The sequence below is a fragment of the Halichoerus grypus genome, chromosome 9, assembly GCF_964656455.1.
Source record: "Halichoerus grypus chromosome 9, mHalGry1.hap1.1, whole genome shotgun sequence".
Taxonomy (NCBI): domain Eukaryota; kingdom Metazoa; phylum Chordata; class Mammalia; order Carnivora; family Phocidae; genus Halichoerus; species Halichoerus grypus.
This window is the reverse complement of record NC_135720.1, coordinates 116,138,061-116,282,239: the sequence shown is the minus strand read 5'-3', so window position 1 is coordinate 116,282,239 and position 144,179 is coordinate 116,138,061. Positions and strand designations below refer to the sequence as shown.

The window sequence follows — 144,179 nt, the reverse complement described above, 5'->3', positions numbered from 1 at the left end:
CCCCATGCTCCTTCCTTCTATTTTCTGTGGCAGGACCCCTGTTTTGCTCCCTGCTGGGTTCACTCCTCAATGAAGCCTCCAGAAAGCAATGCTGCCCTTGGAGTTGTGCATGGGAAGGCTCTGCTTGCATCCCTGGGCTCTGGGTGGCCTCCCTGTGCTCTCTAGCTTCTCTCTTGCAGGTGTGGGCTCTGCCCCTCAAGTGCACATCACAGGGCCAGAGGAGGACGGGGTCCGAGTGGTGTGTAAGGCATCGGGGTGGTTCCCAAAGCCCCAGGTGCAGTGGAGAGCCCTCAGTGAAGAGAAGTTCCTGATGTTCTCTGAGACCCATGTCCAAAATGCTGAAGGGCTGTTCAGTGTGGAGGCTGCTCTGGTGGTGAAACACAGGTCTTCAAGGAATGTGACCTGCTCCCTCCTCAACCCAATCCTGAGCCAGGAGAAGGCGATGGCCATTTTCATCCCAGGTCAGTGCTGTTTCCCTCTCCCAGTAGGGCCATAGGGAGGGGGTGGGAGTCCCTGGGTGTGCTGGGTGGGCTGTCCTGGGCTGTGACCCTGACTGTGTGTTTGACCGGACACAGAGGACTTCTTTCCCCGGACTTCTCCCTGGATGTCAGCTTTCATGGGGATCCTGACCTTGCTGATGCTCTTACTCCTTGGGACTGCCTACTACACCAAGAGAGAACATACTGCAAAGTGCCAGGAGATGCAGGAATGGGAGAAACTCCACAGGGAAAAGGAGGAGGACCAGTGGGCAAAGGAGGAGGCACTGAAGGCCAGAGGTAAGGCAGGACAGTGACCAAGGCCTGTGAGTGTGGCAGCTGGTGCAGAGGAAAAGTGGACAGAGGGCCCTTGCCCTGGACTGGGTGGCTGACGAGATCCAGAGAAGACAGCTGGAGCTGTGGAGGCTCAATGGATCTGGAGCTATAACTTCTAGGGTAGTGAGATGAGCATTTGTGGGTTTGTCAGGTGCAATCTTTGCTGTTCTTAGACATGGGAGTTCATGTTTACTTCTCACTCTCTTTCAGATGAACTCCAAGCAGATCTTGGTAAGTTGTGTCCTTTTCCCAGAAGTTTCTGTGCCTCCTTTGTAGGAGACATTCTGTTCTCAGCTCACCTGTTTCCTGTGTTGCCTTTCAGACTGGAGGAAATCAGTTTACCTGGCTGGTGAGTGACTGTCCAGATGTCCTTGGGTCTCTTGCCCCCACTAAGCCAAGGTGTCCCCTCTCCTTGTTTCAGGCAGAGACATGTGGACCCTTCCCTGGGGCAGAAGTGGAAGCTGGTGGGAGGCTGAACACTGCTCCATGGGCTTTCCCCATCTGGGCAGTTGTTCCCACCCAGTGCTTGGGAACCTGGGGATTATGTGGGTCCCTGGAGTATATCATGCATCTTGGCTTTATTCTAATGCTGATCTGCCTGCCCCATTTCTAGCTTTTTAGCCTTCAATGCAACTGGTTCTCAGTCAACCTGGATGCTCTGAGATTTTGTTAAAGAAGCTATATAAATAAATGGGGTCATTACGTTTAGGAGCATGATCCTTCCACATAACACCATCCAGGCAGAATCTTTTCTCTCCAGTTCCTGGAGGCACTGATCATAAAGTGTTGGGTAGAGGACTGGGCAGACCATGGGTGGGAATGTGGTGGGGTGAGCTGTCAGTTGTCCAGATTAGTGATGTGTTTTCTGAGAAAGTTTGGCCACTTTTACCCTAGAGCTCAGCTAACATCCCATCCTAAATTCATCTCCCCTTTTGTGTTATTTCCCAAATATCTCTTTGCTGGAAAACACTGGATGTAATAATGATTTCCTACATTTATGGAATAATGTATATTTAATTCCCTAAAATATTTTCATCCATTGTATAATTTTTGACTTAGTAAAGCAAAATTGAGAGCAGATAGAATAAAAATTTTGGAGTTTTCTTTTTTTTTTTTGAGGGTTGTAAGGCTCAGGACGCTAACTTGGCAAGGGTCACATAGCATCAGCAGGCAGGGGTGGAACTCAGGCGGCAATGTGGGCTCTCTGACCTGTGGTCCAGGGAATTTCCCACAACACCCTGCTGTCTGCACATGGCAAGAGGGATCTCCTCTCCAGCCTCTCTCCTTACTCTGTTGGTAGCGTCACCTGCAGCACAGAGGGGAGGCAAGGGCTGGTAGATCAATGCTAAGCTGACTCGTTCTGGCTCATGTCTCACCAGGGTGTGTTCCCTTTCAGCCTTGAAGAAGGCAAAACTGTATGCAGGTAAGTGACTCCGTTTCCTGTGGTCTTAGCTCCCCAGCCTCAGCTCTGCCCCCTTCTCTGTCAGTGGACCCCACACCAGGATGGGGTTGGTGTCCCCGTACTCCTTGTCACATTTGTTGTCTCCTTCTGAAGACTGCAGTGATTGTCCTTGGGAACACAGCTCTGCCTCTATTCTGACCCATCCTCTACTGTAGGTTGCTGTTAGAGTTGGCAACACCCTCTGAACACCCCTTGTTCAACTGATAGTTTTGTTGGTGCAGTGACAACAGAGTGGTCATTCGTAAGGACAGTTGGACCATGGCATTGACTGTGTAGATCAGAATTTGCTGTCTCTAGAAGATTTCAGAAATCATGCTCACCTGCTTAGGACTCAGGTCTTTCTAAGGGGATCCTTGCTTCTGAATACATTTTACCCTGAAATTCCTACCTTTTTTTGGATCTAGTTTTGGTTTTCCTGTTTTTTGCTGTTTCTCTGGAATGTTGGTCTTCATTTTGCTTCCTCATGTTCTGACTCCTTGTCCAAGTTGAGTTTTTTCCTCTAAACCTCTGTGGTTGCTGTGAAGTAGTTTCTTTAGGTCAGCTGTTCTGAATCTGAAATCCAGAGCCTCCAGGGTGTTTATGGAGTCCCGGTAGTGCGTTTGTGAGCTACCTGCAATTATATACAAAATCCTATGTATATGTTTGTGTTACAGAGTTAAGAAATTAAATTTTTTTAAAGGACAGTAACTTATAATTGTTCACCACCATAATGTCTCCTTTTAGGAGAATTCAGGATTTACCTGATGGGCTCAATAATGGTTGGGTTTATTAGAGTCAATGTGTGAGGATTTCAACAGGAAAAACCCAGAGGAGTGAAAATTGTTTACCAGAGAAAAGTTGGGAGCAAATCAGGGAAGGAAAAGCTGGTTGGGGATGAGAGGAGGAGATGAGAAGGAGGGTAGAGAGCTTGTGATTCCTCTTGGAGAGACTTTGGGTGGCTCAGAGTGGTGGAAGAGAGACCACAAATCACAGCCATGGTGGTTCGAGTAGGAGGTACACAGAGGATGTGCAAGTTATTTGGGTGCATGAAAAGTAATAAACTCCTTGACAACAGTTTGAGAGATTTCTGAAAAGACTTACATCTATTTTAAGCTATTTTGAAGTAATTTTCTGGCTGGGTTTGCTTCTAATAAGGAGACCATCTCAACCTTCCAGTAGTAGTTGGGGCAGGAATGTGATCCAGGGGATCCTAATGCAATGATAGGTTATCCAGAGAACCCGTTAGCATTGGGGTTGGTTAAGAATTTGGACCCTTTGAACCTGTGTAACATGTGCTTTCCTGTCCTGGCTGTTTCTATTTATGATCAGGGATATAGACTGTGAGAGCAGAGAAGGGGAAGCCAGGGGTGCAAGAGTCTAGGGGACCAGATGTGTGAAGAAAACTCCTTAGAGAGCCGCACTGATTCTTGGGATTTATTTGTTAAAAATGAGAATTAAATAGTCTTCTTTTAGCATCACTTCCTTCTCTGCTGGATTGAAGTTCATGTGTTTTATTTATTTTTTACTTATTTATATATATTTTTAAGATTTTATTATTTGTCAAAGAGAGGGAGGGAGCACAAGCAGGGGGAGCGGGAGAGGGAGAAGCAGGCTCCCTGTTGAACAGGGAGCTGGATGCAGGACTAGATCCCAGGACCCTGGGATCATGACCTGAGCCAAAGGCTGATGCTTAACTGACTGAGCCACCCAGGTGTCCCGAAATGCATGTGTTTTAAAGTATACCTTGTATACCTTCTTTTTTATAAGGACAGACACCCTCACAGTAGTAGAATCAATATTTTCACATTGATGGGCTCATAGTGTGAGGTGAACAAATGTCTGATCTCATCTTATTCATGAAATTGGAAGAATAATTTATAATGAAAGACTTGCTGTGGAAATGAAGTGAAGAATGCACTTGAACCACTGAAGTGCATAGCATAGCTCTGAATGCATCATAGAGTCTCAGAATGGAATGCCAACTCCCTTTCTCCTCTTCCTTCTTCTCCTCCTCCTGATTTCTCTTCTTCTTTGCTAATCTGTGTCAATTGTCATAGAAATGTAGAGCTGGCCGTCAACTAATGTCTTGATGATGAACAAGTAAAGTTCCCTTTTCTCAAAAGGTGACATGGGTCAGCCCACTTCATGTGATCTGTTTGTATAAGCAAATCAAAAGAGCTGGACATACCCTTTTATCTGAATAAGCCTGTATGAGTGAGAATAATGGTCACCTGTTTTCACCAAATGTTCAAGAAAATGTCCTGTTTTTATTTTTATAAGTGCTCTAATTTTGTTCTGCAGTCTCTGCCCTATTGGAGGTAACAGCTTTCTCAATGCAGACTTCGCAGGGTCTTATGACATATATACGTTTTGCTTTGATCAATTAGCTTCCTTTCTTCTTCTGAAAAGGGAGTATGAAGGTCAGAGGAGTTTATGCCTTGTGTCACTGGGGGAGGGAGTCCCTGTGCTCTCCTCTTGATCATTTCGGGATCTCACCCTGTAGAGGGTAGCTTGATATGGTTCTTAGGATAATTGGGTTTGGGGATCCATCTAGGTGTTTGGAGGCATTGCTCTTCCCACCCCCCCAACCCTATCTCCAGTTCCTTAATCTTAATCACATCTGTAAAGTTCTCTCTGCCAAAACATATTCACACTTTCTGGAGCATATACACAGCCATATTTGTGCGCCAACCACGTGAGGTGTCTCCTGGTGTTTTGGATCTCTCTGGGTGATATAGGGAGAAGCAGATGACTAGACCCAATATTTTTGGGTTTCCCCTTACATATAGGGATGTTTTTCCTCCCAATGCCCCATGAAACGGGGAAGCAAATTCATCACTTTCTGTCCTCTCACTGGATGTATGTTTTTCCTGCTTTTAACTTCTCTCTCTCCTTTCCTTGAAACCTCTCCATTACCTCTTGACTGGGCAAGATTTCTCTGAAGCCATATCCTGAGTTCTCCTCACCCATGGCTGATAGTCATCCTCCAAGTACAGCTCCGCCAAGTTGTATTGTCTCTACCATGGCTTTGAGTCAACCTACAAGTTCAGCTCAGTCAGTCCTTTATTAGGAAATGGATGCCTCAGAAATTTTGATCTCCTCAGTTCTTTCCCAAGAAAACCTAGCTTTCAGGATGGATGTATGGCTAGGGATTGAAGAAGCATGATTTGATAGTGAAATCTGTGCAAAGAGCCTTCTTTTTGGGTCAGTATCCAGTCTCTCAGTGGTGTTAATCTTTATGGCTTGGCTTTCCTGGGAAGATTGTAGCAGGATGGCTGTGTGTGTGTGTGTGTGTGTGTGTGTGTGTGTGTGTAAGATAAATTCGTCAGGTAAATGTTTCCCAAAGATTTTTGCCTGTAACTCTTGCATCAGTGTATTTCAGAAGATAGATACTAACACTGGTCTGTACAGTCTCCTCAAATCTCTGATTTGTTGTTCACATTTGTGAAATGTGGTTTTCTTGTAGATTGGCGGAAGGAGAAGTTCCAGGCCTGTGAGTTACTTCAAGTTCTTTCTGGGTGCTTCTACTGCTGCCCCATGGCTGCTGACATCTTCAGCTTGCTGTGATGATACAGATGCTGGCCCCATCAATGATGGTGGGCTCGGATGGGGCAGTGAAAGTCACCGAGCTGGGATTGATGGGTGTGACTGATATTGGATATAAATGGATGTCCTTCAGTCCTTGGAGTCCAGTCTGGCCCTCAAGTGCCCTGTGACATGTCTAACCCCCAGATCAGTCTTATGCTTACTTCTTCTGGTTGGAGGGCTGTCTGCTTGAGCCAGAAGGCTCTTATCTCAGGAGGCTTAGCCCTCCCTGCATGCAGCTAGGTGTCTGGGGTGGGATGATGGTTGTGTGCTTTGTTATGGGGCAGGGAAAGGCCTTGAATGATTGGAAACTTTCTCTGCAGTGCCTGTCACTCTGAATCCAGAGTCTGCACATCCCAGCCTTGCTGTCTCTGATGAAAAGACTAGTGTGACCTGGAAGGACACATCTAAGGTCACAGGAGAAACCTATAGTGTCTTGGGTCATGACGGCATCACACAAGGGTGCTGTTACTGGGAGGTGGAGATCACAAATGCAGATAAAAGTGAGTGGGCTCTGGGGGTCTGTAGCGGAGGTGTGCAGAGGAGGGGCTGGTACCAGGAGTCCCCAGAAAAGGGGTTCTGGACTGTGGGGAAGTATGGTGATAATCTCTGTGCCCTCACTACTCAGTCTCACGAATCCCTTAGGAAAATTCCTCACAGGGTAGGGGTTTTCCTGGACCTCAAGGAAGGGGATGTCTCCTTCTACAACATGACTGATGGCTCCCACATGTTCTCCTTCCCTCTAGCTTCCTCCCCTGGGACTCTGTTTCCATACTTCAGTTTGAAGACAGGAGATGTGTCCATGACCCTCTGCTCTGTGGTGGGTGGGCCTGCAGAGATCCTTGTACCCCTTAACAATCCTCCTCCTTCTTTGGAAGAGCCTGTGAGCCTCTCAGGGGTGGGATTCAGCTCAGTCTCTTGTGTTGATGGTGCTCCCCCAGGGGCTGAATCTCCATTACTCCCCTGCAGCCCTGAGGCTATGTTCCCATAGAGTCCCAACACTGTCCCAGACTCCTCATGGTGGCTCTTCCTGGAGCTGCAGACTCCCTGGAGTAATAGCCTCTGAGGTTAGTTCTGGATGACTTGGTGTCTCCCTGTCCTCTTCTGGGTGCAGACTGCTGGGGTGTGGTTATGAGAATAGTCAGTTCATGCCTTATGCTCAGGTATTAGAAGATAAATGTTGACTGAGCTGATATGGGGTAGGCTGAATTATGCTATTGGAAGTTATGTTTCTTTTGGTCATGAAAATTATTTCATGGAGTCTTTGTATTGTTTTGATATGAAATGAGATGAGGTCTGAATTACTCTGAAGAATTAAATGGTGTTTATTTTATGCAGAATTTTAAATTGTGCAGACGAACCCAGAGGCTATGGGTGGGTCACCAGCTCTATTTTGGGAAGTGTGCACTCTGACTAGAGACTTTGGCCATCCAAAAATTTCTGAATAAATGGATGGCTGATGGACTTTAAGAGGAGTGGAGTGTAGTATTCTTTTGTATATGCTTCCTATTCTGGGATGGACAAAACATACTTACCTTACCAAACCTTAGTAAATATCTGTTATTTGTGAAATACTAGTGCTGCATTAATTCAGTGACTGGAGGATGAGAATTTGGGTTCCATTGTGTGTCAACACAGTTGGAGAGAAGAGAACTGCTACCAGAATAAAGATGTGAACGAAAAAGAGCATTTTCAGACCCTGGGTTAATTGCAGAAAGCTTTCATCATGAGCACAGTTCCAGGATCTATGTACTGCTTCTCAGTGTTTCCAAGTCCAATTGTAAAGGTGGATAGAAACCACAGGAAACAAAAAGAAGCCAGACTATTGAGGACTCAGACCTCCAGGAATGAAGGTGTGTTCACTCCTGAGGTAGAGAACTCCAACCTGCCCTGATTCTGGGAGAGATAAGACACAGAGTTGGAAGTGGAAGAAGGAAGTCACAAATCTCAGTTCCCGCCTGTGACCAAAAATAGGAAATGGACTGTAGTAGCTTTGCATATTTTCTCTTTCTTGTCATGTAGATGTGTCATTTGTATTACTTATCTATTTTCTTTCTCCCTTCTTCTTACCAGTGTGATTTTATTCAAGTTGTCAGTGGCGATATTTAAAATACAGTCTCTAAGTAAGAGAGTAGTCCAATGATTGTGGCTGGACTTAAGGAATAAATAATATAACTGGTCGATTCAATGCCTGGGACTGCCTGTCTCTTCCATTTTGGGGAAAGAGTGAGAACTTTTTCACTTGTAAGTGTAGCTCTGTAGATGAGTAAAAATGTGGAGTTGTTGTGTTGTTATATGGAAGTTCCAATGTGAATAAAATGGTGTATGTGGAAGCTGAGGATCTAAGATGTGGACTGTGCTCATTTTCAGTTCATTGCCTTTTGATTCAAATCTACCCTGCATTTGCCCTACTTGTTGATACTGGAGCTGGATGTCATAAACATTTCATTTTTGCCATGTGGCTCTCTTGTTAGCCTTTGTCAGTCAGTGCACTGTCGGGTTTGGCCAGCAAACCCTGAGACGGCGAATGAAAAAGATTACTCCAGACACCTTCGTAGGAGAAAGGAGATGCCTGGGGACCAGATGCTCTCGTGGTGAAAGGCCTCAAGCCAAGCTTTGTCTCCACTTTTATTGGGGTCTTATCAATACACCACGTGCAAGGGCAAAACAAGGAAAGTGTAACCTTAATGATCAGGATAATAGTATATGGAGCGGTGTGTGATAAGGGCAAGGAGGCAAGGAGTTCATGAAGTACATGACCACCACAGGTGCCTTTCTTCAAAATTTAAACATTTACTCCCTAGATGAGAACCTTGAGCCACAGTGAGAATCTGGCTGCTTTCAGCCGAGAAACTTCAAAGGAGGCCCAGCGTTCTGGGCACTCCTCCTTTGTTTTTCAATTAGTCTCATCCAGGGAGGCATATACAAGTCAGATTTTGTCTATCCAGGCACTGTGAATTCCTATAGTGCACCACAGAGAACACAGCAAGATGTAGCAGGGGAGTGTAGTGCTTTCTTCTTTTGGTGTTTTTTTAAAAAATATTTTATTTATTTAATTGTCAGTGTGCACAAGCACGGGGAGCAGCAGGCAGAGGGCAAAGCAGGCTCCCTGCTGAGCAAGGAGCCCAATGAGGGACTCGATCCCAGGACCCTGGGATCGTGACTTGAGCCAAAGGCAGATGCTTAACCGACTGAGCCACCCAGGCGCCCCACTTTTGGTGTTTTTTCCCCTTGATCCTATGATGTTACTGCCAGTGGCCTGGAGAAGGCCTAGCTTCTCTCACCTTTGGGTGAATGAGTATGGCATTGCAGCAGGCTGTGATCTAGAGGGCTGCTTCCCAGGGAATCTTGGGAGTTTTCCTGCTCAGCAGGCTTGGCCTGTGGCTTGTGGGTGAATTTCTTTCCTACCTGGGGACCCTGGTCCCACCTTCTCCAACAAACAGAATGTCAGTCTTATTCTGTCAAATGTCTTCCTTTGGGTGCTCTACCTCAGCCCTGGAGGTAGTGTCTGCTTCCTGTGACTCCTTCTGGTTTCCTTAGAGCTTTCTTTTACCTCTTTCATAGTGAAACACCTTTTGCTTAATAAATCTTTATATCACATTTCCCCTGTTAAAATGACTGATGTGGTTTCTGCCTCCTGACTGGACACTGACTGATATGAACATCTAAACTGAAGTGTATCTTGGAGGAGGGCTCTGCACTGCTCACAGTATGTGGGAAAGGATAGTGGAGGAATTTTCAAATTTATTAAAATGTTCACCCTAACAAGAAAGTCATAAATATACTCTTTGTGTCTTTGTATATATTTTAAATACTCTGTATGTTAATATATTATCTGTTCATCTCCTCCTTCCATATGGCTTGTGGCTTTGTGACACTGGATTACTTTTGGATGGGCTATGGGCATATTTCCTTTGAAATGGACAGGAAAGGAATGCATGGATGTGATATGAATTATCCACACAAATAAGAGGAATCTCTTGAAACAAGTGGACCAGTTGCCCATGTAATTCCTCTTGGGAGGAGTGAGGTCAGCATCATGGCAGAATGAATCCTTCCATTTGTCTTCCCCTTTCCAACTACTAGGATTCCAAAATCCAACAGAGTTTCCTCTACATAGCACACCAGACGCTGAAGAGATCCATCCATGTTTATAACTGAAAGTGTGTGGATTGGGCCTCATGGAGACCAGAGCCCAGGCAGGAGTGGTGGGGCCTGTTACCCTGGTTTCTACAGTGGTGGCAACACCTGCCCGTGACTCCTCTGGAAGAGAGGGTGGGGGTGGAGAGGGGTGAGTGAAAGGCTACGTGGCCCTGTGGGCTGCCGCTGGAGGACCCTATAGCTATGAAGCCACAGAGCAGGGTCCTCTGAGGCAGGGCATCCGTGACTTTGTGGGGGTGGAGGGGGGAAGGGAAAGGCAAGGAAAGGAGGCACACAAGAAGAAACACTTTATGCACTGTCTGCCCTGAGAATTCAGCAAGAGAACACCCAACACCACTGGGACTCCCGAACTTGAGGATCCTCCTCCCAGAGTGTGGGGCACACCCAAAGCCCAAGGGCTGAGTACATACTGCCCCTACTCGGGGGCCAGCCTCCCACTTTTTTGTTTTTGTTTTTTTTGAGCCTGGTCTAAATAGCCACCAAGGCTGCTCTGGTAAGAGAAGCCAAAAACTTGTGCTATTCTGCCACCTGCTGGAATACTAAAGAAGGGCCTCTAACTGCCCACCTGTGGAGTGTTAGAATTAAAGTTAGCAAATCTTTACTTACTTACATGCAAAAGGTGTTGGCTACTTCAAATGATCTGGCAGAGGAAAATCTCATTAAAGAGAATGAAAAATCATGGTGATATGATTTTGCTAAAGGAAAATAACCATTCTCCAGCCACCAAACCTACATTTACAGAAGATTGTGATCTAAGTAATAGAGAATTCAAAATAGCTGTCGTAACAGAATTCAACAAGATACAAGAAAATCAGGCAATTCGGTGAACTCAGAAATAAAATGAATGGACAGAAGGAGTATTTTACCAAAGAGACTGAAATTTTAAAAAAGAACCAAACAGGAATTCTGGAGCTGGAGAACTCAGTAAATGAGATGAAGAATGCATTAGAAACATTGGAAATAGAGCAGATCAGGTGGAAGGGAGAACACACGATTATAAAGATGGAATCTAGAAATGATTCAGGTGGAAGTGGAGAGAACTATGATTTTTTTCTTAAAAAGTGAAGAAACCCTGGGGCGCCTGGCTGCTTCCATCAGTGAGGCATCTGACTCTTGATCTCTGGTTTGTGACCTCAAGCCACACTTTGGGTGTAGAGATTACTTAAAATAAAAAACAAGCTTAAAAAATGAAGAAATCCTGCAAAAGCTACCAGTCTCCATTAGGAGAGCCAATTAAGAATAACGGGTAGACCAGAAGGAGAAGAGAAGGAGAAGGGGACAGATTGTTATTAAAAAAGTGTTATCTGCCTTCTCCTAATGTCCTCCATGCTATTCCTTATGTTCCACAAATAAGTGAAACCATATGATAATTGACTTTCTCTGCTTGACTTATTTCACTTAGCATAATCTCCTCCAGTCCCATCCATGTTGATGTAAAAGTTGGGTATTCATCCTCTCTGATGGCTGAGTAATATTCCATTGTATATATGGACCACATCTTCTTTATCCATTCATCTGTTGAAGGGCATCTCGGCTCTTTCCACAGTTTGGCTATTGCGGACATTGCTGCTATGAACATTGGGGTGCATATGGCCCTTCTTTTCACTACATCTGTGTCTTTGGGGTAAATACCCAGTATGCAATTGCTGGGTCATAGGGTAGCTCTATTTTTAATTTTTTGAGGCACCTCCACACTGTTTTCCAAAGTGGTTGTACCAACTTGCATTCCCACCAACAGTGTAAGAAGGAAGGGAAAAATGAAGGAGGGGAAATTGGAGGGAGAGATGAACCATGAGAGACTATGGACTCTGAGAAACAAACTGAGGGTTTTAGAGGGGAGGGGGGTGGAGGGATGGGTTAGCCCAGTCATAGGTATTAAGGAGGGAGCACTGGACATGTAGGTTTACAGTGCAGGGATGGATGATGATAACCCAAGCTAATGGTACCAAAAAGAGAGCAGGTGTAGCCATACTTATATCAGACAAGATAGACTTCAAGCCAAAAATAATGATAAAATACAAAGAAAGTCATTGTATACTAATAACCAGATCAATTCATTAAGAAGATGTAACAGTTGTAAATATATATGCTCCCAACACCTGAGTATTGAAATACATTAAACAAATACAGATCTTAAGGGAGAAATAGACAACAATCCAGGGATACTCTGGGACCTCAATATCCCACTGTCAACAATGGATGGATCGTCCACACATGAAATCAGCAAGGAAACATTGGAATGAAACCACACTTTAGAACAAATGACAGACATTTACAGAACATTCCATCCAACAGCAGAGGAATACATAGTCTTCTCACATGCACATGGAACATTCTCCAGGATAGATCATATGATGGAGCACAGAAATTTTAGCAAATTTAAGAAGATTGAAATCATATCAACCAACTTCTCTGACCAAGATGGTATGAAAGTAGAAATGAACAAGAGGAAACTGAGCAGACCTAAAAACATGTGGAAAATAGACTACACAATTCTAAACAACTGAGGCCAGATGCGTGGTTCCTGGACTTGTTTCGAAAGCATATGCAGAACTGTATTGTATTGGTTGCATTATTACCTTAGCTGTATGTCATGTTTTATTCCATATTAATTGTGTTTTATGCACCTCTTAACCTCATGCACGATCAATCATTAACTTTGCTTTTTACCCCTACTCTCTGTTTACCCACTGATTATAGAAACCTAATGGGGAGTTGAAAGACACATTTGTCTTCAAATTATCTGATATACCTGATCATTCCAGGTCCTGAATGGTGCTTCAACTTCCAGAAAAATGCAGAGCTCCAGATGTTTGAAGGGCTACCCTTTTGAGGTTTCCTCACCCCCCTCTCATGTATTCACCTCCTTCCCCAAACACATATAAGCTGTCCCTCGGCTTCAGAGGGCAATGCAGCTTTGGGAAAGATAGCCAACCTTCTCAATGGGCTTTCCTTGTGATGATGAAGCTTTCTTTGCTTCAAAACTGGTGTCTTAGACATTGGCTTATTGGGCATTGAGTGATGGACAAGTCTGAATTTGGTAGCACAACCAATAGGTCAAAGAGGAAATCAAAAGGGATGTAAATAATGATCTCAAACAAGGGAAAATGAAATTACAACATACCAAATATTGTGGGTTGCAGCAAAAGCAGTTCTGAGAGGAAGTTTATAGCAACAAAAAATTACAAAGATCTCAAATAAACCATCTATCTTTACACTTCAAGAAACTAGAAAAAGAGGAACACATTAAGCCTAAAGTTAATAAAAGGAAGGAAGTAATAAAAATCAGAGCAGAAGTAAATGAAATAGAGACCAGAAAAACAATAGAAAGGATCAGTGAAACTAAAAGCTGGTTCTTGAAGATGATGAACAAAAATTGGCAAAATGTTAGCTAGTCTAACTAAGAAAAAAAGAGACTCTAATAAATAAAACTAGAAATAAAAGAAGGCTATTACAACTGATAGGACAGAAATACAGAGAATCATAAGAGACTATAAACAATTACATACCAACAAATTACATACCTAGAGGAAATGGGTACATTCCTAGAAACACAGAACTGACCAGACTGATTTAGGAAAGATGTACAAAACCTGAACAGACCAGTCTGACCATCTGGGAGGTGCGGGTGGAGGCAGAGGGGCAGAAAAATGGGCTTGTGGGGGAGGCCGAACAACCAGTGAGCCTGGGGTTGGGGAACGATTGGGATATTACAGTCCAAAATTTCGACTGGCATACACAAGGAGCTCTCCTTATGGCCATTCTCTGCCCAGTGATAACAAGATTAGCTCTGGCCTGGCTGAGGTCCAGAGCCCTTTCCACTCGCCTCTGGATCCATCCTGGAGCACTGGGCACCATGGACTGGAGGAACAGGGGCAGCGAGATCCCCAAATAATGGTGTTCCCACTGCACCGCTATCCCCGCCAGAAAGACAGCTCTTCCTGTGGTCCTGCCTATTTGTCTCTTCCCCCAGAGTCCAGCTGGTGGAGTATGTGTTTCTACTACCATCTGCGCTGAACAGGACAAGTGCTGACTCTGCCTTCACACCAGTGTGAGGAACCCCAGCCCTCAGGACACTTATCCAGGCCCTACCCCTCCCAGCATCCTCCACAGCCACCATGGAGGTTTTCTGAATGGTGAAGTGGACTCCAAGTCACTGCTATTGAGGAGAATGTGCTAGCAGACAAACATTTGCTGAAGCCATGGTATGCTAGGAAGCTGTCCTCATCCTCCTCCCGACTTTGGTCCTGTGAACTCCCTGGAATTAACTTCTTTAAATCTCCTAACCAGCCTGTCAATGTGCATGTCCTCCCATCTGCCATGAACACAGGAGGCTCACTACCTGATCTCACCAACCTGAACTTTCCCCTGCCACTACCCACCCTCTTGGACCCTGAGGAGACAGTCTACCCCAGCTTAAGTGGGGGCAAGAGTACCTCCAATTTGACCCTACCATGATTCACCTTGGTGTCAGTGGGGCCTGGACCCGGGCTCAGGATATGAGGAGCCAGGACTTTTTTCCCTGCTCGGCTACCCATCCTGCAGTCCTCCCTGAGCAATCCCAAACCTCCAGGCTTCCTTGAGCAGTCTCTAGCCCCAGGTCCAGGGCTCCTACAGCCACCCCTCAGTGTCTGCCTTCTCCCTGGGCCACCCCTCACTCAGTGCCCCAGCTGTCTCCTTCTCCAATTCTTCCTCCTCAGCTTCCTTTCCCGTGCTGGGTGCCCTCCCCCTTACCCAGCTTCTACTCCTGGCATCTCACCCTGCCACCACCGTATGCCCCTAAGCCCCCTCAGTTTGCCCGTGGGCCCAGCTGACACCAGAAGGTCCCAACAGCAGCTGCCCAAACAGTTGTCACCAACAATGTGACCCACCTTGTCCTTTATCACTCAGGATGCCCCTGGATACCTGCAAACTGCCCACTGACCAATGGCTGCCTCCATACCCATTCAGCTCCCTGAGTATGGTTCTGCCCACACAGCCACCCACCCTGAAGCCTCTACATCAGCCAGGGCTGTCTTCTCAAGCCTGCTCAATGCAGCTCTCAGGTGGGCAGCCCCTGGGCAGACACCCCACTATGGGACACTGTACCCACCCAGCTCCAATCCTACCACCAGCCAATGAGTGACTTCAGCCTGGGGACTGTCTCCTCACAGCATGCTCTTTGATGACTGCTGCTTTGACTCATTCTCTTCCTGGCATGCACAAGCTCTGTCCCAGCAGCTGGAGCAGTTCAACAAGGGAGCCCATCAACCTGCGTGGTGCTGGATCCCCCAGCTTTTCTGAAGGGCCTGGATTTTTAGGTGGTAAGGGGCCAGTGAGTGGCCTTCAGGGCCCTCATGCTCTCAACCACCAGAAGTTGACCCATTGTTCCATGGCTCAGGGCCCAACATCATGCTCCCAGGAGAGTCCTCCCAAGTTTCTCTAAGGAGATTTTTGGCAACCCTGGCTGATGTGCCTGGCTTTGAGGTGTCAGCAGCCTGGCTGGGGCTGGGGTTGGGACTGGAGAGGAGCTGCACGTGGAACCACTGGGCCGGGATGGGCTCCACATGCTGAGTGACCCCAGTGTCTTGCTGCCCAGTCTTGCTGTGGAGGATTCATCCACAGTGAGCATCTGCAGTGAGGAGCCTCATCAGGATCCCTCTTCTTGGCTCTGCCCCATCACTGTTCCTTTCCTCCCTTCCCACTGGCCAATAGAGACTCCACTCTGCCCCCAGATCCTCTTTCTAACATGAACGAGGGATCCTAAGAATGAGAAAAAGCAAGGGGTTTGTCCACTCCAATACATAAAACAATTATTAAAGGACATAAGGAGACAAAGTGATGTAACACAACAATAGTAGGGGACTTTAACCCCGCATGTACATCAATGGATAGGTCATCAAGGCAAAAAATCAATAAGGAAATGGTGTCTTTGAATGACAAATTAGACCATGAGGACAACACTGATGTATACAGAACATTCCATCCCCAAACAACAGAATACACATTCTTTTCAAGTGTATATGGAACATTGTCTGGAATTTATCACATGTTAGGGCACAAAACAGGCCTCAATAAATTTAGGAAGAGTGAAAGCATACCAGGAAAATATTTTGACCCCACGGTATATGACTAGAAATCAATCACAAGAAAAAGACTGGAAAACACACAAACACGTAGAGGCTAAACAACATGATACTAAACAACTAGAGAGTCAACAAAGCAATCCAAGAAGAAATAAAAAAATACATGGAAACTAATGAAAATGACAACACAATGGTAAAAAAATCTTTGAAACACAGGGAAAGCAGCTCTAAGGGGGAAATGTTGAGGGATACAGCCCTACCTGAAGAAACAAGAAAAAGCTCTAATAAATCACCCAACATAAGGAGCGAGAAAAGAAGTACACATGAAGCTCAAGGTGACTAGAAGGAAGGAAATCAAAGATCAAAGCAGAAATAAATGGCATAGAGACTAAAAATCAATAGAAAAAAACAATGAAACCAAGAGCTGGTTTTCTGAAAAGATACAGAATTGATAATCTGTTAGCCACACTCCTCAAGAAAAAAAGAGAAAAGACCCAAATAAATAAAGTCAGAAATGAGAGAGGAGAAGAAACAACTGACAGCATGGAATGCAAAGGATTATGAGAGAACTATGACAAGCTGTATGCCAACAAGTTGGACAACCTAGAAGAGATGGATAAGGTCTGTGGAACATACAATCCTCCAAAACGGAATCAGGAAGAAATAGAAAATCTAAGCCAACCTATTGCAATGGAAATTGAAATAGTAATAAAAAAATAACTACTAAAAAACAAAAGTTCAGGACCAGATGGCTACACAGATAAATTCTACCAAACCTTTAGAGTTTTCACCTATACTCCTCAAATTATTCTTAAAAACAGAAGAGGAAGGAAGATCCAAATATATTTTATGAGGGCAGAATTAATCTGATACTGAAACCAGGGAAAGACACTACAAAAAAGAACACCACAGGCCAATATCTCACATGACCATAGATGCAAACCACATTTAACAGTACATTAGAAGGATCATTCACCATTGCCAAGTGGAAGTTATTCCAGGGATGCAAGGATGTTTCAATATTTGCAAATCAACTAATGTTATAAATTCCATTGGAAAAACGAAGGAAAATATCGTGATCATCTCAATAGATGCAGAAAAAAATTCATTTGATAAAATTCAACGTCTATTTATTTATTTATTTATTTTTTTGGTAAAGATTTTATTTATTTATTTATTAGAGAGCGAGCGAGAGAGAAACAGCATGAGAGAGGAGAGGGTCAGAGGGAGAAGCAGGCTCCCCGCTGAGCCGGGAGCCCAATGTGGGACTCGATCCCAGGACCCTGGGATCATGACCTGAGCCGAAGGCAGTCGCTTAACCAACTGAGCCACCCAGGCACCCTCAACATCTATTTATTATAAAAACCCTCAACAAAATGGGTTTAGAGGGAATGCACTTCAACATAATAAAGTCCATCTATGAGAAACTGACAGTTAACAACTTACTCAATGGAGAAGAACTGAGAGCTCTTCTGCTAAGATCAAAAATAAGACAAGGATGTCCACTCTCTCCACTTTTATTCAACATAACAGTGAAGGTCCTGGTTACAACAATCAGACAAGAAAAAGAAATTAGAGGCATCCATATTGTTAACAAAGTTCAACTGTCACTATATTCCGATGACATGATAGTATACATAGAAAACCCTATCAACTCCACCAAAAAACTCCTAGAAGTTGACGAATTCAGTAAAGTTGCAGGGTACAAAATTAATACTCACCTCACAAATCAGTAGTGTTTCCATACACTAATAATGCAGTAGCAGAAAGAGAAAGAAAACAGTTCCACTTACAATTGCACAAAAAGATGAAAACATCTAGAAATAAACTTAACCAAAGAGGTGAAAGACGTGCACCCTGAAAACTATAATATATTGATGAAAGAAATCAAAGATCACACAAACCAATAGAAAAATAGTCCATGATCATGGATTGGAAGTATTAATATTGTTAAAATGTCCATATCTACTGCCCAAAGCAGTCTATAGATTCAAGGCAATCCCTATAAAAATGCCAGTAGCATTTTTCTCAAAACTAGAACAAATAATACTAAAATTTTTATGGAACCACAAAAGTCCCTGATTAGCTAAAACATTCTTTTTTTTTTTTAAAGATTTATTTATTTATTTATTTATTTATTTATTTAACAGAGATAGAGAGCACAAGTAGACAGAGTGGCAGACAGAGGTAGAGGGAGAAGCAGGCTCTCCGCCGAGCAGGGAGCCCGATGCAGGGCTCGATCCCACGACCCTGGGATCAGGACCTGAGCCGAAGGCAGACGCTTAACCGACTGAGCCACCCAGATGCCCCTAGCTAAAGCATTCTTGAACAAGAACAAAGCTGGAGGTATCACAATTTCAGATCTCAAGATACATTACAGAGATGTAGTAATCAAAACAGTGTGGTACTTGGAAAAAATGGACAAGTAGGTTAATGGAACAGAATAGAAAGCACAGAAATAAACCCACAATTCTATAGTCAATGAATCTATGACAAAGGAGGCAAGAATACACTATGGAGAAAAGACAGTCTATTCAAAAAAAGATGCTGGGAAAACTGGAGAGCTACATATAAAAGAATGAAACTGGACCACTTGGTAGCACCATCAAGAAGAATAAAGTCAAAGTGGTTTAAAGACCTAAACATGAGACCCGAAACCGTAAGACTCCTAGAAGAAAACATAGGGAATAATTTTTTTTAAAAAAGATTATTTATTTATTTATTTGAGAGAGAGAGCAGAGTGAGCGAGAACATGAGTGGAGGGGAGGGACAGAGGGAGAGGGAGAAGCAGGCTCCCCGCTGAGCACGGAGCCTGACGCCACGGGGGCTCCATCCCAGGACCCAGGATCATGACCTGAGCCGAAGGCAGACTCCCAACTGACTGAGCCACCCAGGCACCCGGGAATAATTTTTTTGACATCAGGCATAGAAATATTTTTCTAGGTATGTCTCCTCAGACAAGGGAAAGGAAAGGAAAATTAAACGATTGGGAATACACTAGAATAAAATCCTTTTGCATAATGAAGGAAACCATTAACAAAACAAAAAGGTAACCTACTGAATGGAACAAGATATTTGGAAATTTTTAAAATTTATTTTTATTTTTTATTTTCTTATTTTTTAGATATTTGGAAATTATATATCCTATAAGGTGCTAATATCCATAATACATAAAGCCATTATACAACTCAACACCAAAAAACCCCAACCAATCCAATTAACAAATGGGCAGAGGACCTAAATAGATATTTTTCTAAAGAAGACATACAGATAACCAATAGACACATAAAAAGATGCTTGAGATCACTAGTTATCAGGGAACTGCAAATCAAAACCACAATGAGATACCACCTTACAACTGTCAGAATAGCAAAAATCAAAGAAAAGAAATAAGAAGTGTTGGTGAGGATGAGGAGAAAAAGGAGCCCTTGTACACTGCTGGTGGGAATGTAAATTAATACAGCCAGTGTGGAAAACAGAATGGAAGTTTCTCAAAAAATTTACAATAGAAGGACCATGTGATCCAATAATATTACTATGGGTATTGATGTGGGGCCGGTGAGCAAATGGTCAAGAAATAATTCTTGACATGTTTTTGGTGCAAAAGGGTGATTTTATTTTAGCACAGGGACAGGCCCGATGGGCAGGAAGAGCTGCATGGGTATTGTGAGGTGCGACTGATTATATGCTTTTTAGTTAGTGGGGTTTAGAGATAGCGTAAGTCTCTAAGGAATTTGGAAACAAGGCTTCCAGCAGCTTGAGGTGCTAGCGCCTGTTAAGATAAGGTTATTTACTAATCCAGTCAAGAAATGGGCAGAAGACAAGAACAGACATTTCTGCAAAGAAGACATACAAATGGCCAACAGACCCATGAAAAAGTGCTCAGCATCACTCGGCATCAGGGAAATACAAATCAAAACTGCAATGAGATATCACCTCACACCAGTCAGAATGGCTAAAATTAACAAGTCAGGAAACAACAGATGTTGGCGAGGATGCAGAGAAAGGGGAACCCTCTTACACTGGTGGGAATACAAGCTGGTACAGCCACTCTGGAAAACAGTATGGAGGTTCCTCAAAAAGTTGAAATTAGAGCTACTCTATGACCCAGCAATTGCACTATTAGGTATTTACCCTAAAGATAAAATGTAGTGATCTGAAGGGGCACGTGCACCCCAATGTTTATAGCAGCGATGTCCACAATAGCGAAACTGTGGAAGGAGCTGAGATGTCCATCAACAGAGGAATAGATAAAGAAGATGTGGTATCTCTATACAATGAAATATTACTGAGCCATCAGGATGAAATCTTACCATTTACATCGATGTGGATGGAACTGGAGGGGGATTAAAATAACAAGAAGAAGTCCAGGAAAAGACCTTTGATAGTTGACCAAAATCCTCCTCCAGTCCAGGAGTTTAGCCAGTCATGAAAGGAAAGGGAGGGATCATTTAAAGCATCAATTTGACTATTCATATCTTTTAGCAATCCTGTTACATTTTTGTGATGATCTGAAGTATATACATAGCATTCTGTTTAATAATGGCACATATTCCACCTTCTGTAGCAGTTAAAACATCTAAAGCCATTTGATTTTGTAGAACTGCTTTATGAATTTGGGGCCTGCCTGGCTGGCTCAGTTGGTAGAGCGTGTGACTCCTGATCTCAGGGTTGTAAGTTCCAGCCTCACGTTGGATGTAGAGATTACTTAAAAATAAAATCTCAAAATATAAAACAGAACTGCTCTAAGCATTTGAGTTATTGCAGTGTTTAATAATGTAATGCTATTTTGAGAGTCACTTAAGGCCCTAATTGTGTAGCAGGTGGTGTAGCCATCATATAGATTCTGTTTTGTTAGGCAAGCCATCAGGTCATTAATAAGAGGCACTTTTATGGAAACCAAAGAAAAATACAGGTTAATGGCTGGAGCAAATGACAAACCCCGTGTCTGGGTCCTGAGTGCTGCCAGGGAGAAGATTTTCAGATGTCAGGCCTGAAGCGTCCGCAGACGGAGTGCCAACAGGCCGCGGGAATCAGATGGGCTTTTCTGCTTTGTAATTCACCTGTCTCTGCTGATCCTTTTGACCGGCCCAAAGAGAAGCAGGCACATAGATCGTCTGTACATGAGTTCTGTGGCAATTTCTCTGAGCTGACCTCAAGTTGTCCAGCATCAGCTTTCAGGGCTTTAGGGAAAAGGGCAGTTTTAGTTTTTAATGACTTTAAGTTAAGAGAATGGAAGAAGATTGGAAACCTTAGTTTGGAGAGCCATCGCCAGATATTTCAGGAAACCAGAAGAATTCAGGATCTAGTCTAGTTTATCATCAATAGTATTAAAGTCTAATATCTACAAATATGTGTTATTGAAACATATTTTTTCTCTATAATCACCCTCATTTTATCAAAGATAGCCATATCAAGATTAATTTGCTTGTAAAACATGTCCAGTTTTAACAAATTTGGCCTACTTATTTACATAAGCTAGCAAGAATAGATCTTTTAAAATCTGCTTTGCTGGAACTTTTTATAAGGAATCTCTAGGTTGAACAATTTTAAGCTCGCGAGGCCAGAAACCAAGCCAAATACTTGTCAGATAAGCCTGCAATATCTGTAGATTTGGGCAAATTTCTCTTCTCGAAGTCCCCCAAATATCCTGAGGTCCTTGCACCTGCCAGGAACGGACATTTGTACTCACGTGCTGAGGCTGTGGGAACTCTGTGAGTGAGGTGCCAGACTGACATTTCCAAGGGGCTTTATTGGCTCCATAAAGTCAACTTTAATACCTTAAAGCTGTTTGATCATATCTGAGTCTGTGCATGTCTCTCTCAAATCTGACATTCATTCCAGTCCAAGCCTTGGTAAAATAACCAGTGTTTCCAATGGTGTCCTGTTACAAGGAGAACAGATTCTTATTGAACTTATGAAAATAATTATAATTGCCATGGAAGAAAGAATACTCAATGAGAGTTTCTGAATTTCAGAGGGTTCAGGTAGGGAAAAAGTAAAATGCTTCAATTTGTTCCCAAAGGAATATTTTATCATATTTCTGTATATCATGGATACCTTAAGAGAAAGTTTCCTTAACCTGGGTGAGCTAACATTAGAGAACGTTTCCAACAACACTTATAAAAATATCATTTTCTCAATTTATTTAGTCCCATATTATTAATTCTTATTCTGTTTGAATGCAGCTTTTTTCCCATTAGTTCTGGAAATTTTCATTTGGCCTAGTTTTATGATCTCAAAGATATCAAATACCTGTATTTGCCAAAAGTTCTTTTCATGGGTCTCCTTGAAGACAAAACACATTTTGTAAGAGCATCAGAACAACTATAAGTGACAAGAGACTCAAAAATGGACATGGTTAAAGATCTGATGAGAGTTCATTATAATGCAGTTGACAAGGAAACCCAGTTCTTTCTGTGCTACACATAATCAGAAAGTCGAGTGATGACCTTACACCAGGATCTATGAAAACTTTAGGGATTTCATATAATTTCTAGAAGAGTTATAGCATTTACCCATACAACGTCACCTAAAGTTGTCATCAGTTGTTTGACAATGCTTTCCATGTAATTTAACAGACCAAATAAACAAGCCTAATTAGTCAAAAAGACTTCATTTACAATTCAAATCTTGGGGAAGTTTTTTAAAACACTCAAAGTTTTAAAGCACATGCCTGAAGAGGATTACATATCATTATAACACTTAAAATGTGATTATTTATCTCCCCAAGGTGATAATAAGCTATTACAAAGACAAACAGGTAGGGTTATAGAGTTGTTCTCAAAATTTAGCTCTTTTAATATTGAGAATTTTTAACTTTCTTAAGTAACCAAAGACCTGATAAAGACAAAACATAGAAACTTTGGTTTTCTGGGCAAGGAAAAGACCACAACTTTGTTTATAATTTCTTATCAAGTGGAAACCAATAATCCAAGAAAACTTTGTTTTTTTATCAGAGAAAAAAGCAGAATTTTAATCGTGTACCAGTGTATCTTTAAAATCTATTTATTTCAGCCTTAGTCCTGACCACACATAAAATTTTTCCTAAAGTAGTCCCTTCACAAATCTTCTACAACTTTTTTTTATTCAGATTTTGTCCTAAGCCTTTTCTCTCCAAACAACCAGTCTTATTTTCAGACAAAATTACTTGTTTCCCCCCTCAACAAAATGTATTCCCATTCCTCATATCTTTCTCATCAAAAACACGTATTTTCTTGCAAACGGAGTTGCTTTCTTATCTCCAACAGTCTTAATTACATTTAGCGGAATTTTAATTCTTACAAACCTTAGTCTCCAGGGAAAACAAAGTAGTAACTGATTGTGAACTGTGTGTTACACTGGAATTCTTTAGATCTGAAATTTATGAATACATTTTATACTTTGTACAAACATGTTTTTCCACAGTACCATCTGGATAAAGCATCAAGAATGTTTACCAATAGACTGAGTATCCTCAGCTTCTCCGCAATAGGAAGCCAAAAGCAAATAAACATTATGTTTAGTAATTAATGTTTCACTATTTTATCTTATTTGGAAAGACTTAGATATCCAACGAATTCAATCTGACTTGTTATCCAAGTAAAACTTTAAAGTTTCAGGTTACCAAAGATTGTGAAAGCTGTTTTAACAGTTACCCATGAAAACTTTGAGACAGACAAAATTAATTAACCATTTGAAGCCATCATTTGTTGACAAATTGCAAGAGATTACATGAGCCTTTTTGACCTTCAGCAAACCTTGGTAGAATAAAAGTGTTATAGTTAATGTCGACAACTAATTAAGATAGACATGTCTATCTCAATTAAACCAGCAAACTCAAATTAGCTTTAATACGAGTATGTTGCACCCATGTCCATTTAAAAGTCAATCAGTTCGTTCCCCATTGTCAATTTTTTCAACCTGGGGCACCTGTACGGTGGGTTAAGTCCAAGGGGATGCTCCTTGCTCCTTGAGAGTGAGGGTAGGAGGAGCCGAAGGCGATGGTGGCCGGGGTACCCACGATGGTATGGGTACAAGCTGCATCCATGGTGGTGCAGAAACGGGCAGGGTGGGGGGGCAGGCAGGGGAGGTGAGATGCAGCTGGCAAGGCTGGAGGTGGGTAAAAGCTCAGACAGAAGAGACCTTCTTTTCTGCCTCTGTTGCGCCATGGTGCCCGTGGAAAAGCTTGTGATTGTGGGCGGGGTGGGGGAGAAGCAAGTTCCGAAGTTTACCCTTAACTGCTCCCACCCAGTAGAAGGTGGAATCCTGGATGCTGCGGGTTTGAAGCGGTTTCTTCACGAGCGAATCAAAGCGAATGGAAAAGCTGGGAGTCCCCCCCGGTGGAGGGGTTGTAACCATTGAAAGGTGCAAGAGCAAGATCACCGTAACTTCTGAGGTGACTTTTTCCGTAAAGGTATTTGAAATATCTCATCAAAAAATATTTGAAGAACAATAATGTGCGTGACTGTTTGCACGTAGCTAAGAGCAAAGAGAGTTACTAATTGCATTACTTCCAGGTTAATCAGGACGAGGAAGGAGAGGAAGAAGGAGGATTAAAACTCATTTATCTGGAAGATTTTGTATGAATTCTTGAATAGAACATGGGAACTAAAATGGTGGTTTTCCTTGTATGGAAAGGAATGGATTGCAGTATGGGTTGACCAGAAAATTGGAAATCATAGTAAACGAACTTCACTCAGGCTGCCATTCTCTTATTTATAATTAGACTTTTTTTTCCTGTTTGAAAATTTTAGTTATTGTGGTAATAATACCAAAACAGAAGTGAGCTCCTTTCAGAGAATTGCTGGTGATTTGACCTTGAGCATGTGGATAAGGGTGTGGAGCCGTGTGCACTTTAGTCATTAATTTACTTTAAAAAGTGAGAGTTTCATCTGGTGCTCTTCTTAGAGGTTCATTTATACAAACATGGGGGCTCCTAATTCACTGAAAGCAAAACCAGTGACTTCTTTGAGGTTCTCTTCTTGCAGGAAAATGTCAGTGTTGACAAAAGTGCAGGGTTCTGTGGCATTTACTTCAATTTTTTATGACAATTTACTCGATGCACACAATTATTATGTATGCTAATCCTTTTTCTTCCTGTAGAAATAAAATGTCCTTTTGTGCTGCTGCATATTCTACTACCTTCCAGAAAAGAGTTTGGAGAGCCCAGGGCAGGACACAGGAGACAGAAGTTTACTGAATACCCTGCAAGGGAGTAGCAGGCAGGGCAGCAAAGGAGAGCCTGCCTGCCAGGAGGCAGTGGTGGGGGCTACAGTTAATGGGGGAGTGAGGAGGTGTGGGAACGTATGGAATTTTCCTTTTTTGGTACCTGTGCCCATGTGTAAGTAGCCCATTGGTCAACTAGGGCCTCTGGCTGTTTTGAGGTGGGTCACCTGATGGGCCTGTTTGCACTCAGTCTGGTGGTCACCATGGGTCCTTCTGCCTTACTCAGGGTTCCAGGGCTCAAGTCTGCTGCCTGAAAGCACCCTCTACACCAGGTTTTAAATTATGCAAAAGTGCACAAAAATGAATTTGTAAATAATCACTGTTTCTGCAACTCTTTGCAACAAACTGTTGCTTTGGCCCCCAGCATGGAGAGCTGGAGATGAGCAATAGTAGACCTTCCAGAATTGACATGTGTGCATCTCCTGGGGATTGGAGTCTTTTGTGGGGATAGGGCGTGAAGGAGAAGTGATTGAGAGACAGTTCATGCTGAGGAGATGGGGAAAAAGTGTGGATATGCCCAGGAAATAGTAGCTTCTGTGTCATTTAGGCCATGGATGGATTTAATGTCAAGTCATTCTACAAACTGACATTAAGCTGGACCAGATGGGAAGTGGTATTTTGTTGCCTTGTGTGCAGAGGCTAGAGATCTGTGAGAGATATTAAGTTATAAAGATGTCATTGTTGCCAACCAAAAATCAAGAGTATTTGAGAGTGACTTTGAAAAGACACCCTGATGCCTTATTATGCCCCTCTAAAATCTAAACAGTTTTGCAGAAATGTCTGCATTGTATTAAAATTGCAGAGTATATTAAGGAGCGCACGTGTTGTGATGAGCACTGGGTGTTATATATAACTATTGAATTGTTGAACACTACATCAAAAACTTATAATGTACTATATGCTGACTAACTGAGCATAATAAAAAAATAAATAAATAAAATAAAATGACAGAGTATAAACTCATGTTTTTATAGAGTTTGCCTACAGCTAATTTCCACACCTGAAATTCCTGGGCTCTGCTAGTTGCATAGCTGGAAATTAAATGTTTGAGTCCTACCTTTGCTTCAATTTAATATTTGGTGCTCCTTGGATTTAATTTAATGTGTTGAATGTTTGCAATTTCATCTGTGGTAAAGGCTCTAGCATTTTCTATTTCTGTGCAAATTTCTTGAAGCAGAATTGTTTGCATGTTTTTCTGCCTTCACAGAAGGCAACGTTTCTTTCTGATTTAATTGAAGCATCAGCTGGTCTTTGGCACTGTCCCTTACCATGATTAGTAAGTTTGTTAGTGAGTTTATGACCGGGATTTGCAAATTGTATTTGTTTGTTGCATTGAGGTTCACCTGTAGTGATTTTTTGTTTGCAAAATATTAACCCTGGGCTGAAATTAGGATATAAGTTTTTTTCAAACTACTCCCAGATTTTAAAACTTGTAATAAAATGGAAACTCATTGGTTTTTCTATGTCTTTTTGAACTCTCATAATTGAGTTTTGATCATATTTTATAGTAAAGTGGCTAACACATGGTTACCAAAAAAAAAAAAAAAAAAAAAAAATGCCCAGACAAAAGAAAGAGGACTCCCATTCCGAAAGCTCATCAGCTCAGACAGATGAGCAGATGCATTTTTTTCCCCCCACCAACACAAAGTGAAATTAGGGAGTCTATTTCGGGCCAGAGAAGACAGGAAACGTCCTTGAAACAAAAGGAGTTTTGGGACCTGCTTGGGAATATTCCTTAAAGGCCCTGTCCCTCGGTAGACTAACCAGACAATTGCCTCCAATTATCATAACCATTAATCCAGGAAATGAATGAGGGAAAAGGCCCCACATACAACAAGAATAACCTGGGTCTATTAGGAGGAGGAACAGTGAGAGAGTCAGTGTCCCCTTCATTAGGGATGGCCTGTGATTTTTCTGGCAAGCTGCATTTATTAGGAGGCCTATTTAGATAATCATCATCCAATTCATCGGGAGGGGGGTTATTATCCTTGTTAGTGGCCAAACATACTCTGCAGAGGTCAGGATCTGGATTTAGGGCCATGAAGGCCTGGACATAGGGTACCCCGTCCATTTGCCCTGTTGCCTACAGAAGAGATCTAAATGGTAGATCATATTGAAGCTTAGTATCTCAATTGGCCGTTTTTCCTTATCTCCTAAGGAGTACTGAGGCCCTGAAGTGTTACAGAGAAAATCAGTTTGTCTTTCTTAAATCTTGCGATCTGAATTGATTCCAATGTGTTAAAAGGCATCCCAAGGGAGAGTCCTTGGGGACTGAAGAAGAAGATCCCATGTTCCTAGAAAAGCAGAGAAGGCCCATTAACAAGAAAATCCCCCATACTCCCAGGTGACATCCCACACAGGATATGTCAGAGGTTCCCTGTGTCAAAGTGACTGGAGGCGTCCCTTGAACAAAAGCGCTATGAACACTGCCAGCCTTGTAGGAGGGATGCTGGCGCCCCCCCACCTCCCCATTGCACTCTGGACTACAAATTGGTGCTGGTGAATGGACAAATACCGTGACATGCTGTGAAGAACCTGCCGTTTTTAACCCATGGAAAACACTAGAAAAGTTTTACAAGGGGAAATTACCCAATGTTGTGATTTAAGTAGTGATTAGAGAACACTGATGAAAAATTGTAAAGATAGAAATCCATCATGGTCTAAGTGACATTCCAGCACATGTAGCCTTTATAGCCAACTTCCCTAGGAAGCAGCCCTCTGTTGGGTTTTAATTCAGTTTTGACTGGCTCTCAGTGGAGGGCTTGTGGCCAGAAGTGGCTAGATCAGGGATGTGGAAGAGACCACATTGGACCAATGAGGAGGAAAACTCACAGGAGAGTCTTAAGGTTGGCAGCCATGCTAGTGACTTAGGTAGCTGTCCTGTGCCCAACAGAGATAGCTTCGTATAAGGATAGGAATAAAGAGAAGGCATCAAGTTTCTGGGTCTTATTACCATTTCAGCCAGGGGATTAGCTTCCAGTCAAAATACAGGCTTTTATTCCTCCCCTTAGAGCAGCCATGGGCTAGAGGATTGCAGCCTGAGCAATCGGCATGAAAGTGTCCCGATAAGACCTTACTCCTTGAATAGCCCCTGAAATGGAAGAACAGGAAGAGAAGTTTGCACTGAGGCTGAAGTTCAGATAAGAAGAGAGTTGGGCACCAAAATGACGTGGGGCTGGTGAGCAAATGGTCAGGATATAATTTCTGAGAGTTTTCCATTGAAAAGGTGGTTTTATTATAGCACAGGGACAGGACCCGTGGGCAGAAAGAGCTGCACAGGGATTGTGAGCTGCGACTAATCCTATGCTTAATCATTAGTGGGGGTAAGGGATAGTGTAAGTCTCAAAGGAATTTGGAAGCAAGGCTTCCAGGACCTTGAGGGGCTAGCTGCTGTTAAGATAAGGTTATATACTACTGTCTAGTAAAACATGAGTCTTGAGACCCTTCAGATGTGTATCAGTGGACCAACGTTTGTAAGGTAATTGCTATTATGTATTTTGGGTGGGGCTGTTTCTGGTTATCACAGGGAAGTAACACTAACAAGAACAAAGCTATAGTGGTCAAACATGAAAGGAAGTCCTTGAGGGAGCTGTGGGAGTGTTACCATCTGTAAACCTGGAGACTACAGGTTGCAGCAAAGCCCAGGCTTTGTTGTTTTCTCTCATCAGGTAGGTATTTACCCAAAGGTAATGAAAATACAAATTTGATAAGGCATAAATACCCCCATGTTTATTGTAGCATTATTTATAATAGCTAAGATATGAAAACAACCTAAAAGTCCATTGACAGATGAATGGACAAGGGGGATGTAGTATATATACACAATGGAATATTATGCAGGCAGAAAAAAGGATAAGATCATGCTATTTGTGACAACGTGGATGGACCTAGAAGGTGTTATGCTAAGTGAAAGAAGTCAGACTGGGAAAGACAAATACTGCATGATTTTACTCATATGTGGAATCCAAACAAACCAAATGAATAAGCAAACAAACAAAAGGCAGAATCAGACCTGTTCACACAGAGCACAAACCCATGGTTGCCAGAGGGGATATGGAGTGGGGGGTGGGCCAAAATGGGTGAAGAGAGTGGGAGATAGATGATAGGTACACGTGTTGGGAGCATAGAATAATGTTTAACTTGTTGAATCAGTATGTTGTCACCTGAAAATAATGTAACATTGTCTGTCAATTATACTCAGATAAAAACGATTCATAAAAAAATTAAAATAAATTAAGCTTTACTTTATTACAGGTTTTTAAAAAGTGGGTTTAATACTTTGCACCAACGGGCACATTACAAATTCACAATTCTTTTTACATTAGCCATTGTTTTATAGCTTGGGTGTTTGTCTGGACATGTTTCAGAAGCACTTGAAGCAACTAAAGATAAGAGGTATTATATGGCTGTTAAAGTAGAAAGTACAATTTTTTTTTTTTAAGATTTTATTTATTTGACAGAGAGAGACACAGAAAGAGAGGGAACACAAGCAGGGGGAATGGGAGAGGGAGAAGCAGGCTTCTCGAGGAGCAGGGAGCCTGAAGTGGGGCTCGATCCCAGGACCCTGGGATCATGACCTGAGCTGAAGGCAGACACTTAAGGACTGGGCCGCCCAGGTGCCCCTAGAAAGTACAATCTTAACACCCCACTATATAATTTATATATTGAGCAAGAAAAATCATTCATGGCAGTGAACAGTGTTTGTCGAAAAACAGCTGGACCGGGAGCCTGATTAGCTGGCAGGGGACAGTGAAGTTTGCTGTTTGGTGTCCTTCCTGCAATGTCTCCAGGTGTCCTTCCAGTGTCCTTCAGGAAAATCTTACCGTCTTGGTCATTCCTTCCCCTCCCCTCCCATCATGGGATCCAAAGGCCGGCATTCAGGCAAGATAAGCTTCCTGGCCATATCACCCTGGGCCATTTCTGAGTCCAAGGTCCCCTTCCTGCTCCTCTTTCACCCTGAGCTGTGTGGAGCTGGGGGCTGGGCTGGGCTTGAGGACTGGGGTGTGCAGGGGTATGGGGGGCAGTGTCCTTGCAGCTCCAGCCCTCCCTCCTCTGAGAGGTTCCTTGATGAAAGGTTGCTAGATGGCAGGACTCATGTCTTCCTTCATCTCTGTTACATGCGTGAGAATGAAGTGTCATAAGTACAACTTGTGTAGCCCAGGTCCTGGCACTTAGTAGGTACTCAAAAAATTTGGTTTTCTTCCATCTGTCCTTGCATAAAATAACCCTAATGTCTCTCAGGTCTTGAGGAGTCTCCTCGTTGGGCAGGGAAAGGTGGTGGCAGTGGGGGGTGGACCTGGAAGCTAATATTCTTCTTGTTCATTAATTATTTTTCAATTAAGATGGATTTTCCTGGGAGAAAAGATGGCAGAGGAGTAGGGGACCCTATTCCAACCGGTCCCCAGAATTGAGCTGGATATCTACCAGACCACTCTGAGCACCCACGAAATCAGCCTGAGATGTAAGAAGATCTGGATCTCTACAAACAGAATATCGCAGACGGTTGGTTTCAAGGTACGAAGCGGGGAGCCGTGATTCCACGGGCAGATATCGGAGGATAAACGGCAGCGGGAGGGTGCCTGGCCATGGGGATCCTACACCGCCAGTGAGCGACAGCTTGGCGCGCTGGGGACCGGTCACAGACTCGCAGACCGGTAGCGGTGGGGAAAGGACTTTAGGGCAGCCCCCGGGGTGGAAACCTGGAGCGGCGGGGTCGCGCCTGTGAACTGGGAGCAGCTGGAGGTTTTAGAAGCACAAAGGGCAGAGACGTGCCCCGACCTGGAGGCAGGACTGGGGGCGCTGCGGAGGGGCCGCTGCAGTTTATAGCAGCACGGACAGAAATGGAGACGGTGTGTCCTGGAGAGCTCACTGAAGAACAGACTGTGGTGTCTCTGCTCTGAGGCAGAGGGTTGAAAACGTTCTCTTCTGCTCTGACTCTCAGAAGAGACATGGAAAGCCGCAAGGGAAAGCTGCCAGAGAACAAAAGCCCCCCATACTGATTCTCACTGAGCCCATCCCCCGCCACAGGGGGGCAGGGCAACTCTGCCCAAACAGGGTTGCCTGAGTAACAACGTGGCAGGCCCCTCCCCCAGAAGACAGGCTGGGAGAACAAGAGGCCAGCAACCCTAAGGTCCCTAGAAAACAGGTGCATCTTGCTTGGGTTCTGGTCAATAATTTGGATTCTATACATTCTCTCAACCACCCATCAACAGAATGACTAGGAGGAGGAACCCCCCCAAGATAGACTCAGAGATTATGACTTATGCTGCAGATTTACAAATGGATGCAGATATAACCAAGATGTTGGAGATGGAATTCAGGCTAGCAATTGTGAAGAAAATAGCTAGAATGGAGAAATCAATTAATGGCAACATAGAGTCTCTAAGGGCAGAAATGAAAGCTGAATTGGCAGAACTTAAAAATGCTATCAGTGAGAGCCAATCTAATCTAGATAATCTAACAGCTAGGGTAAGTGAGGCAGAAGAACGAATCAGTGACCTGGAAGACAATTTAATAGATAAAAAGAGAAAAGAGGAGTCCAGGGAAAAACAACTCAGAATCCATGAAAATAGAATCAGAGAAATAAGGGACACCATGAAGCGTTCCAATGTCAGAATTATTGGAATCCCGGAGGGAGTGGAGAGAGAGAGAGGACTAGAAGATACATTTGAGCAAATCGTAGCTGAGAACTTCCCTATTCTGGGGAATGAAACAAACATTCATGTCCGAGAGGCAGAGAGGACCCCTCCCAAGATCAAGGAAAACAGGCCAACACTCCAACATGTAATAAAAACTCGCAAATCTTAGAACCAAGGAAACCATCTTAAGGGCAGTTAGGGGAAAGAGATTCCTTACATACAGAGGGAGGAACATCAGAATAACGTCAGACCTATCCACAGAGACCTGGCAAGCCAGAAAGGCCTGGCAAGACATAATCAGGGTACTAAACGAGAAGAACATGTAGCCAAGCATACTTTATCTGGCAAGGCTTTCATTTAGAATGGATGGAGAGATGCAGAGCTTCCAAGACCGGCAGGAACTGAAAGAATATGTGACCACTAAGCCGGCCCTGCAAGAAATATTAAGGGGGTTCTATAAAAGGAGAAAGACCCCAAGAGTGATCTACAACAGAAATTTACAGGGACAATCTATAAAAACAACGTCTTCACAGGCAACATGATGACAATTAATTCATATCTTTCAATAATCACTCTCAACGTGAATGGCCTAAATGCTCCCATAAAACGGCACAGGGTTGCAGATTGGATAAAAAGACAGGACCCATCCATATGCTGCCTACAAGAGACTCATTTTGAACCTAAAGATACATCCAGACTGAAAGTGAAGGGATGGAGATCCATCTTCCATGCCAGCGGACCTCAAAAGAAAGCGGGAGTAGCAATTCTGATATCAGACAAATTAGATTTTAAACTAAAGTCTGTAATTGGAGACACAGAAGGACACTATATCATTCTCAAGGGGTCTATCCAACAAGAAGATCTAACAACTGTAAATATCTATGCCCCCAACATGGGAGCAGCCATCTACATAAGCCAACTGTTAACCAAAATAAAGAGTCATATTGATAACAACACGTTAATTGTAGGAGACCTCAATACTCCACTCTCAGCAATAGACAGATCATCTAAGCAGAAAATCAATAAAGAAACAAGAGCTTTGAATGACACACTGGACCAGATGGACCTCATAGATATTTACAGAACATTCTACCCTAAAACAACAGAATACTCATTCTTCTCGAGCACACATGGAACTTTATCCAGAATAGACCACATACTGGGTCACAATCAGGTCTCAACCGATACCAAAAGATTGAGATTATTCCCTGCATATTCTCAGAACACAATGCTCTAAAACTGGAACTCAATCACAAGAAAAAATTTGGCAGAAATTCAAACACTTGGAAGCTAAAGACCACTCTGTTCAAGAATGTTTGGCTCAACCAGGAACTCAAAGAAGAACTTAAACAATTCATGGAAATCAATGAGAACGAAAACACATTGGTCCAAAACCTATGGGATACTGCAAAGGCGGTCCTAAGGGGGAAGTACATAGCCATCCAAGCCTCACTCAAAAAAATAGAAAAATCCTGAATTCACCAACTAACTCTACACCTTAAAGAACTAGAGAAAAAGCAACAAAGGATGCCTAAGCCATGCATTAGAAGAGAAATAATTAAAATTAGAGCAGAGATCAATGAATTAGAAACCAGAAACACAGTAGATCAGATCAATGAAACTAGAAGTTGGTTCTTTGAAAGAATTAATAAGATCTATAAACCACTGGCTAGACTTATCCAAAAGAAAAGAGAAAGGACCCAAATTAATAAAATTATGAATGAAAGGGGAGAGATCACGCCTAACACCAAGGAAGTAAAAACAATTATTAGAAATTATTATCAACAACTATATGCCAATAAACTGAGCAATCTGGATGAAATGGATGCCTTCCTGGAAACCTATAAGCTGCCAAGACTGAAACAGGAAGAAATTGACAACCTGAAGAGGCCAATAACCAGTAACGAGATTGAAGCAGTGATCAAAAACCTCCCAAAAAACAAGAGCCCAGGGCCTGATGGATTCCCTGGGGAATTCTACCAAACATTCAAAGAAGAAACAATACCTATTCTACTGAAGCTGTTTCAAAAAATAGAAACAGAAGGAAAACTTCCAAACCCATTCTATGAGGCCAGCATTACCTTAATCCCCAAGCCAGGCAAAGACCCCATCAAAAAGGAGAATTTCAGACCGATATCCCTGATGAATATGGATTCCAAAATCCTCAACAAAAAACTAGCTAATAGGATCCAACAATACATTAAAAGGATCATCCACCACGACCAAGTGGGATTTATCCCCGGGATGCAAGTGTGCTTCAGCATTCGCAAATCAATCAATGTGATAGAACACATTAATAAGAGGAGAGAGAAGAACCATATGGTCCTCTCAATTGATGCAGAAAAAGCATTTGACAAAATACAGCATCCTTTCTTGATTAAAACTCTCCAGAGTATAGGAATAGAGGGAACATCCTCAAGTTCATAAAATCCATCTATGAAAAACCCACAGCAAATATCATCCTCAATGGGGAAAAGCTGAGAGCCTTTCCCTTAAGATCAGGAACACGTCAAGGATGCCCACTCTCACCGCTATTGTTCAACATAGTACTAGAAGTCCTAGCAACAGCAATCAGACAACAAAAAGCAATAAAAGGTATTCAAATTGGCAAAGAAGAAGTCAAACTCTCTCTTTTCGCAGATGACATGATACTTTATGTGGAAAACCCAAAAGACTCCACCCCCAAATTACTAGAACTCATACAGCAATTCAGTAGTGTGGCAGGATACAAAATCAATGCACAGAAATCAGTTGCTTTCTTATACACTAACAACGCAACTGTAGAAAGAGAAATTAGAGAAATGATTCCATTTACAATAGCACCAAAAACCATAAGGTACCTCGGAATAAACCTAAGCAAAGAGGTAAAGGATCTATACTCTAGGAACTACAGACCACTCATGAAAGAAATTGAAGACACAAAAAGATGGAAAAATATTCTATGCTCATGGATCAGAATAAACATTGTTAAAATGTCTATGCTACCCAGAACAATCTATACCAATGCCATCCCGATCAAAATTCCAATGACATTTTTCAAAGTGGTGGAACAAACAATCCTAAAATTTGTATGGAATCAGAAAAGACCCTGAATCACCAAGGAAATGTTGAAAAAGAAAAACAAAGCTGGGGCATCACGTTGCCCGATTTCAAGCTATATTACAAAGCTGTGATCACCAAGACAGCATGGTACTGGCACAAAAACAGACATATAGACCAATGGAACAGAATAGAGAACCCAGATATGCACCCTCAACTCTATGGTCAAATAATCTTCGACAAAGCAGGAAAAAACATGCAATGGAAAAAAGACAGTCTCTTCAATAAATGGTGCTGGGAAAATTGGACAGCCACATGCAGAAGAGTGAAACTCGACCATTCTCTAACACCATACACAAAGATAAACTCAAAATGGATGAAAGACCTCAATGTGAGACAGGAATCTATCAAAATCCTAGAGAAGAAGATAGGCAGTAACCTCTTTGACATCGGCCACAGCAACTTCTTTCAAGATACATCTCCAAAAGCTAGTGAAACAAAAGCAAAAATGAACTTTTGGGACTTCATCAAGATAAAAAGCTTCTGCACAGCAAAGGAAACAGTCAACAAAACAAAGAGGCAACCCACAGAAGGGGAGAAGAGATTTGCAAATGACACTACAGATAAAGGGCTGGTATCCAAGATCTATAAACAACTTCTCAAACTCAACACCCAAAAAACAAATAATCAAGTCAAAAAATGGGCAGAAGACATGAACAGACACTTCTCTGAAGAAGACATACAAATGGCTAACAGATACATGAAAACATGTTCAACATCATTAGCCATCAGGGAAATTCAAATGAAAACCACATTGAGATTCCACCTTACACCAGTTAGAATGGCAAAAATGGATAGGGAAAGAAACAAATGTTGGAGAGGTTGTGGAGAAAGGGGAACCCTCTTACACTGTTGGTGGGAATGCAAGTTGGTACAGCCACTTTGGAAAACAGTGTGGAGGTTCCTCAAAAAATTAAAAATAGAGCTACCCTATGACCCAGCAATTGCACTCCTGGGTATTTACCCCAAAGACACAGATGTAGTGAAAAGAAGGGCCATATGCACCCCAATGTTCATAACAGCAATGTCCACAATAGCCAGACTGTGGAAAGAGCCGAGATGCCCTTCAACAGATGAATGGATAAAGAAGATGTGGTTCATATATACAATGAAATATTACTCAGCCATCAGAGAGGATGAATACCCAACTTTTGCATCAACATGGAAAGGACTGGAGGAGATTATGCTAAATGAAATAAGTCAAGCAGAGAAAGTCAATTATCATATGGTTTCACTTATTTGTGGAACATAAGGAATAGCATGGAGGACATTAGGAGAAGGAAGGGAAGAATGAAGGGGGGGGATCAGAGGGAGAGATGAACCATGAGAGACTATGGACTCTGAGAAACAAACAGGGTTTTAGAAGGGAGGGGGGAGGGAGGATTGGTTAGCCCGGTGATGGGTATTAAGGAGGGCACGTACTGCATGGAGCACTGGGTATTATACGAAAACAATGGATCGTGGATCACTACATCAAAAACTAATGATGTATTGTATGGTGACTAACATAACATAATAAAATTTAAAAAAATTAAAAAAAAGATGGATTTTCCCCATATTCCTGACTCTAAGTGGATATTGGCAGAAATGTACATTTGGGGATGACAGCATGGGATATGTTCAGGTATATCCAATGTCCTGGGTTTGCCCAGAGTTTTAATATGTCTGACCAGACATCTGGGCAGAAACCAATCACTCCCATGCACCAATGGGTCAGTCCTTGTTTCATTAAAACAAACGTAGCAGATGATTCAGAACAATCAAAAGTGAACACAGGCTGAGAGAGGCTCTGCTGGGAGCGAGGCCAAGTCCTTAGTCCTGAGCAGGAAAGTGTTGCGGGGGAGGCAGGGGTGAAATTAGGTGAACTCACCCAGCAAAGGACCGGAGGACAGGGTGCGTGTGGTGGGAGCCACAGTGTCCTTGAGGAGGACACAGTCTGACTCATGCTTCTCAGTGATTCTCTGGTCATAATTAGGGGGCAGCAGAAGAACAGAACGCAGGAGCTGGTGTGTCCTTCATGGGGAGGGACCTGAGTGTGGGCCCTGTGTCCCTGTGGTGGCCTGTGAACGATGCAGACATGGAGGAGGCCCCTGTGCTGAGGCGGGAAGGTCTGGTCCTGTGGGCAGAGCAGGCTGGGAAAGTTTCCAAAGGTCTGGGAGGGATTTCTTGGTGTTAAGGTTGTGGGGGTCCCCACCAGCATGATGAGCAGTAGGAAAGGCTGTGCTCCTGCTGGGGACCGTTGCCAGCCCTGAGCCCTGCTGTCTGCTCTGAGGCCCAGAGCTGTGGGCTGGCCCTGCCTCCTCTCTGGAGGTGTTCACCTGCCTCCTGCCCTGTGTCTCCCCAGCTCTGAGGAAATGGAGGATTGCTGCAGGGGCTCTTTGCTCTCCCATCTCCCCTCCCTGCTTTTCTTGTTCCAGCTGCCTGCTGGGGGGTCCGCAGGTGAGTGTGTCCCCTCCCCCTTCCTGTGTCTCCTTGGGGTGGGTGAGAGTCCCTGGGAGTTCTGCTGGTGTCTCCTTCAGGACGGATGGCTATTGGTGGAGGCCCTGGCTCTAGAAAGATCTTCGTGATCCTCCAACTGCTAGTTGTATCTAAACTTTTAAGAAGAGTCCCCAAACTGTAAACAAGGACATGGGACCATGTGTCTAATGAGGAGTCTATGTCTTATAAAATAAAAAAATGTGAATTTAATAATGAAAAGTGTGAAAATAAATTTGCCCCCATTTCTTGTTTCCTGGCTTTATTGGTATCTAAGCAGTTATTCTCTAACTAATTCAATGCATCCACAGCTATTTACAGGGTATGGAGTATGTGTTAGTGCTACTCTATGTACAAAGCAGACAGAATCCCTATCTTCACAGAGCTTACATTCTGGCAGGAGACAGCAAACCATAATGCCATGTAATCTGTCTGTTAGAGGAACGGAGAGCATGGGACAAGGAAGTAGAGCAGGCGGGGCAGTCAGGGGTGCAGGAGGGCTGTGGGCAGGCAGCAGTGCTCCATAAGGTGGCCAAATAGGCAGTGAGATGGGGATGAAGGAGGTAGGGTACCAGCCTGTGAGGATCCCCATGGAAAGAGCATCTCCACAGCAGTGAACAGCCAGAGCAAAGCTGACAGTGTGCTTGGATGGTCAAGGAGCAGAGGAGGCAAGTGTTTGCTGGAGCAGAGTGAGCGAGAGGGAGAGAAGCAGGAGTTGAGGGTCAGACAGCTCTGGGAGGTCTTCCTCTTGGGATTGCAGGCCACGTGGGGAACTGCGGAGCCATTGCAAGGGTTTGAGCTGAGTAAGGACATGGTTTTGCTTACAAGTTAAAAGGGTGACACAGATGGATTTGGGAGAGAATAGTCACAGGGAGACTAGTCCCTGTCATCCCCCAGGTGAGACAGATAGTGACTCAGCCAAATTTGAGTAGCACAGGAGGTAAGAAGTTGCTCTTCAAAGGTCCAGCAGGGCCAGTCCTGCAGAAGAATTGTTTCGTGGCTTGTCCACCAGTCCTCAGAAGGCCAAGGGCTGTCGGGGGTGGTGGTGGGGTGAACCTTCTTTTGTAACTAGTACTGATTTGATGCCTGTGACCTATAGAATAGGGGCAGATTTTAATGGAAGTAGCTGTGGGCTCTAGTTTTTTGTGCACATGGAATTCAGCAGAGCATTAAGATATAATAAACTTAGGGGCAGAAAAAATAAACTTAGGCCTGGGTGTAGGGAAGTTCCTGGGTGTGGCCCAATGAACAGAGAGGTCCCACCTAGGCCACAGGTGTGCTGTTTGGTCAGTTTTCAGTCCTGTCCTAAGAGGAGGCAGGTTAGAGCTATGGATGTCAGAGTGTGGTCCCTGGAACATCAGTATCAGCATAACGCTACCTCCTTAGAAATGCACATTCTTGGACCCACCCCAGACCTACTGAACCAGATACTCTGGGGGTGGAGCCCAGCGGTCTGTGTTTCATGTACACTTGAACAGGTACTTGAGTGAAGCACATAGTGTTCCAAATAGTCCTGCTGGTTGATGGACTGGACCATCAGGGGCACAGAGAGCATGGTTACTGTGGTTATGACAGTTAACCAAATAGTCCAGAGGCTGGAATGTGTGTGCCCTGTGGGGCGCAGGTATGGAATTTGGGGAGGAAGTGGACAGGGATTTTGTGGGGGGTGGAGGCAGATGTCAGTGTAGAGAAGTCTTTGTATGCTGTGTAATGGAGTTTGGATGCAGACCTAAGGAAATTTTAAACAGAACCGTGCAGGGGTTTTGGATTTGCTTTAACAGCATGAGGGATGTGGTTGGAAGAAGAGGAGACTGGAGGCACGGACGTAGTTACACAGAGGAAGGTTGGCTGTCTGACTTCATGTGGGGCAGTTGGGTGGAAGAAGAGGCATCTGGCTTCGGAGAGGTTTGGAAAGTAGACTCGGCTGAGTGTGTAGATTTGGGCGACAGAGTTTAGAGGTGGAAGAGGGGACTACAGAGAATCCCGGGGTTTCTCTTTGGCCATTTGTTTAATAGTAGTAGAAATCTTGATAATTATGTGTTATTTGCCAATTGTTGTCAGGTTGCTGTGTAACACACAGCCACAGAAATCTTAGTGGCATATAGCCATTTATTTAATTTGGTTATTTAGGGAGTTTGGTTCATGTGGGCTGTGTTTCTCTAATCTTAACTGGGCTTACTCATACATCTTTGGTCATTTTGGGGAAATATCATTAAACATAAAATCTCCCAAACCAGAAATCTTCTCCACAAAGACAGTAGGGAAAGAAATAATTTTTATTATTTATTAGCGTTAACTGCAATGTGATGTGCATCCCAGAGATTCTATCAAGAGAGTCAAAGCCAAATAAATCTCACTCTTTTCCATAGCCATGCAGACACAACTCATTACATACATGTTCTCAGGATAGACAGTTACTAGCTCTCAAGTAAGCAGACTTGACAGCACCATTTGTCACAAACAGTTCACCCTGTGTTTACTTGGCAATCAGGGTGACCATTATGTTAGCTAATTGGCTTTATCTGGAATAAAACCAAGTTCTCCCATCTTTATGATGGGGGTGATTTTACACGTGGATGCTGGTGCCCACTGAGGTTAGGCTCCTACCCTGGCACAGGAAGGGGAAGAGAGAGGTGCTGTCCTCCTTGGTGTGAACAGTTTAAAGAGAGGGCTCCCAGGTCCTTGAGAAAAACATTCCTGGATCACAAAGCTGGCAAAAGACCTATCTAGTTTTTACATTTCAAAAAGGGCAGAAAGCACCCACCATCACAAGTTTCCTCAAGTAAATGCTGCAAGAAAAGGAGGGAGGGGGACTCTCATCCCTTATGTTCAATAGGGACAATGAGTTCTTACCTTTAATTTTTATTTGTTCTGACAGTGGACCTTGGCTGGGTTTGCTCACAGAGCTGTTGTTCATCTGGCTGTTGGCTGGTCTGGGACAGCTGCAGCTGGAAAGGCTGCGCGAGCCTGAGCATGTCCCTCCCGTGGCAGAGGGCGAGGCAATGGCACAAGCAATGCTAGAGACTCATTCCCTGAACTGTCAGAAGCAGAATGTATAGGCACTTAAAAATATCTGGCAGAGGATGAGCTGTATGTAACGAAGGCTGAAGGATTAGGATATTTCCCATCATCAGCCTATCACAGATGGAGCCAAATATGAATCAGTTCTGGATTTGAGTTTGAAGCATCTGTGAGGAATCCTGGCAGAGCTAACCCCAGGAATGTGGGTATTAGGGAGGGAGTGCAGGAAGTTGGTAGGGTTGTTGAAGGTGGAAGTGATGTACCAAGTGTCAGTGTGTGTGCAAGCCGATGCCCTGGAGAGTGTGTGAGGTGAGAGGAGCAGAGAAGGATGGATCCTGAGACCAAATTCCTCCTTCTGTCACTCTGGGCACTTGACTTCCCACGCTCATGTTTGGGGAGAAGAGCCCCACCCTCTGTGCCTGCTACAGGTCGCCATGCTCCTTCCTCCTGTGCCCTGAGGCAGGGCCACAGCTTTGCTCCCTGTAGAGGCCACTCCTCAAAGAGGCCCAGAATGCAATGCTGCTCCTGGAGTTGTGCACAGGAAGACTCTGCTGGGATCCCTGGATTCTCCAGCTTCTCTCTTCCAGGTGTGGGCTCTGCCCCTCAACTGTACATCCAAAGACCCGAGGAAGATAGGGTCCGAGTGGTATGCATGGCCTTGGGGTGTTTCCCAAAGGCTCAGGTATAGTGGAGAGCTCTCTGAGGGGAGAAGTTCCTGGCATTCTGTGAGGACCATGCCCAAGACAGTGGGGGGCTGTTCAGTGTGGAGGCTGCTCTGGTGGTGAGGGACAGCTCTTCAGGGAATGTGATCTGCTCCATCCTCAACTCCATCCTGGGCCAAGGAAAGGCAATGGCTTTTTTCATCTCAAGTCGGTGCTCTTTCTGGGAGGAAGGGGCAGGTGTTCCTGGGTGTGCTTGGCTGGTATGTCCTAGTCTGTGCCCCTAACAGGGTCTCTGGCCGGGCACAGAGATCTTCTTTCCTAGGGCCTCTCCTTGGAAGCCAGCTTTCATGGTGATCCTGACTTTGCTGATGCTCTTAATCCTTGGGGCTGCCTACTACACTAAGAGAGAACATACTGCAAAGTGGCAGGAGATGCAGGAACAGGAGAAACTGCAGAGGGACAAGGAAAAGGACTAGCACACAAAAGAGAAGGTGCTGAATGCCAGAGGTAAGGCAGGACAGGGGCAAGGCCTATGAGTGTGGAAGCTGGTGTGGAGGAAAAGTGGACAGGGGGGCCCTTGGCCTGGGAAGGTGACCAAGTAGTTCCAGAGAGGACAGTTGGAGCTGTAGAGGCTTGAGGGATCTGGAGTTAGATCTTCTTCTAGGATAAAGAGAGGTCCTTTTGTGGGTTTACCAAGTGCAGTCTTTCTTTCTTAGTGATGGGAGTTCATGCTTATTTTTCACTCTCTTTCAGATGAATTCCAAGCAGATCTTGGTAAGTTCTGTTCTTTCTCCAGAACTTTCTGCGTCCCCTTTGTTGGAGACGTTCCAGTTCTCAGCCCACCTGTTTCCTGTGTTGCCTTTCAGACCGGAGGAAATCTGCTTACCTGGCTGGTGAGTGACTTTCCTGATGTTCTGGGGGGCTCCTGTCCTAAATAAGCCAAGGTGTCCCCTCTCATTGTTTCAGGAAGAGACATGTGGACCCTTCCCTGGGGCAGAAGTGGAAGCTGGTGGGATGCTGAACCCTGCTCCATGGCCTTTCCCCATCTGGGCTGTTGTTCCCACCCAGTGCTTGGGAACCTGGGGGTGATGGTGGTCCCTGGAGTCTGTTGTGCATCATGGCTTTATTCTAATGCTGACCCACCCACTATATTGCTTGCTTTTTAGCCTTTAATGTAACTAGTTCTGTTAGTGCCTGGAATCCAAAAGCCAGCTGCTCTGAGATTTTGTTAAAGAAGCTATAGAAATAAATGGGGTTCATTAAGCAAAGGAGTGATCCTGACCACATAACACCATTCAGGGAGAGTGTGTTCTCTCCAGTTCCTGGAAGTTGTGATCACAAAGTGATGGGTAGAGGACTGGACAGACCATGTGTGGGAATGTGGTGGGATGAACTGTCAGTGCCCCAAAATAGCGATGTGTTATCTGAGAAGGATTGGTCACCTTTACCCCAGAGCTCACTTCACATCCCTGTCCTGAAATCATCCTCCATTTTGCGTTATTTCTCAAATGTCTCTGTCATCGAAATCACTGAATGTAGTAATGATTTTTTTTTTTACAATTATGGAATAACATATATTTTATTCCCTAAAATATTTTCAAACATTGTATAATTTTCAATTAATAGGTGCAAAATCCAGTGCAGGTAGAATAAGAATTTTTGAGGTTTTGAGGCAAGTGACAGCTAAATGACTTGACAAAGGACACAAAACAGCTGTGGGCGGGGGTGGAACTCAGCCTGCAATGCCGACTTCCTGACATGTGGTCCAGGGAATTTCCCACAACACCCTGCTGTCAGCACGTGGCCCGAGGTCATCTCCTCTCCAGCCTCTCCCCACTCTGCAACTAGTGTCACCTGTAGCCCAGAGGACAGGCAAGGGTCAGTAGATCAATGCTGAGCAGGCTTGTTCCAACTGAGGTCTCACCAGGGTGTGTTGCCTTTCAGCACAGAGGACGGCACAGCTGTATGCAGGTAAGTGACTCAGTTTCCTGTTACCTTACCTCCCTGGCTCAACTGCCCCCTTCTATGTCACGGACCCTACACCAGGATGGGGTTGTTGTCCATGCTCTCCTTGTCACTTCTGTCTTCTCCCTCCGGAAGACTGCAGGGTCTGTCTTTGGGAACACAGATCTGCCTCCATTCTGACCATCCTCTACTTCAGGTGGCTGTTAGGGTTAGCAACACGCTGTGAGCACACATATTCAACCGATTATTTTAGTTTGTTCAATGTCAATAGAGAGGTCATCTATAAGGAGAGTCTGGAAAAGGGTAGTGATTGTATAGATTAGAAATTTCTGTGTCTAGAAGATTTCAGAAATCATGTTTGACTGCTTAGTACTTAGATCTTCCTAAGTGGATTCTTGGTTATGAATCCATTTTACCCAGGACTTCCTACTTTTTATGGATCCAAGTTTGGTTTTCCTGTTTCTTGCTGGTCCTCTGGTATGTTGTTCTTCATTTCACTTCCTCATGCTCTGACTCCCTGGCCAAGCTGGGTTTCTCCCTTTAAACGTCCTTAGTTGCTGAGGAATTAAATGCTTTAGAGCAGGTGTTCTGAATCTGAGAGCCAGGATAGTTATGGATTCTTAGGGGTGGGGTCTGTGAGCCACCCTCATTATATACAAAATCTTGTATATATGTTTGTGTAACAGGAGGAATAACATATATATTATATTACACCGTAATATATAGTATATGTTTAATATATAACATTATGATATATGATATGTATATATTTCAAAAAACAGCAACTAATAATTTTTCCCAAGCATTATCATTCCTTTTAGGAGAATTGTGTATTTGTCTGATGGGCTCCACCCTGTTTGGGTTTATTTGGGGCAATGTGTGAAGTTTGCAAAAGGACAAATCTAGAGGAGTGAAAATTGTTTACCACAGAAAGGTGGGGAGCAAATCAGGGAAGGAAAAGCTGGCTGGGGAAGAGAGGAGGAGATGAGAAGGAAAGTAGAGAGCCTGTGGTTCCTCTTGGAGAGATTTTGGGGGGCTCAGAGCGGTGGAAGAGAGACCAGAAATCACAGTCACAGTGGTTACAGTGGGAAGTACACAGAGGGTATGCAAAGTATTTGGATGTACAAAAAGTAATAAACTCCTGACGCCTGAGACATTTCTAAAAAGACTTATATTTATTTTAAGCTGTTTTGAAGTAATCATCTAATTGAGTTTGCCTCTGATAATGAAACCGTCTCAACCTTCCAGTAGAATTGGGGCAAGAGTGTGATCCAGGGGATCCTAATGCAATGAAAGTTTATCCAGAGCATCCATTTAGCAATGGATCCAGTTTATCCATTTAGCAATGGGGTGGGTTAAGATCTGAGCCCTTTGAACCTGTGTAACATGTGCTCTTTTGTGTTTGGCTGTTTGTGTTCATAATCAGGGATAATGACTGTGACAGCAGAGAAGGGGGAGCCATGGGTGAAGGAGGCCGGGGGGCCAGATGTATGAGGAAACCCCTTTAGAGAGCCTCACCGATTCTTGGGATTTATTTATTAAAAATGGGGATCAAATATTCTTCTTTTAGCATCTCCCCTTTCTCTTTTGAACAGAAATGCATGTGTTTTAAAGTATACCTTGTAATAGACTCTTAACTATAGAGAAGAAATGGAGGATTACTGGAGGGGCATGGGTGGGGGATGGGCTAGATGGGTGACAGGGATTAAGGAGGGCACTTGTGATGAACACTGGATGTTGTATGTAAGTGATGAGTCACTAAATCCTACATATGAAACTAATATTACACTGTATGGTAACTAACTGGAATTTAAATGAAAACTTGGAAAGAAAAAGAAGCCTATGGGGGGAAAATAATGTGAACCTTGTATACCTGTTTATTTTGTCAGGACAGACACCCTTACAGTAGAATCCATATTTTCACACTGATGGGCTCATAGTGTGAGGTGATCTCATCTTATTCATGCGACCTGCTGTGGAAATGAAGTGAGGAATGTAGTTGAACCACTGAAGTGCATAGCATAGCTCTGGATGCATTGTAGAGTCTCAGAATGGAATGCCAACTCCCTTTCTCCTCCTCCTCCTGTTTCCTCTTCTTTGCTGATCTGTCAGTATTTATATAGAAATGTGTCAACTAATGTCTTGGTGAACAGCAAGTAAATTGAAGTTTCCTTTTCTCAAAGGGTCACAGGGTTCAGCCTATTTTATGTGATCTGTTTCCATCAAGCAAATCAACACAGACAGAAAAGCCCTTTTATTTGAATACATCTGTATAAGAGGGAATGGTGGTCACAAAATTACATCCCAAATGGTCAAGAAAATGTCATTTCCTTATTTTTATGAATGTTCTAGTTTTGTTCCGGAGTCTCTGCCCTATTGGAGATAACAGCTCTCCCACTGCAGACATTTCACAGTCTTGTGACATATGTAAGCTTTGCTTTGATCATTTAGCTTCCTTTCTTCTTCCCAAAAGGATGTATGAAGGTTGAAGGAGTTTATGTGTCCTTGGGCCACTGGGGGAGGAGGTCCCTGTGCTCTCCTCTTGCTCACTTCAGGGCCTCAGCCTACAGAGGGTAGCCTGATCTGGTCCTTAGAATACTTGCATTTGGGGTTCCATCTAGATGTTTGAGGGCATTGTTGTCTCCCCCTATCCTGACCCCATCTCAAGTTGCTTAATCTTAATCACATCTGTAATGTTCTCTGTGCCATAACAATTTCATACTTTCTGGGGCATAGGACATGGTCATATTTGGGACCTACCACATAATGTGTCTCCTGGTGCTTTTGATCTCTGTGGGTTATTATAGGGAGAAATAGATGAGTAGACCCAATATTTTTGGGTTTCCCCTTACATATAGTGATGATATTCCTCCCAATACCCCATGAAAAAGGGAAGCAAATTCATTAGTGTCTGTCCTCTCACTGGATGTATGTCTTTCCTGCTTTGAACTTTTCTCTCCCTTCCTTGAAACCTCTCCATTGCCTCTTGACTGGGCAAGATTTCTCTGGTGCCTTATCCTGAGCTCTCCTCACCCATAGCTGATAGTCATCATCCAAGTGCAGCTCTGCCAAGTTGTATTGTCTCTACCATGGCTTTGAGTCAACCTACAAGTTCAGTTCAATCATTTTTTTATATATATAAATAAATGGAGGCCTCAGGAATTTTTTAAAAAGATTTATTTATTTATTTTAGAGAGAGAGAATGAGTGGGAGGAGGGGCAGAGGGAGACAGAGAGAGAGAATCCTTAAGCAGACTCCCCACAAAGTGCAGAGCCGGACACAGGGCTCCATCTCATGACCCTGAGATCATGACCTGAGCTGAAATCAGAGTCAGATGCTTAACTGACTGAGCCACCCAAGTGCCCCAGAGGCCTCAGAAATTTTGATCTCCCCAATTCTTTCTCAAGAAAACCTAGCTTTCAGGATGAATGTGTGGCTAGGGATTAAGAAAGCATAACTTGATAGTGAAATCTGGGAGTAGAGTCTTATTTTCAGATTGTTATCCAGCCTCTCAGTGGTGTTAAGCTTTATGGCTTGGCTTTCATGGGAAGGCTGCATGCAGCATGATGGCTCTGTGTGTGTGTGTGATTGTGTTTGTGTGTGTGTGTGTATATAAATTCATCAGGTGAATGTTTCCAATGTATATTTCCCTATAACTCTTTTATCAGTGTATTTCAGAAGACTAGATATTGACACTGATGTGTACAGTCTCCTCAAATCTCTAGTTTTTGTTCACATTTGGGAAATGTGGTTCCCTTGTAGATTGGCGGAAGGAGAAGTTCCAGGCCTGTGAGTTATTTTGAGTTCTTTCTGGGTGCTTCTACTGCTGCCCCATGGCTGCTGACATCTTCAGCTTGCTGTGATGATACAGATGCTGGCCCCATCAATGGTGGTGGGCTCGGATGGGGCAGTGAAAGTCACCGAGCTGGGATTGATGGGTGTGACTGATATTGGATGCTAAAGAGATATCCTTCAGTCCTTGGAGTCCAGTCTGATCCTCAAGTGTCCTGTGACATATCTAACTCCCGAATCACTCTTATAGTTCCTTCTCTTGTTTGGAGGGCTATGGGCTTGAGTCACAAGACTCTTATCTCAGAAGGCTTAGCCCTCCCTGCATGTAGATAGGTGTCTTGGGTGATGGTGGTGGTTGTGTGCTTTGTTATAGGGCAGGGGAAGGCCTTGCTTGATTGGCAACTCTCTCTGCAGTGTCTGTCACTCTGGATCCAGAGTCTTCACATCCCGACCTTGCTGTCTCTGATGAAAAGACTAGTATGATCTGGATGGACATGTTTGAAGATACAGGAGAAACTTACAGCATCCTGGGCTGTGAGCTCAAAACATCACAGTGATGTTACTGGTAGGTGGAGATCAGGAATGGAGACAGAAATGAGTGGGCTTTGGGGGTCTGTAGGGGAGATGCGAAGAGGAAGGACTGGTACAAGAGTCCCCAGAAAAGGGGTTCTGGGCTGTGGACAATTTGCCAATATATACAGGGCCTGTCCCATCCCTGTGACTCAACTAATCCTTGGGCAACTTCCCCACAAGGGTAGGGATTTTCCTGGACCTCAACGAAGGTGATATCTCCTTCTATAACATAACTGATGGCTCCTTCCCTTTAGCTTCCTCCCCTGATGTCTGTTTCTATACATCATGTTTAGGTCAGGAGATGAGTCCCTGACCATCTGCTCTGTGGTGGATGGGTCTGGGGAGGACCCTGTGCTTCCTCCTTCTTTGGAAGAGACTGTGAGCCTCTCAGGGCAGGGGTTCAGCCCAGCCTCTGGTGTTGATGGTGCTCCCCAGGAGCCAAATATCCATTACTCCCTTGTAGCCCTAAAGCTATATCCCCATAAGGGCCCCAACACAGTCCCAGACTCCTCATGGTGGCTGTTCTTGAAACTGCAGACTCCTTGAAACAAAAGCGTTGAGATTGGTCCTGGGTGAGCTGGTATCTTGCCCTCTTGCTCTGGATGCAGACTGCTGGTGTGGTTATGAGAATAGTTAGTTCATGCCTTATGCTCAGGTAGCAGAAGATAAAAGTTGACTCTTGTTTGAGCTGGTTTGGGGTAGGCTGAATTTTAATATAGGGAGTCATGTTTCTTTTGGGAATAAAAATTATTTTTTTAAATTTTTATCATTATTTATATTTCATTTATATTATCAATGTCCCTATATAATTCAGTGAAAATTGAATTTATAAAGTGTCCTAGAGTTTCTTATTTATTTATTTATAAATTTTAAAAATTATTTTCTAAATTCCAGTATAGTTTACATACAGGATTAGGTTAGTTTCAGGTATACAATATAGTGATTCAACAATTCTATACATGTGTCAGTTCTCATCATAATAAGTGTACTCCATAATTCCCTTCACCTATTTCACCTATCCCTCACCCACCAACCATGAGTTTGTTCTCTATAGTTGAGTCTTTTTTGTTTGTCTCTTTTTTTCTTTGTTTTCTTAGTGTGTGTGTGTTTGTTTTTTCATGGAGTCTTTATACTGTTTGGATATAAAGGAGATGAGGGCTGAATGACTCTGCAAATTAGATGCAGCTTGAGGTGTGCAGAGGACCCAGAGACTATGGGTGGGTCACCACCTCTATTTTGGGAAATGTGCACTCTGACCAGAGACATTGGTCATCCAAAAATTTCTGGAGAAATGATGGCTGATGGGTCTTTAAGAGGTGAGCAGTCTAATATTCTACTTTATATACTTACTATGCTGGGATGGGTGAAACACACTTATCTTTCTGAATCTTAGTAAATATTTGTTACTTGTGAAACTTGTGCTAGTTACTTCAGGGAATGAAGGAAGTGGGTCTGAGTTCCCTGGTGTGCCAACACCAGCTGGAGAGAACAGAACTGCTACAAGAATTAAGATGTGAATGAAGAAGAGAAGTTTTAGACCCCCAGTGAATTGCAGACATCTTTGACCATGAGCACTGTTCCAGGATCTATGTACTGCCTCTCAGTACTTCCAACTCCAATGGTAAAGGTGGATAGAAAACTACAGCAAACAAAAGGAAGCCAGACTATTGAGGACTCAGACCTTCAGGAATGAAGGTGTGTTCACTTCCAAGGTAGAGAACCCTGACCTGCTGTGGTTCTGGGAGAAATGAGAAGACAGAATTAGAAGTGGAAGGTGGAAGTCACAGATACCAGTTCCTGCGTGTAACCAATAACAGAAAAAGGACTATAGGAGCTTTGCATATTTTCTCCTTCTTATCATGTAGGTGTGTTATTTGTTTTTATTATCTACTTTCTTCCTGTCTCTTCTTCTTATGCATGTGATTTTATTCAGGTTGCTGGTGGTGATATTTAAAATAATTGTCTCTAAGTAACAGAATAGTCAAAGGGAATCTGACTGAACTTGAGGAATAAATAGTATAACAGTGTTGGATTCAATGACTGGGACTGCCTGTGTGTTTCATTTTGGGGAAAGAGTGAGAACTTCTTCACTTGTAAGCGTAGCTTTGTAGATGGGTGAAAATGTGGATTTGCTGTGTTGTTATATGAAACTTCCAATGTGGGTAAAATGGTGTATATGGAAGCTGAGTAACTAAAGGTGTGAACTGTGTCCATTATCAGCTTATTGCCTTTTAGATTCAAATCTATCCTGTATTTACCCTACTTGTTGATACTGGTGCTGGATCCCATAAAAATTTCTTTTTTGCCATGTGGGACACTGTTAGCCTTTGTCAGTACAGTGCACCAGAGGGGACACAGCAAGACATAGCAGAGGAAAAAGCTTTCTTCTTCTTCTGGTGCTTTTTTTCTTGATCCTATGATGTTACTGCCAGTGGCCTGGAGAAGGCCTAGCTTCTCTCACCTTTGGGTGAATGAGTATGGCATTGCAGAGGGTGTTTTCTAGAGGGCTGCTTCCCAGGGATCTTGCCAGTTCTCTAGTGGGAGTTTTCCTGCCCAGCAGGCTTGGACTGTGGAATGTTGGTAAACTTCTTTCCCTTCCTGCAGACCCCGGTCCCACCTTCTCCAATAAGCAGGACGTCAATCTTGTCCTCTCCCAAATGTCTTCCTTCTTTGAGTGCTTTACCTCAGCCCTAGAGGTAGAGTCTGCTTCCTGTATCTCCTACTTCTGGTTTCCTTAGAGCTTTCTTTTACTTCTTTCCTAGTTAAACACCGTTTTCTTGTCAATAATTCTTTAGAACAAATTTTCCCTGTTAAAATGACTGATGTGATTTCTGCCTCCTGACTGGACAGTGTCTGATATGAACATCTAAACTGACTGTATCTTGGAATATGACACTGTGTTGCACACAGTATGTGGGAAAGAGTAGTGGAGGAATTTTCAAATTTCTTAAAATGGTTCACCCCAACAATAAAGTCATAAATATACTCTTTGGGATCTTTGTATATATTTTAAGTACACTATATGCCAATATATTATCTGACATGCTCATCACCCTCTTCCATATAGCTCGTGGTATTATGACATTGGATTACTGTTGGATGGGTTATGGGCATATTTCCTTTGAAATAGATAGGAAAGGAAGGTATGGATGTGATATGAATTACCCACACAAATGAGAGGAATCTTTTGAATCAAGTGGACCAACTGCCCATGTCATTCCAGAAAGAATGATTAAAATCGTCACTCTTGGGAGGAGTGAGGTCAGCATCATGGCAGCATGAGTCCTTCAATCTTCAGATGGAAGAGAGAATACATGACCTGAGATATGGAATCCAGAAATAATTCAGGTGGAAGTGGAGAGAATTGAGATTTTTGGGACTGGAGGAGATTATGCTAAGTGAAATAAGTCAAGCAGAGAAAGTCAATTATCATATGGTTTCACTTATTTGTGGAACATAAGGAATAGCATGGAAGACATTAGGAGAAGGAAGGGAAAAATGAAGTGGGGGGGAAATCAGAAGGAGAGATGAACCATGAGAGACTATGGACTCTGAGAAACAAATAGCGTTTTAGAGGGGAGGAGGGAGGGGGGATGGGTTAGCCCGGTGATGGGTATTAAGGAGGGCACGTACTGCATGGAGCACTGGGTGTTATACGAAAACAATGGATCGTGGATCACCACATCAAAAACTGATGATGTATTGTATGGTGACTAACATAACATAATAAAATTAAAAAAAAAAAAAACAAAACCTCATGGTAACTACAAACCTAAAACCTGTAATGGATAGACAAAATTAAAGAAAGAGAAAGCCAAACATAACACTATAGAAACTCATCTATCATGAAGAAAGAGAAGAGGATACGGAGAAAGAACAGAGAAGAACTACAAAAACAACCTCAAAACAAATAACAAAATGGCAGTAAATACATACCTATCATTAATTACTTTAAATGTAAATGGCCTAAATATTGCAATCAAATGACATAATGTAGAGAATGGATAAATAAGCAGGATCAATCTATATGGGATCTATAAGAGACTCATCTCAGTTGTAGAGACACATACAGACTAAAAGTTAAGGGATGGAAAACATATGTCATGCAATTGGAAGCAATCAAACAAACAAACAACAAACAAACAAACAAAACAACCTGGAGTAGGAATACTTAAATCAGACAAAATAGAGTTTAAAACAAAGACAGTAACAAGAGACAAAGAAAGACATTACATAATACAAAGGGATCAATCCAACAAGAGGACATAACAATTCTAAATATCTACTCACCCAACAGTGAAGCACCTAAATACATAAAGCAAATATTAACAGACATAAGGAGGCAAAGTGATGTAACACAACAATAGTAGGGGACTTTAATCCCCCACATACATCAATGGATAGATCATCAAGGCAGAAAATCAATAAGGAAATAGTGTCTTTGAATGACAAATTAGACCAGGTGGACATAACAGATGTATAGAGAATTGTCCAGCCCACAACAACAGGATACACAGTATTTTGAAGCACATATGCAACATTGTCTAGAACATATCACTTGTTAGGGCACAAAATAAGCCTTAATTAATTTAAAAAGATTGAAAGTGGGGCACCTGAGTGCCTCAGTCTGTTGTTTCCAACTCGTGATTTTGGCCCAAGTCATGATCTCAGGGTCGTTATATTGAGTCCCGTTTTAGCTCTGCACTGGGCAAGGAGTCTGCCTGGGATTCTCTGTCTCCCTCTCTATCTGTTTTGCCCCCCACCCCTCCCTGCTCATGCACTTTCTCTCTAAAAATAGTAAAATAAAATAAAATAAAATAAAATAAAATAATGATTGAAAGTATTCCATGCAAGTTTTTTTTGACTCTAAATGTATGAAACTAGAATTTAGTCACAAGAAAAAAACTGGAAAACAAAGAAACTTGTGGAAGCAAAACAACGTGATACACAACAACTAGTGGGTCAAGAAAGAAATCAAAGAAGAAAAAAATACATGGAAACAAATGAAAATAAAAACACAATAGTAAAAATCTTTGAAACAGGGAAAACTGTTCAGTGAGAAAATTGACGGATACAGGCCTACCTCAAGAAACAAGAAAAAGGGCGCCTGAGTGGCTCAGTCAGTTAAACGGCTGCCTTTGGCCCGGGTCATGATCCCAGGGTCCTGGGATGGAGACCCGCATGGGGCTTCCTGCTTGGCGGGGAGCCTGCTTCTCCCTTTCCTGCTCCCCTTGCTTGTGCTCGCGCTCTCTCTCTCTCTCTCTGTCAAATAAATAAATAAAATCTTAAAAAAAAAAGAAACAGGAAAAAGCTCTCATAATCCAACCATTCACATAAAGGAACTAGATAAAGAAGTACACATGAAGCTCAAGGTGACTAGAAGGAAGGAATTAATAAAGATCAAAGCAGAAATAAATGGCATAGACTAAAAATCCATGAAACCAAGAGCTGGTTCTCTGAAGAGATACACAAAAATTGAAAAGTCTGTTAGCCAGACTCCTCAAGAAAAAAAGAGAAAGGACCCAAATAAGTAACATCAGAAATGAGAGAGGAGAAGAAACACCTGACAGCACAGAATGCAGAGAACTATGAGAGAACACTATGACAAGCTCTATGCCAACAAGTTGGGACAACCTAGAAGAGATGGATAAATGCCTAGAAACATGCAACCTTCCAAAACAGAACCAGGAAGAAATAGAAAATTTGAACGGACCTATTACAATTGAAATTGAAATAGTAATAAAAAAAACTACCAAAAAAACAAGAGTCCAGGACAGGTAGCTTCACGGGTGAATTTTACCAAACATTTACAGAAGAGTTATCAACTACTCTCCTCAAATTATTCCAAATAACAGAAGAGGAAGGAAGCTCCAAATAAATTCTATGAGGGCAAAATTAATCTGATATTGAAACCAGGGAAAACCATCATAAAAAAGAACACTACAGGCCAATATCCCACATGAACATAGATGCAAAATCCTCAACAAAATATTAGCAAACCACATTTAAGAATACATTAAAAGGACCATTCACCATTATGAAGTGGAATTTATTTTGGGGATGCAAGGATAGTTCAATATTTGCAAGTCAATCAATGTGATAAATTTCATCCACAAAATGAAGGAAGACATTGTATGATCATGTCAATAGATGTAGAAAAAAACTCATTTGACAAAATTGAACATCCATTTATTCTCTTATTTTTAAAATGATTTTATTTATTTATTTGACAGAGAGAGAGAGAGAGAAAGTACAAGCAGGGAGAGTGGGAGAGGGAGAAGCAGACTCCCCACTGAGCAGGGAGCCCGATTTGGGGCTCCATCCCAGGTGTCTGGGATCACGACCTGAGTCGAAGGCAGAGGCTTAACTGACTGAGCCATCCAGGTGCCCCTCGAAATCCATTTTGATAAAAACCCTCAATGAAGTGGGTTTAGAGGGATTGTACCTCAACATAACAAAGACCATCTATAAGAAACCCACAAATAACATCTTAATGGAGAAAAATTGAGAGGTTTTCCTCTCAGTTCAGGAATAAGACAAGGATGATCACTCTCTCCACTTTTATTCAACAGAATACTGAAAGTCCTGGTTACAGCAATCAGACAAGAAAAAGAAATTAGAGGCATCCATATAGTTAAAAAAGAAGTTAAACTGTCACTATTTGCAGATGACATGATAGTATATGTAGAAAACTCTAACAACTCCACCAAAAAACTACTAGAAATAAGAAATGAATTCAGTAAAGTTGCAGTATACAAAATTAATACCCACAATTCAGTAGTGTTTCTATTATACTAATAACATGTAGCAGAAAGAGAAATTAAGAAAACAATTCCATTTACAATTGCACCAAAAAGACTAAAATACCTAGGAATAAACTTAACCAAAGAAGTGAAAGACCTGTACTCTGAAAGCTACAATATACTGATGAAAGAAATCTAAGATGACAGAAACTAATGGAAAGATATGCCATGCTAGTGGATTGGAAGCATTAATATTGTTAAAATGTCTATACCTACTGCCCAAAGCAGTCTACAGATTCAAGGCAATCCCTATAAAAATACCCATAGCATTTTTCTCAAACCTAGAACAAACAATACTAAAATTTTTATGGCACCACCAAAGAACCTGAATAGCCAAAGAATTCTTGAAAAAGAACAAAGCTGGAGGTATCACAATTTTAGATCTCAAGATATACTACAACATTGTAGTAATGAAAACAGTACAATACTTTCAAAAACATGGACACATAGGTTAATGGGAGAGAATAGAAAGCACAGAAATAAACTCACAAATCTGTGGTAAGTGAATCTATGACAAAGGAGGCAAGAACATACAATGGGGAAAAGACAGTCTCTTCCAAAAAAGATGCTGGGAAAAGTGGGCAGCTGCATATAAATGAATGTGCATCTGGATCACTTTGTAGCACTGTACACAAGAATAAAGTCAAAGTGGATTAAAGACCTAAATATGAGACCTGAAAGCATAAAACTCGTAGAAGAAAATATAGCAGGGTACCTGGGTGGCTCAGTCAGTTAAGTCTGCCTTTGGCTCACGTCATGATCTCAGGGTCCTGGGATCGAGTCCTGCATAGGACTCTCTGCTTTGTGGGAAGTCTGCTTCTCCCTCTCCCTCAGCCCCTCCTCCTTCACTTGTGCTCTGTCTCTGCTTTCTCTCTCTCTCAAGTAAATAAATAAAAAAAGAAAACATAGAGAATAATTTCTCTAACATCAGCCATAGGAACATATTTCTAGATATGTCTCCTCAGACAAGGGATAGGGTAAGAAATACAAACTTTTGGGAATACATGAAAATAAAATGCTTTTGCAGAGTGAAGGAAACCATCAACAAAACAAAAGGTAACCTAGTGATTGGGAGAAGATAAATCCCATAAGGTGTTAATATCCATGATATAAAAAGAACCTATACAAGTCAAACCCCCCAAACCCTCAGTCAATCCAATTAACCAATGGGCAGAGGACCTAAACAGATATTTACCAAAGAAGACATATAGATCACCAGTAGTCACATGAAAAGATGCTCAACATCACTCATCATCAGGGAAATACAAATCAAAACCACAATGAGATACCACCTCACACATGTTAGAATGGCCAAAACCAACACGACAAGAAGTAAGAAGTGTTGGTGAGGATAAGGAGAAAAAGGAACCATTGTACACTGGTGATGGGATTGTAAACTGGTACAGCCAGTGTGGAAAACACTATGGAGGTTTCTCAAAAAATTAACAATAGAAAGAGCATGTGATCCAATAATATTGATGTGGGGCCAGTGAGCAAACAGGCAAGAAATAATTCTCAAAATGTTTTTGGTGCAAAAAGATGCTTTTATTTTAGCACAGGAAAGGGACCCATGGGCAGAAAGAGTTGCGTGGGTATTGTGAGGTGCAACTGATTATATATTACTTATTTAGTGGTGGTTATGAATAGTGTTAAGTCTCTAAGGAATTTGGAAGCAAGTCTTCCAGGACCTTGAGGGGCTAGCTGCTGTTAAGATAAGGTTATTTACTACTGTCTAGTAAAACATTAGTCCTGAAACCCTTCAGATGTATATCAGTGGGCCATATGTTTGAAGGATGATTGCTAGCATATATCTTGGGGGAGTGTTTATCACAGGGCAGCAACACTAACAAGAACAAAGCTATAGTGGTAAAACATGAAAGGAAGTCCTTGAGGGAGCTGTAGGAGTGTTACCATCTGTAAACCTGGAGACTACAGGTTGCAGCAAAGTCCAGCCTTTGTTCTGTTTTCTCTCATCAGGTATTCACCCAAAGGAAATGATAACACTAATTTGAAAAGACATATGCACCGCTATGTGTACTGCAGCATTATTTACAATAGCCAAGATGTGGAAGCAACCTAAGAGTCCACTGATAGATGAATGGATAAGGAGGAGGAGGTATATACCCAATGGAATGTTATGTATGCAACCAGGAAAAAGGATGGGATCCTGCTGTTTGTGACAACATGGATGGACCTAGAAGGTATTATGCTAAGTGAAAGAAGTCAGACTGGGGAAGACAAATATCATATGATTTTACTCATATGTGGAATCTAAAACACCAAACAAATGAATAAACAACAAACAAAAAGCAGAATCAGATCTATAAACACAGAAAACAAACCCATGGTTGCCAGAAGGGAGGTGGGGTGGGGGGTGGGGCAAAATGGATGAAGAGTGTGGGAGATAGGCTCCCAGTTAGATGGTAGGTGCATGTGTGGTGGGCATAGCATAATGTTTAACTTGTGGAAGCACTATGTTGTACACCTGAAACAAATGTATCATTGTCAAGTATACTCAAATAAAAAAAATTCATAAAAAATTTAAAATAAATTAAGCTTTATTAAATGTTTTTAATAAGTGGGTTTAATCCTTTCCACCAACTGGCACATTATAAAATCACAATTCATTTTATCTTAGCCCTAGTTTTATGGCTTTCATATTTCTCTGGAACTGCTTCAAAAGCACTGGAAGCAACTAAATATCAGAGAGGGGGACAAACCATAAAAGACTCTTAACTAAGGGAAACAAACTGAGGATTGCTGGAGGGGAGAGGAGTGGGGGGAAGAGGTAATAGGGTGATGGGCATTAAGGGTAGCACTTGAAGTAATGAGCACTGGGTGTTATATGCAATTGATGAATCACTAAACTACCTCTGAAATAATACACCATATGTCAATAATTGAATTAGAATAAAGAGGTATTATATGGCTGTTAAAGTAGAAAGTATAATATTAACTCGATTAGCATCAGAATAATTTATATTTCAAGCAAGAAAAGTCATTCATGGTCAGTGAACAGTGTTTGTAGATACAGCAGCCGGAACGTGAGCCTGATGAGCTGGGGGATGCAGTGAGGTTTGCTGTTTGGTGTCCTTCCTACAGTGTCTTCAGATGTCCTTCCAGTGTCCTTCAGGAAAATCTTGCCTGTGCTTTGTCATTCCTTCCTCTCCCCTCTCAACATGGGATCCAAGGCCCGGCATTCAGGGGAAACAAGCTTTTGGGCCATATCATCTGCATCATTGCTGGGTCCAAGGTCCCCTTCCTAGTCCTCTTTCACCCTGAGTTGTGTGGAGTTGGGGGCTGGGCTCGGCTTGAGGACTGGGGTGTGAGGGATGTGGGGGGCTGTGTCCCTGCAGCTCCAGGTGTCCCTCTTCGAGGAAGTTCCTGGATGAAAGGTTACTAGACCGCAGGGCTCACATCTTCCTTCATTTCTGTTTGCATGTGTGAGAATGATGCTTCATGAATACAACTTGTGTAGCTTAGTTCCTGGCACTTAGGAGATACTCAATAAAATTTGACTTTCTTCCCTTTTTTTTTATAGGAGAATTTTTTAAAAAAAGATTTTATTTATTTAATTGACAGAGAGAGAAAGAGCTCAAGTAGGCAGAGAGGCAGGCAGAGGGAGAGGGAAAAGCAGGCTTCCTGCTGAGCAGGGAGCCTGATGCGGGACTGGATCCCAGGACCCTGGGATCATGACCTGAGCCGAAGGCAGACACTTAACTGACTGAGCCACCCAGACGCCCATGCCCTGTGTCTTTTAAAATATACCCCTAATGTCTCTCAGGCCTTGAGGAATCTCCCTGTGGGGTAGGGTGTGGTGGGGCAGTGGGGGATGGATCTGGATTCCCCCAATATTCCTGAGTCTAAGTGGATATTGGCAGAATGGATGTTTGGGGATGACAACATGGGATGTGTTCAGATATATCCAGAAGTCCTGGTTCTGCCCAGAGTTTCAATATCTCAGTCCAGACGTCCTGGCAGAAACCAATCACTCCCATGCATCAATGGGTCTGTCAGTCCTTGCTTCATGAAAATAAATATAGTGGATCATTCAGAACAATTGAGAATGAACACAGGCTGGGAGAGGTTTTGCTGGGAGTGTGGTTGTGAAACTGAGAGATTTGGTTTCCTCACCTGTAGAATGAAGACAGTAATGACAGGAAGCTGGCAGAAGTGTGGCCACGAAGCGCTGGCCCAGACTAGTGTCTTAACACCAGTCACACAGGAACACCTGAGCACTGGGCAGGCTTGAGGGAGCAAACATAGGTAAGGTGGTTAAATCTGAGTTTCTATTCTGGTGATGCTTCAGTGTTGCATATATGTTTGGGGTAGGAAGAAAAAAAGAGCAGAGAAGATGGTGGAGGTGTTGTATCCACCCAGGGGCTGACTTGTTTAGGTCAGAGTTAACAGTCTTCCTGTTTCTCAGTGGACTGAAGTGTTTTCCAAATTTGGACAGGGCTGAGTAGCCAATGTGCTGCTGAAGTGAGTCCTCTGCACATGACCTCAAGCAGTTTCCTGAGTGTTTACTGTGTGCTAGACACGTGAACAGAGCACACAGTGCCTCCCTTTGTGGATGCCACAGACATTCCACAAAAGACTGCATGTCAGGGCTGTGGAGGAGAACAGGGTGCCACTAAAACCGCAGTAAGCACGTGTATGGGGCACATATGGGGATGAGCAGGTTGGTGAAGGCCCCTCTGAGGAAGATAACGTTAGGCAAGATTGGAATGGTAACCAGTTTGAGGGATGAGAGAGAGAGAGAGAGAGAAGCATTCAGTGGCTTGTGAGATGGCCCAAAGCTGGGAAGCTCTGTGTACTGGAGAAACTCTCCCAGGCCAGTGAGCGACCAACTGGGTAAGTGATGGATGATGTAAGAGACAAAGACAGGGCCTGAGACTATAGACAAGAGGTTTAACAGGGGTATCCCTTGAAGGGATGAGGAGAGCTGACATAAGATGACTTGAGATGACCTTGGAGGGAAAATGAACTTGAGGAGGTGAGGCTGGAGGTGGCAGGGGACACTCATGGGGAAGCAGGGACACCCTGCTTGGATCAGGGAGGAAATAAGGATGTATTGTAGGTAGAAGCTGACAGTGAATATGGATTTGAGAAACTCTTGAACTTTCTACTACGTTGGAAGTAGACTAAGAATGTGGAGTGTGAGGAATGTGCTTCAAGTTTCTGGCAGACATAACTGGGTGAATGCAGGTGTCCTTTACTGAGATGGGGAACTGCAGGAAGGGAAGGGCTAGAGAAGAAGCCTCCATGGTTTTCCTTCAGAGACCGTGGAGTCCACATTTCCCGTTGCACACTGCGGCCTGGCAGGGAGGGGCTGAATGGTGTACCCAGGCCATGCGTGATAGTAAAGTACTAAGAAGCCACACAGCACTGTGCATTTGCTTCTGCAGGGACAGGTTCCTGGAGCTGGTCCTGAAAGATCCTGATGCCCAGTATTAAACTGTCCGTTGCCAGGTTGTGGGATGATGTGGTTGGTCTCCTGCTGAAGAAAAGCAAAGCAGCTATGCTGGTGGCTCCACAAAGGCTCTTGCACCTGTGATATACCCACAGACATGGTATCATCTTAGTAGCGAACAGTCAGGCAACCTGAAGAGTAGTAGTTGTTCAATAAAGGATTGCTGAGTCTGTGTCTTGTGTGTCCTCCGCAGAGTGGGTCAGTGTACCTGTCCCTGCCCTGTTTCATGGCTCTGATCATGCTGTTTCCTTCCTGATAACTAGGGTGTACCGTCCAGAGGGCAGAGCAGAGCCTGCTGCGATTTCTTGTTGTAAGCTTTCACTTTCAAATGGTGGAAGGAGTCAGCACAAGGTGGATTCTTCTGTCTGGGAGTGCTGAGTGCCCCAGGTCCCTGTTTCGGGACAGGCCCCTGCAACCTGTCTCAGGCTCTGCTTCTCTGCTCTCCTGGGAACCACCTGCCTCTCAGACAAGAGGAGCCTGTAGCACCAGGGTTGGATCTGGAAGCAGGGTGTGGGGCTCGAGCAGCGAACTGCAGGTGCAATTTCTGAGAGCAGATTTGGGGTCGGCTGAGATCTTGCACTGCTAAGTTAGAGACACTTATGAAGTCCCAGGTTTTCAAGCAGGTGAGTGGGTTCTGAAGACACTTACTGGACAAGAGGAGGAAAGCTGGGAGCAGCTGGCTGGGAGGAGGAGGCTGAGATTGTGGTGGGGCTGGGGTGGGGGTGCTGGATAATAATGAGGCTCTGAGAGGACCCGGGACAACTACAGTGAGGGCTGCACTTTATTCACTTATTTAATGACATTTCTGTAGCATTCCTAGGACCAGGCACTGTTCTAATGACATGCACTGACTCTCCATACATAAATTCATAAGATTCTCCTTTACCTTGGGGTATAACTTATACTTACTATCCCCATTTTGCAGATGAGGAACTGAGGCAGAGCAGGTCAAGAAACTTGCCTGAGAAAGTCACACAGAAAGTGGCTGAGAGTGGAGGAGACATCAGCAGTCAACCTCAGTTTCTTTCTTTCCCAGGACCATTGGCTGCCCCCCATGTATAAGTAGTTTGAAGCCCTTTTTCTGACCAGGACTCATTTTATCCTCTGCCACTCTGTCTCTCTGGGATCCTTTATCCTGAGGCAGCAATTCCTCAAGGATAGAGAGGATGAGGATTATTAACCCATCATGGATAATTGACTGGGCATTGGCTGTGTGGAAGGCCAGGTCCTTTGTCCCAAGCAGCAAAGGGCTGGGGGGAGGGGCATGAAATTCAGGTGAACTCAATAAGCAAAAGACCTGAGGACAGGGTGCATGTGGTGGAGCCACGGTGTCCTTGAGGTGGACCAAGTCTGACTCTCATGCTTCTTAGTGATTCCCTGGTCATAATTCGGGGGCAGCAGAGGAACAGCACGCAGGAGCTGGTGTGTCCTTCACCTTGTGACCCCTGGAGGGTCTGAGTGTGCTGTGACTCATGCAGACATGGAAGAGGCCCCGGTGCTGAGGCAGGAAGGTTCCGGTCCTGTGGGCAGAGCAGGCTGGGAAAGTTTCCAAAGGGCTGGGAAGGATTTCTTGGTATCAGGGTTGTGGAGGCTCCCACCCCACCAGCATAATGGGCAGTAGGAAAGGCTCTGCTCCTGCTGGGGACCGTTGCCAGCCCTGAGCCTTGCTGTCTGCTCTGAGGCCCAGAGCTGTGGGCTGGTCCTGCCTCCTCTCTGGAGGTGTTCACCTGCCTCCTGCCCTGTGTCTCCCCAGCTCTGAGGAAATGAAGGATTGCTGCAGGGACTCTTTGCTCTCTCATCTCCCCTCCCTGCTTCTCCTCTTCCAGCTGCCTGCTGGGGGGTCTGCAGGTGAGTGTGTCCCCTCCCCCTTCCTGTGTCTCCCTGGGGTGGGTGAGAGCCCCTGGGAGCTCTGCTGGTGTCTCCATCAGGACGGATGGCTTTTTTTTTTTAAAGATTTTATTCATTTATTTATTAGAGAGCGAGCGAGAAACAGCATGAGAGGGGAGAGGGTCAGAGGGAGAAGCAGGCTCCCCGCCGAGCCGGGAGGTCGATGTGGGACTCGATCCCAGGACTCCGGGATCATGACTGAGCCTAAGGCAGTTGCTTAACCAACTGAGCCACCCAGGCGCCCAGGACGGATGGCTTTTGGTGGAGGCCCTGGCTCTAGAGAGATTCTGGTGATCTTCCAACTGCTAATTATAATTAAACTTTTAAGAAGAGTTCCTAAGCCATAAAATAAAGACACGGGATCATGACAGTTGTCTAACAATGAGTTTATGTCTTATAAAGTAAAAACTATGGAAAGTGTGAAAATGAATTTCCCCTCATTTCTTGTTTCCTGGCTCTATTGGTATCTAACCACTTATTCTGTGATTAATTCATTACACGCACAGATACTGACAGGGTGTCCAATGTGTGTTAGGTGCTACTCTATGTACAAAATGAGAGAGTATCTGTCTTCACACAGCTCATTCTGGCAGGAGACAGGGAGCAGTAAATACCACAACCCCATATGATCTACGTCTGTTAGAGGAATGGAGAGCATGGGACAAGGAAGTAGAGCAGGGTGTGGAAGTGAGGGGTGCAGGAGGGCTGTGGGCAGGCTCCACAAGGTGCTCCATAAGGTGGTCAGTGTAGGCAGTGAGATGGGAATGAAATTTGGTGGAGGTGGTGTGTCATCCTGTGAGGATCCCCCTGGATTGAGGCTTTCTATCATGCAGAGCAGCCAGAGCAAAGCCGGCAGTGTGCCTGGGTGTTCAAGGAGCCAAGGAGGTAAGTGTTGCCTAGAGCAGAGTAAGCGAGAGGGAGAGAAGCAAGCATTGGGGGTCAGAGAGCAGTGTGTGTGGGGGGGTGTCATCCCTATAGGGCCCGTGGGCCACGTGGGAGAACTGTGGAGCCATTGTAGGGCTTTGAGCAGAGGAGGGACATGGTTTTGCTTACAGGTTGAGAGAGAATAGTTGGGGAGAGAATGGTCACAGGGAGCCTAGTCACTGTCATCCGGCAGGTGAGACATATAGTGACTCACCTGAAGTTGAGTAGCACAGGAGGTGAGAAGTCACTCTTCTGAGGTCCAGCTGGGGTCTTTCTGCAGAAGTGTCCTGTCGTGACATGTCCATCAGTTCTCAGAAGACCAAGGCCTGTGAGGGGTGTGCCACTGAAGTGAACCTTCCTTTGTAACAAGTAGTGATTTGGGTCCTGTGATTGATGGAGTGGGGGCAGGTTTTAACAGAAATAGCTGTGGGCTCTAGTTATTAGTGCACATGTAATTCAGCAGAGTACTAAGATATGGGGACAAATATTTAACTTAGGAGCAGCTCTGGGTAAGTTCCTGAGTGTGGCTGAAGAAGCAGAGAGTTCCCACCTAGGCCACAGGTTCTTTTTGGTCAGTTTTCAGTCCTGTCCTAAGAGGAGGCAGGTTAGAGCTATGGATGTCAGACTGTGGTCCCTGGAATATTTGTAACAGAATCCCTACCACCCCTAGAAATACACATTCTTAGACCCACCCCAAAACTGCTGAACCAGATGTTCTGGGGCTGGAGCCCAGCAGTCTGTGTTTCTCAAGCCTTCCTGGTGATTGTGATGCTCATGGAAGGTTAGAACCACTGAGTTAGAGAGTCCTTCATGGAAGACCTGGAGCCAGGAGCACAGGCTGCTGAGGGAGTCTCTTTGACATCATTGCTGGGTCTCTAAGTTGTTAAAGCACAACCTTGCCCTGATTCAGAGTGGTCACAGCCAAGTCCCTCAGATCAGGGCCTCCCACCTGACAGTGTGTTCCCTGCCCCTGTCCTTCATCTCTCCAGCTTTCTCACTCCTACGTCTGTGTCTACAGAGGAGTTCGTGGTGATTGGCTCCTCGGACCCCATTGTGGCAGTGCTGGGTAGGAACATCATGCTGCCATGTCGTGTGTTCCCGGCCATGAATGTGGAGAACATGGAGCTGCGGTGGTTCCACTCAAATTTCACAGAAGCTGTGTTCATCTATCAAAACCAGCAGGAGCAGAGAGAGGAGCAGTTGGCCCAGTACACAGGGCGGACCTCACTGGTGAAGGAATTCCTCACCTGGGGGGAGGCCATCCTGCACATCCACAATGTCCAGGCTTTTGACAATGGCCTATATACCTGCTTCTTCAGAAAGGGAAGCTTCTGTGAATCTGCCAGTTTGGAACTGAAGGTGGCAGGTAGGTGGGTTGTTGATCTATATTTAGGGTGCTGTAGTATTGGAGTTGGGAACAAACTCAGGGCCAAGTAAATCAGCCCCTCATTTTACAGATTAGGGAAAGGAGGGTCTTCACTTACTCATTAATTCAGTGTGAATATATAGAATCTCTACTAAGTGCCAGATCCCCTTCTGGGCACCTGGAGACATCACTGAACCAAAACACGAGCCCTGCCCTGCAGAGTTTCTTTTTTTCCTTTTTTTTTTTTTTTTTTGGTGGTTAATCTTTTTTAAAATTTATTATGTTATGTTAATCACCATACATTACATCATTAGTTTTTGATGTAGTGTTCCATGATTCATTGTTTGCGTATAACACCCAGTGCTCCATGCAGTACGTGCCCTCTTTAATACCCATCACCAGGCTAACCCACCCCCCACCCCCCTCCCCTCTAGAACCCTCAGTTTGTTTCTCAGAGTCTCTCATGGTTCCTCTCCCCCTATGATTTCCCCCCCTTCATTTTTCCCTTATTGCTATCTTCTTCTTCTTCTTCTTTTTTTTTTTAACATATAATGTATTATTTGTTTCAGAGGTACAGATCTGTGATTCAACAGACTTACACAATTCACACCGCTCACCATAGCACATACCCTCCCCAATGTCTATCACCCAGCCACCTCATCCCTCCCACCCCCCACCACTCCAGCAACCCTCAGTTTGTTTCCTGAGATTAAGAATTCCTCATATCAGTGAGGTCATATCATACATGCCTTTCTCTGATTGACTTATTTCGCTCAGCATAACACCCTCCAGTTCCATCCATGTCGTTGCAAATGGCAAGATTTCATCCCTTTTGATGGCTGCATAATATTCCATTGTGTGTGTGTGTGTGTGTGTGTGTGTATATACATATATATATATATATATATATATATATATATATATATATATATCTCACATGTTCTTTATCCATTCATCTGTCGATGGAAATCTTGGCTATTTCCACAGTTTGGCTATTGTGGACATTGCTGCTATAAACATCGGGGTGCATGTCCCCCTCAGATCCCTCCATTTGTATCTTTGGGGTAAATACCCAGTAGTGCAATTGCTGGGTCATATGGTAGCTCTATTTTCAACTTTTTGAGGAACTTCCATACTGTTTTCCAGAGTGGCTGCACCAGCTTGCATTCCCACTAACAGTGTAGGAGGGTTCCCCTTTCTCTGCATCCCCTCCAACATCTGTCATTTCCTGACTTGTTAGTTTTCACCATTCTGACTGGTGTGAGGTGATATCTCATTGAGGTTTTGATTTGGATTTCCTTGATGCCGAGCACTGTTGAGCATTTTTTCATGTGTCTGTTGGCCATTTGGATGTCTTCTTTGGAAAAATGTCTGTTCATGTCTTCTGCCCATTTCTTGATTGGATCATTTGTTCTTTGGGTGTTGAGTTTGATGAGTTCTTTATAGATTTTGGATACTAGCCCTTTATCTGATATGTCATTTGCAAATATCTTCTCCCATTCTGTAGGTTGTCTTTTGGTTTTGTTGACTGTTTCTTTTGCTGTGCAAAAGCTTTTTATCTTGATGAAGTCCCAATAGTTCATTTTTGCCCTTGCTTCCCTTGCCTTTGGCGATCTTTCTAGGAAGAAGTTGCTGTGCCTGAGGTTGAAGAGGTTGCTGCCTGTGTTCTCCTTTAGGATTTTGATGGACTCCTGTCTCACATTGAGGTCTTTCATCCATTTTTAATCTATTTTTGTGTGTGGTGTAAGGAAATGGTCCATTTTCATTCTTCTGCATATGGCTGTCCAATTTTCCCAACACCATTTGTTGAAGAGACTTTTTTCCATTGGATATTCTTTCCTGCTTTGTTGAAGATTAGTTGACCGTAGAGTTGAGGGTCCATTTCTGGGCTCTCTATTCTGTTCCATTGATCTCTGTGTCTGTTTTTGTGCCAGTACCATACTGTCTTGAGGATTACAGCTTTGTAATAGAGCTTGAAGTCTGAAATTGTGATGCCACCAGCTTTGATTTCCTTTTTCAACATTCTTCTGGCTATTCAGGGTCTTCTCTGGTTCCATACAAATTTTAGGATTATTTGTTCCATTTCTTTGAAAAAAGTGGATGGTATTTTGATGGGGATTGCATTGAATGTGTAGATTGCTCTAGGCAGCATTGACATCTTCACAATATTTGTTCTTCCAATTCATGAGCATGGAACGTTTTTCCATTTCTTTGTGTCTTCCTCAATTTCTTTCATGAGTATTTTATAGTTTTCTGAGTACAGTTTCTTTGCCTCTTTGGTTAGATTTATTCCTAGGTATCTTATGGTTTTGGGTACAATTGTAAATGGGATCGACTCCTTAATTTCTCTTTCTTCTATCTTGTTGTTGGTGTATAGGAATGCCACTGATTTCTGTGCATTGATTTTATCCTGCCACTTTACTGAATCCCTGTATGAGTTCTAGCAGTTTTGGGGTGGAGTCTTTTGGGTTTTCCACATAAAGTATCATATCATCCGCCAAGAGTGAGAGTTTGACTTCTTCTTTGCTGATTTGGATGCCCTTTATTTCTTTTTGTTGTCTGATTGCTGTGGCTAGGACTTCTAATACTATGTTGAATAGCAGTGGTGATAGTGGACATCCCTGCCGCGTTCCTGACCTTAGGGGGAAAACTCTCAGTCTTTCCCCATTGAGAATGATATTGGCTGTGGGATTTTCACAGATGGCTTTTATGATATTGAGGTATATACCCTCTATCCCTATACTCTGAAGAATTTTGATCAGGAAAGTATGCTGTACTTTGTCAAATGCTTTTTCTGCATCTATTGAGAGGATAATATGTTCTTGTTCTTTCTTTTATTAATGTATTGTATCACATTGATTGATTTGCAGATGTTGAGCTGACCTTGAAGCCCAGGGATAAATCCCACTTGGTTGTGGTGAATAATCCTTTTAATGTACAGTTGGATCCTATTGGCTAGTATTTTGGTGAGAATTTTTGCATCCATGTTCATCAAGGATATTGGTCTGTAATTCTCCTTTTTGATGGGGTCTTTGTCTGGTTTGCGATCAAGGTACTGGTGTTCTCATAAAATGAGTTTGGAAGTTTTCCTTCCATTTCTATTTTTCAGTTTCAGAAGAATAGGTATTAATTCTTCTTGAAATGTTTGGTAGATTCCCCTGGGAAGCCATCTGGCCCTGGGCTTTTGTGTTTTGGGAGATTTTTGATGACTGCTTCAATTTCCTTAGTGGTTATAGGTCTGTTCAGGTTTTCTATTTCTTTTTTTTTTTTAATTTTTTTATTGTTATGTTAATCCCCGTACATTACATCATTAGTTTTAGATATAGTGTTCCATGATTCATTGTGCATAACACCCAGTGCTCCATGCAGAACGTGCCCTCCTCAATACCCCTCACCAGGCTAACCCATCCTCCCACCCCCTCCCCTCTAGAACCCTCAGTTTGTTTTTCAGAGTCCATCGTCTCTCATGGTTCTTCTCCCCCTCCAATTTCCCCCCCTTCATTCTTCCCCTCCTGCTACATTCTTCTTCTTCTTTTTTTCTTTCTAAATTTCTCTTTCTTCTGACTTGTTGTTGGTGTATAGGAATGCCACTGACTTCTGTGCATTGATTTTATATCCTGCCACTTGACTGAATTCCTGTATGAGTTCTAGCAGTTTTGGGGTGGAGTCTTTGGGATTTTCCACATAAAGTATCATATCATCTGCAAAGAGTGAGAGTTTGACTTCTTCTTTGCCAATTTGGATGCCTTTGATTTCTTTTTGTTGTCTGATTGCTGTGGCTAGGACTTCCAATACTATGTTGAATAGCAGTGGTGATAGTGGACATCCCTGCCGCGTTCCTGACCTTAGGGGGAAAGCTCTCAGTTTTTCCCCATTGAGAATGATATTCGCTGTAGGTTTTTCATAGATGGCTTTTATGATATTGAGGTATGTACCCTCTATCCCTATACTCTGAAGAGTTTTGATCAAGAAAGGATGCTGTACTTTGTCAAATGCTTTTTCTGCATCTATTGAGAGGATCATGATTCTTGTTCTTTCTTTTGTTAATGTATTGTATCACGTTGATTGATTTGCGGATGTTGAACCAACCTTGCAGCCCAGGGATAAATCCCACTTGGTCGTGGTGAATAATCCTTTTAATGTACTGTTGGATCCTATTGGCTAGTATTTTGGTGAGAATTTTTGCATCCATGTTCATCAGGGATATTGGTCTGTAATTCTTCTTTTTGATGGGGTCTTTGTCTGGTTTTGGGATCAAGGTAATGCTGGCCTCATAAAATGAGTTTGGAAATTTTCCTTCCATTTCTATTTTTTGGAACAGTTTCAGAAGGATAGGTATTAATTCTTCTTGAAATGTTTGGTAGAATTCCCCTGGGAAGCCATCTGGCCCTGGGCTTTTGTGTTTTGGGAGATTTTTGATGACTGCTTCTATTTCCTTAGTGGTTATAGGTCTGTTCAGGTTTTCTATTTCTTCCTGGTTCAGTTTTGGTAGTTGATACATTTCTAGGAATGCATCCATTACTTACCAGATTATCTAATTTGCTGGCATAGAGTTGCTCATAATATGTTCTTATAATTGTTTGTATTTCTTTGGTGTTGGTTGTGATCTCTCCTCTTTCATTCATGATTTTGTTGATTTGGGTCATTTCTCTTTTCTTTTTGATAAGTCTGGCCAGGGGCTTATCAATCTTGTTAATTCTTTCAAAGAACCAGCTCCTAGTTTCGTTGATCTGTTCTACTGTTCTTTTGGTTTCTATTTCATTGATTTCTGCTCTGATCTTTATTATTTCTCTTCTCCTGCTGGGTTTAGACTTTATTTGCTGTTCTTTCTCCAGCTCCTTTAGGTGTAGGCTTAGGTTGTGTACTTGAGACCTTTCTTGTTTCTTGAGAAAGGCTTGTATTGCTATATACTTTCCTCTTAGGACTGCCTTTGCTGCATCCCAAAGATTTTGAATAGTTGTGTTTTCATTTTCATTGGTTTCCATGAATTTTTTAAATTCTTCTTTAATTTCCTGGTTGACCCATTCATTCTTTACTAGGATGCTCTTTAGCCTCCATGTATTTGAGTTCTTTCCGACTTTCCTCTTGTGATTGAGTTCTAGTTTCAAAGCATTGTGGTCTGAAAATATGCAGGGAATGATCCCAATCTTCTGGTACCGGTTGAGACCTGATTTATGACCTAGGATGTGATCTATTCTGGAGAATGTTCCATGGGCACTAGAGAAGAATGTGTATTCCGTTGCTTTGGGATGGAATGTTCTGAATATGTCTGTGAAGTCCATTTGGTCCAGTGTGTCATTTAAAGTCTTTATTTCCTTGTTGATCTTTTGCTTAGACGATCTGTCCATTTCAGTGAGGGGGGTGTTAAAGTCCCCCACTATTATTGTATTGTTGTCAATGTGTTTCTTTGCTTTTGTTATTAATTGCCTTATATAATTGGCTGCTCCCATGTTAGGGGCATAGATATTTACAATTGTTAGATCTTCTTGTTGGATAGACCCTTTAAGTATGATATAGTGTCCTTCCTCATCTCTTATTACAGTCTTTGGTTTAAAATCTAATTTGTCTGATATAAGGATTGCCACCCCAGCTTTCTTTTGGTGTCTATTAGCATGGTAAATGGTTTTCCACCCCCTCACTTTAAATCTGAGGGTGTCTTTGGGTCTAAAATGAGTCTCTTGCAGACAGCATATGGATGGGTCTTGTTTTTTAATCCAATCTGATAGCCTGTGTCTTTTGATTGGGGCATTTAGCCCATTTACATTCAGGGTAACTATTGAAAGATACGAATTTAGTGCCATTGTATTGCCTGTAAAGTGACTGTTACTGTATATTGTTTGTGTTCCTTTCTGGTCTATGTTGCTTTTAGGCTCTCTCTTTGCTTAGAGGACCCCTTTCAAGATTTCTTGTAGGGCTGGTTTCGTGTTTGCAAATTCCTTTAGTTTTTGTTTGTCCTGGAAGCTTTTTATCTCTCCTTCAATTTTCAATGACAGCCTAGCTGGATATAGTATTCTTGGCTGCATATTTTTCTCATTTAGTGCTCTGAATATGTCCTGCCAGTCCTTTCTGGCCTGCCAGGTCTCTGTGGATAAGTCTGTTGCCAATCTAATGTTTCTACCATTGTAGGTTACATATCTCTTCTCCCGAGCTGCTTTCAGGATTTTCTCTTTGTCTCTGAGACTCGTAAGTTTTACTATTAGATGTCGGGGTGTTGATCTATTTTTATTGATTTTGAGAGGGGTTCTCTGTGCTTCCTGGATTTTGATGCCTGTTTCCTTCCCCAAATTAGGGAAGTTCTCTGCTATAATTTGCTCCATTATACTTTCTGCCCCTCTCTCTCTTTCTTCTTCTTCTGGGATCCCAATTATTCTAATGTTGTTTCGTCTTATGGTATCGTTTATCTCTCGAATTCTGCCCTCGTGATCCAGTAGTTGTTTATCTCTCTTTTTCTCAGCTTCTTTATTTTCCATCATTTGGTCTTCTATCTCACTGATTCTTTCTTCTGCCTCATTTATCCTAGCAGTTAGCGTCCCCATATTTGATTGCACCTCATTAATAGCCTTTTTGATTTCTACTTGGTTAGATTTTAGTTCTTTTACTTCTCCAGAAAGGGTTTCTCTAATAACTTCCATGCTTTTTTCAAGCCCAGCTAGTATCTTTAAAGTGATGATTCTGAACTCTAGATCTGACATCGTACTAATGTCCGTATTGAGTAGGTCCCTGGCAGTCGGGACTACCTCTTGTTCTTTTCAGGTTTTCTATTTCTTCCTGGTTCAGTTTTGGTAGTTGATACATCTCTAGGGATGCATCCATTTCTTCCAGATTATTTAATTTGCTGGCATACAGTTGCTCATAATATGTTCTTACAATTGTATTTCTTTGGTGTTGGTGGTGATCTCTCCTCTTTCATTCATGATTTTATTTATTTGGGTCATTTGTCTTTTCTTTTTGATAAGCTGGCCAGGGGTTTATCAATCTTGTTAATTCTTTCAAAGAACCAGCTCCTAGTTTCGTTGATGTGTTCTAATGTTCTTTTGGTTTCTATTTCATTGATTTCTGCTCTGATCTTTATTATTTCTCTTCTTCTGCTGGGTTTAGGCTTTATTTGCTGTTTTTTCTGCAGCTCCTTTAGGTGTAGGGTTAGGTTGTGTATTTGAGACCTTTCTTGTTTCTTGAGAAAGGCTTGTATTGCTATATATTTTGCTCTTAGGACTGCCTTTGCTGTATTCCAAAGATTTTGAACAGTTGTGTTTTCATTTTCATTGGTTTCCATGAATTTTTTAAATTCTTCTTTAATTTCCTGGTTGACCCATTCATTCTTTACTAGGATGCTCTTTAGCCTCCATGTATTTGAGTTCTTTCTGACTTTCCTCTTGTGATTGAGTTCTAGTTTCAAAGCACTGTGGTCTGAAAATATGCACGGAATGATCCCAACCTTTTGGTACCAGTTGAGACCTGATTTGTGACCTTGGATGTGATCTATTCTGGAGAATGTTCCATGGGCGCTAGAGAAGAATGTGTATTCTGTTGCTTTGGGATGAAATGTTCTGAATATATCTGTGAAGTCCATTTGGTCCAGTGTGTCATTTAAAGTCTTTATTTCCTTGTTGCTCTTTTGCTTAGACGATCTGTCCATTTCAGTGAGGGGGGTGTTAAAGTCCCCTACTATTATTGTATTGTTGTCGATGTGTTTCTTTGCTTTTGTTATTAATTGCCTTATATAATTGGCTGCTCCCATGTTAGGGGCATAGATATTTACAATTGTTAGATCTTCTTGTTGGATAGACCCTTTAAGTAGGCTATAGTGTCCTTCCTCATCTCTTATTATAGTCTTTGGTTTAAAATCTACTTTGTCTGATATAAGGATTGCCACCCCAGCTTTCTTTTGATGTCCATTAGCAAGATAAATTGTTTTCTACCCCCTCACTTTAAATCTGAAGGTGTCTTTGGGTCTAAAATGAGTCTCTTACAGAAAGCATATTGATGGCTCTTGCTTTTTGATCCAATCTGATAGCCTGTATCTTTTGATTGGGGCATTTAGCCCATTTACATTCAGGGTAACTATTGAAAGATATGAATTTGGTGCCATTGTATTGCCTGTAAGGTGACTGTTACTGTATATTGTCTGTGTTCCTTTCTGGTCTATATTACTTTTAGGCTCTCTCTTTGCTTAGAGGACCCCTTTCAAGATTTCTTGTAGGGCTGGTTTCGTGTTTGCAAATTCCTTTAGTTTTTGTTTGCCTGGAAACTTTTTATCTCTCCTTCAATTTTCAATGACAGCCTAGCTGGATATAGTATTCTTGGCTGCATATTTTTCTCATTTAGTGCTCTGAATATATCATGCCAGTCCTTTGTGGCCTGCCAGGTCTCTGTGGATAGGTCTGTTGTCAGTCTAATGTTTCTACCATTGTAGGTTACATATCTCTTCTCCCGAGCTGCTTTCAGGATTTTCTCTTTGTCTCTGAGACTGGTAAGTTTTATAGATGTCAGGGTGTTGACCTATTTTTATTGATTTTGAGGGGGTTCTCTGTGCCTCCTGGATTTTTATGCCTGTTTCCTTCCCCATATTAGGGAAGTTCTCTGCTATAATTTGCTCCAATGTATCTTCTGCCCCTCTCTCTCTTTCTTCTTCTTCTGGGATCCCAATTATTCTAATATTGTTTCATCTTACAGTATCACTTATCTCTCGAATTCTGCCCTCGTGATCCAGTAGCTGTTTATGTCTCTTTTTCTCACCTTCTTTATTTCCCATCATTTGGTCTTCTATCTCACTGATTCTCTCTTCTGCCTCATTTATCCTAGCACTTAGAGCCCCCATTTTTTTTTTCTTGCGCTTTTTTTTTATTGTTATGTTAATCCCCATACATTACATCATTAGTTTTAGATATAGTGTTCCATGATTCATTGTTTGTGCTAACACCCAGTGCTCCATGCAGAACGTGCCCTCCTCAATACCCATCACCAGGCTAACCCATCCTCCCACCCCCCTCCCCTCTAGAACCCTCAGTTTGTTTTTCAGAGTCCATTGTCTCTCATGGTTCTTCTCCCCCTCCGATTTCCCCCCCTTCATTCTTCCCCTCCTGCTACATTCTGCTTCTTCTTTTTTTCTTTCTTAACATATATTGCATTATTTGTTTCAGAGGTACAGATCTGAGATTCAACAGTCTTGCACAATTCACAGCGCTTACCAGAACACATACCCTCCCCAGTGACCATCACCCAGTCACCGCATCCCTCCCACCCCACCCCCCCACTCCAGCAACCCTCAGTTTGTTTCCTGAGATTAAGAATTCCTCATATCAGTGAGGTCATATGATACATGTCTTAGAGCCCCCATTTTTGATTGCACCTCATTAATAGCCTTTTTGATTTCGACTTGGTTAGATTTTAGTTCTTTTATTTATCCAGAAAAGGTTTCTCTAATAACTTCCATGTTTTTTCAAGCCCAGCTAGTATATTTAATATCATCATTCTGAACTCTAGTTCTGACATCTTACTAATGTCTGTATTGATTAGGGTCCTGGCAGTCGGTACTGCCTCTTGGCCTTTTTTTTGAGGTGATGTTTCCGTCTTGTCATTTTGTCTAGAGGAGAACAGATGAATGTGAGAACACAATGCTAACAGGGTAACAACGTCCCCAGAAAAATGTACACTAAACAAATCAGAAGAGACCTGAAACTGGGGGAAAAGAAAGGGAAAGAAAGAAAAAAGAAAAAAAAATACAAACAAACAAACAAAAGAATGTGATCAAATATGATCAGGCTGGTGCATAGATCAGTGCCACACACTAGATTTTGGGTGTATTTTGGTCTGTTAGAAGAAAGTGTCTCCCAAAATTTTAAAGAAAGGAAAACTTACATATGTACAAAAATAAGGGTAAATATGATGAAGGGATGGAATATGACTGTAAAGATGAAAATTATAAAAGATTTTATAAAAGGAATTGATAAGATAAGTAGTTGGTTGAAAAAAGAAACAAGAGGATTTAAAAAAAAAAAGGGAGAGAATGTGATCAGGCAGGAGACTAGAATAAAGCCATACACTAGAGATTTAGGGTATATTTCGATCTGCTAGAAGAAACTGTATCCCAAAATTTTAAAGAGGGAACAACTAATATATATACCAAATTAAGGTTAACTACTATGAAGGGATAGAACATGACTCTAAAAATGAAAAATAAAAAATAATTTTTATTTTATTTTTATTTTTTTAAATTTTATTATGTTATGTTAGTCACTACACAATACATCATTGGTTTTTGATGTGATGATCCATGATCCATTGTTTTCGTATAACACCCAGTGCTCCATGCAGTACGTGCCCTCCTTAATACCCATCACTGGGCTAACCCATCCCCCCTCCCCCCTCCCCTCTAAAACCCTGTTTGTTTCTCAGAGTCCATAGTCTCTCATGGTTCATCTCTCCCTCCAATTCCCCCTCCCCATTTTTCCCTTCCTTCTCCTAATGTCCTCCATGTTATTCCTTATGTTCCACAAATAAGTGAAACCATATGATAATCGATTTTCTCTGCTTGACTTATTTCACTTAGCATAATCTCCTCCAATCCCATCCATGTTGATGTAAAAGCTGGGTATTCATCTTTTCTGATGGCTGAGTAATATTCCATTGTATATATGGACCACATCTCCTTTATCCATTCATCTGTTCAAGGGCATCTCTGCTCTTTCCACAGTTTGGCTATTGCGGACATCGCTGCTATGAACATGGGGGTGCATACGGCCCTTCTTTTCACTATATCTGTGTCTTTGGGGTAAATACCCAGTAGTGCAATTGCTGGGTCATAGGGTAGCTCTATTTTTAAAATTTTTTTAAAAAATTTTTTTATTGTTATGTTAATCCCCATACATTACATCATTAGTTTTAGATATAGTGTTCCATGATTCATTGTTTGTGCATAACACCCAGTGCTCCATGCAGAACGTGCCCTCCTCAATACCCATCACCAGGCTAACCCATCCTCCCAACCCCCTCCCCTCTAGAACCCTCAGTTTGTTTTTCAGAGTCCATCGTCTCTCATGGTTTGTCTACCCCTCCGATTTCCCCCCCTTCATTCTTCCCCTCCTGCTACATTCTTCTTCTTCTTTTTTTCTTTCTTAACATATATTGCATTATTTGTTTCAGAGGTACAGATCTGAGATTCAACAGTCTTGCACAATTCACAGTGCTTACCAGAACGCATACCCTCCCCAGTGTCCATCACCCAGTCACCCCATCCCTCCCGCCCCACCCCCCACTCCAGCAACCCTCAGTTTGTTTCCTGAGATTAAGAATTCCTCATATCAGTGAGGTCATACGATACATGTCTTTCTCTGTTTGACTTATTTCGCTCAGCATAATACCCTCCAGTTCCATCCATGTCGTTGCAAATGGCAAGCTCTCATTCCTTTTGATGGCTGCATAATATTCCATTGTATATATATACACCACATCTTCTTTATCCATTCATCTGTTGATGGACATCTTGGCTCTTTCCACAGTTTGGCTATTGTGGACATTGCTGCTATAAACATCGGGGTGCACGTACCCTTTCGGGTCCCTACTTTTGTATCTTTGGGGTAAATACCCAGGAGTGCAATTGGTGGATCATATGGTAGCTCTATTTTCAACTTTTTGAGGAACCTCCATACTGTTTTCCAGAGTGGCTGCACCAGCTTGCATTCCCACCAACAGTGTAGGAGGGTTCCCCTTCCTCCGCATCCCCGCCAACATCTGTCATTTCCTGACTTGTTAATTTTAGCCATTCTGACTGGTGTGAGGTGGTATCTCATTGAGGTTTTGATTTGGATTTCCCTGATGCCGAGCGATATTGAACACTTTTTCATGTGTCTGTTGGCCATTTGGATGTCTTCTTTGGAAAAATGTCTATTCATGTCTTCTGCCCATTTCTTGATTGGATTCTTTGTTCTTTTGGTGTTGAGTTTGATGAGTTCTTTATAGATTTTGGATACTAGCCCTTTATCTGATATGTCATTTGCAAATATCTTCTCCCATTCTGTAGGTTGTCTTTTGGTTTTGTTGACTGTTTCCTTTGCTTTGCAAAAGCTTTTTATCTTGATGACGTCCCAAGAGTTCATTTTTGCCCTTGCTTCCCTTGCCTTTCATGATGTTTCTAGGAAGAAGTTGCTGTGGCTGAGGTCGAAGAGGTTGCTGCCTGTGTTCTCCTTTAGGATTTTGATGGACTCCTGTCTCACATTGAGGTCTTTCAACCATTTGGAGTCTATTTTTGTGTGTGGTGTAAGGAAATGGTCCAGTTTCATTCTTCTGCATGTGGCTGTCCAATTTTCCCAATACCTTTTGTTGAAGAGACTGTCTTTTTTCCATTGGACATTCTTTCCTGCTTTGTCAAAGATTAGTTGACCATATAGTTGAGGGTCCATTTCTGGGCTCTCTATTCTGTTCCATTGATCTCATTGATAGCATTTTTACGTTCTGCCAATTCACGTTTTATTTCTGCCCTTAGAGACTCTATGTTGCCATTAATTGATTTCTCCATTCTAGCCATTTTCTTCACAATTGCTAACCTGAATTCTATCCGACATATTGGTTATATCTGCATCCATTTGTAAATCTGCAGCATAAGTCATAATCTCTGAGTCTTTTCTATTTTGGGGGCTCCTCCTCCTAGTCATTCTTGATGGGTGTTTGAGGGAATGTATAGAGTCCAAATTATTGACCAGAATCCAAGCAAGATGCACCTGTTTTCTTGGGACCTTAGGGTTGCTGGCCTCTTGTTTTCCTAGCCTGTCTTCTGCAGGAGGGGCCTGCCCCAGTATTACTCAGGCAACCCTGTTTGGGTGGAGTTGCCCTGTGCCCCTGTGGCGGGGGATGGGCTCAGCAGGAATCAGTTTTTGGAGCTTTTGTTCTCTGGCGGCTTTCCCTGGCGGCTTTCCACGTCTCTTCCACAAGTCAGAGCAGAAGATACTGTTTCCAACCCTCTGTCTCAGAGCAGAGAGATTGCAGTCTATTCTTCAGTGAGCTCTCCAGGCCACACTGTCTCCGTTTCTGTCCGTTCTGCTATAAACTGCAGCGTCCTGGGTTGTGTGCCCCTCTGCAGCGCTCCCAGTCCTGCCTCTAGGTTGGGCCCATCTCTGCCCTTTGTGCTTCTAAAACCGCCAGCCACTCCCAGTTCACGCGCGGGACCCTGCCGCTCTGGGTTTCCGCCCTGGGGACTGCAGTTGCAGGCGCAACCCCACCGCTTCGGATTTCTGTCTGGGGGCTGCAGTTTGCCCGGTGCGACCTTGCCGCTCAGGGTTTCTGCCCCAGGAGCTGCGTAGAGTCCTTTCCCCGCCGCTACCGGTCTGAAAGTCTGTGCCTGTCCCCAGCGCGTGAGGCTGTCACTCACCGGCGGTGTAGGATCCCCACGACCAGGCACCCCCCTGCTGCCATTTATCCTCCGATATCTGCCCGCGGAATCACGGCTCCCCTCTTCGTACCTCAAAACCAACTGCCTGCGATATTCTGTTTGTAGAGATTCAGATCTTCTTACATCTCAGGCTGGTTTCGTGGGTGCTCAGAGTGGTCTGGTAGATATCCAGCTCAATTCCGGGGACCAGTTGAAATAGAGTCCCCTACTCCTCCACCATCTTTCCCCCCTCTCCAAAAAATAGTTTTTAAAAAACGGTTTGATAAGATGTTGGTTGAAAAGGGAAAAAGACAAATTAAAAAAAAAAAGAAAAAGAAAGTAAAAAAAAATTAACTTTGAAAGACTAAAGAATCTTGGGGAAAAAGCCATGAATTCTATGTGCATTATTCCCCTAGCACTGGAGTTCTGCCGTTCTCATTGATCAGTAAACTTGGTCTTGGCCGGCTGTTCTTGCTGATCTTCTGGGGGAGGGGCCTGTTGCCGTGGTTCCCAAATGTCTTTGCAGGAGGCGGAATTGCCCTGCCCTTGCCAGGCGGGGCTAAGTAATCCGCTCAGGTTTGCTCTCGGGAGCTTTTGTTCCCTACAAGCTTTCCGTACAGCTTTGGAGGCTGAGAGTGAAAATGGCAGCCTCCCAATCTCTGCCCCAGAGGAGCCGAAAACTTGGGGCCCACTCCTCAGTGAGCCCCCAGAGAAAAGCAGTCAATCACTCCCATCTCCCCGATCTCCCGCAGCACTCCATGCTCATCCGGCCTGTGACCGTGTGTTTCTATCTCTGGCACCCGACCCCATGTGGAGTTTCCAAACCCAGCAGATCCCTGCCGTGCGCTCCCGTGCTGCTCCTCCTGGGGGAGGAAGGGGAGTCTCCCCGGATCTGCCGCTTGTTAGGTCCCTGCTGGAGGAGCAGGGGCCCGACTGTGCCGCGGATCACGGTTTATGGCAACCTCAAGCTGAGAGCCCGCGCCTTGGCTCCCTCTCTGCAGCCGGCTTCCCTGCTCTGATACCTGGGAGCTCTGCCGCACTCAGGCTCCCCTGGTCTTTGTGTGACCCCGAGGGTCCTGAGACCACACTGTCCCGCGAGGGTTCCACCCCCCGCTTAGCCACTGGAGCGACGTCCCTCAGCAGAGCCGACTTTTAAAAGTTCCGATTTTGTGCTCCGCTCTCTATCACTTGTTGGTAACGGCTGATGGAGGCCCCCTCCCCCACCGTCTGTCTTCCCGAATATCATCTTGGATTCACTTCTCCTCACATCCTACCTTCCAGAAAGTGGTCGCTTTTCTGTTCAGAGGGTTGCTACTATTCTTTTCTTTGATCTCCTGTTGATTTCATAGGTGTTCAGAATGGTTTGATCCCTATCCAGCTGAATTCCTGGGACCAGACAAAATTTAGGTCTCCTGCTCCTCCGACATCTTGCTCCTCCCAGACCAGAGTTTATTTTCTAAAAGCAATAAAGATGTAAACAGATGGGTTATAGAGGATGTTAGATGGTGGTGAGTAGGCATTGAGAGAAGTGGCTATCTGGGGGTGAGTTCCAAGCAGAATACCCATGTGAAGTAACTGAGGGAGGAGTGTGGCAGGTGTGTTTGGGCACACAGGGAGGCCACATGGTTGGTGAGAGAGGTGAATAGTAGGGTGGTGAGAGGTGAGAATCCTGGAATACACAGGTTTTCCTGGACCAGGTCCACAGAGAAGAGATTGATCAGGAAAAGTTCATGAGTAGCACACACTTGAGCAGGTACTTGGGATCACCAGACTTCCAAAGGGCCTTTCTGGTTTGTGGTCTGGACCATGAGGGGTACAGAGAACATGGTGATTGTGATTATGAACAGTTAACCAAATAGTACTGGGGCTAGAATATGTGTACCCAGGGGGGTGCAGGAGTGGAAATTGGGGAGAAATGGACAGCTGCTTTGTGGAGTAGAGGCAGATGGGAGAGTATAGAAGGCTTTTTGTGCTGTGTAACGGAGTTTGGATGTAGAGGTGAGGAAATTTTAAACAGAATGGTGTCGGGTGGGGGGTTTGCTTTGACAGTGTGAGGGAGGATGGATGGAAGGAGAGGAGACTGAAGGCATGAATGTAGTTACACAGAGGAGGTTTGGCTGTCTGACTTCATGTGGGGGCTGTGAGGTGGGAGACATTTGGCTTCAGAGAGGTTTGGAAACTAGACACAAATGAGTCAGTAGATTTGGGGACAGTGTGAAGGGGGAAGTGGGGACTACGGAGAGTCCTAGGGTTTCTCTTTTGCCATTTGTTTAATTGTAGTAGAAATATTGATAATTATATGTTATTTCCCAGTTGTCATGATGCTGTGTCACACACCATAAGAAATCTCAGTGGCATATAGCCGTTTATTTAATTTGGGCATTAAGGGAATTTAGTTAATCTAGGCTATATTTGGCTACTCTTCTTTTTTTCTTCATTTTTCCAGTTTTATTTTTTTATTTAAATTCAATTAGCTAACATATAGCACATCATTAATTGCAGATGTAGAGTTCAATAATTCATCAATTGCAAATAACACCCAGTGATCATATAGTTGGCTACTCTTTTTTTTTTAAATTAAATTAAATTTTTTTATATTAGTCACCATACATCATTAGTTTTTGATGTAGTGATCCACAATTCATTGTTTTTGTATAACACCCAGTGCTCCATGCAGTACGTGCCCTCCTTAATACCCATCACTGGGCTAACCCATCCCCTCACCCCCCTCCCCTCTAAAACTCTGAGTTTGTTTCTCAGAGTCCATAGTCTCTCATGGTTCATCTCTCCTTCTGGTTCCCCCCCACCTTCATTTTTCCCTCCCTTCTCCTAATGTCCTCCATGCTATTCCTTATGTTATGTTGTTAGTCACGATATACAGTACATCATTAGTTTTTTTTTTTTTTTTTTAATTTTTTTATTGTTATGTTAATCCCCATACATTACATCATTAGTTTTAGATATAGTGTTCCATGATTCATTGTTTATGCATAACACCCAGTGCTCCATGCAGAACGTGCCCTCCTCAATACCCATCACCAGGCTAACCCATCCTCCCAACCCCCTCCCCTCTAGAACCCTCAGTTTGTTTTTCAGAGTCCATTGTCTCTCATGGTTCTTCTCCCCCTCCGATTTCCCCCCCTTCATTCTTCCCCTCCTGCTACATTCTTCTTCTTCTTTTTTTCTTTCTTAACATATATTGCATTATTTGTTTCAGAGGTACAGATCTGAGATTCAACAGTCCTGCACAATTCACAGCGCTTACCAGAACACATACCCTCCCCAGTGTCCATCACCCAGTCACCCCATCCCTCCCACCCCACCCCCCACTCCAGCAACCCTCAGTTTGTTTCCTGAGATTAAGAATTCCTCATATCAGTGAGGTCATATGATACATGTCTTTCTCTGTTTGACTTATTTCGCTCAGCATAATACCCTCCAGTTCCATCCACGTCGTTGCAAATGGCAAGATCTTATTCCTTTTGATGGCTGCATAATATTCCATTGTATATATATACCACATCTTCTTTATCCAGTCATCTGTTGATGGACATCTTGGCTCTTTCCACAGTTTGGCTATTGTGGACATTGCTGCTATAAACATCGGGGTGCACGTAGCCTTTCGGGTCCCTACTTTTGTATCTTTGGGGTAAATACCCAGTAGTGCAATTGCTGGATCATATGGTAGCTCTATTTTCAACTTTTTGAGGAACCTCCATACTGTTTTCCAGAGTGGCTGCACCAGCTTGCATTCCCACCAACAGTGTAGGAGGGTTCCCCTTTCTCCGCATCCCCGCCAACATCTGTCATTTCCTGACTTGTTAATTTTAGCCATTCTGACTGGTGTGAGGTGGTATCTCATTGAGGTTTTGATTTGGATTTCCCTGATGCCGAGCGATATTGAACACTTTTTCATGTGTCTGTTGGCCATTTGGATGTCTTCTTTGGAGAAATGTCTGTTCATGTCTTCTGCCCATTTCTTGATTGGATTATTTGTTCTTTTGGTGTTGAGTTTGATGAGTTCTTTATAGATTTTGGATACTAGCCCTTTATCTGATATGTCATTTGCAAATATCTTCTCCCATTCTGTCAGTTGTCTTTTGGTTTTGTTGACTGTTTCCTTTGCTTTGCAAAAGCTTTTTATCTTGATGAAGTCCCAATAGTTCATTTTTGCCCTTGCTTCCCTTGCCTTTGGCGATGTTTCTAGGAAGAAGTTGCTGCGGCTGAGGTCGAAGAGGTTGCTGCCTGTGTTCTCCTTTAGGATTTTGATGGACTCCTGTCTCACATTGAGGTCTTTCAACCATTTGGAGTCTATTTTTGTGTGTGGTGTAAGGAAATGGTCCAGTTTCATTCTCCTGCATGTGGCTGTCCAATTTTCCCAACACCATTTGTTGAAGAGACTGTCTTTTTTCCATTGGACATTCTTTCCTGCTTTGTCGAAGATTAGTTGACCATAGAGTTGAGGGTCCATTTCTGGGCTCTCTATTCTGTTCCATTGATCTATGTGCCTGTTTTTGTGCCAGTACCATACTGTCTTAATGATGACAGCTTTGTAGTAGAGCTGGAAGTCTGGAATTGTGATGCCGCCAGCTTTGCTTTTCTTTTTCAACATTCCTCTGGCTATGCGGGGTCTTTTCTGGTTCCATACAAATTTTAGGATTATTTGTTCCATTTCTTTGAAGAAAGTGGATGGTATTTTGATGGGGATTGCATTGAATGTGTAGATTGCTCTAGGTAGGATTGACATCTTCACAATATTTGTTCTTCCAATCCATGAGCATGGAACGTTTTTCCATTTCTTTGTGTCTTCCTCAATTTCTTTCATGAGTATTTTATAGTTTTCTGAGTACAGATCCTTTGCCTCTTTGGTTAGATTTATTCCTAGGTATCTTATGGTTTTGGGTGCAATTGTAAATGGGATCGACTCCTTAATTTCTCTTTCTTCTGACTTGTTGTTGGTGTATAGGAATGCCACTGACTTCTGTGCATTGATTTTATATCCTGCCACTTGACTGAATTCCTGTATGAGTTCTAGCAGTTTTGGGGTGGAGTCTTTGGGATTTTCCACATAAAGTATCATATCATCTGCAAAGAGTGAGAGTTTGACTTCTTCTTTGCCAATTTGGATGCCTTTGATTTCTTTTTGTTGTCTGATTGCTGTGGCTAGGACTTCCAATACTATGTTGAATAGCAGTGGTGATAGTGGACATCCCTGCCGCGTTCCTGACCTTAGGGGGAAAGCTCTCAGTTTTTCCCCATTGAGAATGATATTCGCTGTAGGTTTTTCATAGATGGCTTTTATGATATTGAGGTATGTACCCTCTATCCCTATACTCTGAAGAGTTTTGATCAAGAAAGGATGCTGTACTTTGTCAAATGCTTTTTCTGCATCTATTGAGAGGATCATGTGATTCTTGTTTTTTCTTTTGTTAATGTATTGTATCATGTTGATTGATTTGCGGATGTTGAACCAACCTTGCAGCCCAGGGATAAATCCGACTTGGTCGTGGTGAATAATCCTTTTAATGTACTGTTGGATCCTATTGGCTAGTATTTTGGTGAGAATTTTTGCATCCATGTTCATCAGGGATATTGGTCTGTAATTCTCCTTTTTGATGGGGTCTTTGTCTGGTTTTGGGATCAAGGTAATGCTGGCCTCATAAAATGAGTTTGGAAGTTTTCCTTCCATTTCTATTTTTTGGAACAGTTTCAGAAGGATAGGTATTAATTCTTCTTGAAATGTTTGGTAGAATTCCCCTGGGAAGCCATCTGGCCCTGGGCTTTTGTGTTTTGGGAGATTTTTGATGACTGCTTCTATTTCCTTAGTGGTTATAGGTCTGTTCAGGTGTTCTATTTCTTCCTGGTTCAGTTTTGGTAGTTGATACATCTCTAGGAATCATCCATTACTTCCAGGTTATCTAATTTGTTGGCATAGAGTTGCTCATAATATGTTCTTATAATTGTTTGTATTTCCTTGGTGTTGGTTGTGATTTCTCCTCTTTCATTCATGATTTTGTTGATTTGGGTCATTTCTCTTTTCTTTTTGATAAGTCTGGCCAGGGGCTTATCAATCTTGTTAATTCTTTCAAAGAACCAGCTCCTAGTTTCGTTGATCTGTTCTACTGTTCTTTTGGTTTCTATTTCATTGATTTCTGCTCTGATCTTTATTATTTCTCTTCTCCTGCTGGGTTTAGGCTTTATTTGCTGTTGTTTCTCCAGCTCCTTTAGGTGTAGGGTTAGGTTGTGTACTTGAGACCTTTCTTGTTTCTTGAGAAAGGCTTGTATTGCTATATACTTTCCTCTTAGGACTGCCTTTGCTGTATCCCAAAGATTTTGAATAGTTGTGTTTTCATTTTCATTGGTTTCCATGAATTTTTTTAATTCTTCTTTAATTTCCTGGTTGACCCATTCATTCTTCAGTAGGATGCTCTTTAGCCTCCATGTATTTGAGTTCTTTCTGACTTTCCTCTTGTGATTGAGTTCTAGTTTCAAAGCATTGTGGTCTGAAAATAGGCAGGGGATGATCCCAATCTTCTGGTACCGGTTGAGACCTGATTTATGACCTAGGATGTGATCTATTCTGGAGAATGTTCCATGGGCACTAGAGAAGAATGTGTATTCTGTTGCTTTGGGATGGAATGTTCTGAATATGTCTGTGAAGTCCATTTGGTCCAGTGTGTCATTTAAAGTCTTTATTTCCTTGTTGATCTTTTGCTTAGACGATCTGTCCATTTCAGTGAGGGGGGTGTTAAAGTCCCCCACTATTATTGTATTGTTGTCGATGTGTTTCTTTGCTTTTGTTATTAATTGCCTTATATAATTGGCTGCTCCCATGTTAGGGGCATAGATATTTACAATTGTTAGATCTTCTTGTTGGATAGACCCTTTAAGTATGATATAGTGTCCTTCCTCATCTCTTATTACAGTCTTTGGTTTAAAATCTAATTTGTCTGATATAAGGATTGCCACCCCAGCTTTCTTTTGGTGTCCATTGGCATGGTAAATGGTTTTCCACCCCCTCACTTTCAATCTGGGGGTGTCTTTGGGTCTAAAATGAGTCTCTTGCAGACAGCATATGGATGGGTCTTGTTTTTTAATCCAATCTGATAGCCTGTGTCTTTTGATTGGGGCATTTAGCCCATTTACATTCAGGGTAACTATTGAAAGATAGGAGTTCAGTGCCATTGTATTGCCTGTAAAGTGACTGTTACTGTATATTGTTTGTGTTCCTTTCTGGTCTATGTTGCTTTTAGGCTCTCTCTTTGCTTAGAGGACCCCTTTCAATATTTGTTGTAGGGCTGGTTTCGTGTTTGCAAATTCCTTTAGTTTTTGTTTGTCCTGGAAGCTTTTGATCTCTCCTTCAATTTTCAATGACAGCCTAGCTGGATATAGTATTCTTGGCTGCATATTTTTCTCATTTAGTGCTCTGAATATGTCCTGCCAGTCCTTTCTGGCCTGCCAGGTCTCTGTGGATAAGTCTGTTGCCAATCTAATGTTTCTACCATTGTAGGTTACATATCTCTTCTCCCGAGCTGCTTTCAGGATTTTCTCTTTGTCTCTGAGACTCGTAAGTTTTACTATTAGATGTCGGGGTGTTGACCTATTTTTATTGATTTTGAGAGGGGTTCTCTGTGCTTCCTGGATTTTGATGCCTGTTTCCTTCCCCAAATTAGGGAAGTTCTCTGCTATAATTTGCTCCATTATACCTTCTGCACCTCTCTCTCTTTCTTCTTCTTCTGGGATCCCAATTATTCTAATGTTGTTTCGTCTTACGGTATCGTTTATTTCTCGAATTCTGCCCTCGTGATCCAGTAGTTGTTTATCTCTCTTTTTCTCAGCTTCTTTATTTTCCATCATTTGGTCTTCTATCTCACTGATTCTTTCTTCTGCCTCATTTATCCTAGCAGTTAGTGCCCCCATATTTGATTGCACCTCATTAATAGCCTTTTTGATTTCTACTTGGTTCGATTTTAGTTCTTTTACTTCTCCAGAAAGGGTTTCTCTAATAACTTCCATGTTTTTTTCAAGCCCAGCTAGTATCTTTAAAGTGATGATTCTGAACTCTAGATCTGACATTGTACTAATGTCCGTATTGAGTAGGTCCCTGGCAGTCGGTACTACCTCTTGTTCTTTTTGTTGAGGTGATTTTTTCTGTCTTGTCATTTTGTGCAGAGGAGAATAGATTAATGAGAAAACAAAATGCTAGCAGGGTAACAACGTCCCCAGAAAATATACTCTAAACAAATCAGAAAAGACCTGAAGCAGTGGGAAAAGAAAGGGAAAGAGAGAAAAAAGAAAAGGAAAGAAAAAAAGAAAAAAGAAAAAGATAAAGATAAAAACAAACAAAAGCAGAACAAAACAAAACAAAACAAAAACAGAATGTGATCAAATATGATCAGGCTGGATTATAGATCAGTGCCACACACTAGATTTTGGGTGTATTTTGGTCTGTTAAAAGAAAGTCCCTCCCAAAATTTTAAAGAAAGAAAAACTTATATATGTACAAAAATAAGGGTTGATATGATGAAGGGATGGAATATGACTGTAAAGATGGAAATTATAAAAAATTTTAAAAAAGGATTTGATAAGTTGTTTGAAAAAAGAAAGAAGAGGATTAAAAAAAAAAAAAAAGAAAGAAAAAAGGGAGAGAATGTGATCAGGCAGGGGAGTAGAAAAAAACCATACACTAGAGATTTAGAGTATATTTTGATCTGTTAGAAGAAACTATCTCAAGATTTTAAAGAGAGAACAACTTATATATATATGCCAAAAATACGGGTAACTACTATGAAGGGATAGAATATGACTTTAAAAATGAAAAATAAAAATGTTTTTTTTTTAAAAAAGGGATTGATAAGATGTTGGTTGAAAAAGGGAAAAAGAAAAATTCAAAAAAAAAGAAAAAAGGAAAAAAGAAAAAAAGACAGTTAAAAAAAATAATTAACTTTGAAAGACTAAAGAATCATGGTAAAAAAGCCATGAATTCTATGTGCAGTGTTCCCCTAGCGCTGGAGTTCTGCCGTTCTCATTGATCGGTAATCTTGGTCTTGGCTGGCTGTTCTCGCTGATCTTCTGGGGGAGGGGCCTGTTGCCGTGGTTCCCAAATGTCTTTGCCGGAGGCAAAATTGCCCCGCCCTTGCCGGTCCGGGCTAAGTAATCTGCTCGGGTTTGCTCTCCGGAGCTTTTGTTCCCTGCAAGCTTTCCGTACAGCTTTGGAGGCGGAGAGTGAAAATGGCGGCCTCCCAGTCTCCGCCCCGGCGGAGCCGAGAACTCGGGGTCCGCTCCTCAGCGAGCCCCCAGAGAAAAGCAGTCAGTCACTCCCGTCTCCCCGGTCTCCGGCCACACTCCGCGCTCACCCAGCCTGTGACTGCGCCTTTCTATCTGGCACCCGACCCCAGGTGGAGTCTCCAAACCCAGCAGATCCCCGCGGTGCACTCCCGCACCTCTCCTCCCGGGGGAAGAAGGTGAGTCTCCCCGGATCTGCCGCTTGTTGGGTCCCTGCTGGAGGAGCTGTGGCCCGACTGTGCCGCGGATCACGGTTTATAGCAACCCCGAGCTGAGAGCCCGCGCCTGGGCTCCGTCTCTCCAGCCGGCTTCCCCGCTCCGATACCTGGGAGCTCTGCCGCACTCAGGCACCCCCGGTCTTTCTGTGACCCCGAGGGTCCTGAGACCACACTGTCCCGCGAGGGTTCCACCCCCCACTTCGCCACCAGAGTGACGTCCCTCAGCGGAGCAGACTTTTAAAAGTTCCGATTTTGTGCTCCGTGGCTCTATCACTTGCCAGAAGCGGCCGTCGGAGGCCCCTCCCCCGCCGTCTATCCTCCCGAATATCGCCTCGGATTCACTTCTCCGCACGTCCTACCTTCCAAAAAGTGGTCGCTTTTCTGTTCAGAGAGTTGTTGCTCTTCTTTTCTTTGATCTCCTGTTGAGTTTGTAGGTGTTCAGAATGGTTTGATCCCTATCCAGCTGAATTCCTGAGAGGAGACGAAATCCAGGTCTCCTACTCCTCCGCCATCTTGCTCCGCCCATCTACAGTACATCATTAGTTTTGATGTAGTATTTGATGATTCATTATTTGCATATAAAAAACACCCAGTGCTCATCACAACACGTGCTCTCCTTAATACACATCACTGGGCCACCCCATCTTCCCACCCCCTCCCCTCTGAAACCCTCAGATTGTTTCCTGGAGTCCATAGTCTCTCATGATTTGTCTCCACCTCTGATTCCCCCCCTTCAGTTTTCTCTTCCTTCCCCTAATGTCCTCCGTGCTATTCCTTATGTTCCAAATATGAGTGAAACTATATGATAATTGACTTTCTCTGCTTGACTTATTTCACTTAGCATAATCCCCTCCAGTTCCATCCATGTCAATGTAAATGGTGAGTATTCATCCTTTCTGATGGCTGAGTAATATTCCATTGTATATATGCACCACATCTTTATACATTCATCTGTTGAAGGGCATCTTGGCTCCTTCCACAGTTTGGCTATTGTGGACATTGCTGCTATGAACATTGGGATGCACGTGCCCCTTCTTTTCACAACATCTGTATCTTTGGGGTAAATACCCAGTAGTGCAATTGCTGGGTCATAGGGTGGCTCTATTTTTAATGTCTTGAGGAACCTCTATACTGTTTTCCAAAGTGGCTTACCAGCTTGCAATCCCACCAACAGTGTAAGAGGGTTACCCTTTCTCCACATCCTTGCCAACATTTGTTGTTTCTTGCCTTGCTAATTTTTGCTATTCTAACTGGTGTAAGGTGGTATCTCAATGTGGTTTTGATTTGAATTTCCCTGATGGCTAAAGATGTTGAACATTTTTTTCATGTGTCTGTTAGCCATTGGTAACAGTATTTGGCTACTCTTAACTGGACTTGCTCATACATCTTTGGTCATGTTAGGGAAATATAATTAAAAGGAAATCTCTGAGAAATCTTCTTCACAAAAATAGCAGGAAAGAAAACTCTTTTATTATAGAATTAGATTTACCATAATGTGATGTGTATCACAGACAATCTTTGAAGAGATGGAAAGACAAAGAAATCTCACCCTTTTTCATAACCATGCAGACACAACTCATTACACACGTGTTCTCAGGATAGACAGTTATTAGCTCTCAAGTAAGTGGACATGACAGCACTAACTGTCACACACAGATCACCCTAGGTTTACTTGGTAATTGGGTGACAATACATGTTAGCTAATTGGCTTCATCCTGAAAAAAATGCATTTTCAGTCTTCATGACAGGACGTGGTCTTACACGTGGATCCTGGTGCCCACTCAGGTTAGGCTCCTACCCTGGCACAGGAAGGGGGAGAGAGGTGTGCTGTCTTCCTTGGTGTGAGCAGTTCAAAGAGAGGGTTCCCAGGTCCTTGGGAAAGACACTCCTGGATCACAAAGCTGGCTAAGGGCCTATCTGTGTTTTTCAATGGACTTATATACATTTCAAAGAGGGGAGAAAGCACCCACAATCACAAGTTTCCTCAAGTAAATGCTATAAGAAAAGGATGGGAAGGGGCTCTCTTTCCTTATTTTCAACAGGGACAATAAGCCCCTTACTTTTAATATATTTTGTCCTAACAGTGGACCCTGGCTGGGTTTGCTCACAGAGCTGTTCATCTGGCTGTTGGCTGGTCTAGGACAGCTGCAGCTGGAAAGGCTGCGCGAGCCTGAGCATGCCCCTCCCGTGGCAGAGGGCGAGGCAATGGCACAAGCAGTTTCCAACCTCCGCTAGAGTCACATTCCCTGAACTGACAGTGGCTGAGTCAAGTCACGGGATGGAGCCCAGAAGCAGAGTGTGAAGTCACTAAGAATATGTGGCAGAGGGCGAGCTGGATGTAAAAAAGGCCGAAGGATTTGGGAATATTTTCATCATCAGCCTATCACAGATGGGGCCAAACATGAATTAGTTCAGGATTTGAGTTTGAAACATCTGTGAGCAATCCTGGCAGAGCTAACCTGGGGATGTGGATATTAGGGAAGGAGCTCAGGAGGTAGGTAGGGTTGTTGAAGGTGGAAGCGATGCACCAAGTGGTAGTGTGTGTGCAAGCAGATGCCCTGGAGAGTGTGTGAGGTGAGAAGAGCAGAGAAGGATGGATCCTGAGACCAAATTCCTCTTTCTGTCACTCTGGGGGATGGATTTCCCACCCTCATGGTTGGGGAGAAGAGTCCTGCCCTCTGTATCTGCTCAGGTCCCCATGCTCCTTCCTTCTATTTTCTGTGGCAGGACCCCTGTTTTGCTCCCTGCTGGGTTCACTCCTCAATGAGGCCTCCAGAAAGCAATGCTGCCCTTGGAGTTGTGCATGGGAAGGCTCTGCTTGCATCCCTGGGCTCTGGGTGGCCTCCCTGTGCTCTCTAGCTTCTCTCTTGCAGGTGTGGGCTCTGCCCCTCAAGTGCACATCACAGGGCCAGAGGAGGACGGGGTCCGAGTGGTATGTAAGGCATCGGGGTGGTTCCCAAAGCCCCAGGTGCAGTGGAGAGCCCTCAGTGAAGAGAAGTTCCTGATGTTCTCTGAGACCCATGTCCAAAATGCTGAAGGGCTGTTCAGTGTGGAGGCTGCTCTGGTGGTGAAACACAGGTCTTCAAGGAATGTGACCTGCTCCCTCCTCAACCCAATCCTGAGCCAGGAGAAGGCGATGGCCATTTTCATCCCAGGTCAGTGCTGTTTCCCTCTCCCAGTAGGGCCATAGGGAGGGGGTGGGAGTCCCTGGGTGTGCTGGGTGGGCTGTCCTGGGCTGTGACCCTGACTGTGTGTTTGACCGGACACAGAGGACTTCTTTCCCCGGACTTCTCCCTGGATGTCAGCTTTCATGGGGATCCTGACCTTGCTGATGCTCTTACTCCTTGGGACTGCCTACTACACCAAGAGAGAACATACTGCAAAGTGCCAGGAGATGCAGGAATGGGAGAAACTCCACAGGGAAAAGGAAGAGGACCAGTGGGCAAAGGAGGAGGCACTGAAGGCCAGAGGTAAGGCAGGACAGTGGCCAAGGCCTGTGAGTGTGGCAGCTGGTGCAGAGGAAAAGTGGACAGAGGGCCCTTGCCCTGGACTGGGTGGCTGACGAGATCCAGAGAAGACAGCTGGAGCTGTGGAGGCTCAATGGATCTGGAGCTATAACTTCTAGGGTAGTGAGATGAGCATTTGTGGGTTTGTCAGGTGCAATCTTTGCTGTTCTTAGACATGGGAGTCCATGTTTACTTCTCATTCTCTTTCAGATGAACTCCAAGCAGATCTTGGTAAGTTCTGCTTTTCCTCTAGAACTTTCTGTGTCTTCTTTGTAGGAGAGGTTCTGGTTCTTAGCTCACCTGTTTCCTGTGTTGCCTTTCAGACTGGAGGAAATCAGTTTACCTGGCTGGTGAGTGACTGTCCAGATGTCCTTGGGTCTCTTGTTCCACCTAAGTCAAGGTGTCCCCTCTCCTTGTTTCAGGCAGGGACTGAGGACCCTTCCCTGGGGCAGAAGTGGAAGCTGGTGGGAAGCAGAACCCTGTTCCTTGAGCTTTCCTCAATCTGGGCCACTGTTTCCCACCCAGTGCTTGAGAACCTGGGGGTGATGGTGGTCCCTGGAGTCTGTCGTGCATCTTGGGTTTATTCCAGTGCTGACCTACCTGCCATATTGCTAACTTTTTAGCCTTCAGTGCAACTAGTTCTGTCAGCACTTGGAATCCAAAAGCCAGCTGCTCTGAGATTTTAGTAAAGGAACTATATAAATTAATGTGGTCATTAAGGTTAGGAGTGTGACCTCAGCTATATAATACCACCTAGGGAGAGTGTGTTCTCTCCAGTTTCTGGAAGTTGTGATCAAAACTGATGGGTAGAGGTCTGGACAGACTATGTGTGAGAATGTGGTGGAATGAGCTGTCAATGTCCCCAAATAGCGATTGTGTTATCTCAGAAAGATTGGCCACTTTTACCCTAGAGTTCATCTCAAATCCCTGCCTGAAATCATCTCTCCTTTTGAGTTATTTCTCAAATATCTCTATGCTCAAAATCACTGGGTGTAGTAATGATTTTTTTACAATTATGGAATTTTATATATTTAATCCCTATAATCTTTTCATACAATGTATATCAGCACATGGCAGAAGGTCTTCTCTCCAGCCTCTCCCCACTCTGCAGCTAGTGCCACCTATATTCCAGAGGGCAGGCAAAGGTCAGTAGATCAATGCTGAGCAGGCTTGTTCTGACTCAGGTCTCACCAGGGTGTGTTCCCTTTCAGCCTGGAGCAAGGCACAGCTGTATGCAGGTACGTTACTCAGTTTCCTGTTACCTTACCTCCCCTGGCTCAACTCAGCCCCCTTCTATGTCATGGACCCCACACCAGGATGGGGTTGGTGTCCATGCTCCCCTTGCCACTTTTGTCTTCTTCCTCTGAAGACTGCAAGGACTGTCCTTGGGAACACAGATCAGCCTCCATTCTGACCCATCCTCTACTGCAGTCATTGTTAGGGTTAGCAACACTGAAATCTGAACATACTTTGTTCAACTCATAATTTTAATTGGTGCATTGACAACAGAGAAGTCATTTATAGAAGAGTCTGGAACAGTGTAGTGACTGTATAATTCAGAAACTGTTGTTTGTAGAGGTTTCAGAAATCAAGCTTTCCTGCTTAGGACTCAGGTCTTCCTAAGTGGATCTCTGGTTCTGAATCCATTTTACCCTGAAATTCCTACTTTTTGGCTGTGGTTTTGGTTTTCCTGTTTCTTGCAGACCGCTGGCGTATTGGTCTTCATTTTGCTTCCTCATGCTCTGACTCCCTGTCCAAACTGGGTTTCTTCCTTTAAACGTGCTTAGTTGCTGAGGAATTAAATACTTTAGAGCAGGTGTTCTGAATCTGAGATCCAGAGCCACCAGGATATTTATGGATTCCTGGGGGTGGAGTCTGTGAGCCACCTGCAATTATATACAATATCTTTTATATATTTTTGTGTAACAAGAGCAATAACATATATATTATAATCATATATTATTTAATATGTATTGTATATTAAATATTTAACATGATTTATGATATGTATGTATTTTTAAAAACAGCTACTAATAATTTTTCACAACTATTATCCTTCCTTTTAGGAGAACATTGCACTTACCTGATGGGCTTGAACTTGGTCGGGTTTATTAGAGGCAATGCGTGAAGATTGCAAAAGGAGAAACCTAGAGGAGTTAAAATTCTTTACCAGAAAAAGTGAGGTTCAAATCAGGAAAAAAAAAATGTGTTAGGAGAAGAGCAGGGGATAAGAAGGAAAGTAGAGAGCCTGAGATTCCTTTGGAGAGATTTTGGGCAGATAAGAGTGCTAGAAGAGAGACCACAAATCATAGCCGTGGTGGTTTGAGTGGGACATACACAGAGGGTGTGCAAGTTATTTGCATGTATGAAAAGTAATAAACTCCTGACACCTGTTTGAGAGATTTCTGAAAGGACTTATATTTATTTTAAGCAGTTTGGAAGTAATCATGTAACCAAGTTTACCTCTGATAATGAGATCATTTTGATCTTCTAGCAGCATTGGGATGGAAGTGTGGTGTGGGGGATCCTAAAGCAATGAAAAGTTATCCAGGGGATCCTTAGCACTGGGAGGAGTTAAGAGTCTGTACCCTTTGAACCTGTGTAATATGTGATTTTTCTTTTTGGCTGTTTCTTTTTATGATCAGGGATATAGACTGTGAGAGCAGAGAAGGGGAAGCCAGAGGTGAAGGAGGCCAGGGGTCCAGATGTGTGAGGCTCCTTAGAGAGCCTCAGTGATTATTGGGATTTATGTGAAAAATGGTGATGAAATAATCATCTTTAGCATCTCCCCCTTCTCTGCTGCATTGATGTGCATGATTTATTTGTTTATTTATTATTTATTCATTATTTTAAAAAATATTTTATTATGTTAGTCACCATACAGTACATCATTAGTTTTGATGTAATGTTCAATGATTCATTATTTGCGTATAAAACCCAGGGCTCATCACAACACGTGCTCTCCTTAATACCCATCACCAGGCTACCCCATCCCCCCACCCCCTCCCCTCTGAAACCCTCAGATTTTTTCCTGGAGTCCATAGTCTCTCATGGTTCGTCTCCACTTCTGATTCCCCCCCTTCAGTTTTCCCTTCCTTCCCCTGATGTCTTCTGTGCTATTCCTTATGTTCCAAATATGAGTGAAACTATATGATAATTGACTTTCTCTGTTTGACTTATTTCACTTAGCATAATACCCTCCAGTTCCATTCATGTCGATATAAATGGTGGGTATTCATCCTTTCTGGTGGCTGAGTAATATTCCATTGTATATATGGACCACATCTTCTTTATCCATTCATCTGTTGAAGCGTATCTTGGCTCCTTCCACAGTTTGGCTATTTTTTTTTTAATTAAAAAAAAAAAAAGATTTTAGGGTCACCTGGGTGGCTCAGTTGGTTAAGCAGCTGCCTTTGGGTCAGGTCATGATCCCAGGCTCCTGGGATCGAGCCCCACATCGGAGCCTGCTTCTCCTTCTTCTCCTTGCTCTTACTCTCTCTCCCTATCTCTGTCTCTCTCTCAAATAAATAAAATCTTAAGAAAAGATTTTATTTATTTATTTAAGAGCCATTGGAGTGGGTGGAGGGGCAGCAGGAGAGAGAGAATCTCAAGCAGATTCCATGCTGAGTGTGGAGCTTGATGGGGGGCTGGATCCAACCACCCTGAGATCATGACCTGAGCCAAAATCAAGAGCCAGATGCTTAACTGACTGAGCCATCCAGATGCCACTAGAGTGCATGTATTTTAAAGTATGCCTTGTGTACTAGTATTTTGATCTCCCCCATTCTTTTTAAGAAAACCTAGCTTTCATGATGGATATGTGGCTAGGGATTGAGAAAACATAATTTGAAATTGAAATCTGGGCATAGATTCTTCTTTTCAAGTTGTTATCCAGCCTCTCAGTGGTGTGAAGCTTTATGGCTTGGCTTTCATGGGAAGGCTGTAGCATGATGGCTGTGTGTGTGTCTGTGTGTATGTAAGAAATAAATGCATCAGGGCATGTTTCCAAAAGATATTTCCCTGTAACTCTAGCATCACTGTATTTCAGAAGAATAGATATAGACACCAATGTGTTCAGATTTCTCAAAGCTTTAACATGAAACATGTGGTTCTTTTGTAGATTGGCGGAAGGAGAAGTTCCAGCCCTGTGAGTTACTTTGAGTTCTTTCTGGGTCCCCCCATGGCTGCTGACATCTCCTCAGCCTGCTGTGGTGACACAGATGCTGGTCCCACCAATGGTGGTGGGTTCAGATGGGGTGGTGAAAGTCATATAGCTTGGATTGGTGGGTGTGGATGATAGCAGATGTTAAAGAGATACCCTTCAATGTTGGAGTTCAGTCTGCTCTTCAAATGCCTGTGACATATTAAACCCCCAGATCAGTCTTTTGATTACTTCTCCTGATTGGAAAGGTCTATACTTGAGTCACAAGACTCTCATCTCAGGAGGCTTAGCCCTGCCCACATGCATCTAGATGTCTGGGAGAGGGGGTGGTTGATGTGTGCCTTGTTATGTGTCAAGGGGAGACCTCAAATGATTGGCAACTCTCTCTGCAGTGTCTGTTACTCTGGATCCAGAGTCTGCACATCCAAACCTTGCTGTTTCTGATGAAAAGTCTAGTGTGACCTGGAAGAATACAACTAAGGACCCAGGAAAACACTGTAGCATCTTAGGTCGGGAGGGCATCACATCAGGACGCTGTTATTGGGTGGTGGAGATCGGGAATGGAGACAGAAGTGAGTGGTCTCTGGGTGTCTGTAGAGGAGATGTGGAGAGGACATACTGGTACCAAGAGAGCCCAGAAAGGGGGTTCTGGGCTGTGGGGTGATATTTGCAATATTATTGTGCATATTCCAACTTTGTGATTCCGCTATCCCATAGGCAAGTTCCCCACAGGGTTGGGGTTTTCTTGGACCTCAAGGAAGGAGATGTCTCCTTCTACAACATGACTGATGGCTCCCACATGTTCTCCTTCCCTCTAGCTTCCTCCTCTGGGGCTCTGTTTCCATATTTCATGTTGAGGTCAGGAGATGTGTCCTTGACCATCTGCTCTGTGGTGGGTGGGCCTGCAGAGACCCCAGTGCCCCTTAACAATCTTCCTTCTTCTTTGGAGGAGCCTGTGAGCCTCTCAGGGGTGGGGTTCAACTCAGTCTCTGGTGTTGATGGTGCTCTCCCTGGGGCTGAATGTCCATTACTCCCCTGCAGCCCTGAGGCTATGTCCCCATAGAGCCCCAACACTGTCCCAGACTCCTCATGGTGGCTCTTCCTGGAGCTGCAGACTCCCTGGGGCAAAAGCCTCTGGGGTTAGCCCTGGATGACCTGGTGTCTTGCCTTCCTGCTCTGGATACAGACTTCCTGGGGTGTGGTTATGAGAATAGTCAGTTCACGCCTTATGCTCAGGTGAGAAGTTAAAAGTTGACTGTTGTTTGTGCTGGTTTGGAGTAGGCTGAATTTTACTATTGGAAGTCACTTTTGGTAATGAAAATTATTTCATGGAGTCTTTATATTGTTTGGATATGAAAGGAGATGAGGGCTGAATGACTCTGCAGGATTACATGGTGTTTGTTTTATCTAGCTTGAGTTGTGCAGATGAACCCAGAGGCTACAGGTGGGTCATCAGCTCTATTTTGGGAAATCTACACTCTGACCAGAGACATTGGCCATCCAAAAATTTCTGGAGAAATGGATGGCGGATGGACTTTAAGAAGAGATGAGTCTAATATTCTATTGTATAAAGTTCCTATTCTGCAATGGATGAAACACACTTATCATATCTTAGTAAATTTCTGTTATTTGAAAAACTAATGCTGTGTTAAATCAGGGAATTAAGGATGAGGATCTGGGTTCCCCTTTTGTGTCAACACCAGCTGGAAAGAACAGAATTGCTACCAGAACAAAGATGTGAATGGTGAAGAGAGTTTTCAGATGCCCGGTGAATTGAAGAAAGCATCGATCATGAGCACAGTTCCAGGATCTATGTACTGCCTCTCAGTACTTCCAAGTCCAATGAATAAGGTATCAATCACAGAAAATAAAAAGACACCAGATTATTTAGGACTCAGACCTTCAGGCACGAAGGTGTATTCACTCCACAGGTAGAGAATTCTGACCTGCTTTGCTTCTGGGAGAGATGAGAAGACACAGAATTGGAAATGGAAGAAGGAAGTCACAGATATCAGTTCCTGCCTGTGACCAGGCAGAGAAAAAGGACAATAGTAGCTTTGCATATTTTTTCTTTCTTGTCATATAGATGTGTTTATTTGTATTTATGATCTATTTTCTTCCTCTCTCTTCTAACCCTTGTGATTTTATTCAAGTTGTTGATGGTTATATTTAAAATAGAGCCTCGGGGCGCCTGGGTGGCTCAGCCGTTAAGCATCTGCCTTCGGCTCAGGTCATGGTCCCAGGGTCCTGGGATGGAGCCCCGCATCGGGCTCCCTGCTCCGCAGGAGGCCTGCTTCTCCCTCTCCCACTCCCCCTGCTTGTGCTCCCTCTCTCGCTGTGTCTCTCTCTGTCAAATAAATAAAAAAAATCTTTAAAAAAAAAATAAAATAAAATAGAGCCTCTATAGGAAACCAGCAAAATTCTAGAGGAGAACACAGGCAGAATAGTCTTTGACCTTGGCCCCAGCAACCTGGTACTAGACACGTCTCAGAAGCAAGGGGAACAAAAGCAAAAATGAACTATTGGGACTTCACCCAGATAAAAAGTTTTGGCACAGCAAAGGAAACAATCAACAAGACTAAAAAGCAGGGTACAGAATGGGAGAAGCTATTTGGAAATGATATACTTGCTAAAGGGTCTTATCCAAAATCTATAAAGAACATATTAAACTCAACAACCACAAACCAAATAATCCAGTTAAGAAATGGGTAGAAGTTAGACATTTTTTTCAAAAAGACATCCAGATGACTAACAGAAACATGAAAAGGTGCTCAACGTCATTCACATCAGGGAAATACAAATCAAAACCACAATGAGATACCACCTCACATAGTTCAGAATGGCTAAAATTAATGACACCGGAGACAATAGGTGTTGGTGAGGATGTGCAGGAAAGTGAATCCTCTTGCATTGTTGGTGGGAATGCAAACTGGTGCAGCCACTCTGGAGAAAAGTATGGTAGTTCCAAAAAAGCTAAAAATGGATCTACCGCATGATCCAGCAATTACACTACTAGGTATTTACCCAAAGCATACAGAAATACACATTTGAAGGAGTACACACACACCGATGTTTATAGCAGCATTATCAACAGTAGCCAAACTATGGGAAGAGCCCAAATGCCCTTGGAATGTTGAATGAATTTAAAAAAAAGTGGTATACACACACACACACACACACACACACACACACACACACACACACACAATGGAATACTATTCAGCCATCCAAAAGAATGAAACCCTGCTTTTTGCAATGACATGGATGGAGGTAGAGTGTATTATGCTAATTAAAAGAAAGCAGTCAGAGAAAGACAAATTCCATATGATTTCACTCATATGTGGAATGTAAGAAACAAAACGAGTGAACATTCGGAAGGGGTAAAAGAGAGAGGGAAACAAATGATGACAGACTTTTTTTGTTAAAGATTTCATCTATTTATTTGAGAGAGAGAGAGAGAGAGACAGAGAACATGAGCCGAGTGGAGAGGGGCAGTGGGAGAGGGAGAAACAGACTCCCTGATGAGCAGGGAGAAGGAGGACATGGGGCTGGATCCCAGGACCCCGGGATCATGACCTGAGCCAAAGGCTGAAACTTAACTGACTGAGCCACCCAGGGATCCCCCTCCCCCAACGAGAGACTCTTAACTATGGAAAAGAAGCTGAGGGTTGATGGGGGGAGGTCGGTGGGGAATGGGATAGATTGGTGATGGTTATTAAGGAGGGCACTTGTTGTAATGAGCACTGGGCATTATACGTAAATGATAAACCACTGAACACTACTCCTGAAACCAATTTTGAACTGTTTGTCACCTAAATAGAATTTAGGTTGGAGAAGAGATTCTTGAATAAGGTAAATAAATGTATCTTGTAATTTTGTTAACATGGATTTCAATATTCCTGAAGCAATACTTATTTTTACTTTAAAAACTTTAGGATTGCTTGAATGTATTGTGGGAGGGAATGGAGAAAATCTCTGGGCATTGCTAGGTCCTGTTCTTCATTAAACTAATTATTGAATAAAGTGAACAGCTCAGCTGAAAGGAGAAAAAAAATATAGTCTCTAGGTAACAGAATAGTCAAGGGGATTGTGACTAAACTTGAGGATTAAATAATATAAAATTGTTGGATTCAGTGGCTGGGACTGCCTGTGTATTTCATTTTGGGGAAAGACTGAGAACTTCTTCATGTGTAAGTGTAGCTTTGTAGATGGGTGAAAATATGGAGGTGTGTTGTTAAATGGAACTGCCAATGTGGGTAAATTGGTGTATATGGAAGCTGAGTAACTAAAGTTGTGGTCTGTGCCCATTATCAGTTTATTGCCTTTGGGTTCATATCTACCCTGTATTTGCCCAACTTACTGATCCTGAAGCAGGAACCCAGAATAGTTTCTTTCTTGCTATTCAGAAGAATGTTAGCCATTGTCAGTACAGTGCACCAGAAGGACACAGCAAGAAATAGCAGAGGAAAAAGCTCTTCTTGTTCTGGTGCTTTTTTTCTTGATGCTACAATACTACTGCTAGCGGCCTGGAGAAGACCTAGCTTCTCTCACCTTTTGGTGAATGATTATGGCATTGGAACAGGCTGTATACTAGAGGAGGCTGCTTCCTGGGGAGTCTTGCCAGTTCGCTAGTGGGATTTTTTCCTGCCAAACAGGCTTGACCTGTGGCATGATGGCAAACTCCTTTCCCTTCATGGGGACCCCGGTTCCACCTTCTCCAATAAACAGAATCTCTGTCTTACCTCTTCCAAATGTCTTCCTTCTTTGGGTGCTCTACCTCAGCCTTAGATGTAGTGTCTGCTTCCTGTATCTCCCATTTCTGATTTCTTTAGAGCTTTCTTTTACCTCTTTCATAGTTAAACACGTTTTGCTAGTTAATAAATCTTTATATAAAATTTTCCCTGTCAAAATGGCTGATGTGATTTCTGCCTCCTGACTGGATGCTAACTGATATGAACATCTCAACTGAACTGTATCTTGGAGGAGGGCACTGGACTGCTTGCAGTATGTGGGGAGGGTAGTGGAGGAATTTTCAAATTTATTAAAATGGTTCACCTCAACAATAAAGTCATAGATATACTCTTGGTACCTTTTAAAATATATTTTAAATACTCTATATGTTAATATATTATCTGACACGTTTTCTTCCCCTTCCATATACCTTGTGGCTTTATGACACTGGATTACTTTTGGATGGGCTATGGGCACTTTCCTTTGAAATGGAGAGGGAAGGAAGGTATGGATGTGATATGAATTATCCACACACATAAGAGGAATCTTTTGAAACAAGTGGACAAACTGTCCATGTAATTCCAGAAAGAATAATTAAAATCTACACTCTTGTGAGGAGTGGGGTCAGCATCATGGCAGCATGAGTTCTTCCATTTGTTTCTCCCCTTTGATTTACAATTAGTAGGACATCCAAACCCCAACAGAGGTTCCTCTGCATAGCACACCCAGACGCCAAAGAGATCCATCCATGTTTACATCTGAAGGGGTGTGGATTGGGCCTCATGGAGACCAGAGCCCAGGCAGCAGTGGTAAAGCCTATGACCCTGGCTTCTACACTGGTGGTAATGTCTGTGACCCCTCTGGCAGAGAGGGTGGGGGTGGAAAGGGGTGAGTGAAGAGCTACCTGACCCTGTGGGCTCCATCTGGAGGACTCCAGAGCTGTTAACCTGCAGAGCAGGTCCTCTGAAGCAAAGCATCTGTGATTGGGTGGGAGTGGTGTGGGGAAGGAAAAGTCAACGGAAGGAGGCAGACAAGATGAAATAGTTTATGCCCCGTCTGCCATGGGAATTCAGCAAGAGAACACCCAGCCCCACCGGGACTCCTGAACTTGAGGATCCCCCTCCTGGACTGTGGGGCACCCCCAAAGCCCAAGGGATTAGTGCATCATGCCTGTACTTGGTTGCCAGCTTCCCACTTTCCTTTTGAGCCTGGTCTTAAATAGCCACCAAAGCAGCTCTGGCAAGAGAAACCAAAAAGTTGTGCTATTCTGCTATCTGCTGTAATACAAAAGAAGGGCCTCTAATTGCCCACCTGTGAACTGTTAAAGTTAACATGTCTTTATGTACATGCAAAAAGGGTTTACTATTTCAAATGATCTGGTAGAGGAAAATCTCATTAAAGAGCATGAAAAATCATGGTAACATGGTTTTGCTAAAAGAAAATGATGATTCTCTAGCAACCAAACCTAAATATACAGAAAATTATGGTCTAACTAATAGAGAATTCAAAATAGCTGTCATGACAGAATTCAACAAGATATAAGAAAATCAGGCAATTCAGTGAACTCGGAAATAAAATTAATGGATGTTAGGAGTACTTTACCAAAGAGACTGAAATTCTAACAAACAAACAAACAAACAAACAAACAGACAAAAACCAGATAGAAATTCTGGAGCTGAAGAACTCATGAAGAATGCACTGGAAATAGAGCAGATCAGGTGGAAGAGAGAATACATGATCTGAACTACGGAATCAAGAAGTGATTCAGGTGGAAGTGGAGAGAAGTAAGATTTTTTTTTTTTTTTTAAGTGAAGAAACCCTGGGGCACCTGGCTGTTTCAGTGGGTGGAGCATCTGACTCTTGATCTCTGGGTCATGAGTTCAAGCCACACCTTGGGTGTAGAGTTTACTTTAAAAAATGCTTAGAAAATGTGAAGAACCCTGTGAGAGCTACCAGTTCTCATTAGGAGAGCCCACATAAGAATGGGTATACCAGGAGAAGATAAGGAGAAGGGGGCAGAGTCATTATTAAGAAGATATTAGCTGAGAACTTCCCAATCTTGGGGAAAGAATTGGACATAGCAGTCTGTGAAGTTAATAGATCACCTTATTATCTTAATACAGAAAGACCTTCTCCAAGACACATTACAAAGAAACTGTCAAAAGTGAATGATAAAGACTCTTAAAAGCAGCCAGGAAAAAATGAAAGTAACCTACAAATGAGACCCCATGAGAAAGACCATCAACAGATTTCTCAGCAGAAACTCTGCAGGCCAGGAGAGAGTGGCATGAAATAGTCATAGCATTGAAAAATAAAAATTGCCAGTCAAGAATACTGGATCCAGGAGTTACCTTTCATATATAAGGAGAAAGAAGGGCTTTCCCAGAGAAACAAAAGCTGAATGATTTCCCTAGCACTAATTCTGCCTTACAAGACATGTTGAAAGGAGCTTTTATACTGAAATGAAAAGAGGAACATACAGAGAACCCTGAGTAAGCTGAAAGAGTCAGAAACTGTAACTCTATTTTAGAAAAGGGTGTTAAGCACTTCGTGATATCATAAGGTTAAAGTTACTAAAAATAACTCTAGCTAATACAATTGGTAACAAATCCACACCAAGAAAAGAGATAATTTGTGACAGCAAAAATATAAAAAAGGAGGAGGAAATGGATAGCAGCTCTGTAGGCAAATGATGATACGTTGGCAACAGCAGAAATAGTACTATTTAATCTAAGAGTTTTACAAACTGTATAAACCTCATGGTATCTGAAAACAAACACCTAGAGCAGAGACAACATTAGAAAAGGGGAAACTGAGTGAATCATCATGGAAAACTACCAACTTACAAAGGGAGACAGAAACACAAGGAAAAAGAAATAACAGTGATACAAAACAACCAGAAAACAAAAGATAAAATGGCAATAGTAAGTCCTTATGCATCAATAATCGCCTAAATGTAAATGGATTGAGTTTACCAATCAAAAGACACAGAGTGACTCCATAAAATAAAAACATAGACCCAAGTATATGATGCCATCAGAAGGCTCATTTTAGCTGTAAGGACAAATGTAGGTTCAAAGTGAAGGAGTGGATGATGGTATCCCAAGCAAATGGTAAAGAAAGAGAGCAAGTGTAGCCAAGCTTGTATCAGAAAAGATAGATTTCAAGCCAAAAATAATGACAAAATACAAAGAAGGTTACTCTGATTCCATACAAATTTTAGGATTGTTTGTTCCACCACTTTGAAAAACGTCATTGGAATTTTGATTGGGATGGCATTGAAGGTATAGATTGCTCTGGGCAGCACAGACATTTTAACAATGTTTATTCTTCCGATCCATGAGTATGGAATATTTTTCCATCTTTTTGTGTCTTCTTCAATTTCTTTCATGAGCGTTCTGTAGTTCCTAGAGTATAGATCCTTTACCTCTTTGGTTAGGTTTATTCCGAGGTATCTTATGGTTTTTGGTGCTATTGTAAATGGAATCATTTCTCTAATTTCTCTTTCTACAGTTGCATTGTTAGTGTATAAGAAAGCAACTGATTTCTGTGCATTGATTTTGTATCCTGCCACACTACTGAATTGCTGGATGAGTTCTAGTAATTTGGGGGTGGAGTCTTGTGCGTTTTCCACATAAAGTATCATGTCATCTGTGAAAAGAGAGAGTTTGACTTCTTCTTTGCCAATTTGAATATGTTTTATTTCTTTTTGTTGTCTGATTGCTGTTGCTAGGACTTCTAGTGCTATGTTGAACAATAGTGGCAAGGGTGGGCATCCTTGACGTGTTCCTGATCTTAAGGGAAAGGCTCTCAGCTTTTCCCCATTGAGGATGACATTCGCTGTGGGTTTTTCATAGATGGATTTTATGAACTTGAGGAATGTTCCCTCTATCCCTATATTCTGAAGAGTTTTAATCAAGAAAGGATGCTGTATTTTGTCAAATGCTTTTTCTGCATCACTTGAGAGGACCATATGGTTCTTCTCTCTCCTCTTATTAATGTGTTCTATCACATTGATTGATTTGCAAATGTTGAACCACCCTTGCATCCCGGGGATAAATCCCACTTGGTCGCGGTGGATGATCCTTTTAATGTATTGTTGGCTCCTATTAGCTAGGATTTTGTTGAGGATTTTGGAATCCATATTCATCAGGGATATCGGTCTGAAATTCTCCTTTTTGATGGGGTCTTTGCCTGGTTTGGGGATTAAGGTAATGCTGGCCTCATAGAATGAGTTTGGAAGTTTTCCTTGTTTCTATTTTTTGAAACAGCTTCAGTAGAATAGGTATTATTTCTTCTTTGAATGTTTGGTAGAATTCCCCAGGGAATCCATCAGGCCCTGGGCTCTTGTTTTTTGGGAGGTTTTTGATCACTGCTTCAATCTCGTTACTGGTTATTGGCCTATTCATGTTGTCAATTTCTTCCTGTTTCTGTCTTGGCAGCTTATAGGTTTCCAGGAAGGCATCCATTTCATCCAGATTGCTCAGTTTATTGGCATATAGTTGTTGATAATAATTTCTAATAATTGTTTCTATTTCCTTGGTGTTAGTCATGATATCTCCTCTCTCATTCATAATTTTATTAATTTGGGTCCTTTCTCTTTTCTTTAGGATAAGTCTGGCCAGTGGTTTATTGATCTTATTAATTCTTTCAAAGAACCTGTGGAACATAAGGAATAGCATGGAAGACATTAGGAGAAGGAAGGAAAAATGGGGGGCGGGGAATTGGAAAGAGAGATGAACCATGAGAGACTATGGACTCTGAGAAACAAACAGGGTTTTAGAGGGGAGGGGGGAGGGGGGATTGGTTAGCCCGGTGACGGGTATTAAGGAGGGCATGTACTGCATGGAGCACTGGGTGTTATACGAAAACAATGGATCGTGGAGCAGCACATTAAAAACTAATGATGTATTGTATGGTGACTAACATAACATAATAAAAATAAAAAATAAAAAAAGATAAAAAATGAAAAAATGCTGAATTTAAGGCCCACAAATCACTAAAAAAAAAAAGTTACTCTGTACTAATAACTGGGTCAATTCAGTAAGAAGTTATAACAGTCACAAATACATATGCTCCCAACACCTGAGATTTTGAAATACATTAAACAAATACAGATCTTAAGGGAGAAATAGACAACAATCCAGTAATAGTAGTGGACTTTAATACACCACTATAAAAAATGGATAGATTATCCAGATGCCTAATCAGCAAGGAAACATTAGAATGAAACAACACTTTAGAACAAATGACATACATTTACAGAACATTCTGTCCAACAGCAGAAGAATACATATTCTTCTCATGTGTATATGGAACATTTTCCTGGATAGATCATATGATGGAACACAGAAATCTTAGCAAATTTAAAAAGATAGAAATCATATCAACCAACTTCTCTGATGAAGATGGTTGAAAGTAGAAATGAACAAGAGGAATGTGAGCTGATCTAAAAATATGTGGGAAATAAATGACACAATTCTAAACAACTAAGCATGGACCCATGGTTCATGGACCTGTTTTGAAAGCCTATGCAGAATTATAGTTGTATTAGTTGCATTATTACCTTAGTTGCATGTCACGTTTTATTCCCTACTTAATTATGTTCTTTGCACCTTTCAACCTGCTGCACAATCAATCATTAACTTTGCTTTTTACCCCTACTCCCTGTTTACCCACTGATTATAGAAACTTAATGGGGACCAGACAGAAACATTTGTCTTGAAACTGTCTGACATACCTGGTCATACCAGGTGCTGAATGGGATGACTGATTTTCTGGAATTATGCAGAGCTCCGGATGTTTCGAGGTCCTCCCTCTCAAGGTTTCCAGAAGCACCTCACCCTCCTCTCATGTATTCAGCTCCTTTCCCAAATATATAGATGCTGTCCCTTGCCTCCACAGGGAAGGCAGCTTTGGGAATGATCCCCAGCCTTCTTGTTGGGCTGTCCTCGTAATAAGGAAGCTTTCTTTGCTTCAAAACTGGAGTCTCAGACATTGGCTTACTGTGCACTGGGCGCTCAACTGGTCTGATTTGGTAACACAACCAATAGGTCAAATAGGAAATCAAAAGGGAAATAAATAGTTATCTCAAAGAAGTGAAAATGAAAATACAACATAACAAATATTGTGGGTTGCAGCAAAAGCAGTTCTGAGAGAATGTTTATAACAATAAAAAATTAGAAAGATCTCAAATAAACCATCTACCTTTACACTTCAAGGAACTTGAAAAAAAGCAACACATTAAGCCCAAAGTTAACAAAAGGAAAGAAATAATAAAAAATCAGAGCAGAAGTAAATGAAATAGAGACCAGAGAAACAATAGAAAGGATCAATGATACCAAAAGCTGTTTCTTGAAGATGATGAACAAAATTTGGGAAAATGTTAACCAATCCAGGAAAAAAAGAGACTAAAATAAATAACATTAGAATTAAAAGGGAGCTATTACAACTGATGGGACAGAAATACATAGAATCATAAGAAACTATGAACAATTACATACCAAGAAATTACATACCTAGAAGAAATGGGTACATTCCTAGAAACACACAACCTACCAAAACTGAGTTAGGAAGAAGTACAAAACCTGAACAGACCAGTCTGACCATCTAGGACGTGCAGGTGGAGGCCTGAGGGCAGTAAGATGGGCTTGTGAGATAAACAAAGATATCAGAGAGCCTGGGGTGGGGAATGAGTGGGGGCCCTACAGGCCCCCAAATTTCGACTGGTATACACAAGGAGCTGTCCTTATGGCACTTCTCTGCCCAGTGAGAAGGAGATTGGCTGTGGCCTGGCTGAGTTCCAGAGACCCCTCCACTCACCTCTGGATCCATCTTGGAGCACTGGGCACCATGGAGTGACTGGTGGAAGAGGTGCAGCAAGATTGCCAAAGGACAGTGTTCCCACTCAGCCTATCCCTGTCTCACAGACAGCTCTCCTTGTGGTCCTGCCTATTTGTGTCTTCCCCCAGAGTCCAGCTGGTGGAGAATGTGTCTGGGGTAATTTCCCTGCAGAGAAAAGGCAGTTGATTCCCATACTTGGCACTCACATCCCTCCTACTAGGACTTGCCTGCTTCACCCTTGACTGTAGATGGGCCTGACCTACATGGGATTGGGAGAATGAGTAAATTCTTCCCAGGTCACTGACTAAGGCATCCATGTGGACAATACATGCACTCGTTCCCTGCAAATCACGGACATCACAGGGACTGGGGAACCTGCTTGGGACACTCTTGGCAGACCTGTGTCCCATTAAGGTGTCTTGTCCCCAGATATATCAGGGCTGAATGCAAGGAGGAGCTTGCCCCTTCTTTTTTCTTTCTGTGTTTTCCCCCTCCTCCCTTCCTCCTTTCCTCCATTCTCATTTTCTTCCTCCTTCCCTTCCTTCTTTTGTTGTGTTTGTTCAATTTTTACACCATCTTCCTCTCCCCTTCCTTTTCTTCTAATTTCTTATTTACCTATTACTAACTAATGAGTATAATAAAATTTCTAGAAGTGCCTATAAGAATGTCTTTTTCCTTGGTAAGTCCTTTGCCTTTGTATAGCTCAGGGCTTGGGTTGGACTGATGCCTCCTCACTTCCCGTGGAATCTGACTTTGGAAGCAATGTGGATTGCCTACTCAGAGGGTGCTAGGGGAGGTGCCCCTGGCCACATGCACTGTTCATCTCACCTCTGGCTGGATCTCAGCAGGCTCCAGCACTTAGTAGTGATAGGTTCTTAAGGAATTCTCAAAGGCAAATTTGTTTTGATATTTCAGTTATGGGATGGCAATCTACATTGGGAGGCTTGTGCTCACCAGAGGGGCAGATGTGCAGGTTAAGAGGATGGTGATCATTCTCACTGTGCCCTTGGACTTCTCATAGCAGGCTGCCAGGGCAAAACTCAGCCCACAAGCCAGTGTCATGCTGGTTAGAGAAGAAAGAAAAAATATGAAAGTTCAAATAAATACTATCATTGTGTGTGTGTTCTGTCATATTCCACTTTTTTCCAGATAGCAAACAAGCAGAAAACAGTTCTTTAAACTTTACCCTACAGTGGAAGATAATCCACCAAACTCTTCATCTTAACAGTGTCAAAATAAACGAAGCTCTTTGCAAGCCAGAATGAGTGGCGTGATATATGCAAAGGGCTGAAAGGAAAAAACTTACAACCAGGAAGAATCTACCCAGCAAGACTGTCATTCGGATTTGAAAGAGAGATAAATATCTTCCTAGAGAAACAAAAGATAAAGGAGTTTATCACCACCAAACCAGCCTAACAGTAAATGTTAATCTAACTTATTAAAATAGAAAATGAATGGCCATAAGTGGCATAGGTAAATTATGAATAAAAAAGTAAAACACAAAAAATATGTAAAATATGATAGTATGTACATAAAACATGGAGGAGAGACAAAAAAAGGAAGAGAGGTTTTTTTAAAGAATGTGTTTGGACTCAAGTGACTTTTCAATTAATCTAGACTGCAGTACACTCAGGATATTATATGAGAACTTCATGGTAACTATAAACCTAAAACCTGTAACAGATAGACAAAATTAAAGAAAGAGAAAGTCAAACATAAACTATAGAAACTCATCAATCACAAAAAAAGAGAGGAAGATAATGAGAAAGGAACAGAGAAGAACTATAAAAAGAACCAGAAAAGAAATAACAAAATGGCGGTAATACCTATCAATAATTATATTAAATGTAAATGGCCTAAGTGTTCTAATCAAATGACATAGGGTGGAGAATGGTTAAATAAGCAAGAGCTATATATATTGTGGCTACAAGATTTTCTCTCAGGTATAGAGATACACGCAGACTAAAAGCCAAGGAATGGAAACATATACCATGTATCTGGAAGCAACAAACAAACAAACAAACAAACAAAAAAAAAACAAAACAAAGAAACAAATAACAAAACAAAACAAAAACAACCCAGTGCAGGAATACTTAAATCAGACAAAATAGAGTTTAAAACACAGAGGGTAACAAGAGATAAGAAAGACATTACATAATGCAAAGGGATCAATCCAACAGCATGATATAACAGTTCTAAATATCTATGCACCCAACACTGAAGCACCTAAATTCATAAAGCAAATATTAGTGGACAGGAGACAAAGTAATGTAACACAACAATAGTAGGGGACCTTAACCTCCCACGTACATCAATGGATAGGACATCAAGACACAAAATCAATATGGAAATAGTGTCTTTGAATGACCAATTAGACCATATGGACATAATAGACATATACAGAACATTCCATCCCAAAACAACAGAATACACATTCTTTTCAAGTGTATATGAAACATTGTCTAGAATATATCATATGTCAGGATACAAAACAGGCCTCAATAAATTTAGGAAGAGTGAGAGCCTACCATGCAAATTTTTTGACCCAATGGTATGTAACTAGAAATCAATCACAGGAAAAAAAGACTGGAAAACACACAAACACATAGAGGCTAAACAACAGGATACTAAACAACTAGAGAGTCAGCAAAGCAATTAAAGAAGAAATAAAAAATACATGGAAACTAATGAAAATGACAACACAATCATAAAAAAAATATTTGAAACACAGGGCAAGAAGTTCTAAGAGGGAAATGTTGAGAGATACAGACCTATCTCAAGAAATAAGAAAAAGCTCTAATAAAACATCCAGCATGGGTCATTTCCAGGATGCAGCCTTGAGAGAGTAAGGTGTTGCTGAGACCATCTGAACACTCTATGTGGTGGCAGAACCCTGGCGAGGCCTCTGTGTCAACTCTGAAGATTTTAAGAGGTGGTGCAGAGATCTGCTGGTCTTGGGGAGCCCAAGATGCGCCTCCTGTAGCCAAAAGATCCACTGAAAGGAGGAGTCAGCTTTTTGGGCTGAGTTGGGAAGAGGAGTTAGCCCATGGCACCTGCTTTCATGCTTGTACTTGACTGTCTTACTTCTACTGTCTTCTACCTTCCAACCCCATGGGCAAGAAGGAATGCCTCCTTCACTTGGATGAAAAGTGCTTAATGAACAAAATGGCAAAGGAAAGAGATCGAAGAAAAAAATAGCAACAACTCTCTGAACAGAAAAGCAACCACTTTCTGAAAGGTAGGACGTGCAGAGAAGTGAATCTGAGGTGATATTCCAGAGGATAGATGGCGGGGGAGGGGCCTCCATTGGCCGCTTCTGGCAAGTGATAGAGCCGCGGAGCACAAAATCAGAACTTTTAGAAGTCTGCTCTGCTGAGGGACGTCGCTCCAGTGGCTACGCGGGAAGTGGAACCCTCGCGGGACAGTGTGTTCTCAGGACCCTCAGGGTCACAGAAAGACTGGGGGTGCCTGAGTGCAGCAGAGCTCCCAGGTATCGGAGCAGGGAAGCCAGCTGCAGAGACGGAGCCGAGGCGCGGGCTCTCAGCTCGGGGTTGCCATAAACCGTGATCTGCGGCACAGTCGGGCCACTGCTCCTCCAGTAGGGACGCAACAAGAGGCAGATCCAGGGACACTCCCCTTCCTCCCCTGGGAGGAGCAGCGCCAGAGCACACCACAGGGATCTGCTGGGTTTGGAGACTCCACACTGAGTTGTGCACCAGAGATAGAAACGCTTGGTCATAGGCCGGGTGAGGACGGAGTGCGGCCTGAGACCCGGGAGATGGGAGTGACTGACTGCTTTTCTCTGGGAGCTCACTGAGGAGCGGGGCCCCGAGTTCTCGGCTCCTCAGGGCAGAGATTAGGAGGCCGCTATTTTCACTCTCCGCCTCCAAAGCTGTACCGAAAGCTTGTAGGAAACAAAAGCTCCCAAGAGCAAATCTGAGCAGATTACTTAGCCCGGACAAGGCAAGGGAGGGGCAATTCTGCCTCCAGCAAAGACATTTGGGAACCATGGCAACAGGCCCCTCCCCCAGAAGATCAGCAGGGACAGCCAGCAAAGACCAAGTTTACCGATCAATGAGAACGGGAGAACTCCAGCGCTAGGGGAATACTGCCCATAGAATCCATGGCTTTTTTACCATGATTCTTTAGTCTTTCAAAGTTAATTTTTTTTAACTGTCTTTTTTTTCTTTTTGGATTTTTCTTTTTCCCTTTTTCAACCATCTTATCAATCCCTTTTTTTATTTGTTATTTTTAAAGATTTTATTTATTCATTTATTTGAGAGAGTGAGAGAGAGAGAGCACATGAGAGGGGGGAAGGTCAGAGGGAGAAGCAGACTCCCTGCTGAGCAGGGAGCCTGAGGCGGGACTCAATCCTGGGACTCCAGGATCATGACCTGATCCAAAGACAGTCGCCCAACCAACTGAGCCACCCAGGCGCCCCTTATCAATCCCTTTTTTAAAAAATATTTTTCTTTTTCTTTTTTAGAGTCATATTCTATCCCTTCATAGTAATTACCCTTATTTTTGGCATATATATATAAGTTGTTCTCTCTTTAAAATTTTGAGATACAATTTCTTCTAACAGATCAACATATACCCTAAATCTCTAGTGTATGGCTTTGTTCTAGTCTCCTGCCTGATCACATTCTTTCCCTTTTCTTTCTTTTTTTCTTTTCTTTTTTTTAAACCTCTTCTTTCTTTTTTAAAAAATTTTTTATTGTTATGTTAATCCCCATACATTACATCATTAGTTTTAGATATAGTGTTCCATGATTCATTGTTTGTGCATAACACCCAGTGCTCCATGCAGAACGTGCCCTCCTCAATACCCATCACCAGGCTAACCCATCCTCACACCCCCCTCCCCTCTAGAACCCTCAGTTTGTTTTTCAGAGTCCATCGTCTCTCATGGTTCGTCTACCCCTCCGATTTCCCCCCCTTCATTCTTCCCCTCCTGCTACATTCTTCTTCTTCTTTTTTTTTCTTTCTTAACATATATTGCATTATTTGTTTCAGAGGTACAGATCTGAGATTCAACAGTCTTGCACAATTCACAGTGCTTACCAGAGCACATACCCTCCCCAGTGTCCATCACCCAGTCCCCCCATACCTCCCACCCCAACCCCCACTCCAGCAACCCTCAGTTTGTTTCCTGAGATTAAGAATTCCTCATATCAGTGAGGTCATATGATACATGTCTTTCTCTGTTTTCAAACAACTTCTTATCATCAATTCCTTTTATAAAATTTTTTATAATTTTCATCTTTACAGTCATATTCCATCCCTTCATCGTATCAACCCTTATTTTTGTACATATATAAGTTTTTCTTTCTTTAAAATTTTGGGAGGCACTTTCTTCTAACAGACCAAAATACACCCCAAATCTAGTGTGTGGCACTGATCTATGCACCACCCTGATCATATTTGATCATATTCTGTTTTTTTGTTTTGTTTTGTTCTGTATTTGTTTGTTTTTATCTTTTTCTTTTTTTTTTTTTCTTTTTCTTTCTTTCCCATTCTTTCCCCCCGGTTTCAGGTCTTTTCTGATTTGTTTAGAGTATATTTTCTGGGGATGTTGTTACCCTGTTAGCATTTTGTTCTCTCATTCATCTGTTCTCCTCTGGACAAAATGACAAGACAGGAAAAATCACCTCAACAAAAAGAACAAGAGGCAGTACCGACTTCCAGGGCCCTACTCAATACGGACATTAGTACGATGTTGGACCTAGAGTTCAGAATCATGATTTTAAAAATACTAGCTGGGCTTGAAAAAAGCATGGAAGTTATTAGAGAAACCCTTTCTGAAGAAGTAAAAGAACTAAAATCTAACCAAGTTGAAATCAAAAAGGCTATTAATGAGGTGCAATAAAAAATGGGGGTGCTAACTGCTATGATAAATGAGGCAGAAGAAAGAATCAGTGAGATAGAAGACCAAATGATGGAAAATAAAGAAGCTGAGAAAAAGAGAGATAAACAACTACTGGATCACGAGGGCAGAATTCGAGAGATAAGCGATACCCTAAGGTGAAACAACATTAGAATAATTGGGATCCCAGAAGAAGAAGAAACAGAGAGGGGGAGAAGGTATATTGGAGCAAATTATAGCAGACAACTTCCCTAATTTGGGGAAGGAAACAGGCATCAAAATCCAGAAGGCACAGAGAACCCCTCTCAAAATCAATAAAAACAGGTCAACACCCCGACATCTAATAGTAAAACTTACGAGTCTCAGAGACAAAGAGAAAATCCTGAAAGCAGCTCGGGAGAAGAGATATGTAACCTACAATGGTAGAAACATTAGATTGACAACAGACCTATCCACAGAGACCTGGCAGGCCAGAAAGGACTGGCATGATATTTTCAGAGCACTAAATGAGAAAAATATGCAGCCAAGAATACTATAACCAGCTAGGCTGTCATTGAAAATAGAAGGAGAGATAAAAAGCTTCCAGGACAAACAAAAACTAAAGGAATTTGCAAACACGAAACCAGCCCTACAAGAAATATTGAAAGGGGTCCTCTAAGCAAAGAGAGAGCCTAAAAGCAACATAGACCAGAAAGGAACACAGACAATATACAGTAACAATCACCTTACAGGCAATACAATGGCAGTAAATTCCTATCTTTCAATAGTTACCCTGAATGTAAATGGGCTAAATGCCCCAATCAAAAGACACAGGCTATCAGATTGGATTAAAAAACAAGACCCATCCATATGCTGTCTGTAAGAGACTCATTTTAGACCCAAAGATACCCCCAGATTTAAAGTGAGGGGGTGGAAAACCATTTACCATGCTAACGGACACCAAAAGAAAGCTGGGGTGGCAATCCTTATATCAGACAAATTAGATTTTAAACCAAAGACTGTAATAAGAGATGAGGAAGGACACAATATCCTACTTAAAGTGTCTATCCAACAAGAAGATCTAACAATTGTAAATATCTATGCCCCTAACATTGAACAGCCGATTATATAAGGCAATTAGTAACAAAAGCAAAGAAACACATTGACAACAATACAATAATAGTGGGGGACATTAACACCCCCTTCACTGAAATGGACAGATCATCTAAGCAAAAGATCAACAAGGAAATGAAGACTTTAAATGACACACTGGACCAAATGGACTTCACAGACATATTCAGAACATTTCATCCCAAAGCAATGGAAAACACATTCTTCTCTAGCGCCCATGGAACATTCTTCAGAAGAGATCACATCCTAGGTCACAAATCAGGTCTCAACCGGTACCAAAAGATTGGGATCATTCCCTGCTTATTTTCAGACTGGAGTGCTTTGAAACTAGAACTCAATCACAAGAGGAAAGTTGGAAAGAATTCAAATACATGGAAGCTAAAGAGCATCCTACAAAGAATGAATGGGTCAACCAGGAAATTAAAGAAGAATTTTAAAAAGTCATGGAAACCAATGAAAATGAAAACACAACTGTTCAAAATCTTTGGGATGCAGCAAAGGCAGTGCTAAGAGGAAAGTATATAGCAATACAAGCCTTTCTCAAGAAAAAAGAAAGGTCTCAAGTACACAACCTAACCCTACACCTAAAGGAGCTGGAGAAAGAACAGCAAATAAAGCCTAAACTCAGCAGGAGAAGAGAAATAATAAAGATCAGAGCAGAAATCAATGAAATAGAAACCAAAAGAATAGTAGAACAGATCAACGAAACTAGGAGGTTGTTCTTTGAAAGAATTAACAAGATTGATAAACCCCGGGCCACAATTCTCAAAAAGAAAAGAGAAATGACCCAAATCAACAAAATCATGAATGAAAGAGGAGAGATCACAACCAACACCAAAGAAATACAAACAATTATAAGAACATATTAGAGCAACTCTATGCCAGCAAATTAGATAATCTGGAAGAAATGGATGCATTCCTAATGATGTATCGACTACCAAAACTGAACCAGGAAGAAATAGAAAACCTGAACAGACCTATAACCATTAAGGAAATCAAAGCAGTCATCAAAAATCTCCCAACAAACAAAAGCCCAGGGCCAGATGGCTTCCCAGGGGAATTCTACCAAACATTTCAAGAAGAATTAATACCTATCCTTCTGAAACTGTTCCAAAAAATAGAAATGGAAGGAAAACTTCCAAACTCGTTTTATGTGGCCACCATTACCTTGATCCCCAAACCAGACAAAGACCCCATCAACAAGGAGAATTATAGACCAATATCTTTGATGAACATGGATGCAAAAATTCTCACCAAAATACTAGCCAATAGGATCCAACAGTACATTAAAAGGATAATTCATCACGACCAAATGGGATTTACCCTTGGGCTACAAGGTTGGTTCAAAATCTGAAAATCAATCAACGTGATACAATACATTAACAAAAGAAAGAACAAGAATCATATGATCCTCTCAATAGATGCAGAAAAAGCATTTGACAAAGTACAGCATCCTTTCTTGATCAAAATTCTTCAGAGTATCAAAAGCCATGTATGAAAAACCTACAGCGAATATCATTCTCAATGGCGAAAAACTGAGAGCTTTTCCTCTAAGGTCAGGAGCGCAGCAAGGATGTCCACTGTCACCACTGCTATTCAACATAGTATTGGAAGTCCTAGCCTCAGCAATCAGACAACAGAAAGAAATAAAAGGCATCCAAATCGGCAAAGAAAAGTCAAACTCTCACTGTTTACAGATGATATGATACTTTATGTGGAAAACCCAAAAGACTCCACCCCCACACTGCTAGAACTCATACAGGAATTCAGTAAAGTGGCAGGATAGAAAATCAATGCACAGAAATCAGTGGCATTCCTATACACCAACAACAAGACAGAAGAAAGAGAAATTAAGGAGTCGATCCCATTTACAATTGCACCCAAAACCATAAGATACCTAGGAATAAATCTAACCAAAGAAGCAAAGAATCTGTACTCAGAAAACTATAAAATACTCATGAAAGAAATTGAGGAAGACACAAAGAAATGAAAAAACGTTCCATGCTCATGGATTGGAAGAACAAATATTGTGAAGATTTCAATACTACCTAGAGCAATCTACATATTCAAAGCAATCCCTATCAAAATACCATCCACTTTTTTCACGGAAATGGAACAAATCATCCTAAAATTTGTATGGAACCAGAAAAGACCCCGAATAGCCAGAGGAATGTTGAAAAAGTAAAGCAAAGCTGGCGGCATCACAATTCCGGACTTCCAGCTCTACTACAAAGCTGTCATCATCAAGACAGTATGGTACTGGCACAAAAACAGACACATAGATCAATGGAACAGAATAGAGAGCCCAGAAATGGACCCTCAACTCTATGGTCAACTAATCTTTGACAAAGCAGGAAAGAATGTCCAATGGAAAATAGACTGTCTCTTCAACAAATGGTGTTGGGAAAATTGGACAGCCACATGCACAAGAATGAAACTGGACCATGTCCTTACACCACACACAAAAATAGACTGCAAATGGTTGAAAGACCTCAATGTGAGACAGGAGTCCATCAAAATCCTAAAGGAGAAACAGACAGCAACCTCTTCGACCTCAGCTGCAGCAACTTCTTCCTAGAAAGATCGCCAAAGGCAAGGGAAGCAAGGGCAAAAATGAACTATTGGGACTTCATCAAGATAAAAAGCTTCTGCACAGCAAAGGAAACAGTCAACAAAACCAAAAGACAACCAACAGAATGGAAGAAGATATTTGCAAATGACATATCAGATAAAGGGCTAGTATCCAATCTATAAAGAACTTATCAAACTCAACACCCAAAGAACAAACAATCCAATCAAGAAATGGGCAGAAGACAGGAACAGCCATTTTTCCAAAGAAGACATCCAAATGGCCAACAGACACATGAAAAAGTGCTCAACATCACTCGGCATCAGGGAAATCCAAATCAAAACCTCAATGAGATACCACCTCACACCGGTCAGAATGGCTAAAATTAACAAGTCAGGAAACGGCAGATGTTGGCGGGGATGTGGAGAAAGGGGAACCCTCCTACACTGTTAGTGGGAATGCAAGCTGGTGCAACCACTCTGGAAAACAGTATCGAGGTTCCTCAAAAAGTTGAAAATAGAGCTACCATATGATCCAGCAATTGCACTACTGGGTATTTACCCCACAGATACAAATGTAGGGATCCGAAGGGGTATGTGCACCCCGATGTTTATAGCAGCAATGTCCACAATAGCAAAACTGTGGAAATAGCCAAGATGTCCATCGACAGATGAATGGATAGAGAAGTTGTGGTATATATATACAATGGAATATTATGCAACCATCAAAAGGAATGAGATCATGCCATTTGCAATGACGTGGATGGAACTGGAGAGTGTTATGCTGAGCGAAATAAGTCAATCAGAGAAAGGCATGTATCATATGACCTCACTGATATGAGGAATTCTTAATCTCAGGAAACAAACTGAGGGGTCCTGGAGTGGTGGGGGGTGGGAGGGTTGGGGTGGCTGGGTGATAGACATTGGGGAGGGTATGTTCTATGATGAGCGCTATGAATTGTGCAAGACTGTTGAATCACAGATCTGTACCTCTGAAACAAATAATGCAATATATGTTAAGAAAAAAAAAAAAAGAAGAAGATAGCAGGAGGGGAAGAATGAAGAGGGGGAAATCGGAGTGGGAGACGAACCATGAGAGACTATGGACTCTGAAAAACAAACTGAGGGTTCTAGAGGGGAAGGGTTCAAACACTACCAGAAAACTCCTAGAAGTTAAATGAATTCAGTAAAGTTGCAGGATACAAAAACAAACTGAGGGTTCTAGAGGGTGGGAGGATGGGTTAGCCTGGTGATGGGTATTAAAGAGGGCACGTTCTGCATGGAGCACTGGGTGTTATGCATAATGAATCATAGAACACTACCTCAAAAACTAATGATGTAATGTATGGTGATTAACATCACAATAAAAATTAAAAAAAAAAAAAAACAACATCCAGCATGACCTGTAAAGGAACTAGAAAAGAAGTACACGTGAAGCTCAAGGTGACTAGAAGGAAGGAAATAATAAAGATCAAAGCAGAAATCAATGGCACAGAGACTAAAAATAAATAGAAAAGAATCAATGAAACCAGGAGCTGGTTCTCCGAAAAGATAAACAAAATGATAATCTGGTAGCCAGACTCCTCAAGAAAAAGAGAAAGGACCCAAATAAATAAAGTCGGAAATGAGAAAGGAGAAGGAACAACTGACAGCACAGAATGGAAAAGAATATGAGAGAACTATGACAAGCTGTATGCCAACAAGTTGGACAACCTGGAATAAATGGATAAGTCCCTAGATGCACACAATCTTCCAAAACTGATTCAGGAAGAAATAGAAAACCTAAGCCAATCTATTAAGTTGAAACTGAAATAGTGGAAAAATAAATCCTACCAAAAAACAAAATTCAGGACCAGATGGCTTCACAGATGAGTTCTACCAAACATTTAGAGTTTTCTCTTATTCTCCTCAAATTATTCTCAAAAACAGAAGAGGAAGGAAGCTCCAAATCTATTTTATGAGGGGAGACTTAATCTGATACTGAAATCAGGGGAAGACACCACAAAAAGGAACACTACAGACCAATATGCCACATGAACATAGATGCAAACCACATTTAACAATGCATTAAAAGATTCCTTCAACATCATCAAGTGCAATTTATTCCAGGGATGCAAGGATGGTTCAATATTTGCAAATCAATCAACATGAGAAATTCCATTGGAAAAAGGAAGGAAAATATCATGTGATCATCTCAATAGATGCAGGAAAAATTTTATTTGACAGTAACTCAACATCCCTTTACTATAAAAACCCTCAACAAAACGTGTTTAGAGGGAATGTACCTCAACATAACAAAGGAATCTATGAGAAACACAGAGCTAACATCTTGCTCAATGGAGAAAAATTCAGAGCTCTTCCTCTAAGTTCAAGAATAAGACAAGGATGTCCATTCTCTCTGCTTTTATTCAAAATAATACTGAAAGTCCTGGTTACAGCAGTTAGACAAGAAAAAGAAATTAAAGGCATCCATATTGTTAATGAAGTAAAACTGCCACTATCTGAAGATGACATGATAATATACATAGATAACCTTAACAACACTACCAGAAAACTCCTAGAAGTTAAATGAATTCAGTAAAGTTGCAGGATACAAAATTAATACTCACAAATCAGTAGTGTTTCTATACACTAATAATGAAGGAGCAGAAAGAGAAAGTAAGAAAAACAATTCCATTTACAATTGCACCAGAAGGACAAAAATACTTAAGAATAAACTTAACCAAAGAGGTGAAAGATCTGTACTCTGAAAACTACAATATACTGATGAAAAACATGAAAGATGACAGAAACTAATGGAAAGATACATCATGCTCGTGGATTGGAAGCATTAATAATGTTAAAATGTCCGTATCTACTGCCCAAAGCAGTCTGCAGATTCAAGGCAATCCCTATAAAAATACCAGTAGCATTTTTATCAAAACTAGAATAAATAAGACTAAAAATTTATGGAACCACAAAAGACCCTGAATAGCAAAAGCAATGTGGAAAAAGAAGAACAAAGCTGGAGGGATCACAATTTCAATCTCAAGATATATTACAAAGTTATAGTAATGAAAACAGTACAATACTTGCAAAAAAATAGACACATAGGTTAATGGAAGAGAATAGAAAGCACAGAAATAAACTCATAATCCTGTGATCGGTGAATCTATGACAAAGGACACAAGAAGACACAACAGGGAAAAGACAGTCTCTTAAAAAAAAAGATTCTGGGAAATGTGGGAAGCAACATATAAAAGAATGACTCTGGATCACTTTGTAACACTGTACACAAGAATAAAGTCAAAGTGGATTAAAGATCCAAATGTGAGACCTGAAACCATGAAACTTCTGGAAGAAAACATAGGGAATAATTTCTTTTACATCAGCCATAGGAACATTTTACTAGGTATGTCTCCTCAGACAAAGGATTGGGTAAGAAATACAAACTACTGAGAATACATGAAAATAAAATGCTTTTTCATAGCAAAGGAAACCATCAACAAAACAAAAGGTAGCCTACTGAATGGGAGAATATATCTGGAAATGATATATTCCATAAGGTGTTAATATCCATAATACACAAAGAAAATATACAACTCAACACCAAAAAACCCAACTTGTTAATCCAATTAACAAAGGGGCAGAGGACCTAAATAGATATTTTTCCAAAGAAGACATACAGATAACGAATAGACACATGAAAAGATGCTTGAGATCACTAGTTATCAAGGAATTGCCAATCAAAACCACAATGAGATATCACCTTACAACTGTCAGAACGGCAAAAATAAAAAAGACAAGAAATAAGAAGTATTGGTGAGGATGAAGAGAAAAAAAGCCCTTATATACTGCCGGTGGGAATGTAAATTAATACAGCCAGTGTGGAAAACAGAATGGAAATTTCTCAAAAAATTAACAATAGCATGACCGTGTGATCCAATAATATTACTATGGGTATTGATGTGGGGCCAGTGAGCAAATGATCAAGAAATAATTCTTGAGACATTTTTGGGGGAAACAGAGTCTTTTTAATTAATTACACAATTAATTAATTAATTGAACTGATAAAAAGATTTAATCAATCATCTATTTACATTCCTCTATGATTGGGCTACTTTTTTTTCTTTTGAATACATTTTTTTAAATAATTTTTTTATTATGTTATGTTAGTCACCATACGATACATCATTAGCTTTTGAAGTAGTGTTCCATGATTCATTGTTTGCGTATAACACCCAGTACTCCATGCAGTAGGTACCCTCCTTAATGCTCATCACCGGACTCACCCATTGCCCCAACCCCCCCCCTCTAAAACCCTCAGTTTGTTTCTCAGAGTCCGTAGTCTCTCATGGTTTGTCTCCCCCTCTGATTCCACCCCCCTTCATTTTTCCCTTCTTTCTCCTAATGTCCTCCATGCTATTCCTTATGTTCCACAAATAAGTGAAACCATATGATAATTTTCTTTCTCTGCTTGACTTATTTCACTTAGCATAATCTCCTCCAGTCCCATCCATGTTTTTTTTTAAATTTTATTATGTTATGTTAGTCACCATATAATACATCATTAGTTTTTGATGTAGTGGTCCACAATCCATTTTTTCGTATAACACCCAGTGCTCCATGCAATACTTGCCCTCCTTAATACCCATCACCGGGCTAACCAATCCCCCCACCCTCCTCCACTCTAAAACCCTCTTTGTTTCTCTGAGTCCATAGTCTCTCATGGTTCATCTCTCCCTCCAATTTCCCTCCCTTCATTTTTCCCTTCCTTCTCCTAATGTCCTTCATGTTATTCCTTATGTTCCACAAATAAGTGAAACCATATGATAATTCACTTTGTCTGCTTGACTTATTTCACTCAGCATAATCTCCTCCAATCCCATCCATGTTGATGTAAAAGTTGGGTATTCATCCTTTCTGATGGCTGAGTAATATTCCATTGTATATGTGGACCACATCTTTATCCATTCTTCTGTTGAAGGGCATCTCGGCTCTTTCCACAGTTTGGCTACTGCAGACATTGCTGCTATGAACATTGGGGTACATATGGCCCTTCTTTTCACTACATCTGTGTCTTTGAGGTAAATACCCAGGAGTGCAATTGCTGGGTCATAGGGTACCTCTATTTTTAAATATTTGAGGAACCTCCACACTGTTTTCCAAAGTGGCTGTACCAACTTGCATTCCCACCAAGAGTGTAAGAGGGTTCCCCTTTCTCCACAACCTCTCCAACATTTGTTGTTTCTTTCCCTGTCCATTTTTGCCATTCTAACTGGTGTAAGGTGGTATCTCAATGTGGTTTTGATTTGAATTTCCTTGATGGCTAATGATGATGAACATTTTTTCATGTGTCTGTTAGCCATTTGTATGTCTTCTTCAGAGAAGTGTCTTTTCATATCTTCTGCCCACTTTTTGACTTGATTATTTGTTTTTTGGGTGTTGAGTTTGAGAAGTTCTTTATAGATCTTGGATACCAGCCCTTTATCTGTAGTGTCAGTCCCATCCATGTTGTTGCAAATGTTGGGTATTCATCCTTTCTGATTGCTGAATAATATTCCATTGTATATATGGACCATATCTTCTTTATCCTTTCGTCTGTTGAAGGGCATGTTGGCTCTTTCCACAGTTTGCCTATTGTAGACATTGCTGCTATGAACATTGGGGTGCATATGGCCCTTCTTTTCACTACATCTGTGTCTTTCAGATAAATACCCAGTAGTGCAATTGCTGGGTCATAGGGTAGCTCTAGAGGTTCTTGAGGAACCTCTACGCTGTTTTCCAAAGTGGCTATACAACTTGCATTTCCACCAACAGTGTAAGAGGTTTCTTCTTTCTCCACATCCTCGCCAACACTTGTTGGTTCCTGTCTTGTTAATTTTTGCCATTCTAACTGGTGTAATGTGGTATCTCAATGTGGTTTTCATTTGAATTTCCTTGATGGCTAATAATGATGAACATTTTTTCATGTGTCTGTTAGCTATTTGTATGTCTTCTTCAGAGAAGTGTCTGTTCATGTCTTCTGCCCACATTTTGACTTGATTATTTGTTTTTTGGGTGTTGAGTTTGAGAAGTTCTTTATAGATCTTTGATATCAGCCCTTTGTCTGTAGTGTCATTTGCAAATATCTTCTCCCATTCTGTGGGTTGCCTCCTTATTTTGTTGACTGTTTCCTTTGCTGTACAGAAGCTTTTTATCTTGATGAAGTCCCAAAAGTTCATTTTTGCTTTTGTTTCACTAGCTTTTGGAGATGTATCTTGAAAGAAGTTGCTGTGGCCGATGTCAAAGAGGTTACTGCCTATCTTCTCCTCTAGGATTTTGAGAGATTTCTGTCTCACATTGAAGTCTTTCAACCATTTTGAGTTTATCTTTGTGTATGATGTAAGAGAATGGTCGAGTTTCATTCTTCTGCTTGTGGCTGTCCAATTTTCCCAGCATCACTTATTGAATAGACTGTCTTTTTTCCACTGCATGTTTTTTCCTGCTTTGTTGAAGATTATTTGACCATAGAGTTGAGGGTCCATATCTGAGGTCTCTATTCTGTTCCATTGGTCTATATGTCTGTTTTTGTGCCAGTACCATGCTGTCTTGGTGATCACGGCTTTGTAATATAGCTTGAAATTGGGCAACATGATGCCCCCAGCTTTGTTTTTCTTTTTCAACATTTCCTTGGTGATTCGGGATCTTTTCTGATTCCATACAAATTTTAGGATTGTTTGTTCCAGCACTTTGAAAAATGTCATTGGAATTTTGATCGGGATGGCATTGAAGGTATAGATTGCTCCGGGCAGCATAGACATTTTCACAATGTTTATTCCTCCAATCCATAAGCATGGAATGTTTTCCATCTTTTTGTGTCTTCTCAATTTCTTTCATGAGTATTCTATAGTTCCTAGAGAATAGATCCTTTACCTCTTTGGTTAGGTTTATTCTGAGGAATCTTACAGTTTTTGGTGCTATTGTAAATGGAATTGTTTCTCTAATTTCTCTTTCTACAGTTGTAGGGTTAGTGTATAAGAAAGCAATGATTACTGTGCATTGATTTTTTTTTATCCTGCCCCATTACTGAATTGCTGTATGAGTTCTAGTAATTTGGGGGTCGAATCCTTTGGCTTTTCTACATAAAGTATCATGTCATCTGCGAAGGGAGAGAGTTTGGCTTCTTCTTTGCCAATTTGAATACAGTTTATTTCTTTTTGCTATCTGAGTACTGTTGCTAGGACTTCTAGTGCTATGTTGAACAATAGTGGCAAGAGTGGGCATCCTTGTCCTGTTCCTGATCTTAAGGGAAAGGCTCTCATCTTTTCCCCATTGAGGATGATATTCACTGTGAGTTTTTCATAGATGGATTTTATGAACTTGAGGAATGTTCCCTCTATCCCTATAGTCTGAAGTGTTTTAATCAAGAAAGGATGCTGTATTTTGTCAAATGCTTTTTCTGCATCAATTGAGAGGACCATATGGTTCCTCTCTCTCTTCTTATTAATGTGTTCTATCACATTGATTGATTTGCAAATGTTGAACCTTCCTTGCATCCCAGGGATAGATCCCACTTGGTCATGGTGGATGATCCTTTTAATGTATTTTTGGATCCTGTTAGCTAGGATTTTGTTGAGGATTTTGGAATCCATATTCATCAGGGATATCGGTCTGAAATTCTCTTTTTTGATGGGGTCTTTGCCTGGTTTGGGGATTAAGGTAATGCTGGCCTCATAGAATGAGTCTGGAAGCTTTCCTTCCAAACAGCTTCAGGATAATAGGTATTATTTCTTCTTTGAACATTTGGTAGAACTCCCCAGGGAATCCATCAGGCCCTGGACTCTTGTTTTTTGGGAAGTTTTTGATCACTGCTTCAATCTCGTTATTGGTTATTGGCCTATTCAGGTTGTCAATTTCTTCCTGTTTCAGTCTTGGTAGTTTATAGGTTTCCAGGAAGGCATCCATTTCTTCCAGGTTCCTTAATTTATTGGCATACAGGTGTTGATAATAATTTCTAGTAATTTTTTCTATTTCCTTGGTGTTAGTTCTGATCTCTCCCCTTTCATTCATAATTTTATTAATTTGGGTCCTTTCTCTTTTCTTTTGGATAAGTCTGGCCAGTGGGTTATCGATAATATTAATTCTTTCAAAGAATCAGCTTCTAGTTTCGTTGATCTGATCTAGTGTGTTTCTGGTTTCTAATTCATTGATCTCTGCTCTAATCTTAATTATTTCTCCTCTAATGCATGGCTTAGGCATCGTTTGTTGCTTTTTCTCTAGTTCTTTAAGGTGTGAGTTATTTGGTGAATTCGGGATTTTTCTCTTTTTTTGAGTGAGGCTTGGATGGCTATGTATTTCCTCCTTAGGATAGCCTTTGTAGTATCCGGTCAGTTTTGGACCGATATGTTTTTGTTCTCATTGGTTTCCATGAACTGTTTAAGTGCTTCTTTGATTTCCTGGTTGAGCCAAACATTCTTGAGCAGAGTGGTCTTTAGCTTCCAAGTGTTTGAATTTCTTCCAAAGTTTTTTTTGTGATTGAGTTCCAGTTTCAAAGCATTATGGTCTAAGAATATGCAGGGAATAATTTCAATCTTCTGGTATCGGTGAGACCTGATTTGTGACCCAGTATGTGGTCTGTTCTGGAGAAAGTTCCATGTGCACTCGAGAAGAACGAGTATTCTGTTGTTTTGGGTGGAATGTCCTGTATATATCTATGAGGTCCATCTGGTCCGTCCAGTGTGTCATTCAAAGCTCTTGTTTCTTTGTTGATTTTCTGCTTAGATGATCTGTCCATTGCTGAGAGTGGAGTATTGAGGTCTCCTACAATTAAGGTATTATTTTCAATAGGACTCTTTATTTTGGTTAACAGCTACTCCCATGTTGAGGGCATAGATATTTACAATTGTTAGATCTTGTTGGATAGACCCTTTGAGAATGATATAGTGTCCTTCTGTGTCTCTAACTACAGTCTTTAGCTTAAAATCTAATTTGTCTGATATAAGAATTGCTACCCCAGATTTGTTTTGAGGTCCGTTTGTGTAGAAGATGGATCTCTATCCCTTCACTTTCAGTCTGGATGTATCTTTAGGTTCAAAATGAGTCTTTTGTAGACAGCATATGGATGGGTCCTGTCTTTTTATCCAATCTGCAACCCTGTGCCTTTTCATGGGAGCATTTAGGCCATTCACGTTGAGAGTGATTATTGAAAGATATGAATTTATTGTCATCATGTTGCTTGTGAAGTCCTTGTTTCTATAGATTGTCTCTGTAAATTTGTGTTCTATATCACTCTTGGGGTCTTTCTCCTTTTATAGAACCCCCCTTAATATTTCTTGCACGGCTGGCTTAGTTGTCACATAGTCTTTCAGTTTCTGCCCATCCTGGAAGTTCTGCATCTCTCCATCCGTTCTAAATGACAGCCTTGCTGGATAAAGTATTCTTGGCTGCATATTCTTCTCATTTAGTACCTTGAATATGTCTTGCTGGCCCTTTCTGGCTTGCCAGGTCTCTGTGGATAAGTCTGACATTATTCTGATGTTCCTCCCTCTGTATGTAAGGAATCTCTTCCCCCTAACTGCCCTTAAGATGGTTTCCTTGCTTCTAAGTTTTGCGAGTTTTATTATTACATGCCGGGACATTGGCCTGTTTTACTTGATCTTGGGAAGGGTCCTCTCTGCCTAGGACACGAATGTTTGTTTCATTTCCCAGATTAGGGAAGTTCTCAGCTATGATTTTCTCAAATATATCTTCTAGTCCTCTCTCTCTCCACCCCCCCAGGGATCCCAATAATTCTGACATTGGAATGTTTCATGGTGTCACTTATTTCTCTGATTCTGTTTTCATGGATTTTTAGCTGTTTCTCCCTGGCATCCTCTTTATCCTTCTTTTCTATCAATTGGTCTTTTGGATCACTAATTCATTCTTCTGCATCACTTACCCTAGCTGTTAGATTATCTAGATTGGGTTGGATCTCATTGATAGCATTTTTAAGTTCTGCCAGTTCAACTTTCATCTAATACCCTTAGCATTTGCCAAATTTCAGTCATTTAGATCCCACCATTTGTCATAATTTTTTACAATATCTAAATAGAACCTATCCTATTTTATACCTATTTTTTTAATTGACTCACCTTCTTAATCCTATCTTAATCTGTAATTTCAAAAATGGGCTTGATAGGCTGGATATACTTTTTTTCATTCACATAAAAGTAAATATTAACTATTACTATTAAAATGTTTATTTGGGAGTCACCTGAAATCATCTTCTACATCAGCAGGGTCCTCATCCCCCTTTGTGTCCTTATCCTTGAGGAGCTTTGCTGTACACAGATTCTCGGCTCTACTCTCTGCCTTTAGAATAGACTTTCTATGTTCTCAATTTTTTTCTCTCGTTTCCTTTCCCAGTCCATTCAATTTAATGAACACTGTGGTAGGCACTGAGGATGGAGATCACGGTAAGACACAGATCTTCCTTCAAGGAGTTTATACTCTGGTAGAGGAATTACTAATCCAGGAGTCTCAAACAATATACAAATCCTACCTGTCTTCTTTTGATGCCCAGCTCAAATTCTACTGCCTATGAAAATCTTTCAATTATTACCCCTAAACAAAGAGATTTTCCTCTTCTGAATTTTTCCTGTTGTATTTATTGCTCTGAATTTTTTTGATATTTATATTTTTAACATGATTTTACTGTTCTCATTTATGTTTATCTTATTGATAAAGATATTTTGCATACCTTTATGGATGTTGCACTTAGTAGGGAGTAAGTAAACAGCTATTTGGTTAGACAGGAAAACACCACACTTTTTTGAGAAAAATTTTTATTTAATTTTTACTTAATTTTATTTTCCTGGAAATGATACATCATGAACATACATTTTGAAAAACACATTTGGCAGCTGAAATTTGAAACTGAGAGATCTAAAAGAAGCAATTGCTGAAGGAGCTTTTGCCAGATTACAAGCAAAGGAACAGAACATTTGTGACTAAAAAGAATGTAAGGAGTGTATAATTTTAATCTCTATCATAGAAGGTGGGTAGTTAGTTTTGAAGTTTATGTGTTAGAGCAAAATTATTCAATTCTGTTTTGTTAGTTTATGAAATCTGGTGTTTTCTTCAATGAGACCCTTTTTTTACTGCCCATTTTCTTTCCTTTGCCTTCTTTTGGGTCTATGTTCTTCTTGTCCTCTTTAGCCACCTTTATTTTATCCTTTTTTTCCATAGAATCTCCTTTCATATCCTTGTTGTCTGTCTTGTCTTCATCTCTCTTCTTGTCTTTCTCCTCTGTCCTGTCCTCATCTCCCTTATTGTCCTTGTCCTCATCCTCCTTTATGTTCTTATTTCCATTCTTGTCCCTGTCCTCAGTCCTGTCCTCATCTCCCTTTTTGTCCTTGTCCTTATTCTCCTTTATGTCCTCATCTCTATTCTTGTTCCTGTCCTCTGTCTTGTTCTCATCTCCCTTGTTGTCCTTGCCCTCATTCTCCTTTATGTCCTCATCTCTATTCTTGTTCCTGTCCTCTGTCCTGTCCTCATCTCCCTTATTGTCCTTGTCCTCATCCTCTTTTATGTCCTCATCTTTATTCTTGTCCCTGTCCTTTGTCCTGTCTTCATCTCCTTTATTGTCCTTGTTCTCCTCCTCCTTTCTGTCCTCATCTCCCTTTGTGTCCCTGCCTTCTGTCTTGTCTTCATACCCCTTTGTGTTCTTGTCCTCTCTCCTGTGTTCATCTCCCTTATTGTCCTTGTCCTCATCCTTCTTTTTGTCCTCATCTCCCTTCTTATCCCTGTCCTCTGTCTTGTCTTCATCTCCCTTTGTGTCCTTGTCTTCTTTCTTATCCTCATGTCCTTTCTTGACCTTATCTTTTTTGTTCTTTTCCTCCTCCTTGTATTTATTCTCCTTTAAGTCTTTATCTTCCTTCTTGTCTTTAACCTCCATGTCCTCATCTCTCTTATTTTTCATGTTCACCCTTTCTTCTTCTTCACCTTTATCTTTTTCATCACCTCCTTTCTTCAATTGGCCCTTATCTATTTTCTTTTCCTTGTCCATGTCCTTCTCAGTATCTTTTCTTTTGTCTTTTTTTACTCTTCTCTCTTCTTTACCCTGAATTTTCTCAGGAAGCTTTTCAACTTTCACTCCAGTTTTCTGTTTTTGTCTCTTTTCATAGGTCTTCTCAGGGCCACTTACTTCTCCCTTATGCTGACATTTAGGACCACTTTGGCTATTTTGGTATGGGACTAACTGAATTCTCAAATGAATATCCTGTTTTGGGATAGTTTTCCTTGCTTCTCTAGTCCCTCTTTTTACTTCTGCTTTTGAATCTTCTTTCAAATTACCTGAAAATATAACAGATAATATAATAAAAATGCATAACTCATATCTTAGTTTTTTCTATTGTCAATTTTTGTTATCAAACACTTTTACTTTGCTTTAAGTTTGAAACAATCAATTTATTTTCCCAAAAATATAAAATTTGTGAAGCTGTACACATATGAAGGATTAGATAAGAGGTTCTTGAAATACAAACTGTTCAGGAATTGAACTAAGAAAAGGGAAAAATACAACACAAAGGAATTAGTAATTCTTCAGTAGACTATGACTAGAGTGTATGATTAAAATAGAGATGTAATATGAAAAGAGTAACCTTTTCTGAGAAAATTATATTATTATATAATATTTATGATTCCTTTAGGAAGCTCCATCTCCCTTTGAGTGATAAAGAGAATTGTTAAGTTGGAAATTTGAGAGACAATGAGGCTGGAACTTTCCTTAGGTATCTTATAGGTTTTCAGGAAGTCTGTTTTAAAAGTGATTTAGAGATGGTAGCATTAGTTAAGGTGGCAAAATACCTGGTTCTTGTAGTACCTAGGTTAATAATAGGAATATTTATTGCTGTGTGGTACATAGAAAACTAAAATTAATATTTTTACAAATAGGAAAAATAGAGCATGATTATTTGTTTTATTGAAATCCAGGTTCCTTTAGTTAATCCTTTCATGATTAACTTCTCTTTTGATTGATCTTGAGTGTTTGCCTCTTCTAAGTTTCAATGCCCATTTCCTTATTTAACCTAGACCAAATAGGACAAGTAGTTACCAAAATATGATGGAAAACATATTTTAAGCAAGTAATGAGAGTTAGGAGTCTCCCCTAATTGGGAGTGTGTCAAGAGTTTAGTGAGAGCTCATATTGTGCATCATAGTGACATCCCTTTGTAAAGGTCCCAGATATTTGGCCCTGGACACTCAGCTTTATTCAGTTGGTACTGCATACCAATCAGATTTATTCAGTTGGTACTGCATACATACACACTCTCTAATTGGCTCTTCTTTTTGGCTGGAGTTGACGTGTGTGTTTTATGTTTGGGTGTTCCATTATCTGTATTGGGCAATAACCCCCATCCACATTTCCTCCTCTCTGTATTTTATTAATAAAGGAAAGTTAAGAGTTGGGGAGCTGGAACACACAGAAGCTTAAAAGTTATGGGAATAAGTATAAAGTAATTCATAATTTGTGAAACTGGACAGGTGATGTTGAAGCTAGAGAGACAGGGGAGGATATTATGAAGAGAATTTTCAATAGGGCTTCCAACCTGGAATGTTGGCACTGTGGAATAGACCTGTTTCTTGTTTTGAGAAAGCTTGTTAGACTCAATTCAGGATAGTGGCGAGATCACTGGATGAGGAATTTAAAAATATTTGAGTTCTGTTACTATGTGGTCTTTGCCAAAGACTCTCAATCTTTTTGTATCTTAATTTTTCATATGTACAACAAGGTTAATAATACTGGCCTTATTTACCTCATACGGTTATGTGGGGACAAAATGGAAAAAGTACATTGGTGCACTTTAAAAATTGCTGAAATAATATACACAAATACATTTGAGGTTAAAACTTGCAATGCAAGAGGAAATTTTACTGTCAAACATAATTAGTACAGTGGCCTTTTAATTTAAAAACACTTCATGGGAGAGGAAAAGATGGCGGAGGAGTAAGGGACCCTATTCCAACCGGTCCCTGGAATTGAGCTGAATATCTACCAGACCACTCTGAACACCCATGAAATCAGCCTGAGATGTAAGAAGATCTGGATCTCTACAAACAGAATATTGCAGGCGGTTGGTTTCAAGGTACTAAGTGGAGCCCTGATTCTGCAGGCAGATATTGGAGGATAAATGGCAGCGGAAGGGAGCCTGACCGTGGAGATCCTACACCACCAGTGAGCGATAGCCTCCCGCACTGGGGACAGGGCACAGCCTCATAGACCAGTAGCGACGGGGAAAGGACATTAGATGGAAACCAGAGTGGTGGGACCGCACGTACAAATTGGGGGCAGCTGGCGGTTTTAGAAGCACAAAGGGCAGAGATGAGCCCGGACCTGGAGGCAAGGCCTGGGAACATTGCTGAGGGGTGCCAACCCAGGACGCTGCAGTTTATAGCAGCAGGGACAGAAAGGGAGATAGTGTGACCTGGAGAGCTCACTGAAGAACTGATTGTGATCTCTCTGCTCCGAGGCAGAGGGTTGGAAACAGTCTCTTCTGCTCTCTTGGAAGAGATGCAGAAAGCCAGAAGGGAAAGCCATCAGAGAACAAAAGCCCCAAAAAACCAGTTTTTACTGAGCCCATCCCCCACCACAGTGGGGCAGGGCAACTCTGCCCAAACAGGGATGCCTGAATAACAGCACGGCAGACCCCTCCCTCAGAAGACAGGCTGGGAAAACAAGAGGCCAGCAACCCTAAGGTCCCTAGAAAACAGGTGCATCTTGCTTGGGTTCTGATCAATAATTTGGACTCTATATATTCCCTCAACCACCCAACACCAGAATGACTAGGAGGAGGAACCCCCAAAATAGGAAAGACTCAGAGATTATGATTTATGCTGCAGATTTACAAATGGATGCAGATATAACCAAGATGTCGGATGGAATTCAGGCTAGCAATTGTGAAGAAAATGGCTAGAATGGAGAAATCAATTAATGGCAACATAGAGTCTCTGAAAGCTGAATTGGCAGAACTTAAAAATGCTATCAGTGAGATCCAATCTAATCTAGATAATCTAACAGCTAGGGTAAGTGAGGCAGAAGAACAAATCAGTGACCTGGAAGACAATTTAATAGATAAAAAGGGAAAAGAGGAGGCCAGGGAAAAACAACTCAGAATCCATGAAAATAGAGTCAGAGAAATAAGTGACACCATGAAGTATTCCAATGTCAGAATTATTGGAATCCTGCAGTGTGTGGAGAGAAAGAGAGGACTAGAAGATATATTTGAGCAAATCATAGCTGAGAACTTCCCTAATCTGGGGAATGAAACAAACATTCGTGTCCTAGAAGCAGAGAGGACCCCTGCCAAGATCAAGGAAAATAGGCCAGCTCTCCAACATGTAATAGTAAAACTCGCAAATCTTAGAACCAAGGAAACCATCTTAAGGACAATTAGGGGGAAGAGATTCCTTATGTACAGAGGGAGGAACATCAGAAAAACATCAAACCTATCCACAAAGACCTGGCAAGCCAGAAAGGCCTGGCAAGACATATTCAGGGTACTAAACAGGAAGAACATGCAGCCAAGAATACTTTATCCAGCAACGCTGTCATTTAGAATGGATGGAGAGATGCAGAGCTTCCAAGACTGGCAGAAACTAAAATATGTGACCATTAAGCTGGCCCTACAAGAAATATGAAGGGGGGTTCTATAAAAGGAGAAAAACCCCATGAGGGATATACAACAGAAATTTACAGGGACAATCTATAAAAACAAGGTCTTCATAGGCAACATGACGAAAATAAATTCATATCTTTCAATAATCACTCTCAACATGAACAGTCTAAATGCTCCCATAAAACGGCACAGGGTTACAGATTAGAAAAAAAGACAGGACCCATCCATATGCTGTCTACAAGAGACTCATTTTGAACCTAAAGATACATTCAGACAGAAAGTGAAGTGATGAAGATCCATCTTCCATGCCAAGGGACCTCAAAAGAAAGCTGGGGTAGCAATTCTGATATCAGACAAATTAGATTTTAAGCTAAAGACTGTAGTTAGAGACACAGAAGGACACTATATCATTCTCAAAGGGTCTATCCAACAAGAAGATCTAACAATTGTAAATATCTATGCCCCCAACATGGGAGCAGCCATCTACATAAGCCAACTGTTAACCAAAATAAAGATATTGATAACAATACGTTAATTGTAGGAGACCTCAATACTCCACTCTCAGCAATGGACAGATCATCTAAGCAGAAAACCAACAAGGAAACAAGAGCTTTGAATGATACATTGGACCAGATGGACCTCATAGATATTTACAGAACATTCCACCCTAAAACAACAGAATACTCATTCTTCTCGAGCGCACATGGAACTTTCTCCAGAATAGACCATATACCGGGTCACAAATCAGGTCTCAACCGATACCAAAAGATTGAGATTATTCCCTGCATATTCTCAGACCACAATGCTCTAAAACTGGAACTCAATCACAAGAAAAAATTTGGCAGAAATTCAAACACTTGGAAGCTAAAGACCACCCTGCTCAAGAATGTTTGGGTCAACCAAGAAATCAAAGAAGAACTTAAACAATTCATGGAAATCAATGAGAAGGAAAACACATTGGCCCAAAACCTATGGGATACTGCAAAGGCGGTCCTAAGGGGGAAGTACATAGCCATCCAAGCCTCACTCAAAAAAATAGAAAAATCCCGAATTCACCAACTAACTCTACACCTTAAAGAACTAGAGAAAAAGCAACAAATGATGCCTAAGCCACGCACTAGAAGAGAAATAATTAAAATTAGAGGAGAAATCAATGAATTAGAAACCAGAAACACAGTAGATCAGATCAATGAAACTAGAAGTTGGTTCTTTGAAAGAATTAATAAGATTGATAACCCACTGGCCAGACTTATCCAAAAGAAAAGAGAAAGGACCCAAATTAATAAAATTATGAATGAAAGGGGAGAGATCACGCCTAACACCAAGGAAATAGAAACAATTATTAGAAATTATTATCAACAACTATATGCCAATAAACTGAGCAATCTGGATGAAATGGATGCCTTCCTGGAAACCTATAAGCTGCCAAGACAGAAACAGGAAGAAACTGACAACCTGAATAGGCCAATAACCAGTAACGAGATTGAAGCAGTGATCAAAAACCTCCCAAAAAACAAGAGCCCAGGGCCTGATGGATTCCCTGGGGAATTCTACCAAACATTCAAAGAAGAAATAATACCTATTCTACTGAAGCTGTTTCAAAAAATAGAAACAGAAGGAAAACTTCCAGACTCATTCTATGAGGCCAGCATTACCTTAATCCCCAAACCAGGCAAAGACCCCAACAAAAAGGAGAATTTCAGACCAATATCCCTGATGAATATGGATTCCAAAATCCTCAACAAAATCCTAGCTAACAGGATCCAACAATACATTAAAAGGATCATCCACCACGACCAAGTGGGATTTATCCCCGGGATGCAAGGGTGGTTCAACATTCGCAAATCAATCAATGTGATAGAACACATTAATAAGAAGAGAGAGAGGAACCATATGGTCCTCTCAATTGATGCAGAAAAAGCATTTGACAAAATACAACATCCTTTCCTGATTAAAACTCTCCAGAGTATAGTACAGGGAACCTTCCTCAAGTTCATAAAATCCACCTATGAAAAACCCACAGTGAATATCATCCTCAATGGGGAAAAGATGAGAGTCTTTCCCTTAAGATCAGGAACACGTCAAGGATGCCCACTCTCACCACTGTTGTTCAACATAGTACTAGAAGTCCTAGCAACAGCAATCAGACACCAAAAAGAAATAAAAGGTATTCAAATTGGCAAAGAAGAAGTCAAACTCTCTCTTTTCGCAGACGACATGATACTTTATGTGGAAAACCCAAAAGGCTCCACCCCCAAATTACTAGAACTCATATAGCAATTCAGTAATGTGGCAGGATACAAAATCAATGCACAGAAATCAGTTGCTTTCTTATACACTAACAACGCAACTGTAGAAAGAGAAATTAGAGAAATGATTCCATTTACAATAGCACCAAAAACCATAAGATATCTCGGAATAAACCTAACCAAAGAGGTAAAGGATCTATACTCTAGGAACTACAGAACACTCATGAAAGAAATTGAAGAAGACACAATAAGATGGAAAAATATTCCATGCTCATGGATCGGAAGAATAAACATTGTTAAAATGTCTATGCTACCCAGAGCAATCTATACCTTCAATGCCATCTGATCAAAACTCCAATGACATTTTTCAAAGTGCTGGAACAAACAATCCTAAAATTTGTATGGAATCAGAAAAGACCCCGAATCGCCAAGGAAATGTTGAAAAAGAAAAACAAAGCTGGGGCATCACGTTGCCCGATTTCAAGCTATATTACAAAGCTGTGTTCACCAAGACAGCATGGTACTGGCACCAAAACAGACATATAGACCAATGGAACAGAATAGAGACCTCAGATATGGACCCTCAACTCTATGGTCAAATAATCTTTGACAAAGCAGGAAAAAACATGCAGTGGAAAAAAGACAGTCTCTTCAATAAATGGTGCTGGGAAAATTGGACAGCCACATGCAGAAGAATGAAACTCGACCATTCTCTTGACACCATTCACAAAGATAAACTCAAAGTGGCTGAAAGACCTCAATGTGAGACAGGAATCCATCCAAATCCTAGAGGAGAACATAGGCAGTAACCTCTTTGACATCGGCCACAGCAACTTCTTTCAAGATACATCTCCAAAAGCTAGTGAAACAAAAGCAAAAATGAACTTTTGGGACTTCATCAAGATAAAAAGCTTCTGGGGGCGCCTGGGTGGCTCAGTTGGTTAAGCGACTGCCTTCGGCTCAGGTCATGATCCTGGAGTCCCGGGATCGAGTCCCACATCGGGCTCCCTGCTCAGCGGGAGGCCTGCTTCTCCCTCTCCCACTCCCCCTGCTTGTGTTCCCTCTCTCGCTGTGTCTCTCTCTGTCAAATAAATAAATAAAATCTTTAAAAAAAAAAAAAAAAAAAAGATAAAAAGCTTCTGCACAGCAAAGGAAACAGTCAACAAAACAAAGAGACAACCCACAGAATGGGAGAAGATATTTGCAAATGACACTACAGATAAAGGGCTGGTATCCAAGATCTATAAAGAACTTCTCAAACTCAACACCCAAAAAACAAATAATCAAGTCAAAATGTGGGCAGAAGACATGAACAGACACTTCTCTGAAGAAGACATACAAATGGCTAACAGACATATGAAAAAATGTCCATCATCATTAGCCATCAGGGAAATCCAAATCAAAACCACATTGAGATACCACCTTACACCAGTTAGAATGGCAAAAATGGACAGGGAAAGAAACAACAAATGTTGGAGAGGTTGTGGAGAAAGGGGAACCCTCTTACACTGTTGGTGGGAATGCAAGTTGGTACAGCCACTTTGAAAAAAGTGTGGAGGTTCCTCAAAAAATTAAAAATAGAGCTACCCTATGACCCAGCAATTGCACTACTGGGTATTTATCCCAGAGACACAGATGTAGTGACAAGAAGGGTCATATGTACCCCAATGTTCATAGCAGCAATGTCTGCAATAGCCGAACTGTGGAAAGAGCCGAGATGCCCTTCAACAGATGAATGGATAAAGATGATGTGGTCCATATATACAATGGAATATTACTCAGCCATCAGAAAAGATGAATACCCAACTTTTACTTCAACATGGAAAGGACTGGAGGAGATTATGCTAAGTGAAATAAGTCAAGCAGAGAAAGTCAATTATCATATGGTTTCACTTCTTTGTGGAACATAAGGAATAAGATGGAGGACATTAGGAGAAGGAAGGGAAAAATGGCAGGGGGGGAAGTGGAGGGAGAGATGAACCATGAGAGACTATGGACCTGAGAATCAAACAGGGTTTTAGAGGGGAGGGGGGAGGGAAGATTGGTTAGCCCGGTGATGGGTATTAAGGAGGGCACGTACTGCCCAAAGCACTGGGTGTTATACGAAAACAATGGATCATGGATCACTACATCAAAAACTAATGATGTATTGTATGGTGACTAACATAACATAAGAAAATTAAAAAAAAATAAAAAAGAATAAAAAAGGCAAAACCAAAACACAAAACAAAACAAAACAAAAAAAATAAAAATGAGCAGAATACATGAACAGACGTTTTTCGAAAGAAGACATGCGGATGGCCAACAGACACATGAAAAGGTACTCAACATCACTCATCATCAGGGAAATACAAATCAAAACTAGGATGAGGTATCACTTCACACCTGTTAGAATGGCTAAAATCAACAGTACATGCAACAACAGTGTTGGTGGGGATGTGGAAAGGGGAACTCTCTTGCACTGTTGGTGAGAATGCAAACTGGTGCAGCCACTCTGGAAAACAGTATGGAGGTTCCTTGAAAATTTTAAAATAGAAGTACCCTATGAACCAGCAATTGTACTAGTAGATATTTACCCAAAGAATACAAAAATATTAATTCAAAGATATACATGAACACTGATGTTTATAGCAGCATGGTCAACTATAGTCAAATTATGGAAACAGCCCATGTGTCCACTGACTGATGAATGGATAAAGAAGATGTGGTTATATATATATATATATATATATATAAAATGGGATATTACTCAGCCATTGAAAAGAATGAAATCCTGCCATTTGCAAGGACATGGATGGAGCTAGAGAGTATTATGCTAAGTGAAGTAAGTCAGAGAAAGACAAATACCATATTATTTCCCTCATATGTGGCATTTAAGAAACAAAAGAGCAAAGGAAAAAGAGAGAGAGAGAGGTTAACCAAAAAACAGATTCTTAACTATAAAGAACAAACTGTTGGTTACCAGAGGACAGGTGGGTGGGGTGATGGGTGAAATAGGTGATTGGGATTAAGGAGTGCCCTTCCTGTGATGAGCACTGGCTGTTGTATGGAAATGTTGAATCAGTATATTTTACACCTGAAACTAATATTACACTGTATGTTAACTAACTGGAATTTATTTATTTATTTATTTAAAGATTTTATTTATTTATTTGACACAGAAAGACACAGCGAGAGAGGGAACACAAGCAGGGGGAGTGGGAGAGGGAGAAGCAGGCTTCCCGCGGAGCAGGAAGCCCGATGTGGGGCTTGATCCCAGGACCCTGGGATCATGACCTGAGCTGAAGGCAGACGCTTAACGACTGAGCCACCCAGGCGCCACTAACTGGAATTTAAATAAAAACATCCTAGGAGGTTCTAGAAGACTTATCTTTCACCAGTACTTTGAAAAATAAATTTGCAAGGGGAGCTCCAGCTAAAAAAAACCGTGGTGCATGCATGCACACACACAGTGGAATATTATTCACCCATAAAAAAGAAGGAAATCTTGCATGTGTAACCACATGGATGGACTTTAAGGGCATTATGCTCAATGAAATAAGTCAGAGAAAGACAAATTATGTGTGATCTCATTTATATGAGCAACCTGGACAAACAAAAACTTGAATTCTTGCATACAGAGAACATACTGTGTTTGACAGAGTTGGAGTGGGGAGAGAGTAAAATGGGTGAAAGTCATTAAAAAGTACAAAACTCTAACTATAAAAATAAAGAAGTCATGGGGATGTAATGTACAGAATGGTGGCTACAGTTAATAATACTCTATGGTGTGGTCTCTGGGTGGCTTAGTCGGTTGAGCATCTGACTCTTGATTTCAGCTCAGGTCATGATATCAGGGTTGTAAGACTGAGTCCTGTATTGGACTCCATGGTGGCTGTAGAGTCTGCTTAAGATTCTCTCTCCCTCTCTCCCTACCCCTCCCTCTCTCTCCAAAAAAATGTAAAATAATACTCTATGGTATATTTGAAAGTGCTAAGAAAGTAGGTCTTAAAAGTTTTCATCACAAGAAAAAATTTTGTCACTATTTATGCTGATCAATGTTAACTATACATATTGTGATGACCATTTTGAAATGTATACAAATATCCAATCATTATATGGTATACCTAAAACTAATTTTGTTGCATATTTATTATATCTAAGTTAAAAAATAAACTATAGCCATAAATTCCAGACTATTATTTAAACTAAAAGATATAATAGTTGAAGAAAAGAAAAAGACTTACCAATTGGTTCAGCAAATCCTGATTCAGTGAAAAACTATTGTCAGTTCTAATTATAACGTTATATATGATCACATTAACAAACAATTTTTCTATGGTTAAGTACCTGGACTGTATTTGAGATTGTAGCCATAATTACATAGTTGTAAATATATTTTCAGAAATTATTTTTCTTTTCCTTTGTTTTATATTCCTAGTAATGCCCAAATTGGAATTTTGTGCTAAAACACATAAATAATTAATTATTTTGGAGACTTGTTACTTATCTTTAAATCTAGAGGTAACTGAATTTAGAAACGTACATGAAAAAACTTTTTTCTATAGCATGTCTGATTTGTTTATGCTCATGAAAGGCATGTTAAGAAACATATCATAGTAGTTAAAATTGGAATTCATTTAGTGACTTTTGGGGCTTAAACATTCTCCAAATGTTTAGTTTGACTTTTCTGGTGGGTGAATTAACTGTACATGTTCTTCTACCATTTGCCAATAGGAAAGTTATTGACCTATAAAGATGACAAAAACATTTTTGGTAGGCCAAACTTGCAATAGTATCTATTGTATCATTTCTACATAGTTGGTGTTGTTGGTGTCCCTGTTGTGTTCTAACGGAAGACCTGGATGGTTGGGGTTAGGGTTTCCTTACTCTGGTAGAAGAACAAAGCAAATGGTCTCTCAGGAGCCTATCAAGCTCTTACATTATTGTCTATTGCAATAGGTTTATGCCATTTTTGAACCAGTGAAGAAGTTATACCTCTTAATTTCCTTTCTTATTACACTTTTATTAACTTTCCCATCTCTTTGCTTATGCTTATGAATATGACATTGGATTCAGTATCAAAGACTGGTTTGATAATAGTCTTTCACTTAATGAGTATAATGTATTAATTTTTGATTCTTAATCTTTCATCAATTATTTATCTGTATCACAGAGAAAGTGTAGAGAAATATTAGCACTGAGGTTTTAGACCATTGACACTGTAATAGCAATAGGGAGTAAAACTAGCTTACATTATATGGATTTTAGGATTTCAAAAGGAACTTACTAATGGATGATGCAGGTTCTTTAAAACAGAGGGAAAAATAAAGACATGAATAACATATAGTATAAGAAAATATACTAATATTTTACTAATAACATACTAAATATAAGAAAATATAGTATAAGAAAATAATCCAATAAAGAAACTTTTCTAGGTTTTGAGTTAGAACAAAATGGTCACTTATGCAATTTTCAGAGGGTGCCTCCAAAAAGAAAAGTCAAGGGAATTTAAGTCCAATTAAAAATATTTGTGTTTAATGAAAGATCATTTTAATATCTGATTAATCCCGGATATTTTAATGTTCTGCTTGAAGAACCTCTGTTGAGACAGGTTATTGTGTACTGTATCTTTCTTATCCAGGGCAAAGAAGTATTCAAATCTTTTAGGAAGGTGGCATGATGTTACAGTGGTATCTATTACTCTAATTTTCTTTCAAAATTCAACTCTTGTCTTCTTTATAGTTCCCTTCTATATTTTGTTTTGAAAAGGATTTATATTTATTTTGTGATAATCATATAATAAATGCTTTTAAGCTTTCCTGCAAATTGTCAGTAATCTCTAAAAAAAGGTTCACTAATATGAGGGGAACACAGAAAATGAAATAATAACATTGAGATTTTCAAAGTTGATTATGGCTACAGCCAGACTTTTTATCAAAAGATCTTTATGCACATATTTTTCCAGATAGTACTTGCAGAAAAATTACTTACTGGAAATGTTCTGAACGGTTCCTGAAAAACAAAAGTAAATAGAGGAAAATGGTTTGACCTACTATCACAGGCTTACCCAGAATACTTCTTTGTGTTGTTTAACATCAAGCCAGCTATGATGACCATTTATTTTGGAAGTTCTCACAGAAACATAGGTCTATGGATTATTCTTGCATTCACCTCCTCCTCAATTGTTTATACTTTTACTGATATTTAGTGTACTGTGTATGAAGTTTATACATCTCTTTAGTTCCTTCTTCTTTCCCTGTCCTTTAATTCAATGACTGATTCCCATCCTGAATCCACTGCATTTCATTTAACAAGTTGGTATTTTTTTTCTGTCCTAGTATGGACATTTAATTTTTTTTTTTAATAGACAAATCAGTTCTCTTGATATAACATACATTTCTCCATTTATTCTTTCTACAAACCAGTTGGTTTCAATTAAAAGTTAATCACCGGTAACTCTAAATTAACTTCTGATCTGAAAATGATGCAAAACTTACCTCTGGTTGCTGAATATCTGCCTAAAATAAAACATTAGCAAGTGAGTTTGGTGTGGTTTACTAACATGCTTGATAAGAACTTTGTTTAGGCTTAAATTATCTTCAAGCACTAAATAATATAATGTCATTTAGTTGATTAAATTACCATGTGCCAAGCATTTATATAAAAGTTTTATGTGGATAGAAAAGATGGTGGAGGAGTAGGGTACCCTATTCCAACTGGTCCCCTGAATTAAGCTGGATATCTCCCAGACCACTCTGAACACCCACGAAATCAGCTTGAGAAGTAAGAAGATATATCTGGATCTCTACAAACAGAATATCCCCAGTGGTTGGTTTCGAGGTATGAAGTGGGGAGACATGATTCCGTGGGCAGATATCGAAAGATAAATGGAAGGGGTTGGGAGCCTCTGGGATCCTGCACCATTGGAGCATGAAAGCCTCCTGTGCTGGGGACTGGGCACAGACTCGCAGACTGGTAACAGCAGGGAAAGGACTTTAGGGCAGCCACCTGGACTGAAACCAGAGCTGTCAGGGTGCATGTGCCAACTGGGGGTGGCTGGCAGTTTTAGAAACATAAAGGGCAGAGACGTGCCTGGACCTGGAAGAAAGGGCTGGGAGTGCTGCTGTAGGGTGCACAATCCTGGACACTGTGGTTTTAGCAGCACAGACAGAAGCGGAGACAGTGTGGCCTGGAGAGCTCACTGAAGAACAGACTGTGGTCTCTCTGTTTTGAGGCAGAATGTTGGAAATGGTCTCTTCTGCTCTGACTCTCAGAAGAGATGCGGAAAGGCACCAGGGAAAGCTGCTAGAGAACAAAAGCCCCAAAAAACTGGTTTTAACTGAGCCCATCCCCTGCCACAGGGGGCAGGGCAACTCTGCCCAAACAGGGTTGCCTGAGTAACAGTGCGGCAGTCCCCTCCCCCAGAAGACAGGCTGGGAGAACAAGAGGTTGACAACCCTAAGGTCCCTAGAAAACAGGTGCATCTTGCTTGGGTTGTGGTCAATAATTTGGACTCTGTACATTCCCTCAACCACCCCTCAACAGAATGGCTAAGAGGAGGAACCCCCCAAATAGGAAAGACTCAGAGAATGTGACTTCTGCTACAGATTTACAGATGGATATAGATATAAGCAAGATGTCAGAAATGGACTTCAGGGTAACAGTTATGAAGATGATAGCTAGAATGGAGAGATAGATTAATGGCAACATAGAGTCTCTAAGGACAGAAATGAGAGCTGAACTGGCAGAACTTAAAAATGCTATCAATGAGATCCAGTCTAATCCAGATACTCTAACAGCTAGGGTAAACAAGACAAAAGAACAAATTAGTGATCTAGAAGACAAACCGATAGAAAAGAAGGAAAGCGAGGAGGTCTGGGACAAACAGCTTAAAATCCATCAAAACAGAATTAGAGAAATAAGTGATGCCATGAAACATTCCAATGTCGGAATTATTGGCATCCCTGAGGGGGTGGAGAAAGAGAGAGAGGACTTAAAGATATATTTGAGGAAATCATAGCTGAGAACTTCCCTAATCTGGGGAATGAAACAAACATTCGTGTCCTAGAGGCAGAGAGGACTCCTCCCAAGATCAAGGAGAACAGATCAATGCACCAGCATGTAATTGTAAAACTCACAAATCTTGGAACCAAGGAAACCATCTTATGGGCAGTTAGGGAGAAGATATTCCTTAAGTACACAGGGAGGAATATCAGAATAATGTTCGATCTATCCACAGAGACCTGGCAAGCCAGACAGGGCCAGCAAGACATATTCAGGGTACTAAATGAGAAGAACATGCAGCCAAGAATACTTTATCTCGCAAGGCTGTCATTTAGAACGGATGGAGAGATGCAAAGCTTCCAAGACCGGCAGAAACTGAAAGACTATGTGACCACTAAGCTGGCCATGCAGGAAATATTAAGGGGGGTTCTATAAAAGGAGAAAGACCCCAAGAGTGATATACAACAGAAATTTACAGAGACAATCTATAGAGATAAGGACTTAACAGGCAACATCATGACATAAATTCATATCTGTCAATAATCACTCTCAGCATGAATGGCCTAAATGCTCCCAAAAAACAGCACAGGGTTGCAGATTGGAAAAAAAGACAGGACCCATCCATATGCTGTCTACAAGAGGCTCATTTTGAACCTAAAGATACATCCAGACTGAAAGTGAAGGGATGGAGATCCATCTTCCATGCCATTGGACCTCAAAAGAAAGTTGGGGTAGCAATTTTCATAACAGACAAATTAGATTTTAAGCTAAAGATTGTAGTTAGAGACACAGAAGGACACTATATTATTCTTAAAGGGTCTATTCAACAAGAAGATCTAACAATTGTAAATATCTACACCCCCAACATGGGAGCACCAAACTACATAAACCAACTGTTAACCAAAATAAGAGACATATTGATAATAATACATTAATTGTAGGAGACCTCAATACTCCACTCTCAGCAATAGACAGATCAACTAAGCAGAAAATCGACAAAGAAATAAGGGCTTTGAATGACACACTGGACCAGATGGACCTCATAGATATTTACAGAACATTCCACCCTAAAACAACAGAATACTCATTCTTCTCGAGCACACATGGAACTTGCTCCAGAATAGACAAATACTGGGTCACAAATCAGGTCTCAACTGATACCAAAAGATTGAGATTATTCCCTGCATATTCTCAGACCACAATGCTTTAAAACTGGAACTCAATCACAAGAAAAACTTTGGAAGAAATTCAAACACTTGGAAGCTAATGACCACTCTGCTTAAGAATGTTTGGGTCAGGGGAGAGGAGCAAGATGGCGGAGGAGTAGGAGACCTAAATTTCGTCTGGTCCCAGAAATTCAACTAGATAGGGATCAAACCATTCTGAACACCTATGAACTCAACAGGAGATCGAAGAAAAGAATAGCAGCAACTCTGAACAGAAAAGCAACCACTTTCTGGAAGGCAGGACGTGTGGAGAAGTGAATCCAAGGCGATGTACGGGAAGATAGACGCAGAGGGAGGGGGCCTTCGTCAGCTGCTACTGGCAAGTGATAGAGCAGCTGAGCACAAAATCGGAACTTTTAGAAGTCTGCTCCGCTGAGGGACGTCGCTCCAGTGGCTAAGCGGGGGGTGGAACCCTCGCGGGACAGTGTGGTCTCAGGACCCTCGGGGTCCCAGGAAGACCGGGGGTGCCTTAGTGCGGCAGAGCTCCAGGGATCAGAGCAGGGAAGCCAGCTGCAGAGACTGAGCCGAGGAGTGGGGTCTCAGCTCGGGGTTGCCATAAACCATGATCCGCTGCACAGTCGGGCCCCTGCTCCTCCAGCAGGGACCCAACAAGCGGCAGATCCGGTGAGACTCCCCTTCCTCCCCCAGGAGGAGCAGCACGGGATCACACGGCAGGGATCTGCTGGGTTTGGAGACTCCACACGGGGTCATGTGCCAGAGATAGAAACACTTGGTCACAGGCCGGGTGAGCACGGAGTGCAGCCGGAGACCGGCAAGATGAGAGTGATTGACTGCTTTTCTCTGGGGGCTCACTGAGGAGTGGGGCCCTGGGTTCTTGGCTCCTCTGGGGTGGAGATTGGGAGGCTGCCATTTTCATTCTAGTCCTCCAAAGTTGTACCAAAAGCTTGCAGGGAACAAAAGCTCCCGAGAGCAAACCCGGGCAGTTTACTTAGCCCGGACAGGGCAAGGGCGGGGCAATTCCGCCTCCGGCAAAGACATTTGGGAACCACGGCAACAGGCCCCTCCCCCAGAAGATCAGCGAGAACAGCCAGCCAAGACCAAGTTTACCGATCAGTGAGAACGGCAGAACTCCAGCGCTAGGGGAATACTGCACATAGAATTCATGGCTTTTTTACCATGATTCTTTAGTCTTTCAAAGTAAATTATTTTTTTTTAACTGTCTTTTTTTCTTTTTTTTTGAATTTTTCTTTTTCCCTTTTTCAACCAACATCTTATCATTCCCTTTTTTAAAAAAACATTTTTATTTTTCATTTTTAGAGTCATATTCTATCCCTTCATAGTAGTTACCCATATTTTTGGCATATATATATAAGTTGTTCTCTCTTTAAAATTTTGAGATAGTTTCTTCTAACAGATCAAAATATACTCTAAATCTCTAGTGTATGGTTTTTTTCTACTCCCCTGCCTGATCACATTCTCTCCCTTTTTTCTTTTTCTTTTTTCCTTTTTAAATCCTCTTCTTTCTTTTTTCAAACA

The 144,179-nt window shown here is 41.8% G+C and overlaps 2 protein-coding genes, 1 long non-coding RNA gene and 2 pseudogenes across 5 annotated transcripts in view; all 5 read left to right on the top strand.

Annotated features, from left to right (window-relative positions):
• The window catches only part of LOC118545740 (butyrophilin-like protein 1), a 13,714-nt gene extending 5,530 nt beyond the window's left edge, over positions 1-8,184 (top strand). The window contains exons 5-12 of one of the 3 annotated variants that reach the window (XM_078055512.1): positions 180-461; positions 576-776; positions 1,023-1,043; positions 1,135-1,161; positions 2,209-2,235; positions 5,720-5,746; positions 6,162-6,341; positions 7,417-8,184. In XM_078055512.1, coding sequence (XP_077911638.1) covers positions 180-461; positions 576-776; positions 1,023-1,043; positions 1,135-1,161; positions 2,209-2,235; positions 5,720-5,746; positions 6,162-6,341; positions 7,417-7,427 — 776 coding nt within the window. In that variant the 3' untranslated portion in view covers positions 7,428-8,184. Of the gene's footprint in view, positions 1-179; positions 462-575; positions 777-1,022; positions 1,044-1,134; positions 1,162-2,208; positions 2,236-5,719; positions 5,747-6,161 lie in introns of all 3 variants that reach the window. The other 2 variants (XM_036108173.2, XM_036108172.2) reach the window with 2 other exon arrangements.
• Positions 8,185-13,020: 4,836 nt separating this feature from the next.
• On the top strand, positions 13,021-15,731 carry LOC118545733 (CREB-regulated transcription coactivator 2-like; annotated as a pseudogene).
• Positions 15,732-24,212: 8,481 nt separating this feature from the next.
• On the top strand, positions 24,213-24,631 carry LOC144378932 (large ribosomal subunit protein eL22 pseudogene; annotated as a pseudogene).
• A 12,727-nt stretch (positions 24,632-37,358) lies between these two features.
• LOC118545741 (butyrophilin subfamily 1 member A1-like) lies at positions 37,359-95,546 on the top strand. The gene is given in 6 exon segments (XM_078054364.1): positions 37,359-37,447; positions 63,602-63,949; positions 89,689-89,970; positions 91,533-91,559; positions 94,442-94,468; positions 94,876-95,546. Coding segments are annotated over 6 exon segments (1,440 nt in total). The 5' UTR covers positions 37,359-37,362.
• Positions 43,067-47,505, top strand: LOC144378996 (uncharacterized). The gene is made up of 3 exons (XR_013440962.1): positions 43,067-43,137; positions 46,894-46,920; positions 47,338-47,505. It is a non-coding gene; the product is annotated as an uncharacterized LOC144378996 (long non-coding RNA).
• Positions 95,547-144,179: the final 48,633 nt, after the last annotated feature.